At 35.0% G+C, this 144179-nt stretch overlaps 1 protein-coding gene across 13 annotated transcripts; it reads left to right on the plus strand.

Annotated features, from left to right (window-relative positions):
- Positions 1 to 18493: 18493 nt before the first annotated feature.
- Positions 18494 to 102978, plus strand: TRIQK (triple QxxK/R motif containing). 13 transcript variants are annotated; one of them, XM_026013500.2, is made up of 8 exons: positions 18494 to 18623; positions 30485 to 30644; positions 60763 to 60841; positions 61376 to 61443; positions 63138 to 63219; positions 94477 to 94562; positions 95430 to 95510; positions 99809 to 102978. In XM_026013500.2, exons 5-8 carry the CDS (start codon positions 63159 to 63161, stop codon positions 99920 to 99922), a joined length of 342 nt encoding a protein of 113 aa, XP_025869285.1. In that variant the 5' UTR covers positions 18494 to 18623; positions 30485 to 30644; positions 60763 to 60841; positions 61376 to 61443; positions 63138 to 63158; the 3' UTR covers positions 99923 to 102978. The 13 variants fall into 13 exon arrangements, with proteins under 13 accessions (XP_025869285.1, XP_025869293.1, XP_025869336.1 ...); XM_026013508.2 differs by lacking the exon at positions 60763 to 60841 and having other exon boundaries at positions 99809 to 100202; XM_026013518.2 differs by lacking the exon at positions 18494 to 18623 and having other exon boundaries at positions 30508 to 30644; positions 63141 to 63219; positions 99809 to 100202.
- Positions 102979 to 144179: the final 41201 nt, after the last annotated feature.

Here is a 144179-nt window from a genome sequence, read left to right on the forward strand (position 1 = left end):
AAAATAATGCCTTTGAGATATGGTAATATATAATATGGTAATATGTAATATAATAGCCTAAAACACTATTAATATACCAGGATCAAAACGACACAGTAGGTAAATTCTGTATCCTATCCTTCTGTTTCAGTTTCTTAGAGTTCAGAGTAAAAATATTTTTTAAGTATCCAGGATTCCATTGGAAAACAAGAAGGATATCCCTTTTTGGTCTAGAAACTGTGAGAAATTTTAAAAGATCCAATCAGATTGCATTCAATAGAAGAAAGCTCACCTGCAGCCAAGGACACATTATATTAGGACGTAATGGAAGAAATAAAAAACAAATAAACCAGAAACTTGTTAAGAAAAAATTAAATAGCAATATTAACATTAAACCAAATAGAATTTAAGGTAATCAGCATTAAAATGAAATGATATGAAATATAATATAGGAATTTTAGCAGTATAGACCAATAAAGGTTCTTTATGTACCAATCAGCATAGTTGAAAAATACATAAAGTAAAACTGATAAACACAAAAACTTAAAGAATCTGCAATCACGGTCAGAAACTTTAATAAATACCTTTAAAAACTTTTTATTTGCTGAATTGAGGATATAAAAATCAGTAAGGATAAGCAATCTGAAAAACAGTATGGAGTTTCCTCAAAATGTTAAAAATAGAACTACATTACAATCCAGCAATTGTGCTACTAGGTATTTATCCAAAGGATTAAAAAATAGTGATTGGAAGGGGCACATGTACCCTAATGTTTATAGCCACATTATCAACAATAGCCAAGCTATGGAAAGAGTGCAGATGTCCATTGATTGACAAATGGATGAAGAAGATGTGAAAGAATGAAATCTTGCCATTTGCAATGATATTGATGGAGCTAGAGTGTATTAAGCTAAGTGAAATAAGTCAAAGACAAATACCATATGATTCCATTCATATATGGAATTTAATAAACAAAACAGATGAATGTAGGGGAAAAAAAGAGAGAGGGAGGCAAACCATAGAAGATTCTTAACTACAGAGAACAAACTGAGGGTTGCTGGAGGGGAGGCGGGTGGGGGATGAGCTAGATGGGTGATAGGTATAAAGGAAGGCCCTTGTTGTGATGCAACTGATGAACCACTAAATTTTGCTCCTGAAACCAATATTACACTAGGTGTTAACTAACTGGAATCTATTTAAATTTTTTTTAAGATTTATTTATTTGAGAGAGAGCAAGTGAGCAGGTGCCTGAGTGGGCATGCATGCAAGTGGGGGACAAAATCTTCAAGTAGACTCCCTGCTGAGTATGGAGCCCAATCTCACAACCCTGAGATCATGACCTGAGCTGAAACCAAGGCACTTAACTGACGAAGCCACCCAGATAGCCCTAACTCAAATTTAAATAAAAACTTGAAACATAAATAAAATCTAAAAAAAGCAAAACAAACAAAACAAAACAAAAACAATAAAGGGATGTCTGGGTAGCTCAGTGGCTCAGCCACTGGGTGGCTTTATATAAATAAAGTGTCTGCCTTTGGCTCAGATCATGATCCAGGGGTCATGGTCCCACATCAGGCTCCCTGCATGGAGCCTGCTTCTCCCTCTGCCTGTGTCTCTGCCTTTCTCTCTGTGTCTCTCATGAATAAATCAATAAAATCTAAAAAGAACAACAAAACAAAAACAAAAACAACCCAAACTTGAAACAACAACAACAACAACAAAAAAACAAAATTAAGAGTTTAAGCAAGGTATAATATATGTTAATTCTAGATTCACCACGAAGAAAATGAAGATTATAAAATATTTGTATAACATAATTAACAAACTCGATCTAGTAGATACAAATAGAATTTTATAGATGTTTGTATTCAATAGAGGGTTTAAACACAAATGGGACACCAAAAGAAAAAAAAAAAACAACTGACTATGTACTAAACCACAAAACAAATCTAAAAAAGTCACCAGAAACTGGTATCATAGAAGCCATATTCATTGAAGATATAAGAAAATAAGAAATTAACACAAAAAATTAACTCACTTCCAAGCCCCCCCCAAATCTACAAACCTATCAATTAAAGAAAATGCTTTTAAATAATTATTTACGAAAAATATAAATCTTTTTTTTAAATCTTAAACTATTTTTAAAGAATAAAACCACTACTTATCAAAATGTATACTTTGTGTAGATGACAGAACTCAGAGAAAGATTTATGAATCTTAATTCAATATTAAAAACAATAAAGACTAAAGATATGTAACAAATGTAGAACAAAAATAACATAAACTTAAAAAAAGAAGTCAGGAAAATTAAAACGTATAATAAAATAACAAATAGAAAAATACAAAACATTCTAAAGTTGATCAACAGAAATAGCAAGATTTTTAGAGAGAAAAATACAAAACTAACTGGAAAATATGGTCATGAAAAAAAGGGAGAAACCCATTAGGAACTCAAATGGACAAAGTTACTGAATAAAGTTTAAAATATTGTAAGAAAATGTACAAAATTATATGCCATAAATTTTAAAACTACAAAAAAATGTATATATGTTTCAAGGAAAATGTGAATTCCCAAGTGTATTCAAGAATTAGAACGATTGAATTAAACCTTTAACCTTACAAGAAATTGCAAGCCCAGAAAATTTTTGCCTAGATAGTGAGCTCTGGCAAGAATTCAAAACTAAACTATCTCTCTTCTTCTGCAAAGATTTCCAAAGCAAAGAAAATAAGGTATAAAGCTCCTAACTCAATTTATTAACCTAGTGTGCTCAGTAGCTACCAAAAGTGAGCAATGCTAGCAAACACCACACACACACAGATACACACACACACACACCATACACACATCTCACAACCTGCCATTATATTTATAAAATAGACACAAAACCATTTAAAATATTAACAAGTCAAATTAAGCAATATTTTTAAAAAGGCATGACTAGGTAGTGTTTCTTCAGGGTAAAGTATATTCCCATATTACAGTATCTATTAAATGTAATGATAGTAAAATGTTATTTTTTTATCTCAATGAGTAATGATAAACATTTAATATAAATATTCATTTATAATAAAAGCATTTAACAAAACAGATCTAGAATAGAATATCTTTAAAGTACCAGATATTTAAGGGAACACCATATTCCAATGGTGAAACATTAAAAATATTTCAAATTACAGTTAATAGCAAGATGAAGATTCTCTCTATTGTTCCTATTCTGCAACATTATGTTGGAGGTCCTAGTTATTGGAATAATGAATGTAAAGTGGTATCACTTAAAAAGGAAGAAATATCTCTGTCATTCATACACGATGCCAAATTCCAAGATAGTCCATTACTATTTGTACATGATCCCAAATTTCAAGATAATTAGCAAGCACAATTGGCAACAGCAAGTGGAATGGCTTGATACAAGATCAATAGGCAAAAATCAATAGCTTTCCCACAAACCAGAAGTAGGCAATTAGAAAATACAGCAGTGTGTAGTAAATACCATGCATAAAACTACAAAACTATAATATTCCAAAAAACAAACCTAAAGAAAAATGTGCATGACCTGAATAGAGAAGATTATGAAATTTTAGTTAATAAGCTATAAAAAAAGACTAGTAATACGTATGTTAATAAATGAGAACACAATATTAAAAAGGCATCTAAAAATCAGTAATATGAGTGAAATGCCCACCAAAATGTCAACAAGATTTTCATGGAATTTGAAAAACTGATTTTAATATACATGTAATAGTTGAGAGCTCCACCCACATCTAGTGATATGATTGAGCCTAAATACCCAGATTGACCTCTGGAATTCATTGCTTAATTCTTAATCCCTAAAACAACTAAAAACAATGAAAAATGCTTAAATATCTATATATCCAAAGAGTTAGTAAGATTAAAGCATTTTACAACCACAAATATAAGAGAAGTTATGGCAAATCTGATTTTCCAAAGATGAGTATAGTAATTCCTTCCACCCCACAAATCTGCAACGTGACCTCAACATGCTGTGAGAATCCCAAGCCATACCATACTGTGAGGCTTTGTATAGGTTCTCCTATCAACAGCTCCAGCTACGTGCAATGCAGCTTTCAAAACTTCTGACCCAGGTACCAGATATTTGTGTCAAAGGGCTTAGACCATTCCAACTACTAGCCATTCAGATCCTTCCTTAGCAGTTCAGACTCCCAGGAGAGACCTCAGATACTTTGGAACAGACACTTCCTGTGGAGTCCTGTCCAAATTCCTGACCCACAGAATTTTTGCTCCTAATAAAATTATCATTTTATACCACTGGATTCGTGGTTGTGTAACAGTAACAGTTAATTGGAACAGCTGTATTTTAGCAAGTAGCAGGAATACTGAAAGTGCTTTTGCCCAGAAACTATATGTCAAAGGTAGAAACTTTTGGTGGTTCTCACACCCTTTAGGAGTCAGGACCCATCCAAGGTGGGAAATATGATAGGAAACTCTCAAACACTGAATTGGGAACCTCAGTGTAAGAAGGAGGCAAAGTTAAATATACTCATGCCTCTATCTTTAAAGAACTGTTGTTGCCATTTCAAAGCAGAGAAAAGAAAAAAAAAATCCCTGAGAAGTTGTACCTACAAGCTAGATTTTACATGTATGTGCAGACGAAAGTTGACATTCTTATGCTTCAATTAAATTTTTTTAAAGACCTTATTTATTTGAAAGAGAGTGAGAGAGAGAGAACACAAGTAGGGGAGAGAGACTGACAGAGAGGGAGAAGCATACTTCCCACTGAATAGGGAGCCTGATGTGGGGCTCCATCCCAGGATCCTGAGATCATGACCCAAGCTGAAGGCAGATGCTTAACTGACTGAGCCACCCAGGCACCCCTCAATTAGGTTTTAAATGATTCTATAGTCTTAACTGCCCTAACGCGCTTACTGGGGTGATACAAATCCTCTCTGAAAGATTGCACCTTTCTCCTACAACCAAAAGGTTCTGATAATTTATTTTCAAGTACAATTGAGTACCTCAGAATTTCTGCTGTCTGTTATAAGTAAGCAATGGATATCAGAGCTAATTATCAGAGCTAATTTTCACATGAAACAAATAAATTCAACTGTATCTATCAAATACAAATACAATGGTGGACATTAGGCAGCACAGGACATTGATCCCCACTGAGATGAAAAATTTTGAGGCCAGGGCTCTGAATGCCCTAGTTTACTGCTTGGACAGTTTCTAGACTACAGTGTAGGGAGAGGAGACCCAGCCGGAGGCTGCTGGTACTCCTCAGTCAAAATGATGAGTTGGGTATCTGGTGAGGCCAAGGCAACTACAGTTCACAGGAAGGAATCTCAGACCACAGAAACCTGAAGAGAGTTCTGTATTGACATAGAAGTTCCCTCTTCAAATTTTAGCTGAGCACCTGTCAGTGAGTGTGTGACAAGAGACAACCTGAGTTTGAGAAAGAACTACTTGAAAGAGGCAGAGGGAACAATCTATGGGGCTAACACAGTCATTAACAGTTTATGTTCCACCAGGCAAAGTGGAAATGCATCATAATTCAAAGGGCATTGGTTGGAATAAACACAAATTTGGGGTTATTAGTGGAGAAAGATTAATAGACTAAAGTCTGCTCAGCTTCTGCAAAGCAAGCCTGAAAACGATTACACTATTCCTAAGTAACTACTGTATTCAAGAAAACAGCTCAAGAATATTTCAGAAATACAAACATTTCTAGCATTCAACAAGGTAAAGTTCAAAATACTTGGCATTCAAATTAAAAAGTTGCCAGGCATTCAAAGAAATAGGAATATATGATTCATATGATGAAAACAAAAAATCAGTCAATAGTAACAGACCCAGAGGTGACACAGATGATAAAATAAGCATATAAGAATAATGAAATAGTTATAATTATCTTCTAAATGCTAGAGAAAGCAGAGGAAAAGAGGTATTTGTTAGGGAAAGGAATGAATGATACAGAAAAAGTTAGCAAATTGAACTTCTAGGTATAGCAAGAAATTCCTTAAATGAAAAATACACTGGATGAGATCAACAACAAAAAATATGAATGACTTGAAAATAATGCAATGGAGCAATACAAACTATCAAAAGTATATACAGAGAAAAAAATATGAACAGGTCAAGTAGTCTAATGTGTATGTGTTTGGAGTCCTTGGAGGAGAAGGAGGAGTAGGAGGATAGAAAAAATATTTGAAGCAATGACTGAAATTTTTCCAAATTTAACAAAAATCAAAACCACGTAGGTCCAAGATACTCAACAAACCCCAAACATAAGAAGCATGAAGAAATCTATATTATAATCCAATTGCTTAAAGGGGCTGATAAAGAGAAAATTTTAAATGCATCTGGAGAGAAAAGAATCATTAGTTATAGAAGAATGAATATAAAATGATAGCAGATAGCAGACTTCTTGTCGGAAATAACTGCAAGGCAGAAGAAAGTGGAGTAATATCCTTGAAATGCTGAAATGAAAACCACCAACCTGGACTTCTATACCCAGCAACAATGTCTTAAAAACTTAAGACAAGATAAAGGCTTATTCAGTCATACAAAAGGATTCACCACTACAGGCATCATAAGAAATGTTCAAGGAAGTCCTTCAAGCAGAAAGAAAATAATACCCAGGGAAACATGTATCCACGCAAAGAAGTAAACAGCACTACGAATTATAAATATGTAGGTAAAGATAAAATACCTTTTTCATATTTTAAGAATATTTCTAAAGGAAAATTATTAAAAGAAAAATAATAACATAGTACTGAGTTCATAACATACATAGAAATAAAGTACATGACAATAACAAAAAGCCTGAGAAGTGTATGTATATTGTTTTAAGTTTCTTTTACTATATGTAAAATAATATAATTTCCTATCAGCAGAAATCAAGGAGGCCATAAGAGCAGACCACCTGGGGCAATACATGTTATACAACCAGGTCTCCTTGGTCAGTTGCTGATATGCAGAAGAACTGAAATTATACAATTCATATGTCACAGCTCATACGTGCATACGCGTTTTGTTCTTGCTAAAACAGTAGTCACACCACACAAAACTAACTCAACTATTCTTATTTCACTTCTTTATATGTGTACATTCTACCAATATTCAACTGATATTGCCAGTGACTTTCATAACACACTTACCTTGTATTTTGTGTCATGCTGAACTCTCACATGTCACCATCTGCCAGAATTCTGGGCTCACGGGGCATCCTGAACTCTACATGCAATGGGACGCCAAGGAATGGTTGCAAAATGCATACCATGTATATCTCCTCTGTTCATGCACATCCTCCATTATCCAATTAGACTCCCTTTACAAAAGAAAAGTTCAAAGATAAAATTACTAAGAATTTCTTGATGGCAACAGTAGAGCATTCAGCAAACACAGGGCCTTTCTGAGCATGGGGTCCTGTGGGCCCACATAGTTCTCATGCCATTACTCTGGCCTTGAGTGGTATATTCCGGAGCTCAGTAAAAATTAGGGGGAAGTGTTGGGTTTTAAAGGACTGCCTGGCCTAACACATAGTGGGACTGGCCTTATCCATCCTCTTCGTTCACTTCCTTCTCTCTTTGGCCCAAGTAGAGAAGATAGTGTTGTCACCCTCCTGGTTGTGGTCATATCATGTGACATGATGCCAAAGTATGAAGAAAGTTTCTGGTTCCCAATGTTTACCCAGGCCAATAGCCAGGGCTTCAACTGCACCTGGTCAGATAGTGTGAAAGGCCCTGGGGTTAACTTCAACATTGAAAATTATATAATTCATTACACCAATAGGAAAAGTGGAAAAACGTTATGATGATTTCAAAGGATGAAAACATATATTTGATAAAGCCAATATTCACTTGAAACCAAAAGAAAAATTCTTTGAAAGCTAGATGCAAAAGGGAACTCCCTGAACCTGGTAGAGAATACCAACAACAACAACAAAAATTCATAGCTAAGAGATACTTAATGATAAAACTAATGTGAAAATGTTAGGGTTCAGAGTGAATGGTCTAGAAAGAATTCAGTGCAAAGAGGTTTTTTTTTTTTTTTATTTAAGGTATGGGGGCATGATGAATGGGCAGAAGGAGCTGCTTTGGGGTTGGAAGGAGTGGCTGATTATATACTTCCAAGTTGGAAGGGTTTTAGGGATAGTGTAAGTCTCTATGGAATTTGGAAGCAAGGTTTCCAAGATCTTGAGGGGCTATCTGTTGTTAGGCAAAGCATTTACTACCGACTAATAAAATCTTAGCGATGAGACCCTTCAGTTGCATACCAGTGGGCCATATGTTTGAAGAATGATTGCTAACATATATTTTGGAGGGTACAAATAAAGAAAGCTTCCAAAGGAATTTTTCATGTTAAATGAGACTTATTGGGTCCTGAAGGTCAGGCTAATGGTAAGCTAAAGTATTAGCATTGAGGCAGTTGACTTCCTCAAGGAAGGTCACTCTGCCTGTCTCAAGGACTTGTTGTAAGGAAATTTAATTTTTTTCTTTTTCCTTTGTTCCCCACATCAAAAATGTGTAAAGCTTTCCCTTGGAGAATATGGGAAAGACAAGAAAGCCTGAGAAAGAACTGATAAATATTGAAAAGAAAAAATGGTCATTATTTACAAAATGATCGTGTAAAAAATAAAATGATGTAGACAATTCAAAAAAAAGTTTAGCAGAGTTTTAAGACAAAATAAAAATTCAAATATCAATGTGAACTTCTGCTTCATGCCATGATAGAATAGTTAGTGCCAGACTAGCCCTTCGACCTTAACAACTGGACAAAATATGTGAAACAATATTTTCCAGGCTTTGGGCAAGACTTAGCACATGACTGTGATTCCTTAAAGAAATGAACACTTGACATGAGCCCAGGTTCACTGCAGCTCTCTGTCTGAAGCCAATTTCCTGATCATAGCATAAGGAGCTAAAGCACAAGCAAAGCACATCAGTTTCACTGATTTGCAGAGGCAGATTTCAGCATTTGAGGCTGTCAAAACAGCTGGAATCTGCAGGATATTGGAGAGAAGACACATTAGGAAGGATCCCAAAATCTGTTTGGGGGTTTCCTACAGGTCCTTGGCCAAGGAATAGGCCGGACACATGCAATGAAAGACCTAGCAAGGCTTACCAAAGACCAGTGGCTATGAGATTAGGAGAATAAAGATATTAATGATTGATCAGAGCTGAGAGCCGAAATTCCAGCCCAAGTAGAATGAAGACACCTCAGAAATACTCCAGGAATAAAATGGAGACAGCAGAACAACCCCAACTTAAGTGCAAGGGCCATGTTCTAAAGTAAGAACTGCTCTGGACCTATACCATCAGAGCTTAAAACCAAGCTTGGACAAAACAGAGGGGAAACAGAGTTCAGAATTTGAGAATAGCCAATGCAAAGGGTTTTGGGAATCATTTTGGAATTTCCACGAATCCACCTTCAAAGAGTATAAAACCAGGCCTGGACAAATGCAAGGTGATTGGATATAACTGAACTTGCTGCTAGTAAAAAAACAAACAAACAAACAAACAAACAAACAAACAAAATAAGAACAACAACAACAACAAAAAAAAACCACTTCTCAGAGGAATTTAACATACTGTAAGGCTCCTACAATGTATCATCTACAATGTTTAGTATACAATAAAAAGTTACCAGATATGCAAAGAAACAGGAAAATATGACCAACAGCAAAGAAAACAGCAGTCAATAAAAACTGATCTTGAGAAAGCCTAGGTGTTTTAATTACTAGATAAAGTGTTTGAAACAAATATTATAAACATGTTCAAGGACTTAAAGGGAAAGAGCCTTAATGAGTGAAGAGTTAATGAATCTCAGTAGCAAGAAATATAACAAATAGAAATAGAAATGTAACAAACATTTAAATGGGAATTCTATTCTACAGTAGCTGAATTAAAAAGAAATTACTGAATAAGCTTAAGGGAAGATTAAAGACAGCAAAAGTGGGCATCCGATTTGAAGAACAAAGAGTAAAGGTGTAAACATTACCAGAGCTCTAGTGATCTGGGTGATATGTTATCATTCATGTAACTGGTATTAAAGAATGAAAGAAGAGATGTTAATTACACTTATCTGGTGAGAATTGCATAATGTATATAATTGTCAAACCACTATGTTATACACCTGAGGCCAATATAATATTGTGTATCAACTATATACTTCAATAAAAGATAAAAACAAGAATGAAAGAAGAATGACATTGGGCCAGAAAAGTTAATTGGGAAATTATAGATGAAAAATTTCCAAGTAGTGCAAAGCCTTGGCTTATAAATCCCAGTTAAGTGAAATCAAAGTAAGATAAATGCAAAGAGAAGCACATGTATACACCTAGACATGTGAAAGTCACAAGACAGAAAAACCAGGAGAGCATCCTGAAAGCAGTCAGAGGTACGGAAAAAACAAAAAGGTGGATTGCAAACAGGTACAGTAAGATAAATAATGGCTAACTTCACAAAAGAAACATGTTGGCAAGAGGACAATGGAATGACATATTTAAAGTGCTCAAAGAAAAATTACTTTTGCCTTAAATTTTTAAGCAACTTTCAAAAAGGAAGGAGAAAACAGATTTTTTTTTTTTCAGATAAACAAAAACAGAGAAAATATCACCAACACACTTGGACTATTAAAGAATACTAATTCTTAACACTGTTTATTGAAGAGACTTCTCTCCCCATTGCATATTCTTAGATGCTTTGTTATAAATTAATTGACCATATATACATGGGGTTATGTCTGGGATCTCTATGCTGTTCCTTTAATCTATGTGTCTGTTTTATGTCAATTGTTTTCATTACTATAGGTTTGGAATATAGTTTGAATTCAGGGAGTATGATGCCTCCAGCTTTGGCTAAACGTAAACTGGTTGTAGCCACTGTGGAAAGCGGTATGGAATGTGCCTCAAAAACTTAAAAAATAGAACTACCATATGAGCAAGCAATTCCACTTTTGAGTATTTATCTGAAGAAAATGAGAACACTAACTCAAAAAGATACAAGCACCACTATTCATTGCAGCATTATTTATGATAGTCAAGATGTGGAAACAACCTAAGTGTCCATCAATAGGTGGATAAAGAAATTGTGCTATGCATATATTATGTGTATATATATATGTGCATACATATATATGTATAACGTATATAACGTATATACGTGTATACATGTATAATGCATTATATACATGTTATATATGTGTATACATGTATAATGTACATGTATATACGTGTATATATGTATACGTGTATAATTTATACAATGGAATATTACTCAACCATAAAAAAGAATGAAATCTTGCCATTTGCGAAGGTGGATGGCTTTTTATTTTAATTTTTATTTATTTATGATAGAGAGAGAGAGAGAGAGAGAGGGAGGGGCAGAGACACAGGCAGAGAGAGAAGCAGGCTCCATGCACTGGGAGCCCAATGTGGGATTCGATCCTGGGTCTCCAGGATCATGCCCTGGGCCAGAGGCAGGCGCCAAACCGCTGCGCCACCCAGGGATCCCGCGAAGGTGGATGGACGTCAAAGGCATTATGCTAAGTAAAATAAGTCATAGAAAGGCAGATGCCATATTATCTGCCTTATATGTGAAATCTAAAAAGAAAAAGAAAACAAACAACCCCCATCCCCCCAAAAAACAAACAAACAAGAAAAACAAGCTCATAGATATAGAGAACAGATTGGTGGTTGCCAGAGGCAGGGGCAGGGGGTGGGAAAAAAATGTACTCTAATTGCATTTTCAATCCAGCATCTATCTATATCTATATCTATCTATATCTATACCTATATCTCTTAATCCTATATCTATGTCTATACCTATATCTATATCTATATCAAAATCTTGGATTCACTCTTCTATGTATTCATTATCATTTTTGAAGATCTACCTAGGAGGTTCCTAACAGTGAGCTAAGCACTATACTATTGAAGAGTATTGGGCTAGGGAAGATGGATGCTAATTAAAAAGTAAAAGTACACAATAAGCTTTAATGACTTTTAAAAGTAATTGTTAAAAATTTAATCTCCCTGACCCTCAATTTCCTTATTTCTGAAGATGATGCACGGTAGGAAATGTAACTTCAGATAAATGTTGCAAGAAATAATTGAAATGTATCGACATACTTTGTTGAGTCCAAAGAAAATGTTCAAAAGTAAAAATGTATGTATGTGTTTATTTGTACTTATTTTTATTTGACATATATATGCACACAATAACAGAATCATTTATAATCTTGTATTTTGTGTGAAATGAAACTTGAAAGTTGGAGAAGATAGAAAAATATACTAATTCTACAATATAAAGGGAATTGATGTTATTCAAGATGTAGAAAAGAACAAAAAGCTCCAGAAATGGCAAATATTTGAGAAAACATAAAAGACAATTCTCTGTTTTCTTCAAAACAGCTAACCACCTAGGTCAAAAGCAGATACATTTTAAAGTGAGGCTTTATAATGCATTTAAAGGAAACATATACAACAGTAATACAAAAGATGGAGTTGGGCCAGATGAATGGAATTACACTGTTGTAAGGTTCTGACATTTGTGAAGTGTGATGTATGAATGGGAAGTGTAAAGTAATATGTGTGAAATGTGCAACTGTGAACTCCAGATCTGGGCCGCTGGGAGTGGAGGAGAAAACTAAGGGTGTGAAGGAGGGGCACAGAGGATCACTCAAATACATAATGTATAGACATAATATGAATCTTAGCAATAATTTTAGGATATATATCATCAATTCTAGAATTATAGAACACTATCCAACAAATGCTGAGTACACATTCTTCTCAAGTACCTTGGGAACAGTCATTGAGATAAATCATATGCTGGGCTATAAAATAAATTTCAATAATTTTCAGAAGTTCGAAATCTTACAGAGTACATTCTCTAACAACAATGGAATTAAATCAAATGTCAATAGTAATAAAAGACATTTAGAAAACCTCCAAATACTTGAACTCAAAACAATACAATTCTAAATATCCAATGATAAAACTCACAGAAAGAGAAATTTAAAAATATTTTAAAATGAATGCTAATTAAAACACAACATATCAAAATTTATGAGATATCACTAAAGCAGTGCTTAGAGGTAATTTTCTAGCTTTCAATGCCTATGATTTTAAAGTTTAACAATTTAAATCAATTATCTTACTCTCCACCTAAGATTATGGAAAAATAAGAAAATTAAGTAAGTAGAAAAAAAAGAAATAATAAAAAGAAATCAATGAAATAGAAAACAAATGTGGGAAAGTTAACAAAGCCAAAATTTGGGTTTCTGAAAGGTCAATATGTTTGAATCTCATAAATACTTCAGTTAGGAGGACAAAATACAACACCTTGGGGGAAAAATGTAGTATTACATTTTTATTTAGAATGTGGACATGCTCTACAAATCTCTGATTCTACTCCCAATTATAAACCAAAGAGAAACTCTTATAAATCTATACCAGGAAATTTACATAAGAGTGTTTCTAACCACCCTGTTTATTACAGAACAAACCCTGACATAGCCCCGAAGCCCTACAATAGAAGAACAGATAGATGAATTTTAGCATATTTGTGCACTAGAGTATGATAAGGAACTAAGTCAATTATAGCTATGCAGATCGATTAATTTAATCAAAAATTTATTGAATGTCCATTAGGTGCTTGACACTGATCTCAGCACTTGGGGTACACCGGTTAAGGACTGACAGGATCTCTACCCTCAAGCAACGTACACTCTTGAGGTAGAGAAAGATAATAAGTAATTCACATGATAAACAGGTAAATTATGTATAAAGTACACTAAAAAGTGATGGACGACTAAACAAAAGAGCAAGTGAAGCCTTGGTAAGTGGGCTCTGCAGTACTTGAGCTGGAGAAAGTGGGCGGTAAGATACGTGGGGAGCGCACGAAGGTTGCTGTTATCACTGTGATACTCAAAGAATATGATTTTGAGGTGCCTTAGAGATAGTGAGTGACAAAAGCACATACAGATGCTGTGCCTCAAGTCCATGCTGTAGCAGTGAAAACTATAAAATCCTGCAGTTGCTCTTTTCTCCTCATGTGAGGAATTCAGAGGCTTTGTTTTGAGAGGGAAGGGGTATGAGATCAAAGCAGTTTTGATTAATGAGTCACCACCTGGATATAAGGCAGCTATCAACTGGAAAGGCCATTATTATTATTATTATTATTATTATTATTATTATTATTACGTGTCCCCTTAAGAAGAGAAAAAAATCCTGTCGGGGAATTATTTATAAACTGCATCCTGATTTCGGTTTAGAGTCATTATCATACTGGGTTAAATTTTCAATAAACGGAGAAAAAAAGTAAATGTAAACAGTTTCAACTGGCTACAAGATATACCTTTTACCAACATGTCATTTGTCAGTTAAAGAAATAGCTGGCATCTATTCATTGAAATTATATCCTCAAAATATTTTGTAATATGTGTTTATAACTTATTTTTTATGGTTTATTAATTTTATGAGGTTTGTGAAGGAAGTTTTTCTTTAGGAAAAGCATACCCATTTTCAAGGTTTTATTATAGCATTATGGGCTAAAACCACAATTTTCAAGCTCTATTACACAATGTTACTTGATTAATTATTTTTATAAACAAGTTAATTTATTCTTGGTCTTCTTATTTGGCTATAATTTTAAGATCTTGGTGTTTAAAGACATTTACTAAAAAAAATAAATAAAATTAAGACATTTACTTTGCTATATGGCAAGGTTTCCATGTATATATATATATATATATTTTTTTAAGCAGAACCTTAAATTTATATCTGAGAGTGTGTATTGCATAGTAGCCTATTTTATCAATAAAGATCAGCAGTTAAAATAGAAAAAAATGAAGACTTCGGGGATCACAGGGATTTCTTAAATGAATTCACATGAAAAGTCATTTCTTTAAATGTCTTAAACAAAATGCACTTTAAATGCCTCCCTGTTGGGCACCTGAGTGGCTCAGTTGGTTAAATGTCTGCTTTCACTCAGGTTATGATCTCAAGGTTCTGGGATTGAGCCCCACGTCAGGCTCCCTGCTGGGATTGGGGGGAGCCTGCTTCTCCCTCTTTCTCTGCCCCTCCCCTCCTATTCATCCTCACTCTCTCATATAAATAAATCTTAAAAAAAAAAAAGACCTCCCTATATTCTAGGATGACTGAACAGAAATAGTAATATGCATAGCCGACCTACTAAGCAGCCATTTTCTGGCTACTGAGAGGGCTAATTTCGATATTTAAACTTTAATATTTAAGGCAAAGCACTGCTGAAAAATATCAAATAATTTGATATTCTATTTATTTTAATATGCCTAATGAATATCATATATTTTGACAGAACCATAATTTCTGCAAATGATCCATATTGGTTCCCCCAAATTTCAAGCTATATGCATATTCATCTAAAGTGTTAGCACATGTAATTATTAGATTCCAATTTATATTTCAACCTACTACAAATTTAAATAAAGCATGTCTGTCATTACATGGCAAAGGAATAAGCATATTCATAACATACATCTGGATGTTTTAATTTTACATTAAGCCATTTACTTCTTATTCAATGTCCCTAAGATACATTTTATTTCATATTAGGTTAGTTTGTACTTCATTATTTCTTCTAATGTATATTTCTGCCTACGGGGAAATTTCAAATTATATATGTTCCATGTATTGGAGCAGAAGCATAAGTTAAAAAATGAATAACTGAGGCATGGATAACGTGAGACTCTCCTACTCCAAAGTGGAGAACTAGAAATATTATTTTTTAGAGTTTAACTATTTGGATAGAAGTACTATAAAACTACATTGCAATGGTCATATTTGTATAGGGTGAAGTGGCTAGTGTTCATTTTACAGAACAGCAAAGTGTTTGCAGCACAACTTGCCAGGACAAGCTATCTCATGAGAAAATGTTCAAGATAAGAAACTTAGTGACAGAGACTCATTATTCATTGTTCTGGCCTGATTTCCCCATTGCGGGTAGAGTTTTGACGTGTATTCCTATGGATTTGTAGCGCAGTATTTTCTACTGGATGTTTAAATAGATACCAAGGTGTAGAGTTCCAGAAATTTGAATGTATGCTTCAAACATCTGGAGCTATACATATGGGAAATATACAGCTGTGTTTATTTCAATGATTACACATTTACATGCATACAATACATTTATTTAAATGTATAATCTCTTATATATGTGAGAATATTCAAACAAATGCATTTGCTGTACTTATTTGAATATGCAATTGAAAAAGGATTCAAATAAATAATTCACCACTTTTATTTTAAATCTTAGAGTATTTATTTATGTAACGTGCTTATTAATATACAATCATAGCTCTTTCTTTTTAGTCTAAAACCAAATATTTTTAAAAGATTAAAGAAACATAATGGTGATCATGAGTCATAGAAATCAAGAAATTCTGGGGAGAGGTATTCATCGTTAGTGAGCTTTCAGAAGAATCTGAAAATTCAGCAGGACAAGAGAATAAAATCAGTTGCGATTGGAATGTTTCTCACCACCCCCAACAATTTTATTATAGTATAGTGGATATTTTAAACATTTAAAAAATATTATATTTATTTATTCCTGAGAGAAAGAGAGAGAGAGGCAGAGACACAGAAGGAGAAGCAGGCTCCGTGCAGGGAGCCCGATGTGAGACTCGATCCTGGGACCCCGGGGTCACACCCTGGACCAAAGGCAGCACTAACCCACTGAGGCACCCAAGGCTGCCCTGGATATTTTATTTTTTATTTTTTTATTTTACTTTATTTTTTTGCCCTGGATATTTTAATTGAATCTCAATGCACTTCTCGTCCAGAAGTATTAATATTTTATTTATTTATTCATGACAGAGGGGGAGAGAGAGAGAGAGAGTGGCAGAGACACAGGCAGAGGGAGAAGCAGGCTCCATGCAGGGAGCCCGACGTGGGACTCGATCCTGGATCTCCAGGATCACGCCCTGGGCTGCAGGCGGGGCTAAACCGCTGGGCCACCCGGGCTGCCCTCGTCCAGAAGTATTGATTTGTTTTGTTTTCCTTTATGATTACAACCGTATCCGATAAGTTAATACACTACTGGGCATTGGTTTAAGATAGAAGGAAAAAGCGTGTGGGATCCCCGGGTGGTTCAGTGGTTTGGCGCCTTCTGCCCAGGTCGTTACCCTGGAGACCAGGGATCGAGTCCCACGTCGGGCTCCCTGCATGGAGCCTGCTTCTCCCTCTGCCTGGGTCTCTGCCTCTCTCTCTGGGTCTCTCATGAATAAACAAATAAAATCTTAAAAAAAAAAAAGAAGGAAAAGGGTTGCACTATTTTAAAAAACCTCGTGTATACAAATCTGGTTAAGCGTGTTAAGATACCCTCCTTGAACTCCACCTCTATTTCTGGGACAGAGACTGGAGACCAGCAAATGATGGAGGAGAAAATAAAATAAAATCCCATTTTGGATTCAATTCCTGGCCCTGATACCTTGAGAGATTTCAGAGACCTTCTAGCTGGGTCTCTATTTACCCATGTCTCAATCCTTCTGCATTCTGCCTGCTAGTTCCTTTCTCAGGGCCGGTTTTTTCCTTTTTTTGGGGGGGGGGTGTTGTTTTTTTTTTTTTTTTTTGTCCAAAGCGCTGGCCCTACATACAGGAAAATGACTTGACACTGGAGCAAGAGAAACACTGAGAATTAAATTAGAACATTTTATATATATATATATATATTTTTTTTTTTGGAAAGAGGGGCCGCCCAGGGTGGCTGAGCGATTCAGCGCCTCCCTTCCACCCAGGCCGTGACCCCGGGGTCCCGGAATCGAGTCCCATGTCGGGCTCCCTGCATGGAACCTGCTTCTCCCTCTGCCTGTGTCTCTCATTAAAAAAAAAAAAAAAAAAAAAAAAAAAAAAAAATTTGGAAAGAATTTTAAATTTGATGGACCACAGTCTTAAAAATAAAAATAATAACGATGATGAGCGCAGACACTTTTGCAGTGGCTGGAGGATGAATCCATGCAGCCTCCCCGCGCCCCGCCCCATCGTCCAGAGGTCCCGGGCACCTGGAGCTCTCCTTGGGGGTCGGGAGGGGCACCTGGGCGAAGGTGTGACTCATTCCCTTGCCCAAAACTCTCTGGCTCGGCAGCTCATCCCCATCCAAGTTGTGGGTCCCGTTGCGCTAATTGCCGGACCTCGGGTGAGAGACTTCAGCGCCCCCCCCGCGGTTTTCAGGGGTGTCCGATGCCTCCTCCCAGGGATGCTCCCCCGGGGAGCGCGGATGCCGAGTGCGTGCACGCGCGTGTCGGGTGGCCAGGCTTCAACAGCGAAATTACGCATTTCTGCGTGTGTTTTCTGCCTATAAAACAAGTCACAGCCCTTCGTTCTTCCTTCCAATTCCTTGGGGTCGCCTCGTGGGTCCGGGGTCGGGGCTCCAAGAGCCCGCGCTTGTGGGCGGTCGGGACCCGCGGCGGCGGCGGCGGGAGACACGCTGGCCAATCAGCGCGCGCGGCCGCCGCCAGGCCCCGCCCCTTCCGCCGGGCCCCGCCCCCCTCCCGCACCGCCCCTTGGGAGTAGGGCCGCGCGGCCCGCTGGTCCCGCCCCTCCTCTGAGTGACAGCACCGTGGACAGCAACCTCCGCCGCCGGACGCCAACTTTGTCCGCCCCGGGCGCCTCGGCTGAGCTGAGGTGTGTGTGTCCGGCGACGGCGAGGGGGGCCGGAGGGGGAGGCCCTGCCAGGGAAGCCCGGGGCGGGATGGCGGGGTGCGGGGCGGGAGCGTCCAGGCCTGGAAGCGGCCGCACGTCCTCAGCGAGCCCCCCCCCGCTCGCGGGTCCCCCACAGGCCTTGAGGAAGGCTCGTCCCGCCCCGTGAGAGCGGCCCTCGGGCGGGCCGCGTGCGCGGAGGTTCTGGAACGGGGCTGCGTGGGGGGGAACCCGAGGCCCGGGAAACGCAGGAGGTACGGTGCTAACTTAGGGACCCCTTCCTGCGTTCGGGACGCTCGCGGGAGGGGGGGTGCAGAGGAGAGGCGGTGGGGGGCGTGGCCGCCGCTGTTGCTTAGCAACGCACGGTTCCCGCCCTGCCAGCGTGTCCGGCGGCAGCGCGGGGCCCTGGACATTTTAGCCCCGCCTACTCCCCCACGGGGCCTGGGATTGGCTCCCTCGTGCTGTCACTTACCTCGCTGTCGTTTCTCGCGCTGCCCAGCGCTGTGGGTGTGTATGTAGTGCTTGCGCCCTCCTCCGTGTTCCCCCCGTCTCCTTACTTTTTTTTTTTTCTCCCTCCGCTTTTCCTTCCTAATAAGTATCTGCAAACCAACACATTTGCAGGGAAAAGCCTCAGGCAGCGTGATGGGTGGCTTTAGGTGAAAGGAAGCGGTGGGGTGGGATGGGGTGGGCATCTTTGCCTGCTGCTTGGTGCATCCCTGAACCCACAGTGTCGGTGTCCCTGTGCATGGCCCGGAACAGGAGGTGCGGACATCTGCTTTCTTGGACCTAGAATTTTTTTTTTTTTTTCTGCTGCTGCCCGTTTGAGCTCAGGGGGCAAGCTCAACAAGTTGAAGCAACTCAGGTTTGGACAGGTCCCCGCAGTCCATGACCTCCCTTTCTTGACCCTTCTGTGGAAAAGTGGGTGATACTCAGCGCCTACAGCCCCTTTGCTTCATTGACCCACATTTAATGATTAACTGTGAGCTGGTGACTACAGATGATAACCCCTTGAGATCTCCTGGCTCCTATCAGTTGGGCCCAAATGATTCAGCAGAACAAACATTGCAGAGAGAAAACACAAAAGGAGCTAAAAATCTGCTTTGACTTCCTTCTGCTAGGCTTACTGTGTAAATCCCCAAGAAGGAAGGAAGCTTGTGCTGCTTGATAAGGCAGGGGAGGACTTCGGGCCTAGAAGTTAGAAACCTGGCAGGGTTAGGAAATATTTGTCCTTGGGCAATAACCTTCCTAACTGTATTCTCATCTATAAGGTGGGGCTACTGTGCCCTTTGTTCCTAAAAAAGTAAGGAGGAATAATTGATCATGAACATATTAGTAATGATCTACACAGATGTGAAGTATTATTGGTTACACTTTATCTTTTGGTCTGTATGATCTGAATTTGTAGACAACAAAGAAGTATGATGATTCAGATTAAAGTATTTTCGCACTTCCCTTGTGACTTATCGTTGGGCTATTTAGAATTGGGGAAGAAACTCCTTTATTTGTTATTGATTCTCTGATAGTTCTGGTTACGTAGCACCGTAAATGTCTTGCACGACACTTTTTCCCCCCCATTGACATCGCTAGGTTTTTCAAAGTATGTACCTAGCCTGCAAGGATTGGGAAAGATGACCTTCAGATCCAAAAATGAATGACCTTTTTGGTGTCATGTACTACCTTGAGAAGACAAGGAAAGCTGATGACTCCCCCCTGAGAAAAAGACACAGTTTGAAGCATTAAGTGGTCCTGGATTAAGATCCTGTTTTGGATCAACTTCCTGAGGGATAAAGAAATCACTCTCCCCATTGCCTCGACCCAGAGAGAGACTGAGTACATAGCTGGGAACAGAATGGGTCTTTTTCCTTTCTTCCACAATGCATTTTACCATAAATTTAATTCAAGATTTTAAGTCAATCCCACCACCCCCTCCTTTTTTTTTTTTTTAACTATTTAATAAGCAAGAACTAGTAGTGCTCGATAAATTTTTGCTGTCTTTTCAAAACCATGTAAACTATAATTTTTTTCAAATGCACTTTGGTCATTCTCTTAAAGGATATTCTTACATTTAAGCGTGTGGAAAGAGAAATTATTGTCAAATATTTTGAGAAAATGTGAAACTGTAATTTTGAGATAAACATTCGATACATTATCTTTTCTATAAAAGTCCATTTTTAAAAAAGATTTTATTCATTTATTCATGAAAAGCACAGAAAGAGAGAGAAGGGGCAGAGACACAGGCAGAGGGAGAAGTAGGCTCCATGCAGGGAGCCCGATGCGGGTCTCGATCCCTGGTCTCCAGGATCACACCCTGGGCTGAAAGCGGTGCTGAACCACTGAGCCAGCCGGGCTGCCCTAAAAGTCCATTTTGGACAAAGAAAAGCTGATTATTTTTAGGATATTCCAGTTGAATAGTATGACCTGACTCCTAAGTCTCTTTTCTTCAAATTAAGTGAGTTATCTTTTATACTATTTTAATTTTCCTGTGGCTAAGGTATATTGTGGTTGCACTGTGGTTCCTTTCCTGATTTCTATATTTAAATAAAAGGCTATAAATAGTTACTTTGTTTGCTGAAGTTTCCTTCACCTAGGTTTCCTTACCTAGATTTACCAATAAAAGTGGGTATCTAGTAGATATTATCATTAGATAGGGAGACATTGAAAAGAGAAAACATTTATAGCTTTTGTAATAAACATAAGAGTATATAGGAGTGCTTGTTTTCTTTATTAGCATTTATAATTTTATTTGAACTCTTTAATATTTAACTATTCCTTTCTTAACTCCATTTCTGGATAAGAAGCACATATGAAGACAAATTGATTAGGGAAATCATTCTAATGAAGTTAAAGTTTTTAGGGGCTCAATAGATAATAGCTTTTTTTCTCGAGTTTGTAGACAGGTGGAATTTACAATATCAGCTTCATGACTAAATGTCTGACTAGGCATAATGCCTAGTAATAATAGGAGTAATAATAGGAGTAATAATAGGAGTAATAATAGGAGACCAAAAATGAGTACTTCCCACCTATTTCTACATCCCCTTCTTTTTCTCAGAACCTAGACTTCAGTGAGAGAAAATTTCAGTTTGCTGAAAAGTTACATTTACGCAGAATTACTGATATGCATGGTCCAGGGCAGAAAGTGAAGTAAAAGAAGGAACACCTCTGGTATTTTCAGGGTTATAATAACTAATATCTACCCGTTGGAGTAATATGGACCAATGGATTTCAGCCGCCAGTCAGATAACTCTCCTATTGGGAAGCTGCAAATATGGAGTGGGATCTGAGGCCGGGACTGTTAACCTAGTGCTCTGATTTTCCAACCTGGATCATCCCTTCAGGTCATTTGAAAGAAGTGGAGGTGTTTTCAGATTATTACTATATGTTTAAAAGCTACTGGCAATGGGGGCCCTGCGTAATGTAGAGGTCCAGCTCAATGAAGAATTTTCTTCCCCCACTCCCAATGCCAAAAACATCTCCTTTGAGAATCACTGTTCCAGTGGAAGTCCTCCACATGGAAACGTGTGGCTAGGCCAGGTTTCCCACTCATCTTTATTCCTCTGTATTCGTATTTTTGATATCAATAGATTTAGCTTTAGGTGTGTAGGTTTTAATAAAAATATTGCCAAGAAAAATTATAATTTTTTGGCATTCTTCCAGAATGTCTAAAACAATATGGAAAATAGTGATACATATTTTATAATATTTGATATCCTCAAGACATTTCTATTGAACAGATAAGGATCAGAATCCTAGAGCTAAATCTTTTCACACCTGTTTCATACGCACCTGTTAAGTATCTTTGCAATGAAGGAGTGAAATAGGTATGGATTTTCATGAAAAAGAAAAGATGATTTCCTAGCTTCTTAATGTGGAAATGTTAAATAATGATAGAAAGACAAATATTCTACTCAGAGGCTTAATAAATTCTGTTTTGTTGAATCAGAAAGTGGAGGCAGTTCCATAAGTGAGAGGATCTTATCAATTTCATGGTTTTCAAACCACTGAACATGGAGAATGACAACAAGAATAAAAAGAAGCTTAGTTCTTCCATAGTAGTATTATGTGGTGGTGTAGGTGCAGTCTAATTCATTGAACAACTTAAAATTTTGACAAAGACAAAAGGAAGGTGGTTTAACCCAAAAAACATTTTAACATACTTTAGATATTAAAAATATCCAAATATTGCAGGATGTAGAATAACAAATTGTGTGGATACCTGTGACAAAATCCTACTTGTGGATGACAGTTTATAACCTACACTAGGTAGAAGGTGCACAGGTCTGAAAGTCTTAGACTTGTCACCAGCAGTAGATACGTTATTTTGAGGGAGGGTAGTTACAATGTTCCAGGCATCAAGTTCCTTTTATGTGGATATACATATTTGAAAATTTGTGATATTCTTCCATTTTTATGAAGAATGTGCTTGAGCATTATAACACATTCTCATTATTCACAGTGGTTCAATATAGCACTGAATGTCTCTGGGCAGGGGCATATCTGTTTTTTTTCAGGATGGAAAGGTATAATTTTAAAAAGACCCAGTTTCTGATTCCATTTTGTCATTTCCTAGGTGTCCATTCTCTGCCTCTTCTCTCCACAACATCCACCCCTCATACATACATACTTACATTTGGAAAACACTGGGCTACGTAGAAATGATCTGTATAGTCTCTCTCAATGCCCAAATATTCTGGATAATAAAGTGGAACCCCAAAATCCTACAGCTCCAAAGAAAATGTAATCAGAAGATTCAGTGGCATACCTGTGAAAATCAAGAGTTTTAAGCTAAATAAGAACATTTGAGGGAATTGTTTGACATCTAACACATGCAAGAATTCATGGCCTCTATGGACAGGAGAACTCCATATAAAAAGAAGAGACCATGATTAAGCGACAATAAGAAGATAAGATAAAACAAAAAGACGAAAAAACTAAAAATGAACTGTATTAGTTTTATATTCCTGCTTTACCAAACTGCCACAAATTTAGCGACTTTAAAAACCACAGATTCATCATCTTACAGATCTGTAGTTTGGAAGTCTGACATAGGTCTCACTGGGTGGAAATCAGGGTGTTAGGAGGGGTGCATTCCTTTCTGGAGGCTCCGGAAGGGGATGTTTCCTCCCCCCTTCCTGCTGCTGGGGGATGCTCGCATTCCTTGGTTTATGGCCCCCTTCCTTCACCTTCAAAGCCTGTAACGTTCCATCTCTGTATTTTTTTGTAGTCAAATCCTATTCGGACCATAGCAGGAAAAGATCCACTTTTAAAGACCAACAGGGATAATTCATGATAATCTCTCCATTTTGAGGTTCTTTATTTTAATCACATGTATAAAGTCCCTTTTGCCATGTGATCCTCACAGGTAATCACATATTCACAGGTTAGGGAATCAGGACCTGGACAGGACATCTTTGAGGGGCATATTTTTCTGCCTCCCACAATGACATATTAAAAATTCCATATTTGGAGCAGTAAAAAACAGAATTGGTATTATTGCAGAAAGTTTAATCAGTGTGGAAAATAGACTCGAAAGTTCTCTGTAAATATTGAATTCATGAACAGAAATGTGATATAAAGAGGAAGAAGAATGAAACCTATTATGTGAATATTTGGAGTTTCTGAAGAAGAGAGACTGGTATATAGGTAACTGTTCCTAAAGAAGAGTACACAGATTTTGGAAAAAAAAAAAAAAAAAAAGCAAGGAGGTAACAGGAAACAAAACTTTTCTGAGTTAAAAAAGGCATATAGATGCAGAAAGAACATATAAAATGTGACAACTCAAAGAGACACAATATCAAAAAAATTTCAAATTAGTATAATGATAAAAACATTTTTCATATATCTAGAAAGAAAATAAGATAGCATATACTGTCGGGAAACAAAAATTAGGCTGGTCCCAGACTCCTATTCTGTAGCAGTAAATATCAGAAGACAATAGAGCGGCATCTTTAGTTTTTTGTTTATGTTGTTTTTTGTTGTTGTTGTTAAATCTATGTAATTTGTATTTCTTGTGTGATGACAGCAGAAAACCATTCCTAAGTTTATAAGAGACCCTGAACTACACCTTGTTTGCTTTTCTGGATTCGGGATGGGGATGGGGGGAGAACTTAAGACCTACAACAATTTATTAGAAAATGAAATAATATAAATGTAAAAGTCATGGCATATTAAAAAAAACAGCTAATGGTATATCCTAGGGTTCTAGAATATAGATGTAGCTCTAAATAATTTTGTTAAGTCGAGTTAAAAAATGATTGCAAATGCAAAAAACTGCTTGTATGAGAAGATGTATAATGCAAAAGTTAATTCAGCAACAACAATCTAGATTTGAATAACATTTTGTGATTTTCCAATTTATTTATGCTGGCAGTGAAACCTGGTAATTTAAGAATATGAACAGATTTTAAAATATACCTAAATCATTCATCGCAAACTATGATCCACGGGCTCCCCAAATCTGGCTCACTGCTTGTTTTTGTATGGTCCATGACCTATGGAGAGTTTTTATGTTTTTAAATGGTTGGAAAAAACAAACAATGTTCTGTGATGTAAACATATGAAATTCAAATTTTGTTTATAAATAAAGTTTTATTGGAACACACCTACCCATTTATTGACATAGCATATGTGGTGCTAAAACAGCAGAATTGAATGATTGCAGCAGATATGCAGATGTGTTGCTGTATTGCTTTGCATGGCTCAGAGCACTACAGATTGTTGTGACACAGTTATAATTTGATTTTTCCTCTTGACCTTCAAAGCGTAAATATTTATGATCTGGCCTTTTACAGGAAAAGTTTGCAACTCCTGCCCTATAAACTTTAAACCATAAACTTTGGATTTATATAGATTGGAATTTTCTTATTATTTCAAGGTAGCCAAATTTACTAAGTAATTGCCCTTTGGTGTTCTATCTATCCCAGCATTTCTTTGGTCTTCTATGGACCGGCGTTAAAAACAAGTCCGTTATTCTTCATATTTAATCATCCAGAATTTCACTTTTTCATCTCTGTGCCTTAAATGAAACATATTCATGTAAAGATTTTAGAATTTCATTTCCAAACACATTCAGTTAGCTATTACAGTCTTATTAGAAATAGCAATGTTTTACTCTTGTATGCCAAAAATTTATGTGCTTATAGAGATAAGCATGTACTGTATCAATAGGTAAGTTAGGTTATCAATCAGTTAATTAGCAAAGATTTGTTTGGCAGGTACAGTTATAGGTGAATTATATAGAGACAGTGGCTTTGAACTGAGGTTTTGAAGGATGCCTGTGAATTTAAGGTAGATGAGGCTGGGGCTAAGGTAACATCAAGGCAAAGAGAATGAGATCTGTAAAGCTGCTAAGCTGCCAATAGGGTCACATAGTTGGGAAATGAAAGAAATTCAGTGGCTAGAACACAATTTGAAGAAAAGTGACTGGAGTTGAGGCAATAAAGACCTGCTGGCCCAGGCTGAGAAGGCTGTTATATGCCACACAAAGTGATTTTCATCTATAGGCAGTAAGGATCCATTTTAGATTTTCATGCTATGAAGCCAATGTAATTGGATCAGTATCTTAAAATAATGGCTCTTAAACTTTTCAAATCCACCACTTTCTAAATTTTTTTTAATGTTAGGAATATACCATCACAGAACAAAAGTAGCATTGGGCTATACCCCCTATGTCCCATTTGTAATAAAAGTTTCCTTGAGGGAGGATATATACACAATCCCCTAATTATCTTAATAATTTATATGGTATGTAAATTTTGTGAGCAGGCTTTTAAATAAAATCAAATAATTTTGTGAGCAGGCTTTTAAATAAAATCAAATAATTTTAAGTTTTCAAAATATTAAGAAGTTGCCTGTAAAGCAAATAATAATAATAATAATCTGGCCTCTCCTGGGTACACAGAACTACCTTAAAATCAAACAATGTATGTTTGCACACTGTTCCAGTTTTATATGTGGCTTATAAAACCTTTTTAAAACTAGAAATGGGGTGCCTGGATGGCTCAGTGGTTGAGATTCTGCCTTTGACTCAGGTTGTGACCCTGGGGTCCTGGGATCCAGTCCTGCATCAGGCTCCCCGCAGGAAGCCTGCTTCTCCCTCTGCCTGTGTCTCTGCCTCTCTCTCTCTGTGTCTCTCATGAATAAATAAATAAAATATTTAAAGAACAAAACAAAAAAACTAGAGATAGATGTTTAATTATGGACTACTTGAACATTTGGATTTTCTTTTCTTAGATATTTAAAAAAAATATTTAATGCTTAGCATTTCTTCTGATAAAATAAGCATATTTATTTTGAACACCTGTAAAGAATCTGACTAAAACTATATCTCACTATAAACATTGATTTAGATATAGTAATAAAAGTAGTTTTCCAGGTAATATTGTCTCACACTTACATGGACCTTTATATTTGCTACATTGTTTTCATAATAATGATCTTATTTCATCCTTACAATAATCTGTGATATATATAAAAGTGTTCTTTACTCCATTTTATAGATTTGAAGTCTACATCTCAGAGGGATTATCTGAACATACTCTGCACTGTAGAAGAAAGCCAGTGTGCTCTGTGATCAGATAGATTTGCATTCAAATTTCTGCCCTTTTCTTTGTTAACTGTGTGTGCCTGGAAAAGTCACTTAATCATTAGGAAACTCATCTTTCCCAGTTGGAGTGAATTGTACTTATCCCATAGGCATGTTATGAGAATTTCTTTCTGATCATATGTATGACATACAAAGCACAGTAAATGGGGACTGCTGATAAGATTATTGTTGCTAATATTAATCGTCATCATTAATAAGGGCCCAACACCCATTAGTCATATTTTCAAAATCCTAATGTTCTGAAAAAATAAAAAAAAGTTCTGCAAAATAAGTTTTTCTCCAAGTTTTACATAAACTCAGTTGTGGCATAACCATATTTAAAATGACGTGGGGCTATTTATGTAGTGTTGTTTACTTGCCTAGTCAGTGTCAATAGTGATAAGATTTTGTTATGAACTACTAATATACTGATCCTGCTTTGCTCCAGGAGAGTTACATAATTATAGTAAATGGGACATATTCCCTCTTTGGAATCTAAAAACCTTCAAGACACAACTGGACCAAACATTTTAGATTAAGGACTATAAATATATTTATTATTTGTGACTCTCATAATAACAGCTTTATTGAAATGTATTTCACAACCATTACGTTTATTACTTTAGAGTGTGCAATTCAGTAGTTTTGTAGCATATTTACATAGTTGTACAACTATCCCCACTATGTAATTCTAGAATGTTTTGATAAGCTCAAAAAAGAAATCCTGTACCCATTATCAGTCATGTCCCATCTCTTCCACTCTCACTCTCAGCCTTACATAACTGTTAATCTATTTTCTATCTCTGTAGATTTTCTCATTCTGGACATTTCATATAAAGAGAAGAAGAGGAATGATGTATTAATTGGAGTTTTGTGCCTGGCTTCTTTCACTTAGCATAATGTTTTCAAGGTTCACCCATGGTGTAACACGTATCAAGATTTCATTTCTTTTTATGGTGGAATAATATTCCATTGTATGGTTATATAACTTTTCCTTATCTATTCATCATGGATTGTTTCCACTTTTGGGCTGTAAGAATAATGCTGGTATGAACATCCATCTACAAGTTTTTATGTGGACATATGTTTTCATTTCTCCTGGGTAAATATTGGAGTTGCTGGGTCATATGATTTACTTTATGTTTTTTGGGGGGAACTGCCAAATGGTTTTAAAGGTGGCTGTGCATCATTATACTTTTCCACCAGCAGTGTGTGAAGGTTCTAGTTTCCCTTAATCCTCACTGACACTTTATATTGTCTGTCTAGTGAAGTAGTTTTGATTTGAATTTCGCTAGTGACTAATGAAATTTAGCATCTTTGCATGTGCTTGTTGGCAATTTGTTTTTATTCTTTGAAGAAATCTCTATTTAATCCTTGGCCCTTCTAAAAATTGGATTATTTGCATTTTTACTGTTGAGTTGTAAGAGTTCTTCATTATTCTGGGTGTAAGTCCCATATTGGATATATGATTTGCAAATATTTTCTCCTTTCCTGTGGGTTGTCGTTTCACTTTGTTGGTCATGTACTTTGGAGCACAGAAGTTTTTCTTTCTTCTAATGAAGTGCAATATACCTATTTTTTGCATAGTGGCTTGTATGTTTTGCGTTGTTTCTAAGAAACTGTTGCCTGACCCAAGGTCACGAAGTTTTACTCCTCTGTTTTCTTCTAAGAATTTTTAAATTTCAGTATTTACTTCTAAGTCTATAATTCATTTGAGTTGAGTTAATTTTTGTGTATTGTATGAAACAATACTTTGATGTAGGAAAGATGTTAAGATTTGGACCCGACAGACAAGAAAGAATTCTTGAGACATCTTTGGTCCAAAAAGGTGATTTTATTAAAGCACAAGGTTAGGACCTTTGGGCAGAAATAGCTGCACTGGGGTCATGAGCAGTGGCCAACTATATCCCAATTTTCAAGATGAGAGTTGGTTAGGGACGGCATAAGTCTCTAAGGAACTTTGGAAGCAACATTTCCAGGACCTTGAGGGGGCTAGCTCTTGTTTGGGAAAAGGTCATTTATTACTATCTAATAAAATCTTAGTCATGAGACCCTTCCAGTGTATATCATTGGGTCATATACTTGGGGGATGATTGCTAACATGTATCCTGCGAGGACGTAGAGATGAAGGAAGTTTCCAAAGAAATTTTTATATATTAAAATGGACTTACAGGATCCTGGGGGTCAGGCTAAGATTGCCTTTTGCCCTTAGCAAAGTGTTCGCATCAAGGCAGCTGAGCTCCTAAAGGAAAGTCACTCTGCCTGTTTCAAGGACTGGCAGTGGACTGTAGAGAGTAAGGAAATTTAATTTGTCTTTTTGCCTTTTTTTTTTCCACATAAGACTTCCATTTTATTCTTCTGCAGCATCATTTTTTAAAAAGACTATGCTTTCATATTATCATGCTTGAGCTGGATTATTATCACTACTTAAAAACAGCCTAAAGATTGCAAGCTATTTTTAACAATATGATTAAAATTAGTGAAACTTGTGTTCTTAAATGCTTGGGGTTAGATTTTGAGTTGGTGTTATTATTATGAGAAAGTGGTTAAGAACCATTTAAACTTGATACTCTTATCTATAAAAGAGCAATTGCAACATAAAGCTAGAGGTAGGTTCAGTGCCTGGCACATAATAGGTATTCAGTAAATAGTTGCTGAACAAAAAATGAATAAATCATATATTATTTGATTATTTTTGTGTTGCTTTTTAATGGGCATTTAGTTTAGAAAGTAGCATATTTAAACATTTAAGGTTAAATAAATACAATAATTTTATAGGTCAATACTGTATAAATTACAATAACAGAGAACAAATTCAAATTGGTCCCTTTATATCATATTCAACTCTAAAATTATGTGAACACATCTCTAACTACTTTTCAGATAATCACTATGCAATGAACTATTCTTGAAGTGTGATCTGCAGAAATAATGTTACTATTTATTACAGTGGAAAGGGGGTCTTTAATTAAATACATTTCAGAGACATTGGGTTAAGTAAATTAAATAGACTTAGTACAGAATTTCTCAGAATCTTTTTTTTTTTTTTTGAAGATGTGCGCTGTGAAAAAGGGACACAGTATACAACATTTTCTGAGTATATTTGACCAAAGAAACTTAATTCAATTGAATATAGAACAGACTTAGCAAACCCAGAAACACCTCTTGGAAAATGCTACCGCAGTGATTTTATTTTGTGGGTATTAGGGCACTGGAGGTCATCCATTTTTAATGTTTCCATATACTCTATTTCGAATTCCAGTAAGAAAAAGCAACCAAGAGCATTGTTATTGGTATCTGGAATTGAATTTGCCAGGAATGCAAGCGCAGCTTCCTCAGTAAAGATCTCGCCTTTGGAAACATCTTACCCCTTGGCAGCTCTCCAGAGTTCAGACTTGGCAGCATCAAGGACACAGCACAAGGTGTGTTTATTTGATTTAACATTTGGCAAAAGGTGTTTTGACTTGTGGTTTGTTTTCTCTCACTTGTTTTTCTTGTTTTGGTTTGTTTGCTTCTGGCAGTGAACTTGAGTTTGGAATGTGGTTCTTTCTTAAGGAAGATGGGGGTATATTTTTACTTACATTTGTTTTGTGGCATTTGGGCAAATCCAAGTAAGGAAAGCAAGGTCTGAAGAGCTATAAATCTATATCTGACTTATTGTTTAAATTGTTTAGTATTATTAGTTGTCTATTAGGATTTGGTCCTCCATAAAATACTTCATCTCTCTTATGTTTGATACACTATGATACTTTGGTACATCACTATATTTTAGTAATTATACATAGATTATAATCAATGTCCCTATACAGTAAGTAATGAACAGATTAGGATCATCATAAAATGTCATTCAATGTCACTTTTAATCTTTCTTGATTAATGGGTATATTTGCATTTCACCTGTTTTGTGGGAAGAGAAAATATGTTATCCAATCAAAGCATATGAGCCCCCATTACATCTCTGACCTTATCTTCTGCTCTCCTCTTCCACCTCTTCCTCTGCTCAGAACTCTTTCACTCAATGGCTCTCTCTTTCACTCAAGATAAAAGCTAAAGCTCTTAAACTGGCCTATAGGTCTCTGCAAGAGATGGTTCCTTGTTACTGCTCTAATCTCATCTCTAATCACTCACTTGCTCAGCCATACTGGCTCCTGTGTTGTTCTTTGAACATACCAGACGTGTTCCCATCTCAGGGTTTTTATACTATTCCCTCTATTGAATTACTCTTCCCTAGGTATCTGCATAGCCAATTTATTTACTTTCTTTTGGGTCTTTATTATGAAGATCACTGTCTAAATGAGGTCTTACCTGGTCACCACCCAAATATCCCTGCTCTCTATTTTCTACTCTGCATTTAATACGATATAATAAACTGGATATTTAATACTTAGTTGTGTTGCTTATGACATTGTTCTTCACAAGAGTATTGGTTCCTATGAGGGCAGGTGTATTTGTTTGTTCTCTTTTACTCCATCTCTAGCAACTGGAGTCATCCTTGGTCCCTGATGAGCGAATGAATGAACCACTAGTTAATATAGCAAACATTTTTTAAGCATTTAACCATGAGGCTGATTGGTGACCACACATGTGGTGTCTAAATGGAGTGTGTCTCCATCTGATGGAGGTGATGATGTCATGGCACAGGAGGTGAAAGAATCACCTGGGGCAGAACAAAGGAGCCAGACGTTTATTGAATACACTGAAAGGGAGTGGTGAGCAGAACAGCAGAGGTGAGGTTGCCTGCAAAGAGGCTGTTTTTAAAGGGGGAAGGGGAGGAGGTATGCCATCGGATGGACTTCTCTTTTCTGGTCTCTGTGCCTAATTGTAAGTATCCCATCGGTCAGTTAGGGCCTCTGGGCATTTTGAGGTGGGTCTCCCGATGGGCCCTTCCACATTCCATTGCTGAAGCCTGTTTGCCTGAGAGCTGCCTTGACGATGTAGGGATGAAATACACAGGTCCTGTCCTCAGAAATATCTTTTGAAGGGCGGTGGGGGGGTCACAGCAGCCATCTCACTACTCTGTAGTGTTGTGATAAGAGTATGAATACCTTGCTGTCATCACTCGGAGAGGAAATAGCATTTGAGTCAGAGTGTGTTGGGCTTATGGAAGGCTTCTTTAAAAAGGTAACTTTTTATTTTTATTTTTATTGATCAGTTGGAATAGCCTAGGTTATGCTGTAGGAACAAACATCCCAATTCAATGTCTTTACACAACAAATGTTTGTTTCTCATACAGATTACATGTCCAAAATGTGTTGATAGGAAGGCTCATGTACTTCCATGATCCAGGTGCAGCAATGGGAAGAGAGTGGTTAATTATGTACTGGCATGTAGAGTTTTATTGGTCAAAACAAATTTCAAAACGAGGACTGTGAAATGCAATATCATCTCTACCCAGAGGGAAAGAAAAATTGGAAGATATGTGAGTAGAATTAATGACTGCTATACCTTTCTACTGTTTTAAAGGAGTAGAAGATATCCAGGTAAGAAGTACTTGAAAGTATTTCAGAGAGGGGAGGAGCATGAGCAAAGGCAGTAAGCTGTTATGTTGTGTGATAATTTCAGGGAACTGTATGTAATTCAAAGTAGAGCACAGTGTTGGTGTGGGGTTAAGACAGGTAGAGACTGGAGGGAGAACAGGGTTTAGATCACATCAAACTATGAAATTGGAACTCCATCCTAAAGGACATAGGGAAACACCGAATGATATAATATACTTCAGGGAAGTTTCCTGATTAAACTTAATTTATGGAAGATTATGCTAGAAGCAGTGTGGGGGATGGTTTGAGGGGAGCAAGACCTGAGACAGCAAAACCAATTATGATACTAATGCAGTAATGCTGGTGAGACTCCAGACGAAGGCAATGACAGAGAAATGATAAAGGAGCAGAACAAAGGGTAAAAAGGCAGGAAAAGTGTATACATGGAAGTGGTGGACTCCAGGGCACCGAGGGGGCCTTGGTAGAAAAAAGGACACTTAGTCCACTGAGATGATAGTAGAGGTAATGGCATGAACAGTATTCATACCTTAGCATGTGTGTGTGGATTTACGAGTGTTTGCTATGTATATAAATGTGTATGTTGGTGTGTGAGAGAGTGAGTTAGAGTAGGCTTGTAAGTGTGCGGTTCTTACCTAGTGATCCGTATATTCTTTGCGGCTTGGGGAACCAGCTCATGTGCCTAGAATAAAATGAAGGTGGGTGGAAGACTTTAGGAGAGCCCTGCAAGTTGTAATGGGTCAAATGGGACATACCGCCAAGTTGGAGCAGAGAAGTTGCTGGGAAGTGTTATTATGTACTTGAAAAAAAATCAGATTATACATTTTACTGCAAAAATTGCTTTGGGAAGCTCAGTTGCTTTTTCTTTAAATTGTTTAGAGTTCAGTAATAATTCAAAATGTACACTTGAAAAGACTTTTGGGTATACTACTTCCATTAGAGGGACTCATGAGATATAATCTAGCTCCAGCCCCAGAATTTTGGTTAATGTGATAATAAGGACCCAATCATTTCATAACAGAGGGAATACAAATTTCTAAAATTAGTGAGGTAGTTATCCAGTGCTTTTGTAAAATCCTTCTTTTATGATACACTTTCAAATAAAGTAGTGTAATGTGACAGTGAAGTTTAATTTTTGAAGAGAAGATAGAGAAATGATTGGAATACTTGTGATATTTTTCTTAAAGGTTTAGAAGACATGGTTTGGAATGTTCTATAATTTAAAGGATATTTCAAACTCATGTTTCTTGTTTGCCGTGGTGTATTAGACCCATGGTTAAGATATTTGGGAGCTACATTTATTATTGCAAATTAAAGTTTTGAGGCCTGGATGACAGAACCAGTTTTATCTAATAGCAGGGTACTTCCCTAGGGACCCATACTGGCCTGCTCAATGCATGTAGTGGGAATATAGATACATACAGATATCGATATAGGTATATTAACTTTATATATATATATATATATATATATATATACACACACACACATATATAAACTTAGTACAACTTAGAGATACAGTTATCAGTTTTAAAACTGGAGAGAAGTGTTTAAGCCTGTTTGTTTAGAAGCCAACCATTTTACAAAGTATTTTTGAGTACTGATTATGTGCATATACTGTAAGCATGAAAGTGGTACTCTCTCAATCCAGGATTTCCAAGATTTGCCGAGAATAAAACAGCCTATGTAATTTGGCATCTTAAAAGTTAATCCACGGATACTTTTGTTGAAGCCATTTAGCTGATAATAGAAGATAGGAGATCAAATAGTAGCAGACAAGTGTATAATTTATATGTAATTAGGTTAGTATAAGTATAGTATATCCTGAGACCATTCTCATACTCTAAGAACCTTGAACTATAAAGGAACTCATTGACTTTTTAAATGAATGTGAGGTCATCAAGTTCAGGTTGTGTTTTTTGTTTATAAAAGCCATTTGGACTGTGTGGTAACCTCAACAGTGAGTAACCAATTAAACCGGCATGACAGCATGACGTAATGATACTAATAACATTTAATGAACACTTACTGTGTGAGAAGCGCCATGTTAAGTACTTTGTATCTTTAGCTATTTAACTGAGTGCTCACAACAGCTGTATGGGAGAGGTATTCTTACTGTGCCTATTTTAAAAATGGTAAATGAGCTTAGTTTGGTAAATAAGTAAAAAATGATAGAACCAGAAAGGAAATAAGTTAAAATAGAGAAAAGTTACTCCATCTTTTATCAGGCTCATATTCCTATAAGAGATAGAGAATTAATAGTTATATTTTAAACCTCAAGGTGTTTTTAACTTTTTACAATAACTAACCATAAAATATGGGTGATTTAAGTTAAAATAGAGAAAAGTTACTCCATCTTTTATCAGGCTCATATTCCTATAAGAGATAGAGAATTAATAGTTATATTTTAAACCTCAAGGTGTTTTTAACTTTTTACAATAACCATAAAATATGGGTGATTTAAGTTAACACAACTGTCTTCTGAAAAATATTTACTCAATAACGTGTATTGAGTGTCTACTATGTGCCACAGTTTTCTAATTGTTTTGGATTTCAGTATATAAAAACAAAGATCCCTGCTCTTGTGGTACTATGTTCTAATGGAGGGAATTCAGAAAATAAACAGAGTAAATTTGATACTAAAAAGCCTTTTTAATATTTTCAAATAGTTGATAGAACTAAGGAAAAACAACTTTTCTGTTGCAACATTGATAGTCTAATTATTCCTATTGTTTTATAGTGCTTACATCAAATCATGAAAAGGATGAAATATTGATTGTCATTTATTTTAAATAATTAATTTGAGATTAAATATTATTGACCATTATCTTGAAGACATCTCTCCCTTTCCTCCCTCCTTACACACTGAAGATGCAGCATTCCAAGAAAGCAATTAAATGTCATTTGCCATTTGTAAAAGAACTTTGTTTTGTATAATTACAGACCTGGGTGGTCTGTGGCTAAAATGGAAGGAAAGTGAATTGGAAAAAAAGAAAAAAAAGTCTTCGGACATATTTTTCCTATGAAGGACACATTAAAGTGTGGTCTTAGCACCTTAAAATAACTGCAAATGCTCATGGTTGAAGATTCAATTTTGCTCTCTTTGTTCAGCTCTATTGGTGTGTCTTTATGTGTGCATGAGAAAAAAGAGGAAGGGCAAGAATAAATATGAGATTGAATTATGCCGGGGCTCCCTAGGTGCTTTTGTTACAGGAGCTTTTCAGAATCCTACCACTGTAATTCCAGGAATTGACTAAACATTTACATATATTGTTAGAATACAGGACGCCATTTCTCTGTGTCTTGGGGTTCTTCTACTCTCTCTTAAGCGATCTTAGTATTGCTATACAGGATCTTCCTTTATGTATGCATCTCCAGTAGACCACTCTGAACCGCTCTATTTGGTAGGCCATCTTTCATTAATTCTCTCTTGTGAATGCTTTAAGGAGTTAAATAATGGATATGGTTTATGGACTTCATTATTGAAGTAGTAATGATGTGGTACAGTGAAAAATTAAAATGTTCAATCACAAGGTCATTAACAAAGAATGAAAAATAATTAAGGGCAAAAGAAGAAAGACGGTTTTAAGATAAAATTCAAACTTGCATATAAAAAGACCACTGTGTTGAGAGAGGCATTGGAAAGATTTCTGCAAAGGATAGAATCTGTATTAAAAGAAAAGTCCAGTTCTGTTAGTAACTAGATTTTTGTATAGAAAAGATAACATGAAAGTCTTTGGAACAGGCTGTAGAAAGGTTTTGGAAAAAGTAGAGGTAACTAAAGTGACAAATGTAGTTAAAAAATGAACAGTAAGGAGTATGATGCATTATGGAGAAATGTGGTCCCATCAGAAATCATGATCATGGCTAATAAATGTGAACAAGTTTGAGAAGATTTTTTTCTTTATTAATTGCTTTAGGGACTTTATTCATAGACTAAGAGTTGCTTACTTTCATGAAATCCTGTTTTCTGATCTGAGCTAAACAGGGTAAGTTTAAAGGCAGGGGCTCAGAGCAGTTCATAGCCTTTTTACTACATTCATTTTTAAATGCCTTATTTGAAAGAGGATGTCCTAGTTTATGATTTTCATGTTTTTTTTTCCCTTTTAGAAAGAGGCAGATGGTATGAAAACTGGACTCCCTTATTTAAAGGGAATGTTGATATTTATAACCAAGCTTATCTCCAGCAAGATTTGTTTTTTGCAGCTGTTCCAGGTTGGAAAAAAAATATTATATTAAAGCCCTGGCTTGTTTTTCTTTCCATATTTGGGGGGTGGGGGGAATCTTCAGAATGTGAAAAAGTGATGTTTGATTTTAAACATGAATGCAATGTAAACTGTGATTTTTTCCTTCTATATGTGAATTTTCTGTTTGTATGCTGTGATGATATTACTCTTTTTGTTTCGCTGATCTATTTCCTAGATACATCACACTTGAAAAATAATTTACTCATCATTTTCATATCATCAAAGTATTCTAGGAAGTATAGTAGATTTTTATTAAGAGCTGGCCTGTTTTATTAAACAAACCATTTTCTAATTTTCTATTTTGATATTTTAGTCATTTTCTTTCTGCCCAGAGCATCTTTTTCACTGGGAAATTAAGGGTTTTTTTTTTAATGTTTTTTTTTAACATCTAATATTTATTTTTCTTTTTTATTTTCTATTCTTTGCTTCGGTTTTTAATAGAAGCTGCTGGACCATTTCTGTGGCATAGTTTAGACATTTTAAAAAATAATTTAATTAAAAATTAATTTTATTTTATGATCTAAACTTAATACATGGAACTATCTCTTTGGGCACATGGTAACACTAAAATGAATATGCTGTACACCCAAAATCTTTGTGCATATTTGTCCTGTATATGCACCCACATATACACAGTTTTTCTTTCTTTTTTTTTTTTTTATGATAGTCACAGAGAGAGAGAGAGGCAGAGACACAGGCAGAGGGAGAAGCAGGCTCCATGCACCGGGAGCCCGACGTGGGACTCGATCCCGGGTCTCCAGGATCGCGCCCTGGGCCAAAGGCAGGCGCCAAACCGCTGCGCCACCCAGGGATCCCTACACAGTTTTTCATAAAGAAGGGTGTCTTTGTAGTAAATATATTGATTCATTGTGAATAAATGTTATTACTGATTTATTAGAGATAATTTATGCAGCTTGCTTGTCAAATTAAAACAAGCTCCACTATCTTCTTGAATATGAAGTTTTATGCAAATTATGATTGTCAGACTTATATATTTTTTCTTTTTAACAATTGAAACCAAAACTTTTATTTGAAAGTTTTTATTGCCTGAGATGCATGAGTGGCTCAGTTGGTTAGGCATCTGACTCTTGTTTTAAGCACAGGTCATGATTCAGGGTGATGGGCAAGAGCCCTGTGCCAGGCTCCACACTCAGCACAGAGCCTGCTTGTCCTTTTCCCTCTGCTCCTCCTCGCCTGCTCGTGCTGTCTCTCTCTCAAATAAATAAGTAAATAAAATATTTTTAAAAAGTTTGTATTGCCTGTCTTTCAGCACTTATAGTTAAACTATTTATTTTAGCATCATGAAGACTAGCATATTTGCTAAATCTTTGAAATAAACTGTTACCAGTGCAGATAGTTTTTTTCCAGAGAGTTTCTGTTTTCTGAGTAAATCCTGTAAACTTCAATCTTTAATTCACAAAATTATCACTTTTATCTCTTATTATGTAGAATACGAACATCTTTAGTTGATTTTTATCAGTTCCATTTGTTATAAATCTTTTATTATTCTCTTATTCACTATAATGATACTCATAGTTAAAAGTGTTAAGTGAAGGATATGGGAATTCTTTGTTGGTTATCACTTATTTGTCTTTTCATAAGGAATGCTTTTCATGCTAGTATAACAGTTCATTGCACAAATGCCGTTCTTTCCTTGCAGGAATGTTTGCCTAAGGTAGGTTTGGTAGAAATTTAAATGCAATTTTCAAATTAAGAAACAAATCGACATGAAACAGTGAAAGATGTTAGTTAGCATTTTGTTGCTTTGTCTTCTCACCATGTAACAAAGCAAGTGATTCTACAGAGGGTATGAAATTGTGCAAATAAAAATCATGCATGTCACTATTCCGGGTTTTCTTGTTATTACTACATGTTCCCAATGGATACCTATATGAGTGAGCATTTAAGGACCATGTGACTGGGGTTGTCTATATTCATTTTCTAGTTTTTTAGCCAAGAGATTCAAAGTATGTTTTTCAAATTATTTGAAAATAATAAAGGTGAAAAGATGTTTTTTCAACCAGTACCTTATATTTCTGAATGACATATAAGTTCAGATACAAATGGCAGGGGCAGAAATAAAATGAACTCTTATATGACATAACTGAAGGAGATGCTATGTTTAATCATATAAATATAGAAGTAACAGTGTACGAGAGAAAATGAAATAAAGTATATTTATAAAGAGAAAATGAAATAAAGTATATTTATAAACTATATTAAAATAATTGACTTTTTAAATTCAGAAAACATTTATGTATTTCCTGTGCTTGTGGCCTTTAAACATGTGATCATTATTCTGTTTGCTCATGAGGGCAAATAGCAAACAGCTGACAATAATCATTCTCTTTTGGAAATAACTTCTAGAGGACCTGGTTCAGAGGCAAAATGTTAATTAATTAACTAATTAATTAATTAATTTTTAAAGATTTTATTTGTTCATGAGAGACACAAAGAGAGACAGGCAGAGATACAGGCAGAGGGAGAAGCAGGCTCCCTGCGGGGAACCCTATGCGGGACTCCATCCTGGGACTCCAGGATCAAGACCTGAGCCAGAAGGCAGACACTTAACTGCTGAGCCACCCAGGCGTCCTGCAAAATGTTAATTTATCTGGAGGAGGATTTTTATCAACACTGTTGAAAATTGGCCAGTGGGAAAGAGAGAAAACTTGCAGAGTACTAATGCTGCCTTACAGTAGAATAAAAATTGATCCTAAAATAAAAACCATTAAAACATGTTTGTTTGTGTTTTAAAATTTTATTTATTTATTCATGAGAGACACACAGAGAAAGAAGCAGAGACACAGGTAGAGGGAGAAGCAGGCTCCATGCAGGTAGCCTGATGCAGGACTTGATCCCAGGACCCTGGAATCCCGATCTGAGCCGAAGGCAGATGGTCAACTGCTGAGCCATGTAGGCACCCCTAAAAACATATGTTAATGTAGTGACATTTTAACTTATTAATAAAAATATAGTTTAGGAAAGGGTTTTTTAAAATTACACATTATTTTGTGTTTAAAAATAGTTACTAGTAATAACTTGTATAGCTATGTTTAACTGAATCAATAATTACCTATCAGGTGACCCATTCCAGGTATATATTAATTAGTTTTCTTTAGCTGCATAACAAATTACCATAAACTTAATGGCTTAAAGCAACAACCATTTATTAGCCCCAGTTTTGTGGGTCAGAAGTCCAGCGTGGCCTGATTGAGAGTTCTCTCTTCCTGATCTTATAAACCTTAAATCAAATGCCAACCATGATGCTTAGGGCTCTGTGGCATCATCTACTTCTAAACTCATGTAAACTGTTTGCCAAATGTAGTTTCTTGTGGATGTAGGACTGAAGTCCTCATTTCCTCTTAGCTAAGTGACCTCTTTCAGGCCACTCATATGTCTTGCCACATGGCCTCATCCAGCAGTGGAGAGTTTCTCATGTATCAAATCCCTTTCAGATTGAATCTCTCTAACTTCTCTGACTATGACCTCTAAATCACGATTTAAAGTGCTCTTATTATTAAGTGAATCCCACTTCGATAATATCCCTATTTTAAAGTCAGCTGATACAGCCATTAATTAAATCCGTGAAACTTCTTTTGCCATTTAATGTACCATAATCATAGAAGTTATATTTCATCATAATCATAGATTCCCACACTCAAATTTTGATTTATTATGTGCTCCAAGATCACCTCATTATTTCTGTAGCTAATACCAAGTCTTTCTTGCTTTACTCAACATTTTTGTATTTACATTTGACACACCACTTCCTACATCTCTGCCATATTACCATACTTTTTTCTTACCTGGGTTTAAAACAGAATAGACACATAGAATCCACACACTGAGATTTCTATTTTTAAAAAGCAGCTTATGAATTTCTAGGCAAAGTTACTCTGGGTCTCTACTGGACATTCAAAACTCTTTTGAGAAACCACAGAGTATCCCAGTTAATTGCAAAAAGCTGTAATATATTTAGGAAATGATGTGAGAGAAGTATAGTAATGTAATATCTTATAAGGTCATTGGACAACATATTTTGAGGTACAGGTTAAGCTGAGTGCAATACAAGGGGGGCATGAGAGAATAATGGAAAAAAGAAAACCAGTGTGAATACAAGGTGGTTATTAAGCTGGCCATGGCTTCAAATAGAAAACATAGACTTTTGTTTAGTTAAGTGGGAAATCTCTGGACATGCTGTACAGAACCAATTATAGTTGACCCTTGAATAACATGAGTTTGAACTATGTGTTTAAAATATACAGATTTTTTCAATAAATACAGCATTTTCTCTAGCTTACTTTATTATAAGAATACAATATATAATTCATACAATATACAAAATATGTGTTAATTGACTATATTATTGGCAAGTCTTCCATATAATAATGAACTGTTAGTAGTTAGGTTTTGGAAGAATTAAAAGTTATGCATGGATTTTTCACTGTGTGGTGGATTGGTACCCCTGACCCCAACGTTGTTCAGAGGTCAACTGTAGCTGAACTGAGGAAGAGAAAGAAATGTATTGCCCACATCTTCCTATCTTTTGTTTCTCATTTGTTAAAACTCATCTCATGGTATGTTACTGTCCATGTGCTTTTCAGATTGTTGTTGGAGAAGTCAGATCTCACACTGTATACTGTGGGATCATTAGGATCTTGGAGGTGATGGGAGGAGCCATGCTTCCTATGGGTGCAAGAGTAGGTATTTCTATGACTGGAGATGGTAGGGAAGTTGTGCTTTTTTACCTTCACACCCAGAGGATGTCAAGGCAGAGAGTGGTATTAGAAGATGAGTTGAAGGTAATGGCTGGTGTCGTCCACTGGGCAAGTGACTGAGGCCATAGTAGGCAGTGAATCTGGGGAAGTGCATAAATTAGGTCTAATTTATGATTTATAGCGATTGCATCTGGCCAACCTCTTTAAAGATTCTTTATCATATGTAAATATGATAGCATCTAGGACACAGTTAAAAGTCATTAAATGCTTGTAAAGTTTAATTTTTAGGTAATGTAATCTCCTTGGTTCTTAGAGTCTCTTCAGAATTTGGATATTTTTTGGGGGGGCAGGGAAATATTTCAATCATAATTAATATGGGAAACAATAGATATCATTCCTTTGGATACCTTTGTTAATTGAGTCCTAGCATGATACTGAAAAACATTGATATTGTCGATGTGTGGCATTTCAAATGTGAGAATTCTACTAGGTCAGTATTCTTTACTGGTATAGACAGAAGCCATTTGTCTAAATTTCAAACAATTGCAGTAGAATTCATATTAGAATTATATTAGAAATATTAGAAAAATATTGTCTTATTGTCATTTATTTTGCTCTCATCATTAGCAAGATCAGGGTAGGGTGGAACCCCGGTTCTCTGATAAAGCTAGTTGAATGGTCCCAAGAACCCCTACTTGGATAAAACATAAACAGACACCAAGGCACATCAAAATTAAATTGCTAAAAACAGTGAGTAAAGAAATCTAAAATAGTCAAAGCAGGGGATTCATATGAAGTAAAGAAAAAAATATAAATTTGAAGAGTGATCTTTAATATGATGCCAACAAGAAGATAAAGGAGTGATGTCTTTCAAGTACTGAAAGAAAATAGAGTTCTATACCCAGCAAAAATATTCTTCAAACATGACAGACAAAACAAATATTTTTATTTTTAAGATTTTATATCTTTATTCATGAGACACACACACACACACACACACATACACACACACAGAGAGAGAGAGAGAGAGAGAGAGAGAGAGAGAGGCAGAGACATAGGCAGAGGGGGAAGCAGGCTCCATGCAGGGAGCCAAAACGAATACTTTTATATCTAAAAAAACAGCTGAGAGAATTTGTTGCCAAAAACTTAAACTACAAGAAATATTAAAGGAAGTTATTCAGGAAAAAGGAAATTGAGGCATCAATCTATACATTGGATAAAGAGCTGGAAATGTAAATATGTTGGTAAATATGAAAAGTATTTTTCTCATTTTTAAAAACTTAAAAAATATACTTGATTGTTTAAAGCAAATATATTGCCTATGACTTATTTAATTTACATGTAGATGTAACATGTATGATAATAATGGCCCAAAGGATTGAGGAAAGGGAATGGAAGTTTACTGTTGTAAAGCCTTATATAATATGTAGTAAAAGAGTATTTGAAGATAGACTGTGATAACAATATATATACATTATAGAGTGACCACTAACAATGCAAAACAAGAATACAAGTTAAAAGGGAAGATAGAATACTAAAATATGTTCAGTTAATCCCAAAGCAGCACATAATGAAGAATAAGAAAAAGAATAGATGGAACAAATAGGAAATAAATTACATGATAGCAGATATAAACACAAACACAATTCTATTAAATTAAGCGATTGTCACACTTCATTTATTATTTTTTTAAAGATTTATTTATTTATTTGAGGGGGTAAGGGGCAGAGGGAGAGAGAGTCTTAAGCAGACTCTATTGGGTTGAGCCCCTCAGTGTGGGGCTCAATCTCATGACCCTAAGTTCATGACCTGAGCTGAAACCAAGAATCAGATGCTTCACCAACTCTGCTACCCAGGAGCCCCTTAATGCTCCATTTAAACCAAATATTTTCAGATTGGGTAAAAAAGCACGACCCAACTGAATGCTGTTTTTGGATCCAATTAAATATCTTTGTGCAAGCAATCTCAATTTTATCTGTCTTTTTTATTTCCACCAGATAACCAAAGAAATTGATTTTTTGATGTTTATTATTAAGAAGCATGAAAATTTATATATGTACTATATATTTTCCCTAAATAGTATCAGCTATTGATTTGAATTTATTTATTTATTTATTTATTTATTTATTTATTTATGATAGAGATAGAGCATGAGGGGGGAAGGACAGAGGGAGAGGGAGAGGCTGACTCCCTACTGAGCAGGGAGCCCTACATGTGGCTGTGTGGCTCCATCCCAGGACCCTGAAATCATGACCTGAACTGAAGCAGACATTTAACCAACTGAGCCAGCCAGGTGCCCCTTGAATGTTTTAAAATGTTATATAAATGTATTAACTTCTGTATCATTGTCCACAGATGTAAAAAATATATATATATTTATTCATTTATTTTAGAGAGAAAGAGTGAATGATAGGGAGGAACAGATGAGAAGGGAGAGGGAGGAAGAAAAGAATCCCAAGCAGATCCTGCCCTGAATACAGAGCCTTGGGCAATCCCATGACCTGAGCTGAAACCAAGAGTGGGGTGCTCACCTGACTGAGACACCCAGGTGCCCTTCACGGCATACACATTTTAGCTGCATTATATTTCATTGATGAGTCAATTGTGGTGTACTAACAGGGCTTTGGATTTTTTTTTCAAATTTTAAATTTTTGCTATTATTAAAAATGTTGCATTAAATGGTCTTATTAGTGTTCTGTTCACATAGAGGATTATTTTTCTAATTCATATAACTAGCAGTGGAATTGATGATTCTGATATATACATATCTTAGACCTAACTAGATATTGCTGTTGCACTCCCCCAAATGCTCATTAATACTGCACTTATTTTATTATAACCTATTCTCTTAAAAAAGTTCCATAAGAGTTTTTGCATATATTTTACAGGTATTCATAGTATTTATAGATATTTAAAATTTTGTATTGCTATAGTAATTATGATTTTTGCATATAGATTTTATAAATTGTAACTTTGCTGATTTTTATGAAGAATCTTGTGCAGATTCAAATAATTTGCCTGTAGTTTTTCTCTGCCCCTTCCCAGTCATATTATTTATGAATAATAACTTTTTTTTCCTTTCTAATCCCTATATCTTGTCTCCCCTTGTCTCACTATATTACCTAGATTTCTGATAACAGTGATTATCTTTGTCTTGTTCATGATTTTCACTATTAGAGTAATCTTTTCTTTATCTGTTTGCTGTCAACAAAGTAAGAGAGTTCTTTTCTATTGCTATTTACTTCCTTCCTCTCTCTTTTCTTTCCTCTCCCGCTCCTCCCTTCTTTTCTTTTTTCATTCTGTAAGAATCAGTAAATACTGAATATAACTTTTTTTTCCCCTGTATCTGTTGAGGACTTCCAATTTTTTTCACCTTAAATCAGTTAATACTAAGAGTATTATTAGTGTGTTATCTAATGTTGAATGATCCTTCCATTTTTGTTATTTGCCCAGGTTTATCCTGATAAATTTTGTTATTATGATAATGAATACTCTATTTATTTTCAATATTATATTTAGGATTTTTATCTCTCTCTTTATAATTGAGTCTGTCCTATGATTTCCCATTTTCATAATGTCCTTGCCTTGGGGTCATTGAAAGGATTTGTTAGCCTTATGAAATGAGTTGAGAAGTGTTGTACCTATTTGTATTTTTCAAAACAGCCTATCATTTTATGGATCTGATATAGCCTGTTTACATGGATTATCTGTCTTTTGAATGGTTAATAGGACTTACCTGTAAAACTATCCAGTCTTTTTGCTTTCGTTTTATGTGGATATCTTTTACTTTTTAAGGGTAGATTTTTAAACACTGATTGGTTTCTTTAAATGACTTTCGTTCTATTCAATTTTATGCCACCTTTACCTTCTTGAACTATTTAGAAAACAGTAAATCTGTTTTCTAAGAAATGATATTTTATCTTAATTTTTAAATTTATTGACAAGAAATTTTTTATAGTATCCTCTTGTTAAATAATAGTAATAGTTGCTGAATGTTTAGCCATATTCCCTTATATATTTCTAATAGTTTTGTACCTTTTTTCTTGTTCTGTCACAACATTTGTTCCATGTTCTTCTTTTTTAAAAGTTCAACTTTTGCTATGTTGATCATCTCATCTCTTTTGCATCGTTATTTCATTGTTTATTGTTCTTAGTTTATTTTATCACTTCTTATAATGTGGGGGGCGTTACTCCTTTTTTTCCTAGTGTTTTTAGTTCCTTTTTTTCAGCCTCTTGTCTATTTTTATTTTTTCTTCTAAGTATTCTGTTAGTTGAATCTTACATTTTTTGTAACTTTTCATTGATGTATAATATGTAAATTATAAATACATAATAATACATAGAACAACATAACACAAGAGCATTAGATGTTCACCTTTCACAAAATGAACACTCATGTAAACAAAACCCTGATAATGTCTTGGTAATTTGCAGTTGAAGTGTTTTAATGTCAGTAATCCATAACATTGATGGAATGTGAAGTCTTTTATTTCTTTTTAACTATTTCAAATCAACATTTTCTATATTTTCCATATTTTCACTTGATTGCTTTCCTTTATTTCTTTTTTTCTGAAACTGAATGCTCCTAGGTCAGCTATCAAGCAGTATTTTGATAACTTCTTTAATGAAATGCCTTATAAAAGGCATTACTGGGATGCCTGGGTAGCTCAGTCAGTTGAGCCTTGAACTCTTGGTTTTGGCTCAGGCTGTGATCTCATAGGTCATGGGACAGAGCTCTTTGGTGAGGCTCCACACAGCAGGGAGTCTGCCTGGGGATTCTTTCCCTCTGCCCCTCCCCCACTCTCTCTCTCACACACACACACACACACACACTCTCTCTCTCTCTCTCTCTTCTCTCTCTCTGGAATAAATAAATAAACATTTTTTTTAAAAAGACATGGGGTACCTGGGTGACTCTGTGGTGGACCATCCACCTTTGGCTCAGGTCATGATCCTGGGATCCTGGGACTGAGTCCTGCATCAAGCTCCCCTGCAGGGAACATGCTTCTCCCTCTGCCTATGTCTCTTCCTCTCTCAGTGTGTCTCATGAATAAATAAATAAAATCTTTAAAAAAAGATATTACATATTTGATAGAATAGGAATTAAGGAATAGGCAAGGGTAAATAGAACTTGGTACAAAATAGAATTTATGGTTTTCTCATTTGTGTTTTGGCTCATACCTGGGATATTTTTTCTCTATTTATCCATTGTTATAGAAACCTATAAATGTACTTTTGGGATGTGCCTGGGTGGCACAGCTCGTTAAGTATCTGACTCTTGGTTTTGTCTCAGGTCATGATCTCAGGGTCCTGAGATCGAGCCCCACATTGGGCTATGTGCTCAGCATGGAGTCTGCTTAAGACTGTCTCTCCCTCAAATAAATGAATAAATCTTTAAAAAAGAATAAACGTATTTTTGTATTTTTGTACTTTTTTCTCTATTTTTCTTTATTTTCTTATTTCTACATAGTAGAATTATATTAGTTAATAACCCAGTTCTTCTCCCCATTAACCTTTCTCCACATTATTTTCTCAATTTTTAAACTTAATAGTTTTTATTGTATTTCTCTGGTAGTTTAGTTTGGTGGTTTTAAAAATGAGTAATGTGCATCATTGTTTATAAATATAAAGTTTAATAACGCAATCTGTTTGAAAACTACCAGTCTGAGAAATCCTAATATTAGTTAAATGGTAATGATATAATCACATGAGACTTCAATATAATGAATGCATTTAAATGCAACTTCTATGAAATTATATGTGTACTAGTTATTTTTATACTTTGATACTTATTTACTAATAAAGCTATTTTTAGTAAGTCATACAATATTATGAAACTATTGGAAACAAAATTATCATAAAGAACATTCTGATGATTGCTTTGAGATGTTTATTTCCCCTTATGTACTCAGATTAAGTTTATCTCAGTGAACATATCTTTCATTGGTTTTAAAAGATATGTTTAAGATGTAGGTAGTATTATTATTGGGCCTCTCCAATTTGTTTGTTTCTAGGATTTGTTTCTAGGCATGAAAATAATTATCCTTAACCTGATACAAATGTTCATGTATGCTAGCTTTTTAAATTTGAGAGAATTTAGGAATCATATAAGAAAGGAAAGGATTGGGGATCCCTGGGTGGCGCAGTGGTTTGGCGCTTGCCTTTGGCCCAGGGCGCGATCCTGGAGACCCGGGATCGAATCCCACATCGGGCTCCCGGTGCATGGAGCCTGCTTCTCCCTCTGCCTGTGTCTCTGCCTCTCTCTCTCTCTCTCTCTCTGTAACTATCATAAATAAATAAAAATTAAAAAAAAAAAAAAAAAGAAAGGAAAGGATTTTGTCAAGGTCATCCAATCCTTTTTTTGAAAAAAAAAACAAAAAACCTTGGCTCAGCTAAAGTTTTATATGCTCTGGTCTGGTATATTAACATTGCATGTTTTTCAGAAACTATCCATACAGAGTGTAATCCTAAGTAAAATAAGTCAGGGAAAGAAATGCCATATGATTTCACTCATGCATGGAATTTAAGAAACAAAACAAGTGAGCAAAGGAAAAAAAAGAGAGGAAAACCATAAATCAGGCTCTTAATTATAAAGAACAAACTGATAGTTACAAGAGGGGAGGTGGTTGGGGGCATGGGTGAAACAAATGATGAGGATTAAAGAGTACACTTATGATGATGAGCACTGAGCACTGTACAGAATTGTTGAATCACTATATTGTATACCTAAACTAATATAATATTGTATATTAACTATACTGTAATGAAAATAAAAAGCTTAATAAAAAAAGAAAATTTGAAAACCATCATTTTCAAATCTTAGATTAAGTGATGAAACCAGTATACTTACATGTAATTACACCATATAGTTCTTGAATGTTATCAATTCAATCTATGCAATCTATTTCTTTTTTATGTATGAATATTTACGTATACATTGAAATGACACTTTTAGTTATCTGTTTAGAATTCCATTAACCCTTACCTTCAAAGAGCCTTGATTTTATTCCACTAGCTGCCCCTCCTGTATGCAAATATATGCTTATGAGAAATAGACCCCATGGCCAACTTTAGGAATAGGCCTAAGTTGTTTTAGGAGCAGTCTCATTTTTTCTTGCCATGGAGTGGAGCACATGCCTGTAAGCCATAAAATAATGTGATTGGCATCTGTGGGGTATTTAAGATTTGATATCACTATTATCCTCAAGTTTGTCTACATTAGCACAGGTTAGTTACTTGTTAGATTTAGTTCAAATAAGCTCTTGCCCATCGTTTCATAGGTGATCTACGAGTTAAAAAAATCTTTGATATTAACTTTTTATTACTGAATATTATACAAAAAATTAAACATGACAAATTTCATTGATAATAATGTTGATAGGTTTGTCACTGTTAGAGAAGAAAGTTACAAATAGAAATGTGGAAAGCACAAAACTACTACAAATTGTGTGGCATTGGATTGGAAATTGGAAGCACTGACTTCATACCAGTACATATGTTCTCTAGCTCTGTGCACTGACAAGCTTGCAAACAGTGTCACTCATTAGCAGTGAACATAACCTGTCCCCAGATCTTGATGTATAAATGCTATTCCTCATTGAAAGGTAACTGGGCTCATGGGAGAAATGGCAGTTCCAGGGCAGGATCAAGGAAAGTGTAAGATGAACCTTGAATATTTTATTTTGCCAAAAAGAACGGGTGTTTAAAAAATGACAGCAGCCTATGTCAAAAATTATAGATTACTTGAAGGACCTTCCATTGGCTAACTTCAGGACAATTTGAGCATTGAAATAAACAAATGATATAAGTGAATTTTAACCCATTGAATAAAACAGCAATTTATGAGTATATACTGATATAAACACAAAAATGAATAAATGGGGGAGAAGAAAACACTTTCATACCATAGAATATGAGCTAATAAATGCAGAAGGAATGGTGCAATTAGAAAATCATCATTTGACAATTGTATGAGTATAATTAATTCATCACAAAACATCAATAAATGCTAAACTAGTAGTTGCAAATTTGAGGAAGAATAGGATATTTATATAATTTCAAAGTACCCCCAACCAAATACTTAGTAGTTACAAAGAGGAAAAGACTAAATTCTCAGTGGAGAAATCAGGCACATTATCGAATTATCACTTTGATCAAGTGATCAAAGTTAGCACTACCAGTTGAGGAAAATCTGCAATGAGAAGAAAACAGCATTGCTTCTCTGACATTCCTGTGAGTTTAGTTAGAAAATAAATGAGATAGAATGTAGGAAAAACAAGTCGATCATTGGGAGAAATGGGAAATTCATGTTGTCATTCCTCAGAATGGTGCTGGATGTATGATCCAAGAAGCTAGGGCTAGAGATATAGGTCCTTGATACATATATTCCAGGGAATCAGGTACCCAAGGAGAGCATATGTGGAATGAATGAACTATGGGGAGCAACAGTGTTTAACAGGCAGACTGAGGAAGAGTGAATATGAAGATGATCAAAAAGAAATCAAGGGGATCCCTGGGTGGCGCAGCGGTTTGGCGCCTGCCTTTGGCCCAGGGCGCAATCCTGGAGACCCGGGATTGAATCCCACATCAGGCTCCTGGGGCATGGAGCCTGCTTCTCCCTCCGCCTGTGTCTCTGCCTCTCTCTCTCTCTCTCTGTGACTATCATAAATAAATAAAAAATTTAAAAAAAAAATTTAAAAAAAAAATAAAAATAAAAAATAAAAAAAAAAGAAATCAAGCTGGAATAAGGGAGAATTGGGACAGTGCTAACTGGGAAACTCAACAGCTTAGTTTCAAGACCAAATGCTCAGTAGGGTGATGCGTCACAGAGAAATTCATAAATGAGGACAGTTTGTGCCATAGTACAATCTGATACCATGGTCTTGTATATGCAGCAAGTATTGTCTAAAATAATCATTTATTTCCTGAAATGGAAGTATTCCAGGATATTTTCCATTCCTTTCTTCTATTGCAACACCTTATGAGTGACAGAACTAGTTGAGGGACAGTGTGCTGTTGTGAATTGTACTTGTATATTTTATAGTTAGGGCAAGAGTGCGCTGGGGCAGGAGTTGGCCCAGGGCAGTCCTGGTTTATACTTGCTGTCCTGGTGTCACAGAGTTCCCTTTCACTCTCAAAATGTTCTGGCTTGGGTGGTAAATTTTATGGTCACTCTATGCTAGATCTCTGTCAGCAGAATATTCCTATCCTCTGTGAACCTGGGGAGCTGATAAGCGTCTCTTAGCCAGTTCTGGACATCTTTTATTCATTAACCAGATGCTTATTCACTTCCGTTACAATCCATCTAAACCAGCTTTCCAATAATCCGTCTATTTCACCAAACTTTACATCAAACGGAGGCTTCATGAGACGATAATATGCAAAATTTGAAAAGTTGGTCAAGTCACGTTGGAAACATGACCTATTCAAGTCTTCTTTAAGAGATCGACAAGGCATATAAAGATTCAGAAAAACCGTTCAGTAGACTTCTCAAAGTTCTTAATATATTGTCTTAACATGACCATATTTGGGGAATTTGGTTCATATTTGCTTCAATGTAAAATTTATGCAAACTAAGAAAAATGAAAACTTTAACTTTAAATAAGTCAAACTTGGTTATTGTGATTTTGTTAGATATAGAGTGTATAAAAACATTTAAAAAAGATTTAGAGTGTATTAGAACAGTTCATGTATACTAAACGCAGATATATTATTTGGACATTCCCAGTGAAATGCGTTTAAACTTTTGGGCAAAAAAAAAAAGTCCTTTTTGTCAGTAAACCTTTGTCTCTGATAATTTGCCAAAACCTCTGAATCATAAAAATTCACTAATGTTACTTGAGAACTAAGAAAAAGGAGTTCATATTAAGAGATTATGATAAAATAGGGCAGCCCGGGTGGCTCAGCAGTTCAGCGCCACCTTCGGCCCAGGGCCTGATCCTGGAGACCCAGGATCGAGTCCCACGTTGGGCTCCCTGCATGGAGCCTGCTTCTCCCTCTGCCTGTATCTCTGATCTGACTCTCTCTCTCTCTGTGTCTCTCATGAATAAATAAATAAAATCTTTTAAAAAAGGAAATTATGATAAAATAGATATACATCTGCTTATTTAGGAATTACAGAGATAAGAATAGATGCCATCTGAGATGTTCGCATCTAGAGCTTATTGTTTTCCTTCATCCTTTAACTACCAGTTTTTGGTGCCATCTGGACAGAATCAAACTTTTTATTATCTGTATGATAATTGAAACAATCTTGGGTTTCATATAATTCTCTTAAAATATAAAAAATCCTCTCTCAATATAATTCTCTTAAAATAACCAGTTTCAGGGATTATAAGTATTGAAATATCAAGGCTTGTGACCTTTAGATCTGTAATCCTATTTTCAGTCATTCTTTGTCTCATCAAAAACAAAAACCAAAAAACAAACCAATCTAAAGGTATATTAGTTAGTTAGTGGTCAAAGTAGACATGGAACTGCCTCTTCTCTGCCTCAGGATCTTCTCTGCTTTATGCCTTATGTCTCTTCACCTATCAGTACTTTGTAATAGTAAAAACAGGGTCTGCAGTTTTATTTATTTGGTGCCATATTGTTGTAACCTTAGAAATGTTTGAAAAAACATAAAAAAATGACAAAAAAATCCTTTGTTTGAAAGATAATATAATTTAGGTCATTAATGACTTCATTGACAATTAGAAGTTATGTCGTAGGCCAATCCTAGTTTAGCTAACCTATCCTATCTCCTTTTGCAAATGTAGTACAAGAGATTAACTGAAGTACATGTCCCATTTTGCTGAATTAAACCCTCTAAATAGGAAAGATTATTTTTCCACTTAGGAACGTGGCCACTTACTTGGCTGAAATTCTCTCCTTCTCAGATTTGAAGTGTTTATTCCTTTGATATTTATGCAAAGTTCAGAATTAAAAAAATAATAATAATTCCATGGGACCCAGCTACTGCAGCACCCCCTTCCCCCAGTGATGAGCATTGTTGATGGTATATGCAAGGCAGCTTTTTGTCTATTCTGGGCAGTATAAATTTAATGTGTTGTTTTCGAGTATGTCATGTGTCCAGATGCCACAACAATCTGTGCATTAAAAAGGCATTAAAATAAAAGTAAGTAAAATATTTGTGGGGATTTTTTGATGGAGGCCAGGGAATTAGTGATACTATTATGTTTAGATAAACTAATTCTTCGAGGTTTTAGGAAAAACAAGAGCTTGTTTCGTTACAGCAATTACAAATATTTTATAATGTGTATTTTTAATACTCTCCTACCCTCACCACCTACCCTTTATCTTTTTTTCCCTATTACCTCCTTTTATTACCTATTTTTGTTAATGACATACTGTCTCTATAACCAGATATTTTGCCAAGTGTGGTCCATGTACCACCTGGGATTGAAAACCTTGGCAGGGAGTTGGTGCTTGTTAAAAATTCAGCTTCCTTGGTCTCTCCCCAACCTTCCTGACTGGGTATCTCTGAACAGTGAAGCCTGGGACTTTGTATCTTAATCATCACTCAAATGTGAAAGCATAGTTATCTTCAGCTCTTCTTCTGCCCTGTGCCCACTTCCTGCTATTCCCAAATTCTGAAAAGTCAAACACTAAATGTCTCTTCCTTTTTACTTACTATGTTGCTCTCTTAGTAGATTGCCTTTGGAAAGTACCTAGATTTGTTTTAAGCTTGTTAATTATCTTCAACCTTCTAGCCTTTCTAATCACATTAAAAAGTAACCGCTTTGATTACCTCATTGCCCAATACCCTCTTAATGTTCCCTGTTGAATTTAGAAAAAGTCTGAAGTTTCAGCCAATTTTTAAAAGCTTCTAAAGTTTTGTCAGACTGCCTCATTCAGCCTCCACCAGAGAGGCTGAAGGATCTCCCGGTCCCTGCTGAGGCCTTCCATCTACTTCCAGCAGCGTTTCTCAAATGCTAGTGCACAGAATTACCTATAAGCTGGTTAAAAAGAATAGTGATTCTTAAACATTAATGGAAAAATCAAGAACAAAACGCACAAGCTAAAAACCCCCCTCCCAAAACCCTGGAGACTCATGGACCTGAGCCCTTGAGATTTTGATTCAGTAGGACCATGATGGGGGAGTCTGCATTTTAATAAACATCCCACACAACTCTTGACATTGGTGATGGATGGACAGCATTTTTGACAAATGCTGACCTAGAGCCTCTAGTTGTTCTGTTGAGTTGATATGCCTAACTAGACTCTAGAGACTGGAGTCTTTCTTCTGAGGTGTTCAGTTCCAGCCAGCTGACCCTTCGCAAAGGGACTGGGATTCCTCATTTTACCTAGGCCACAGCTAACTCAAGAGAGGCCTGAGTACTCGGTACAGTTTGGAGATAACCTAATAACACATTCCTGTTATCTTTCTTTGCTGTCCAAGATGACACATTTGACCATTTGTCCTCCCCTGAACACTTAAGCCCATTATTCTGTGGCTCATTTTCATTGTTTTACTGAACCAATCTCTTGCTATTTTCTTCCTTCTGGTTCTCTTTATATCCCTCTTGAACCCTATCCACCCTCAAGCACTCCATTGATTATCACTTTACCCTCTTGACATTAATTGAAACCTGATTTTTCTCTAGACACCATTTCCCTAAAGCCTTCTTAAGTGGAGACTCTTCTTTCTTTAACTCTCCCCATACTTGTGGACCAGAAGTCTGGTTGTTATCTTTTTATTTTCTTATTGCCACTTCTAGTTCATTTACTTTTCCATGCAAATAAAAACAAACAAGACAAATGAAGCAAGAAACCCATCTCCTTTGTAGCTGATTGCTTCTGACTGTAGTACCCTCGACCTCTCTTTATTGCTGTTAACTGTGGCTATCCAGGTCACTCCTCTGTCTTCCTAACTTAGAGTCTTTCTACCTTAGCCCAAATCCTTCCACCATCACGGGTGCCTTCGCTAACCACATGTGTGAGGTTTGTATTGTTCTGGCTTCTCATTTCCTTAACTTATCTGCCCTGCTGGATCATAACCTGCTCCGTCACAGCAATAACATCAGTCACTCCACAACTCTCTGTTAATAATCTTTGTTCTCTAGTCAAAGAAACTCTAGTTCTTTTCTTCCCAAAACTTTGGTTATTTGACCTCATCCAAATCTTTAGGTCCAAAAATTAGTCTACTTTCTGCTTAACTCTACACCCTTTACGGTTTTCACTTCCTTCTCTGGCTTTAGACACCACGGCACATCACTTTATCCACTTTATATAGTATCCTAAGCTTTATGGCCCTGTTGCCCTGCTGTCATGCCTCTCTGGGAAAAACCTAAACTTTGTTTAATACAGCTGTCTGTCCCTTCCCAAAGCCAGCAGTGAGCAGCTGAGCATGCAGAAAAAAATAAATGCTATTTTCAATCATGTAGTTTAATGCTACCATGGATTCTTGGTTACCAAATTAATTCAGTCTCATAGTGTTTCTCATTAATCCTGTTTTCCCCGGATAGCCCTCTCTATTTGTACCCAGCATAATTTGTCCCCAGCATAAATTCCAGCCTCTGCACTCTCAAATTTGCAGTTTCTACCTTCCGTTTCACTCTTAGAAGATAATCATGCCTCTTACTTCAGATGAATGTGGAGCTGCCAGGTTGGAACTCCTACTTTGGGCTACCAGAACTCAAAACTTAACACGTATTCTTACTATCTTTTTTTTTTTTTCCTCTTTCCTGTTAAAGTGAAAGAGGTAGCTTGCTATGATTATTATGTCAAGTGTGTGCTGAATTCTGTCCCTTTCTACATACTTGAAAAGCCCAGTAATTTTTAATTTTTTTTTCTGTCTTTTTACCCTCTCACTTTCTGCTACTGGCTCCTTGTACTTATTATTTAGACGGACTCCAGTTTTCATCTGCATTCAAAAACAAGCCCTCAAGAGTAAAACAAAACAAAGTATAACCAAAAAAGCTTCCTTAACCTCTCCCTTCCTCTCTGCATAATATCCTCTCTCTCCCCTTCCCTTTACTTACTTTGTAATAGATATGTCTATGCCTTCCATCTCTGCTGTCTCACCTCTCATATATTCCTTCACCCATGGGAAGTAAGTGTTTTAATGAGTATTTCAGGAAAGAAGCAGGGACCACCATTGTTAAATGATGTCACAAGGGCATAAAACTGATGAATACTCATTTGGTTTAGGTCTAAAGGAGCCATTGCTTCTTTCACTCAGCATACTATTTTTGAGATTTATCTTCATTGTATATTATCAGTATATATATATTTTTTGCTGAGTAATATTACACTGTATGAATGTATGAATAAACCACAGTTCATCAGTTCTTCCATTGATCAACATGGGGGCTATTTCCAAATTTTAGCTATTGTGAATAGAGATACTGTGAACATCCTTATACAAAGCTTTTTTTTGTGGGTGTATGTATTTATCTCTCTTAGATAAATACCTAAGAGTGGAATTGCTGGCAGTTAGCATGGTAAGAAATTGCCAGTTTTCCAAAGTGATTGTGATTTTATACTCTCATCGGCAACGTATCAGGATTTCAGTTGTTTCACATCCAATATTTTGTATAGTAAAGCTTTATTTGAACCATTCTAGTGGGTATAGTGAAATTTTAATTCTTATTTTATTTGCATTTTGCTGACTACTAGTGGTGTTGAGCTTCTTCATGTACTTGTCATCTGTTTATTTTCTTTGATGAAGTTTCTGTTCAAGGCTTTCACCTGTTTTTTTTTTTTTATTGAGTTGTATGTTGTATATTACCTGAGTAGTTCTTTATATATCCTGAGTGTGAGTTCTTTTTTCAGATACAGATATTACGAGTATTTACAAACTGTTTATAAATTACACATTTATTTTCTTTTTTCTTCCCGGTGTCTTTTGCTGAGCAAAAACTAGTTTTGATGAAGCTCAATACATTTTTATTTTTTGCCTTTATGGTCTATCTTGTTTGTGTTCTGAGAAATATTTGCTTACTCCAAGGTCATAAAGATAATCTCTTTTTTTTTTCCTAGTAGCTTTATTGTTTTAGCTCTTTTGTTTAGGTCTATGACCTATCCTCAATTGATTTTTACATGTGGTGTGAGATAGGGGTCCAATTTTGGTTTGTTTTCCCATAATGATATACATTCATTATAGTATTCATTTTAGTTCCATCATATGGCTGAAAGATGAGTCCCAACAGCTAAGATTCCTTTCCTAGAATATGACTTTTTGGGGTCACACAGCTAATTATCTTGCAGTTACTTTCCTTAGGAATTTTTATGTCAATGTGGTCAAGTGATCAGGATTTTAGAAATCACTTTTCCACGTATTCAAGCCTTTTTTTTTTTAAGATTTATTTATTTGAGAGAGAGAGTACGAGCAGGGGCAAGAAGCAGAGGGAGAAGGAGAAGCAGACTCCCCACTGAGCAGGGAGCCAGATGTGGGACTCAGTCCCAGGACCCTGAGGTCATGACCTGAGCTGAAGGCAGATGCTTAACTGACCGAGCTACCCAGATACCTGCCCCTGACCCAGGTGCCTCTCAAGTTTTGACATATTCCTTCTGTGGCTCTAAAAGAAATTAATTTGACAAAGTGAAGATGAGGTGGACACTTTGATCCCTGAAAACACTTAGAAGACCACTGTTTAACTCTCCAGTTTTACATAATAGGACTTTGTCCTGCTTGTAATAATTTATCTCAATATATATATATATTTATGTCAAAGTATTCATTGTCTACTGTGTCACACTTTGATAGTGTCCCAAATGACTTATTTTTTTCATTTCCTTAAGTTTGGAGGATTATCTCTGGAAATCTGAACCATGTGCCCTTGCTTGAAATATTAAAATATAGATTTCACAAATGGGGGAATATGAAAATGACATTTAAAGTACATTGCAGAGCATGAGTAAATTCATAAAAATGTGAATGAGCTTGTCAAAATCATGGAACTAAAAGCTGAATTTGATAGTACACCAGAATATGAGTAAGGAGAACAGACACTTGTGTTATTAATGGTCCTGTATATTAAGAGTTTTTGCTTTATCTAGGAAATGGGCCATTATTTGGATGACTTAAATATGCTGCTTACACAATCAGCTTTGAATTTTTAAAACATCAGTCTGGAATAATGAATGCATCAGATCAGGGACAAGTGCCTTCTTTATTTACCCACTACTCTGTTCATCCCAACATCTGGCATAAGATTTTATTTTCATGATTGGTTCTCAATTCTGATCCAGCCATAACCAAACATCTTTTCTGCCTATTTATAACTTCATACTAAAGTAAGAATTTTTTTGAAGGAAGGGTCTTTTAGCCTTAAAAACTGAGATCATTATTTTTTCTGTGGTCATGGATTGAATTTTTAATAACCTGTGTTTTGATCTGTATTTAAATGTCACAGTCTGGATTGAATGCTTTTTCTGGAAGCAGAGACATATGTGAAGGCTTCAGGTTTCTTATTTCTTTACTTGTTCTTTCTGGATTTCATAAAAAAGGTATAAATGAGCAATAAAATACCTTGGTCAGAATGTGATAGGATATTGTACTACCTTTGTTTGTTTTTAAAGGTCTCATATTGTTTTCAAAAATACATGTGGCAAATTGCTGTGTAAAATTAGGTTAAGAAAGGATATTAAAAACAAAAACATTCTCTTTAATCTGAAAAGTCCTGGAGAGTGTTAAGTTTTAATTAAATAAAAATTAATTATGAAGTATTTTAATATGCAATTTAGGCATTAAATAAAATTAGCATTTTTTTCTTCCTTAAGTATGTGTTATCAAGTTTCAGGAATGTTAAAAACTTCTCTGATGATTTAATCTGAAATCATTCCTACAGCGAAATTCATAAATAATAAATATTATATTATTAATCCATATTTTAGTTTAGCTGGGTCTCAGAGCAAGTTAGTTCCTCAGGGAATGCGGTGTTCTTTATAAAAGAAGGTGATGAGATGTAATCTCCAAGGAATTAAATTGTGAAAACAATCTTGGTATTGTACATGCTAATATAAATCTGTTATTCCCTTTCCGCATCTATCACAACACATTTTAAATTGTGGCTGATCTTGTATGCAAATAGCTGTCTTATTAGAAATTGCGGCTCTATGTGCTAATGTCTCCCTGGATTTCTTGGGAGTTTGCTATCTTACCATCAAAGCAATAGAAATGAATGATGATTACTGCAAGGCTTTGAAGAACAAAGAAAAGTCAGAACATTTTAGAGGTTCTAGATGTCCGAGGCACTGACAGTTTGCACCATACTCATGAATGGGAATCTCTTTCGATCATTTAAAATAGCCTCAATCTGTTTATTAGAAAAGTAAGATATTTTCTGCCTTCTTATGTTTGTTACAGCTAATAAAATATAAGTCATTTTTGCATGGGTGTGTTCTCTAGGCGTGTTTTGGTTTCAACATTTGGTAAAATTTTATTTTGCTTAAAGAATAGAATAGTGTAAATAAAGAATAGAACAGAATAATTTCAGGGAATAAAGTTTTAAAATTTGAAATTTTGGTTAAGGATTATCAGTCACTAAAATCATTAGGAACAAAAATTTAAAGCTAGTTCTTTAATGCATCTCTTAGGTTGATATTCTTTTAAAGATTTTATATTCACAGGTTATATGCATATAAAATGTATCCATAGAATACCGGCCTTTATAAAAATCCAGGTTTTTTTTTTTTTTTAGCTTTTTTTGGTATCACTTTATTTAAAGTACATTTTAAAATAAGTAAAATCTAATTCACTTTGTTGAAAAGATACTCTCTATGAATCTCTTCCTTTTTTATTTACTATCGGTAAGGAATGAATAAAATACTGACCTCTAAAATGTTATCTCTGTTAGGATGTTGATTCAAATAACCAAGAAGGAATTGAGGGACGCAGTGAGTGACCATTTTGGTACTTAGCCTTCGTAATTTGCTTTTTAAAAATTTAAGCTATTCCATAAAGGCAGCACACAAAACTAAGTTGAAAAGGAAATAATGTCTGTGTATTTATTTATTTAAGCCAACTTCTCTCCTAAAATGGAGTAATATTTTTTTAGCCCCTTAATAATCAAGATTAAAATAACTTGCCTTGACTCCTCTTTACAATTAGTAAATGCAAAACGCTATGCAAATGGATTGCTATATGAATAAATTATAACATATCTATTGATATTTTTTATGATGCTTGTATTAATGTTCTGAATAATAACAAGTGAGAACATAGGATTAGGTGAGACTTAGTTTCATTTTTGAAATTTTAAGTTTGTATTATCTTAGATATGATAACTACATGTTTTATTAGAGGCGAAGATTTAATTTATTTGACTTTTTGTCTTACTTTGCACATTCTTCAATATTACCATAATGTTAAATCTGAAGATTATTACAAATAGAGACATAGATTTCTTTTTAGCAGAATTTATAGTTTCTTACACATAAGTAGTAATTTTTAATTTGGGGGTGCCATTTACTGTATTAGGTGGTATCATTGTTGGGATTGCCCTGTGTGACCATATGTGTAAATAAGCAATACAGTTTGATCTAAACCAATTTCAAAGACATCTGGCATTTGAGAACCTTAATAATGTTCTTTAGGATAATTATAGTCCAGCAGCTTATACAGGACATCTATATATACTTGTTTTCCTTAGGGTGATTCTGTCAGCTGTAACAAATAAATCTAAAATGTATAGAGGCTCAAATGCTACAAGTTACTTCTTGTCCTCACAGCAGCCTGAAAGAGAAAAAACAAGTAGGTTGAGTAGCTTTCCTTTGTGTAGTCATTCAGGGCCCAGGATGTCATAGGCTCTTGCCATCTTCATTAGATTATTTTCAGCACCACTCTGGGGGCATCTCATTTTAGCCAGATGAATGAGCACATATGGAAAGTCTTTATAGGTTGGTTCTAGAAGTAGCAAACACTAATTTTTCATATTCTGTTGGCTGAAACTTAACCACATGCCCATAGCTAGCCTTAGAAGAAGGTGGAAACTCTGTCAAGGGAGCTCAGGAAAAAAGAAAAAGCAAAAACAAAGGAGAACATGTATTTTAGTAAGCAGCTAGCAATTTTTCCCATAGTTCACCTTTCTGGTCATGAGACAGCGATGCACAACATTTTTCTTATCTCTTTTGTAGGAAGATCTTAAAGTTCCCTACTTACTGCATCCAGAACAAAGTCAAAGATCTCAAGCCAGTGCACAGTGCTCCTTCTCAGGTTTGAATGTGGATCCTTGAAGTTTACAGACAAACTTTCCTAATGGTGAAGCAGAGAATAATAACTGCTTCATATCCCCTATAATCATTCCCATTTAGAAAGGGAAGAATGGGAAAAATGGGAACCACACAAGAAGCACTGATCCAACATGAGGCCACTGAGAAGGCCCATTCATTGTACTGACAGAAGTTTCTTCCTTGGACCATAATTATGATTTTTTTAGAAGTGAAATTCCTTTGTCCGTTGTTCTTTATGGCTCTGTCTTCTGGAGGATTCTGCGTCCTAGTCACTTGTGAAGTGGCTGTTACAAATCTATAGCATTTGCCTTCCTTGAGAGCTGCAATGGGCTAATTTAAGTTTACAGAGGTCCAAGGATTTATTTTCATTCTCATACTTTTTTTAAGACAAATTTGGTTTCCTTGTAAATATAATTCCCTCAGATTTTAGTAGCCGTCTTAATATTTCTGGCTAGTTTCATATGACCATGCAATTTCTTTCCATAGTTCTCACACCTATTTATTTTCTATTCCTCAGAACTCTTCTACTTGTCTCTTTCTACCTGATAGTGGCTGCTTCCAGGTGATCTGAAGCAATAGGTTCAGGTGAGAGAAGAGCATCCCAATCTACTTTTTATCTCTCTCTCTCTATCTCTTTGAGAAGTCTTAATGGACCTTTCTTCTTCAAAGCCTTTTTCTCTTTTATTTCTTGCTATTTGGCTTTTAGAAGCTGGCTTTTCCAACCTTGTTAGTCCCCAAATTACGTAGCTCTCTATCACTTTGTATTTTTGATTATGAATTGGCCAGTTCTTGCCTCACCACATCTTTATTCCGTAGTTCCTTACTAGAAGCAGTGAGGACCAATTTCTAGGCGCCACTCTGGGAACAATTAAGTCTGTAATAAATAGACCTCACCACCCAACATATATAAGTACTCTAGAATTTCATTCCTTTTTCAGTCATTCTACTTTTTGGTAAAGTACTAAGATGATAAACAAGCTAGAGTTTATCCTCTTCCACCCCAGGCTGACCAAAGGTACTGCATTCATACAGGTACCCTTAAGGTTTGTCAGGGGATAATTTCGGTTCTAGCCAATTGGAAGGTGAAAGAGAACACAGCCTTCAATAAAGATTTTAATGTTCAGGTCTAGAAGTGACATACATGACTTCCATTCATATTCTTTTGACAAGCACTAACTTACATGTTTGAAATGAGGCTAGGAAACATAGTCTAACTCTGTGCCAGGAAGAAAAGGAGAATTTGAATTTTAGTGAGTAGGTTATAATCTCTGCCACATATTTTTTCAAGTTTCTTTTTTTTTTAAGTTTCTTTTTTAAATTCAATTTGCCAAGCATATAGCATAACATCCAGTGCTCATCTCGTCAATTTTTTTAGTTTTTATTTAAATTCCAGCTAGTTAGCAGTGTAATATTAGTTTCAGTTGTACAGTATAGTGATTGAGCACTTCCGTACAACACCCAGTGCTCCTTGCAAGTGCCCTCCATAATACCCATCGCCTATTTCACTGTGGCCCAACCCCTCTTCCCTCTGGTAACCATCAGTTTGTTTTCTGTAGTTAGGAATCTGTTTCTTGATTTCCCTCTCTCTCCTGTCCTTTTTTTTTTTTTTTTTTTTCTCCTTTGCTTGTTTGTTTCTTAAATTCCACATGTCTGCCACATATTTAAATTCAATAAAAATAATAAGATTTGAAAGATGTGTTGTGGACTAAATCAAACAGTGCATATAATGTAGTAAGCATGAGAATATTAGGAAATGGTAGCAATTTATACTATTTATAGGAGAGACAGACTAGAACTCAAATTTATGCACTTTGTTACCTATGTCATGCCTTTTTTAAAATGTCATGTCTATTAAAACAAGATTCAAAGTAACTGAGATTCAAACTTTAGCCTTTTTGTGTAACAATAGGTAATTGGAAAGAAACATACTGCCAAGAGCATGCCTATAACCCCAACCCGTCTGAATAAATAGTACATGATTTTCACATTTACAGATAATACTCTCTAACACATTGGTTTAATTGGGTATTGATAATACTTGATAAAATGAATGTTACCAAGAACAAATAATTGGGAAATTTAATTACCAGCAATTGTATCCTGGATAATTTATTTGAAAGAATTTTGTGTTCTTTACTGATATCTAATGGGAATAAGTCAAAGACATTTTTACCCATTGCTTTAAAAATGAATTTTATGGAATAAATTATTCCTGAAGTTTGTAGATAGTCCTTTTGATTTTTTTAGGACTTCATCATAATTATTTTCTTTCTTTGCAGCAGGCATTTTGGAGATCAAAGATGGGTAGAAAAGATGCCTCCACTATAAAACTTCCTGTTGATCAGTACAGAAAGCAAATTGGTAAGCAATGAATTCCCTTTGATACATTCCTGTGAATTAAGATAAAGAAAAAAGCAATTATGTGTGATATTAAGAAAATAACTTTTCCCTAATACATATGATACACAGAATATGAATACAAAGGATTATATAGTTTTTAAAGAGCAAAAAATAAGTATAGCCCTGCTTACTAATGCAGAAATACACTTTGTGTACTTGTGATTTTCAAAGCTCTTATAATTTTTATTAACTTAATAAAAACAAAAATACATTTTATTATTTTTAAAGCTAGAAGCTTTTATATAGTAAATATTTTAGTATCATCATTTATTAAATCATTTCTTTTTATTCATGTAAAAATTTTGTTGATTCAATGACAATAGTTTAATAAGCCTGAAATTCCTTAAAATTTTATTTTAACAAAATGGTGGACCAAAGGCCACTCACCAACATGAAAAAACAACAACAACAACAAAAAAACCAGGAAGCTTATCTATTTTAGACTATATGCTAAGTACAAGATTTTCTACCCATTCTTTTCAAAGGTACATGGAGTGTTTATAAAAAATTTACCCACATACAAAGTCATAAACCAAATCCCCCCAATTTTAATGAATCTGTATCCTACAACTTTGAGCAAAGTGTAGGAAAATTAGAAATTAGAAATCAGAAGCAAAAAAGGTAACTTATCCTTTCCCATTTTGCATCTTGTCTTTTTACATGGTCCTACTCATTCCCACCCATTCCCACTTCTTTGGAAATAGAAAAATAATAATTAATAAAAATACTTCTAAAAAACTGAATGATAAACAGAGAAGTTATAACAGAAGTCAGAAAATAATTATTAATACCAAAAGAGAATACACTTATTTTCTAAATGTGATATATAAGGAATACTCCATAAAGATATTTTTGTAAAACAAAGGAGATACAAAATGAAAAGAATATCTAGACTATATATAACCAATTGAAAATTTATATGTAGAGAAATAAAGTCTTACTATAAATAACTAAAGTAATCTGGAAACCCAGTGGTAAAATGGGTACAAAAAATGAAGAGGCAATTCATGAAAGAGGAAATCTAAATAGGCAAAAAGAATAAAAACAACTGCTACTACAATTAAAAAAATGATATCAAAAGAGCCTTACAAAATGATCTGACTTATCTAACTGATAAAAGCATATTACAAAAGTATTTCTAACTAGATTGATTTCTTTTTTTTAGAAGTTTTATTTATTTATTCATGAAAGATAGAGAGGCCGAGACACAGGCAGAGGGAGAAGACACAGGCAGAGGGAGAAGCAGGCTCCAAGCAGGGAGCCTGATGTGGGACTCAATCCCGGGTCTCCAGGATCATGCCCTGCGCCAAAAGCAGATGCTCACCTGCTGAGCTACCCAGTCATCCCATAACTAGATTAATTTCTTGAAGGATGGTTTATGATGTTTGATTTTTTTTTTTGTATATCTTTTCTTCCTTCACTTGTAGGATGCCTGATGAATGAATAGTGTGGGTTGTTATGTTATTTACGTTTAAATAGGACTGACTTGATCATATTAAAGTCTCTGATCCAATGGCATCTGCTGACCACATAGAGAATAATCATATTGTGGATCAATTCATAGTCCAAATATTAAATAGAAATTCTTAGAATTTTGACAAGCATATATACCCAGGTAACCAGAAATACCAATCAAAATAGAAACATTTCCATTTTCTCAGGTAAATCTTCGTATTTGCTTCCAGTCAGTCTTTACCTATCTCCATATGCATATGCAACCACTGTTCTGATTTCTATCACCATAGATGATTTTTTTGCTAAAAAATATCTTGCAAAGGCTTTTATTGAAATTGAATTTTATGTAACAATCAATTTTGGAGAATAGACACTAAAAATCTAAAGTCTTCTGTTTTATAAACATGACATATTTTTCCTTTTATTTACTTTTATTCATATTTATTAGAGCCCAGGGAGGGTAAGACAAAGTGATATAATTATGAAGGCCTCAGCCCTGTTCTTATACTAAATTGTTCAGAGGGTGCTGTGATAGGCATTATATTCCCATACAAAGTTCTCTTTCCTGTTTTACTTCTCCTTGAAAATATTAACTTCACAGATGCACCTGTCTCACAAGATTCTTTGGAGATCCATAAGAAGGGTTAGACCAGTTTTTAAACTATAGTGTTGCATGGATACGAGTTATCCTGTGTGTGTGTACTTTGCAAATATAATAATCGTAATCAAACACAATATACTAAAAGTAAGAGCGGTGTATACTTTTCTTCACTACTTTTAAGGATAATGCATTGCAGTCTTAAGATATGCATATATTTATATACATAAGTATATATGCATATACTATAGAATATTATAATATCTAAGTTTTTGTAAAGATAGAGAGATGAAATAGAAAAGATTACTGACCAGTTAGTTAATACAAACTAATTAATTACGACATTAACTAATTCAAGGATTTTTCTTAAGGAGGGATTTTTTGATATTCTGTATCAGGGTTAGAAAATACCACAAGCCTAAAATCATACTAAGGATGATAGATCTATCACTGGCACTGTCTCCCCTAAATGGAGTCCTATGCAGATGTTTCCCAGATCTGATCAAAAATGTGAGGAGAGAATAAAGCAGCTAAAATTATCTTGAAGAGATATTTCAGTATTGGTGGTTAAAAAAAGAGAAATATAATTAGCAAATGAAATGAGTATCATAGTGGGCTTTTTTTTTTACTATTAAAGTTATTGGTAAGCTACTTTAATTGCTAGTTAATAAACATTCACAAAGAATAGTGGCATTACATATGTGCATTGTCCTCTTCTTACTAAATCTCACTTATTTATATAACTTCTGTTTGGTCAATCAGGAACTGTATTTGGTAATACCATGCTGTTTTTTGAATGATGATTTTAATATCACTGTTTAATGTTTATCTTCTGCCAAAAGTTTTGCCTTTTCAATTAGTTACTAAATGACAGTGATTAATGGCTTTCATAAAAGCTTTCTTTATATTATTCTTTGCTCAAGTAAGAATAAAGTGGGCCGATGCTGAGTGGAAACACCTTGTAGATACTGATCTTCACACTAAACGGACACTGTTTTAATTACTATAACATGATCTTGAAATGTGTAGAGAACTAAGATGAAATACCTTCTTGCTTTCCAGGCAATGCACCTAAGAAAAACAATATTCTGAAATATTACCGGCTAAAGCAAATTGGTTTTGGTCCTATCATTTCTTCAGATATAATATTGAAAAAATGGATAGTAAGATTGCATAATATTACATGTATTGTTCTAGAGATAAATCATTTCAAAATTGGAAGAAAATTTTATAAACTGCTTTAACATAATTATTTTCTAAATATATGTTTTTAAGTATATCAGGCCAAATAATATTTATATGTGCTAGGTAAATCATTATAAAAAGACAACTAATTTACTTGTCAATCTCCTTTTCTTATATATTAAAGTTTGCTAACAATTATTAAGCATCTTGTGCCACAGACACCTCTTATTTTATCTTCACAGTAGTCCTATAAGAGAGCAACTACTATTATCTCCATTATTAAGATTAGGAAGATTTGGCACAGATGGGTTAAAGAATTTCCCAAGGTTCTACAATTGGTAGGAGGTAGAGCCAGAACTCAATTCCAAAGAATTGACCACAGAATCCCTTCACTATACTACTTCCTTGGGGTTGAAGACTATAGTAGGTACTGGCAGATGAAAGATAATTAAGTCATAAGATTTGAGTTCATGGAATTGACAGTATAATAGCATTTGGCTGTCAGGAGATTCTGAGGTAACTCCGCTCCTAATTTAGAAAGACAAAAATACGATGCTTCCATTTCTTCTCTATTTTTAAAATTTCATCTTACTTTTTATGATATTGACATACCATTTCTTAAAAGTTTTTATTAAAATTCCAGCTACTTAGTATACACTGTAATATTAGTTTTAGGTGAACAATTTACTGATTTATCCCTTCCATACAACACCCAGTGCTCATCACTACAAGTGTATGTATTAACCGCCATCACCTATTTAACTCATCCCCCTACTCTTGCTGGTAACTATTTTTGTTCTTTATAGTTGAGTCTATTTCTTGGTTCTCCTCTCTCCTCTCTCTATGTTTCTTAAGTTCCACACATGAGTAAAATCATATGGTATTTGTCTTTCTCTGACTGTTTCACTCAGCATAATACTCTTTAGCTCCATCCACATCTTTGGAAATGGCAAGATTTCATTCTTTTTGATGGCTGAGCAATATTCCATTGTGTGTGTATTGTGTGTATGTATCCACAATGTAATATATTACTTTGATATTACTTTTATATCATACTAATTATATATTAGTATATATACTACACACTACATCTTATTTATCCATTCACCAACGATGGACATTTGGGCTTTTTCCATAATTTGACTTTTTTTCTTAAAGATTTTATGTATGTATTTATGAGAGATACACAGAGAGAGGCAGAGACACAGGGAGAGGGAGAAGCAGGTTCCCTGCAGGGAGCCCAATGTGGGACTCAATCCCGGGACCCCGGGTCACACCCTGAGCTGAAGGCAGATGCTCAACCACTGAGCCACCCAGGTGTCCCCATAATTTGGCTATTGTTGATAATGATGCTAAAACATCAGGGTGCATGTGTCCCTTTGAATCAGTATTTTTATATCCTTTGAGTAAATACATAATAGTGGAACTGCTGGGTTGTAGGGCAGTTCTATTTTTAACATTTTGAGAAACCTTCACACTGTTTTCCAGAGTGGTTGCACCAGCTTGCACTCCCACCAACAGTGTAAGAGGGTTCCCTTTTCTTCCCCATCCTTGCCAACATCTGTTATTTCCTGAGTTATTAATTTTAGCCATTCTGACTGGTGTGAGGTGATATCTCATTGTAGTTTAGGTTTGTATTTCCCTGATGATGAGTGATGTTGAGCATCTTTTCATGTGTCTATTAGCCATCTGTATGTCTTTTTTGAAAAATGTGTATTCATGTCTTCTGCTTATTTCTTAACTGGATTATTTATTTTTTAGGTTTTGAGTTTGAGGAGTTCTTTCTAGATTCTGGATACTAGCCCTTTATATAAAATGTCATTTGCAAATATCTTCTCCCATTCTGTAGGTTGCCTTTTTGTTGTTGTTGTTAACTGTTTCCTTTGCTGTGCAGAAGCTTTTTATCTTGATGAAGTCCCAATAGTTCATTTTAGCTTTTCTTTCCCTTGCCTCCAGAGACATGTCTATTAAGAGGTTGCTACAGCCAATGTCAAAGAGGTTGCTGCCTGTCTTCTCCTCTAGGATTTTGATGGTTTCCTTTCTGACATTTAGGTCTTTCATCCATTTTGAATTTATTTTTGTGCGTGGTGTAAGAATGTGGTCCAGTTTCATTCTTCTGCACTTTACTGTATAGTTTCCCCAATACCATGTATTGAAGAGAGTGTCTTTTTCCCACTGGATATTCTTTCCTGCTTTGTCGAAGATGGGTTGGCCATATAGTTATGGGTCCATTTCTGGATTCTCTAATCTGTTGCACTGATCTATGTGTCTGTTTTTGTGCCAGTACCATACGGTCTGGATGACTGGAGTCTTGTAATATAGCTTGAAGTCTGGAATTGTCATGCTTCGAGATTGCTTTGGCTATTTGTGTCTCTTGTGGTTCCATACAAATTTTAGGATTTTTGTTCTAGCTATGCAAAAAATGCTGGTGGTATTTTGATAGGGATTGCATTAGATGTTTAGATTGATTTGAGTAGTATAAACATTTTATTATTCTTCCAATCCACGAGCATGGAATGTTTTTCCATTTCTTTGTATCCTCTTCAATTTCTTTCATAAATGTTCTCTAGTTTTCAGAATACAGATCTTTTACCTCTTTTGTTAGGTTTATTGCTAGGTATCTTCTGGTTTTCGGTGCAATTGTGAAGGGTATTGCTTGTTTTTTCTTTCTGCTGCTTCATTACTGGTGTATAGAAATGCAACAGATGATTTTGTATGCTATGACCTTTTTGAATTCATGTATCATTTCTAGCAATTTTTTGATGGACTGTTTCAGGTTTTCTACATAGAGAATCATGTCGTCTACAAATAGTGAAAGCTTGACCTCTCCCTTGCTGATTTGGATGCCTTTATTTGTGTTATCTGATTGCTGAGGCTAGGACTTCCAGTACTGTGTTTAATAATGGTGAGAGTGGACATCCCTGTTTTTCCTAACTGTAGAGGAAAAGTTCTCAGTTTTTCCCCATTGAGGATGATATTAGCTGTGGATCTTTTGTATGTAGCCTTTATGTTGCTGAGGCATGTTCCCTTTATCCCTACACTATGGAGGGTTTTTATCAAAATGGATGTTGTATTTTGTCAAATTCTTTTTTCTGCATCTATTGATAAGATCATATGGTTCTTATACTTTCTCTTATTAATGTAGTATATCACATTGATTGATTTGTGGTTACTGGCCACCCGCACAGCCCAGGAATAAGTCCTACTTGATAGTGATGAATGATTCCTTTAATGTACTGTTGGATTCAATATCCTAGTATCTTGTTGAGTCTTTTTACATCCATTTTCATCATAGATGTTGGCTGTAATTTTCCTTCATTACCTACAAGGTAATGCTGGCCTTGTAGAAATAGTTTGGAAGCTCTCCTTCCACTTCTATGTTATGAAACGGTTTGAGAATAGGTATTAATTCTTTAAATGTTTGGTGGAATTCCTCGGGAAAGCCATCTGGCCCTGGACTTTTGTTTTTTGGGAGTTTTTTTTTTTTTTTAATTACTGAGTTAGTTTCTTGGCTGGTTATGAGGAGTACCGTTATTGTTGAAATAAGTTTTCTCTGGTTATAGAATTCTCATTTGGCAGGTTTTTTTTTTTTTCCCCTGTGTGATCTTTCAACATAAAATATTACCACACTGTATTTTGGCTATTATTTTTGGTCACTGGGAAATCAATCTAAATGTTATGTCTTTAAAAATAATCAACCTTTCCTTTTGTACCTCCTTTTAAAATTTTCTGTGTCTTTGGATTTCCGCAATTTCACTATGATGAGTTTAAGTATAGATTTGACTTCATTTATCCTACTTGAGGTATTGTTATTGTAATGGCATATGTTATTGTAGGTCCATTTCTTTAATACGTTTTAGAAAATTCTTAACCATTGTTTCCTCAAAATATTACTTCAGTTTTCTTCTTCTTCTCTCCTTTTGGGAAAATACCAGATATTCTATTGCTGTGTAATAGGATATGTGTATTTTTAGCTGCTAAGTTGTTCTCCAAATTGGTTGTACTGTTTTATAGTCCTGTGAACAAAGCATTGTCTATTTCTCCATATCTTTTTGTTATCATCAGACTTAAATTTTTGCCAATCTCATGCACATGCAATTGTATTTATTCTTATTTTAGCTTTCACTGTGTTGCTTACTGAAGTTAAACTTATCTCATATATTTACCGATTTTTGGATTCTTTTTCTTTTGTGAATATATTGCTGCTCATATTTCTTTTCTTTCCTTTTTTTTGGTGAGTGGGCTTTTAACTGCTCTTTCTTTTTCTTTTTTTCATCTGTTCATATATCTATAGTTTCTTGAATGCATTTGGATAACACATTTTGTGATAAAGTTGAATGAAATATATTAAGTTGTTTTTCTCTCATTGTATTGAATTCTTTATGTACACTGATAATAATCCTCTGTTTCTTTATTTTGTTATTAAACTTGCTTATTGCCTTGGAAATATTATTATATCATAATAATACTTGTTTAATTACTACAGCTTTGGGTTTTTTCTAATTTTTATTTTTTTAAAGATTTTGGGCAGCCTGGGTGGCTCAGTGGTTTAGTGCTGCCTTCACCCCAGGGCGTGACCCTGGAGACCCAGGATCAAGTCCCACATTGGGCTCCCTGTGAGGAGCCTGCTTCTCCCTCTGCCTGTGTCTCTGCCTCTCTCTATCTCTCTGTCTCTCATGAATAAATAAATAAAATCTTTAAAAAAAAATTATTTATTTGAGAGAGACAGAGATAGTGATAGAGATCGTGAGAGAGAACATGAATGGGGAGGATACGGAGAAGCAGACTTCCGGCTGAGCAGGGAGCCCAACATGGGGCTGGATGCCAGGGCCCTGGATCATGATGTGAGTCAAAGGCAGACACTTAACTGACTGAGCCAGAAGCCCTTTACTACAGCTTTATAATACATCTTGACAAATGGTAAAACAAATCCTCTCTTCTCTTTGTTGTTTTTAAAACCTGTGTCAATTATTTTTGGTCTTTTATCCTCTTGTGTGAATTTTAAAATTAACTTTGTACAGTCATGAAAAAGGACATTGGTAGTCATTTTGGGATTATAGTAGATTTATAGATTACTTTGGGAAAAATTTATATTTATGTATGAAATTTGCATCAATTTTATCATTTTAAATAACATATAGTTGGTGCATTTGATAAATTTTCATTATTTTCTTTATAAAGTTGTTGAATTTTCTGAGTTAAACAGAAGTGATACATATCTCAATTTTTTGCTATTATTGTGGCTAGATCTTATAAAATTATATTTTGCAATTGGTTGTTACTATATAAACATGCTACTGAATTCTAATTGTTAATCTTATATTAAGCAACTTGAGTACATTTTATTACTTGTAAAAATTTTTAATTTCTTTTTGATTTTCTGTGTAGTTTTCTAATAGGTACACTTGAAAAAAATCTTTCAGTTCATCTTTTATATCTTGTTATGTTGTTTTTCACTTGGAAATAGAGATATTCTATTCCTAACTTTAAAGAAAATGTTTCAATCATTTTGCCATTATGTGTCATGTCAGTTCTAGGTTTTTGGTACATACTTGTTGAGCTAAGGAAATTCCCCTTTGTTCTTACTTAGAGATTTTTCCCCCTTTTTTAAAGTAATGAATTATGTTGCATTTTATTGAAGATTTTTTCTATCAGAATTTTTTGCCAAGTTATAGTAATAGATTTTCTTTTTTCCTTCCTTTTTTTAAAGATTAAATCTTTATTTACTCATGAGAGACACAGAGAGAGAGGCAGAGACATAGGCAGAGGGAGAAGCAGGCTCCCTGTGCGGAGCCCAAAGTGGGACTAGATCCCAGGACCCCGGGATCATGACCTGAACCACCTAATGCCTATACATTATTTTTTTTAAATGGAATTGTCATATGTCTTTTCATTCTCTTATCATCTTTGTTCAGTTTTAGTTTGAACGTCATACAAGATTTCTATAATGAATTGGAGATATACTCTTCTTTTATATCCTATAGGACAGTTATACAAATTTGGAAATGTCACTTTCTAGAATGTTTCTAAAAGTCTCTAGCAAAACCTCTGTCTGAAGCTTTTTATTTGAATGGATCTTTAACAATTTTCTCTCTTTTTTTAATGGTTAAATGACTTATATTTTTGAATCATGCTAGCTAACATATTAGTGACAAAATTGAATGAAAAACTTTCAAATGTATTCATAAAGTTGTGAGTAAACTTTTTTAGTATTTTTAAAATATCTACTATAGTTTCTATTTTTAGTTGATGCTATCTTTATCAATATTAGCTGAGATGTCTAATATTTTACACGTTTTAAAGAATTAGCTTTTGGTACTATGTATTCTGTTGTTTCTTTTTCCATAATTTTACTCTTTAGGATTTCCTTCATTGCGATTCCTTAATTTTTCTTTCTTTTGTAATTATTTGAGTTGAATGCTTTGCTATTTGTTTTTAAACTTCTTAAAAATAATGTATTCATTTAATAGATCAGTTTTTTCATATCATATTAGCAACATAACATTATAGCATTCTTGAGCTTTTATATATATGTATTTATATATGTATTTCATATATATTTATATATCTATGTAATTTTAATTGATTCTTAAACTTATTGTTTTTGTTCAGAAACTTTCAGGATGATGTCAGTTTGCAATATTAAGCTTTTCTCTATTGCTTATTATGTGGTCAATTTCGTGTATATTCTATCCATGCTTGAAAGGAATAGGTATTCTCTAATATTAGAAACCTACACTGTGTATGTTAATTGTGGTGTTCAAAACTATTTTATACTTTTTATGAATGTTTGAGCTGTCATTCTGTGAGAAATAAAGTTAAAATATCCTCATTAAAACTATGGAGATATTAATTTTTGTAATTCTATTGGTTTTGCCTGTTATATTTTGAGGGTACGTTTTTGTTGCTTAGTATTTCTAAATTTGTATATATTTCTGGTAATTTCTCTTTTTCTATTTATCAAATAATGGTCTTTTTATTTTGAAAAATGCATTTAAGTTTTTCATTAGGGCTTTTTTGTCTTATATTAATATTGGTAAATAACTTTATTTTGTTTAGTATTCTGATAATTTTTTTCATACTGCTTTATTCTTGTTTCAACTTTTGCATTATGTTTTATGTTTTTTATATAGCCTAAGAATCTTTGTTTTCGATCAAGCAAATTTAAATCTATATCATTTACTGTGAATGAAAAATCAAGATATGTTTCCATAATACTATTTTGTTATATTATACTTGTGGCAGGTTTTCTTTGCTAATCTCTATCCAAACCTTTTTTCCTGAGAAATCTGGAGTTCTTCTTGTTCAAATTTTGAAAGGTTTGCATTTCATTTAATGTCATTTTTATTCCTTTTTTCCTTCCTTCCATCCTTCCTTCCTGCCTTCCTGCCTTCCCTGTTCATCCTCCTACTCTTCTTCCTCCCTCTTGTTTCCTCTACTTCTTCTTTGTCTTCATTTTCTTCCTCTTCTTCAATTCCTCAAATTTTATTTTGTGAACTCTTTGTCTTAGTGAAATCTAAAGTCTATTAATATCTTTATTTATCCAAAGCAATATAAAGATTTTTAACTCTATATTATTACTCCTTCCTGTTGCTCATGTTATTGTGTTTATTACTTTATTTCTCTCATTTTCAATAGCACAAACTCAATTTTTATAGCTATCATTTTGTAGTTTTAGTCACCAGTAATTACTTATATCTAACTTCATACTTGCTTTTTTTCCTTTTTGTATTTCACATCTGCCTTCTGGTGAAGTTTCCTTATTTTTGCCTTCATGCAAATATCATGCAAATATCTCGGTGTGTGTTTATAAAGCTGTAGTACTACATTATACTTATACTTGAATTATAGTTTAGCTGGGTACATAATTTTAGGTTGATATTTGTATCTCCTCAGAACTTTGAAAATACTGTTTTATTCATTTCCTGTTTCTGGTGTCTCTGATGAGATATCTTCTAATAATGTAATTGTCACTTCTTTTAATTAGAGTTTTCATTCCTGTTTTCAGATTTTTCTTTTTAACCTTTTTAGCTTTAATCTAATGCAAATGCTTATTTTTATTTAGTAAAAAGAAAAAAAAGACTTGAAATTTGGTGTGCTCCTTCATCCTAAAGATTCTTGCCTTTCTTAAGTTCTGGAAGGATTTAAATATCTTTTTTTTTTAATTTATTTTTTTTAATTTTTTTAATTTATGATAGGCACACAGTGAGAGAGAGAGAAGCAGAGACATAGGCAGAGGGAGAAGCAGGCTCCATGCACCGGGAGCCCGACATGGGATTCGATCCTGGGTCTCCAGGATCGCGCCCCGGGCCAAAGGCAGGCGCCAAACCGCTGCGCCACCCAGGGATCCCAGGATTTAAATATCTTATTATTATTATTTTGTCTTGTGAATAATGGCTTTCTCCCTTCTCTCTAATTTCTCCTTTTAGAATTACTATTTTATACAAATTGAGTCTTCATATTACAACATTCATATCTCTTAAAATCATAGTTATATATTTTCTCTCTTTAAATTTCTGTCATATTTTGGGGTTGTTATTTCTCAGACTTATCTTCCCTTTGATTAGAATTTAAAAATTTTTATTCTTTCTCATTTATTTATTACTATGTCTAACTTGTATCCATGGATATGTGATTTCACTGACCTTTTCTGCCATGTGTAAAAGGACCATTTAATTACTTTAAAAATCATTCTCTTTTGTTCTATTTCTTTGGGTTTTTTTCCTCTTTAATTATTTTAAACACCAATTGTACATATCATACTTTCATGGCTTATTGTACCTCATGCTATTTTATTTTTCTTTCTTTTTTTCAATCCTTTTATGGTTTCTGTTTCTCTTCCCTTCCTCTGTATGTGTGTGTGTGTACATGTGTGTGTATTCATCTTCAATAGAGTATTTGTTTTTCTTTCTATTTTCTCCTGCTGTGAGAGTTCCTGCAGTCTGAATTGTTTAATAATCTTACAGAGCAGTGTTTAATTTACTTACTCACAGTAGGGATTTTATACATTTTGGATCATTATTCTGACTTATTTATTGGCCTAAGATTCTTGCAGTTTGGACCTCACAACTTCTTTTTTAGTCTGACAGGCTTAAGAATTGTATTTCTCACAGGTGACACATCTTGTCTCCACACCTAGAACTTAGAGGAAGTAGAAATATTTCTTGCTATTTCTTGCTATTTCTCCAAATAAGTACAGGTTATTTTTCTGTCTTTTTTGTATGATTCAGTCAGTCCTTTGAAGATCTCAACTTTACCCATATATTTCAGTTTCAGTTTCTTTTTCACAGCTATGCTGCACATGCCTGGGCCTTAAAAGCAAATGTGCAAGCCTCTTGATATCTACAGCCAGGCACAGGTTTTAGATTGCCCATCCTCCACCTCCCCACTCAAGACTATTAGGATATCCCCTAAAACTAGCTGTTTTGCTTTGAGTTTTATCTTTGTTTCTACCATTTGAACATTTCCATTTTTCCTTTTATTATCATGTATGTATGTATGTAAGTATATACACCTTCAATATTTATAGCTTCATAGGATGGGCTTTTTACTACTGTTTCTAGGTGTTTATATCAAAAAAGGATCCACCTCAGCTCTGCCTAACAAATTTTCAGAACTGGAAGTCTTTTGAGCATTTTACTTGGCTGATAGCACATACTACTTTTTTCTTTTGTATTTTTTTTTCTTTCTTTTGTGTGTGTGTGTATATATATATACCTGCTGAGATTTAAACATTCTTAAAGACAGAAGCTCTAATTTTATTTTGCATCACTGATGATGACTTCTAATGATAGAAAGTGCCTAAAAATATTCAATAAAAAAAATCTCCCTAATTCTAAGGTAATAAAGTTCTATATACTCTTTGTATAATCTACTCTGTTCATATTATTCTTAAGTGTTCTATTATATCTCTTGAAATAATGAGTATCTTTAACTCGAAAACTTACTAAAATATGCTGTTATTTAACTTTTCTGAAAGTTCCTGTTTTATCTTCCCTGTGATACTTTTTTAAAGTTTTCCATTGATTTTTATCTCTGTATTTGCAAGGATATACTACACATAGCAGTTACTTTGAAAACTACTTATTTGCTTGTTTTGGCTAGGTGCAAACTAAAGACTGATATGCTTTATAATATCTTCTACTCAACGACATATGCTTGGTCAGCATTCTTAATATGATTTTTTGAGAAATTAATTAATATCTCATGAGCAACTTGCTGGTTTATCTTTCTAGCAACCCAAAGCATAGTGCTTGTTTCCTAGTCCTTATGTGATGTTATATCATGGTGGATCCTCTGCAATATATGATTAATATAAAGGTGTTCTCAGTATTTAAAAAAAAATTGGTTTGAGTTGCCTTTATAACACAATTTTTAAAGTTTGCATGGATTTTTATTTTTAAGGATGAATTTACTTATTTCCTCTCCTTAGTCCAAATATCCATAAATAATTTTGAAAAAAATAATTTTTGCAAATTGTACATCATATTGTATAACTGGCTAAATTGTAAAGGTATACTATACCAGTGATAATCCACTGGATCTGTATTTTTTATTTTTTATCTATTTTATTATGTTTCTCGTTTTGTAAAAAGTTTTACATCAGCTTGATTAACATTCAAATTATTATTTTTTGCCTGTGACTATGGAAATTTCTGATTTTATTCATTTTGTAGCTATCAAAATGCTGATCATTTGTTTATTGACATAGTTACCAGAGTTTGCTATAGGATTCCATAGGAAAGACTATAGATCCTTGCTTTTGTAATGAGTTTTCTAGTTATTTGTAGTTTATAATATAGTAACCTAAATTTGTGTTCATATGGCAGGGAAATTACTTTATATGCCAAATTACATTGCTCTTTTATATGTAATGCAAGTAATATGGTATGGTAATACCATATGGTAATCATATGGTAAGATGAGAAAAGTAAGATTTCAAATAGTGTTTTGCTTTTTGAAGAAGAGGGGAGGGATTTGAAGCAGTTGATGGGAAATTATTCTAAAAATGTTGAAGGAAATATAAGTCTTTACTTTGATTAACAAATATTATTTGTCAGTATTTTTGGCATGCTGTAAATAACTCATCTTCCAATAATTCGTTTGAGTAATTAAATTTAGATTGCAAATTTTTCTTTTCAAATATTTTGACTCTTATCTCTTTGCTTTTCTATTGTATCTTAATTGGTGTGGTCTCTATAAATGGACAATGAATTATATATCTTTGTTATAGAGATCAGACAGTGAATAGAACTTGGTATTCATCCCAGACAGAATTATGATTGAATGTATTTGCAAGATTAAAGCACTGAATTTACTTTTTTCTAATTAAAGGCAATTAAAGATTTCCAGACACAAATAAAAGACAATGAATTGAGGAATAAGTGTAGGAGCAAGTCCATTTGCAGGTGAAAAGATGTGCCTTTGAAGCAGAACCAGCTGTATTTTCATTGAAAGAATAACAGTTTAGGAAGCTTTTCTGCATGTGCTTGCTTGATAGCATAATGTACTCATAAGCAGCTTATGCAGTATTCAGAAAATAACAGTGCATTAATTTTTAAAGCAGCAAAGGCAGAGGAAGACCAGTACTGCCACATGATGATAATGAGTGTGGCTAGTGTAATGTCGACTGTTGAGAAAGAGACAAACAGTGAGCTTCTGAAAAATGAACATTTATAAAACAATAAGCAGATATTCACATGATAATGAGCTTAGACAGCAATATCAACAAAGGGTAAAGATGCAGTCTTGTTTCTGGACAAAGTAAAGGAATTGAAAAGCAAAAAGCCAAGAGCAGTTAAGTAATCTATTATTTTGTTCAACTAAGAAAACTCTCAGTGAATCTATGGCATAGTTAAAGCATGTCTTTAAATATGAAATAATTTATTACATAAAGTAGGTTTTTATGTTGAATTAAGTAGAGCATATAAATTATTCTGTTATTTTCTAAATTAGTGTAATATGAGGAATAGTATATGACAATATTAAAGTACTAAATATTTATGACTTTTATTAAATATTTTTGTGATTCTTGTGATTCTTTATAGAAATGGTGCCAATGTTAGAGTTAAATATATTTTCACATACTGAATAAGAAAGGAAACTTTAACACAGATAATATCTACTGATTAGAAATTATAACTGAAAATTACTTTTTAAATTATTCTGTTTTAAAAGCAGATACTACAAAGTCTGCAAAGTACATATAAATAAAAATTATGAATATGTGTGGAATCATCTTTGCTATCAAAAAATCCAGGTGTAATTCAGAAATTATTTTGCATCAGTGTTTTACTTTTTAGTTATGATTTTGCTTTTACTTGATACTCATAATCCCTGTTTAGATGTGGAACAGGAACTTCTGTTGATTATGTGCCATGAGTTTTCAAGTATATATTTTTAATCTATATTTAACAGAAGAAATTAGAGACAGGCTAGTTTGATTTGTTAATGTTGTTGGAATTGGGAACTAGGCGCATTTTATTAGGTGCATCTTACTCTTCTGTAATTGGAAGAAACTTGATAATTTTTTGAGTTTAAGAATGATTAAAGTGATCCCAAGGAAGAAGTATCCATTCCAATTTGCTCTTCATTTTATAAGAATATGAACCAGAGCAGGAAATAGCCATGATTCTAGAGTGAAACAAGAAATACAAACTGGTAGTGGAAAGAGAAGGTCCTTCAGAGTCAAAACTGAATTTCAAGTCAATCCCAGCTGAATTCATTCTTCTCTTATCTCCTGGAATAAATAAAAAATGAATTAATCAGTCTCTCTTTGCCTCTCTCTTTCATTCTCTTCTTCTCTCCCTCTCCCTCCACCCTTTCTTATTTTGACATTATTGCAGGTTGGATTTCTGCCCTTTATCATTAAAATAATCTTGAAAGGATCTTCAGTTACCTATATATTTTCTAACCAAGCCTGGGACTACTGTACTCTAAGTCTGGGATCTTCAATGGTTGAGATATATATATATATATATATATATATATATATATATATATATATATATATATATATACAATTATATATACACATATATAATTGATATATTAATAATATATCAATATATCATAATAATAATAATTGATATATATTGATATATAAAGAAACGAAAGTTGAGGTTACTATTCTCAGGTCTCTAGCTGTTTGTAGTAGTTGTAATTTATGACCTCCCTCCTCCAAAATTCATTCTGAATCTTGTTCCTAGCAAGTGTCTTAGTCTGATGAGTTCTTTGTCTTTAGTGGGTAACCCACGTCTTCATTCCTAAAAGTTCTATGTGATTCTTTTATTTATAAAGTTATAAAGCAAATGGACTTGCTCCTACACTTGTTCCTCAATTCTTCATAACTTTATAATGACAATAATAAATGACTTTATTATTGGTCATAATAGTACCTGAGGTTACCCCAGAAGTTCCCTAACATCTTTCCAAATTCTTTTGGCCTTCAATATGTATTAACTAATCATTTTATCCGTGATAACCAGCATCGATTACCCTAGCCAATACTGCGATTCTCCGTGTTGCCTGTTTACCTGTAGGCATAAATAATCCAAACTGACCAGGTGGCAGACTCAGTATCCAGTTCAGGAAAACTAATATTGTGCCTTTCTTAAGTTACGTCTTTTCCTACGTAAAACAACAAAATGTACTGCTCAAACTTCAGCCACTGGGAGGATTTCCTTTATAGGTTTTGTTCTAGGGCCATCTCCAAGGATAGCAGTCTGCTTCCAGCTGGTGTCAGCATGTTACAAAGAGCCATTCACAAACATTTTTTTTTTAACTGCTAAAATGGTACACCCAATTTTATGGTTTGTTGAATTAGATAACCTCCAATTCATAACTGGTAGCTCTGGCCAGATGGTCTCTGAGTCTCATGACCAGGTAGTCAGTCTCCATCAGAGCTTGGTAGCAATCCAGGAGTTGTTTCTTAGCAGCTGTTACCTGCTGAAGGATGTATGGCACTGTTCCAAAGCCCTAGAGACTGCCACTTCTTTTTTGGGGGGACCTGTTAAAGGCTTATTTCTATGTCACAGCTAAAAGCACTTCAAGCTTCATTTATTCTGCAATGCCATAAACTCTAAGAGGTAGAGTGGCTTGCATAGCAATCTACTGGAGAACCTTTTATTGTCCCATGCCCCACTCGACACCAGCAGCTTTTCAGGTTCTCTCTGCATCTGAGATATGTATGTAGATTTTAAAAACACAATTATAGCATGGGCAACTACGTAACCATCATCCAGCTTAAAAACTGGTTGTACCCCAGTACCTGAGAACCCTCTTTATGCCCCTTCCCAACTGCAATAGTCTCTAAGCCTCAGAGGTAAACCATAATTTTGATTTTGTAATAATTCTGTTTATGTGTCAAACAATATATTGTTTTGTTTTTGGATTTTATATCAGTGAAATCATACCGTATATATTATGTAATTTTCTCTGATTGAACATCATGTTTTAGAGTTTTATTCTTTTTTAAAAAGATTTTATTTATTTATTTGAGAGAGAAAGAAAGAGCCACAGAGATAGTGAAAGAGTGCATATGTGGGGAGTAGAGTGCATAAGTGGGAAGAAGAGGGAGAAGCCGAGTCCCTACTGAGCAGGGAGCTTGATGCCAGGTTCTATCCCAGGACCCTGGGATCATGGCCTGAGCCAAAGTTAGACACTTAACTGACTGAACCACCCAGGCGCCCCTAGAGTTTTATTCTTATTGATAAAATTTGGTAATAGTTTATTCATGTTTTATGCTTTATAGCATTTCATTGTTTCTGTATACCAGAATTTTTCTGTTTTCCTGGTTTTGACATTGGATCATTCTCTGTTTCTTTTTTTTCTATGAATGTTATTATAAGCACTCATTGCATATTTTTGGACATGTCTGTTCTTTGATGATATGTACAAGAGTTTCTCTATAATATATACCTAGTAGAAGAATGTTGTGTCATAGATCATAGAAGAATGTTATCAAATCATGCCAAGTACTTAAGTTAGACCTATGTCCCTATCTTAATGGTAGATATAGCATAAAGCACAGAAAGGTGGACTTTTTTTCTTGGAAACAATCCTAACATGCTCCAAATCAGTGGACCTCCATGAATCAGAATTTAGGTGGCAAGTTTCTGTATTTAACAGAATGTTCCCTCTTTTCCCTCTTATGCACATACCTGAATGAGGCATCTCAGGCAGTTGTAATGTCTTCTCCAACCTTACGTCATATCATTGTCATTGTAATATATTGTGTAGTAATGGGGCAGTTAAATTCTCTTGGAATGAGACCATAGCCTTGAGATAGACAGTTGTTCTAGTTCTTGAGCAGAACAATAAGTATACTGCTGTTCCTACCTAGTAAAGGCAGATAGTCTCCTGTACTTGTGATTGGAACCTAGAAAAAAAACATTGGCTAGAATAGTTAGCTATTTGTTATCATGTGTGAAGGATTTTTTATAGTCTCCTACTGTAAGAACAATAAGATAATTCTACCATAAGTTTGAATGTAATAGCTCATTTGGTCCCTGAAGACCAACTAGTCACAGTAAGAAAATAAATAGATCTGTGGAAATAATCCATGTGACTGAATATTTAGTTTTGATGATAATAGTGAATCTCTGAAACTTCTCCAGGAAAGAAGATTTTAGTAAGGAAAGGGAGTAATATTTCTGCTTTGCCTTTACTTTCAAAATAGTTCTCACAGTACATATCAGGGAACCAAGCTTCAGATCCTGCCTATCATTTCAGCGCATACACCCAGAAACTGTCAATGTTCATAGAACCTGAAATGAACCACTGAGCCTAGCATCAGGAATTGAACTTTTTAATTTGAAATTTACTTTATTTTGTTTTTTTTTTTAATTGAATAAATTTGACATGTAACATTGTGTAAGTTTAAGGTATACAACGTAGGATTTTGATACATTTATGTATTTTGCTGCTGATGTAGCAAAATTTATCATGTTGCATAATTAAAGTATGACATTTTTATCTATATTCATTTTACTGTGCATTCAATCTCTATGGCTTTTTACTTGTTACAAGTTTGTATACTTACACCATCACTTCTCTCCCTCTCTTCCATCCATCCATCCCCTGGTAACTTACCATTTTACTGTTTGTTTTTTTCTTAACAGGCTTAGCTTTTTTAGATTCCACATATAAATGATACCATATAGCATGATATCATCAGCACCTATTGTCTCTTGTCTTTCTGATAATAGCCATTCTAACAGGCATGAGGTACTATTTCATAGTTGTTTTGATTTGCATTTCCCTGATTAGTGATATTGAGCATCTTTTCATGTGTCTGTTGGCCATTTTGATGTTCTCTTTGGAAAGATTTTTATTAAGTTATTTTTAATTGGATGGTTTGGGGTTTTTTGTTATTAAGTTGATTTGCAAAAGTTTTCTCCCATTCTACAGTTTGTCATTTCATTTTGTTTCTTTTGATGTACAGAAGCCTTTTTTCTCAGGACTGCTTTAGCTATTTAGAGTCTTTTGTAGTTTCACACAAATTTTAGGACTTTTTCTTCTATTTCTGTGAGGAATGCCTTTGGTATTTTGATGAGGATTGCATTAAATCTGTAGACGACTTTAGGTGGTATGGCCATTTTAACAATATTAATCCTTCTAATCCATGCATGGGATTTCTTTCCATTTTTAGTTTCTTCTTCAGTTTTTTTCAGCCAACTCTCGTAATTTTCACTGCATAGATCTTTTACTTCCTTGCTTAAATGTATTCCTATTTTATTGTTTTAATGCTGTTGTGAATGGGATAGTTCTATTTTGTGAGATGCTTCATAATTAGTGTAAAGAAATGCAATTGATTTCTGTACGTTGATTTTGTATCCTGCCATTTACCAAAATTTAAAATTGTTGATTCTACATACAAGACTGAATCATCAGCAAATAGTTTACTTTTTCCTTTTCTGATTTGGATGTCTTTTAGTTCTTTGTTATGTCTAATTGCACTAGCTAGGGCTTTCAATACTATATTGAATGGGAGTGGTGAGAATAGGCATCCTTGTCTTATTCCTAATCTTAGAGAGATTCCTTTCAATTTTTCTCCATTAAGTATAATGTTAACTGTAGGTTTGTCACATATTCCTTTATTATGTTGAGGTATGTTCTTCTATACCTGATCTGTTAAGGATTTTTATTATCAAAGGGTGTTATATTTTGTCAAATTCTTTTTCTGCATCCATCAAGATGATCATATGATTTTTATCTTTTGTTTTCTGGATGTGATATTACATTTATTGATTTGCATATATTGAACCATCCTTGCATCCCAGGGATAAGTCCCTCTTGGCCATGGTGTATAATCCTTTAATGAATTCTTGAAATCAGTTACCAAATTATAGTGGCTATATATTTAATGTTATTTTCCTTTGACCTTTACAGTATAATTAAAAGTTTAGTATATAGTGTAAAAATGATTCTTAAAAAAAAAAAGATTTATTTATATATTTGAGAGAGAGAACAGGAGCAGGGGGGAGGGGTGGAGAAGAGGTGAGAATCTTCAAGTGGACTCTCTGCTGAGCATGGAGCCCAAAGCTGACCCCAGAACCCTGAGATCATGACCTGAGCCTAAATTAAGAGTTGGACATTTCAACAAAATGAGCCACCCAGGCAACCCTATTCTAAAAAGATTCTAACTTCTTGTCACCTTCATCAGAATTTTGTGTACTTTTGACTTTTTTTTTTTCGGGTCGATATCCTTATTTCAGCATTTCTTGTGCAGCAGGTCTAGTGTCAGTGAACTTCCTCAGGTTTTATTTACCTGATAAAGCCTTTATTTCTCCTTATATATGAAGGATAACCTTGCCAGAGAGGATATTCTTGGGTGACAGTTTTTAATATTTCAGTATTTTAAATCTATCATTCCATTCTCTCCTGACCTGTAGAGTTTTTGCTGAGAAATTTACTTGTTGTGAAATAGGTATTCCTTTGTAGGTTACTGCCATTTTTTCCCCTGGCTGCCTTTAAAATTCTTTATCATTGACTTTTAACATTTTTAATAAAATGTATCTTGGAGATGATCTTTTTGCATTAAGTGATAAGGTGTCCTATAAGCTTCATATAATTATATCCAATCCCCTGTATTTGGGAAGTTCTCAGCTATCACTTATTTAATTAAACTCTCTGCCCTCTTTTCCCTCTCTTCTCCTTCTGGAATACCCATTATTTTTATATTGGCTTTTCTAATGGAGTCTAATAGCTCTTGTAGGATTACATCACTTTTTTAAAAAATCTAAGTTCTTTCTCAACTCTTTTACCTGAGTGATTTCTAGATATCTGTTTTCTAGCTTGTAAATTCTCTCTTCTATCTGATCTGATCTACTTCCAATACATTCTAATGCATTAGAATTATTACAGAATTTCTGTTTTGTTCTTATTTAGAATTCCAATATTTTTGATAAACTTCTCTTTTTTGTTTGCTGTTTTTATTCCTGAGATATTTTTAGTGCCTTTCTGAGTTTTCTTGGAGCTCATTGAATGTCTTCAAACAGGTATTTGAAATTCCTTTATCCATTAGATCATAATATTCCATATCTTTGTGTTCAGTTGCTAGGAAAGTGTCATTTTCTTTTTGTGACATTGTATTATCATGATTTCTTATGTTTGATGAAAAGTGCTTCTGCCACCACATTGAAAGTAGTGTACACCTTTCGTATTTAGGTAAAGTTTTGTTTAATGTGATTCTAATGGTTCAACAGGTTGGTAATTAGGAGTCTTCCTTTTGCCTTCCAGAAGGTGGTGGTGTAGTGTAATTTTTTGGTTTCCCTTCTCAGCTGATTCACAAGGTTGGGAGTCCAGACATTAAAAAAAAAAAAAAAAAAAAAAAACTGGTGGCAAGTGGGTGAAGGTGTGCACTTCACTTTTGGAGCTCTGGGTGTGCCCACAGCTGTCTCTATAGAGGGTTCCATGATTGTGAAGGAAGGAGTTCCATATGACTTAAGGTGATCCTATTGCCGGGACCCTGAGGCAGAGAGCAGGAAACACTTCTCTTTGTCTTCCTACTTCCCTCCTAAGAGAAAGCAATAGATTCCCCAGCTGCAGAGCACACAACTGGGTAGACCCCACTCACAACCTTCACCTTCCACCTTCTCTGCCAGAAAGATTGTGCTGGCACATAGCCATGCCTGAAGCAGCCTTCTGTGCAGCTGCTACCTCTGGGGTGACTTCCCTGGCTCCCCTGCCTCCTCTGCCATCCAATCAACCTGTTTTTGGGTGCATGAATAGATAGGTCTCTTGAGTGTCCTGGTATGTGGTGTAGAGGCACTTTTCTTTAGTGAGGGATATCTGATTGGTTGTAAATGAAAGGGGAGGGAAAAAAGGAATAATGCATGCTGCCATGATGCTGACCTAGCTCTTAGACTTTCATTTTGTTACCTATAAAGCACTTTTTTTTTCTGACTTGAGAGACTTCAGTGACATTTTAGCCCTCCAGGGATTCATGTTTCCTGAGTATTGGCACTTTGATGTTCCCAGTATTTGGAATTACTTCTACCAGATAGCTACATGACTTTCTCCCTAAATTCATTTAAGTATCTAGCCAAGTGACATTAAGTAATAACGTCTAGTTATATTACCGAGGAGGCCTTCTCTGACCACTGTTTCTGAAACAGTTCATCTCTCCCTTTTATTTTCTACCCCTTACCAACTTCATTTTTCTTTTTGGTGCATTTTATCACCTAGGAAACTGAACATTTTTTGTTTATTTTTTATTTTTTAACAAGAGTAATAGACAATTGATCTGTTTTGCTCATACTACTGTGTGTTCAGTACACTTAACATTGTTTAACATCTTTTATTACATGGTAAGTGCTCAATAAATAATTTTTTAAAAAAGATTTTAAGTAATCTCCACACCCAATGTCATACTCAAACTTACAACTCTGAGATCAAGAGTCAGGTGCTCTACTGACTGAACCAGCCAGGCATCCTCCAGTAAATATTTTTTAAGGAATGAATGAATCAATAAATGAGTTGTTTAGGAAATGGGATAAAAATTCTGATGACCATAAGGGTACATTTTCAATTATGCTTAATTGGGTACAAATGATAGTCAGTGATATGATCTAATGTCACACTATTCTCAGAGGTTCTGATAATTCTATCTACTAACCTTAAGAAGTCATGACTCATGCAATTAAAATTTTGGACGCAGGTGAAAATAAACTATCATATACATTTTCTTATATTTTTCTTGTTTCCTGATGGACAATAATTAATATTTTGTTATTTGCTAGCCAAAATATCCCTACTTCAGAGATTTCATCTTCTACTCAATAACTATGTGCATAAAGTAAAATCTGGTAATCAGTGCTGATATTAGTTCAAAGAGCAATTTTATGACATATTTTCCTAAATGAAAATGCAAGTTTTAATGTTTCTTAATTTTGAAATGTCCATTTTTCAGCATTAAATCCAGATTGATTTAAAAAAAAAAAGCTAAAATTGACTATGGAATAAATACTAAAGCTCACACATCTTAAATGTATTTTTGTCATATGTAAGTTCTTATAAATCCAAGCATTCACATAAAAATAAATTTACTTTATTGTTCTAACTGCATTAACTATATCATTATCATATTTGGGGAAGGCTTTTTCACTTTCTCCCCAAAAATGCTCTCGAATTTTACATGCAAAAAGGTTTTGTGATGAGTAATTCACATTTATACACTCTCTATTTGTTAAGAATCTCAGATTGATTTGAAAGAATTTTAACTCTCAATGTCACGATTTTTAGAGAAATTTTTTGTTTGGATTGGTAATCTTAATAATGCAATTATCTAAATGTATTTTCCTTAATAAGAATTGTACACAAGGATAATAGAATCTGTATTCTTACAAGGCCATAAAAACAGTTTTCCATATTATAAAATTTTCTACTAGAAAATTAATTTTGTAACTTTATTTTAAACATACAAAGATAGCATTTTATTCATATAAATATATCTCATAAGTTTAAATTATAATATGTAGTCATTTTAGAGAGAATTAAAGAGAAGGTTATGGCTATTTTGATGGTGATCATTGAGATTGGGGATTAAGAATGGCATTTATCAGGATGTCTGGGTGGCTCAGTGGTTTAGCTCCTGCCTTCAGCCCAGGGCGTGATCCTGGAATCTTGGGATCGAGTCCCACATTGGGGTCCCTGCATGCAGCCTGCTTCTCCTTCTGCCCGGGTCTCTGCCTCTCTCTGTCTGTCTATCTCTCTCTCTGGGTCTCTCATGAATGAATAAATAAATAAAATCTTAAAAAAAAAAAAAAAAGAATGGAATGTATCATCATGTGTCAGCCTGAACATTACATATTATTTCTGTACATTGTTTTGGACTCACAATATGAAAAAAAATCTATTAACATAAATTGTCAAAAATAATAATGTAACTTTTTAATAGTACAGATCTAGCAACTTCAGGATACTCTTCAATTAAACCAGTCACAAAACTGGAGAGAAGAGTAGTAGGAAATTTTATTTCACAACTAAATCACATATTATCTAAGGATAAGTTATAGTTTTTATCATGAATATAAAGTTTCAGTAACAAGAATATAATAATCCTTCTAACTTTGCATATGTGTTTCACTTTTTATTTCAAAACTATTAAGCTATAATAAGAACACACATCCAATGGCTTTATGTTATACAAGATTATTATATAAGAACATATAGCCTATTTATGTTTTCCTTAAAAATGCTTGCCTGGCATTTTTAAGGAAAACACACCTGTGCTACAGCAGTCTATTCACTTTTATAATTCTTTGCTTGCAGACATTTAAAGGCCTAAATTAATAGATGTCCACTGTATACATCAACTTTCCATGACACATGTCCAAGAAGTTCAAATATAAGCACAGCAAAATCAAGTAAAACTAGCTCTACAAACCATTATATTGCTTATTTCCATTGTATTAGAATATGAAATTTATCAGTGTGCATATTAAAATTTTGAAAATAATGTAGGTTCTTTTTAAAAATAGCAAACTGAATAAAATATTGATTTAGAATCTAAAGAATTAAGTATACATTTTATAATCTCTAGGGCAATTTTTAAAACATATTAAGAAATATATCAAAATCATAATAGTTTAAATTGAATACTAAAATTTTTAAATAATTTTAAAAAAGGCAGGAAAAGTAAAGCAGGAACAAACCAAAGGGAAGAAAAAGAAAGCAATAATAAAACAGATCTAAATAAAAACATTAATAGTTTCATTAAATGTTAATGGTCTAAACATACCAATTAAAAGACAGTAGATTTTCAGGTTGAAATTTTATAAAATCACCTAAATCTAGGCTATATGAAAGAAATAACCTCAAATACAACAACATTAAAAGTAAAGAGAGGAGAAGTACTTCTTGAATAAAATGTAAGGATCCGTTTCTCTATAAAAGCAATAAAAACAATGGCAAAAAGAAGTCAGAATCAACTTTTTCAGAAATCTGTAAATTAATGAAACTCTTACAGCAGTCCAAGGAATATTTGTTTGAGAAAAACAACTGAATCTCAATAAGAAAATTTGGCTTTGTTCAGTTTTAACTGGTATTAATTCCATCTTTGTCTTCTTATCCTTACAATTGTAATAGTTGTGAAAAACAGCATCCTGTAGTTAGTGGAGAAGGCAGAATGAGTTTGGAGCTATGCCACATTCCATCCTCACAGAATTGTCCTTATCTGACCTGTCTGGTAATCACTGAAAAGCCTCATTCTCAAAACTTGTCCTTATTTAACTAGACTTAGAACTCACTCTGTGTGAAGAGCCCTTCCCAGCATTTGACAAATACAGTCAGAGGCAAGTTAGTATCACAACTACTTGAAGCAGCATTACTAGTTGGGACTAGCTGGAGCCTGTCCTAAAAATATTGAAAAACTGGGCAATGAGATGTCTGTAGGGTCTTTAAAAATCTCTAACATAGATTTCTGGGAATCTAGAAAGCCACAGACTGTGCAGGGCTATGCCATGTCTAATAAATACCCAAAAAGACTATAAAATTTCTCACCTCTTGATGACCTTTATGAAGCTAGCAGGAAGAGAAGGCTAAGGCAGAACTATAAACCCTTGTCAAAGGATGGAAAATGTATAACAACACACATGCATACACACCCGCACACCCACATATACCATACACAACTCCCCAGCAAAGCTGGAAGACATTGGTTCAAGGCATTTAAGAAAGTATTTGTCCAGTCTTTAGATGAACATTAAGCTGAGTGGCTGCAAATACAAGAGAACACAGACTTTACAGAATTAGACCATAAAAGTCATTAAAAAACAAACAAACAAACAATAGGGATGCCTGGGTGGCTCAGCAGTTTGGTGCCTGCCTAAAAAATTGAAATATGAGAATGATGCCTCATTAAATAAAACACCTTATTATAGAATTGTAAAGTATGTATATTTTTAAAAAGCAAATAGAAATTCTAGAGTTGAAAAATACAGTAATTTAAAAAATTTCACCAGAGGGACTTCACAGCAGTTGTGAACTGACAGAAGAATCAGGGAACATCAAGACAAGTTAATTGAGATTATATTTTATGAGGAACATGAAGAAAAATAATAAATGAATGACAAAAAATGAACAGAAATCTGTAGGACACCATCCTACAGATCCTATCACCATCCTATCAGTCTATGCACAATAGTATGACCAATCTATGTACAATAGTTCCAGAATGAGAGGAGGAAGAGAGAGGATCAGAAAGGTATTTGAAAAAATAATATCCAAAAACTTCCCTAATTTGATGAAGCACTTTAATTTTTTTTATCCAAGAACCTCAACAGATTTCAAGTAGGATAAACACAAAGAGATCCACTCTGGGCCACATTATAGTCAACTGTTGAAAGTCAAACATACAGAATGAATCCTGAAAGCAGCAAGAGAAAAGTAACATATTACATATGATGTGTTGAAAGCAATAGACAGTCAGCCAAGAATTCTATATCCAGCACAACTGTCCTTCAAAAAAGGGAGAAATTAGATATTTTTGGATAAACAAAACCAGATAATTTGTTAATAGCACACCTGCCCTGCAAGAAACACTAAAAGAAGTCCTTGAGGCTAGGATGATAGTACACAAGACAGTAACTCAGATCCATATACAGAAAAAAACAAACAACAACAACAAAAAATAGGTAACTGCATAGGTAAATAAAGTCCACATAGATTTTTTGTGTGTAACTCTTTTCCTCTCTTTACTAATTTATGAGATGCTGCTAAAACAGTACCTAGATGGCAATTTACACCTGCTAAACAGTATGTTTATGAAGAGGAAAGATTTCAAATCAATAACCTAGCTTTCTGCCTACAAGGTTAGAATATGAAAAAAGCAATCTAAGCCCAAAAGGAAATCATAAGGATTAGAGTGGAAAAAACATAGAGAACAACAGTAAAAAAAAAAAAAAAAAATCACTTAGAAAGATCAATACAGTTAAAAAATCTCTAGTTATACTATTTAAAAAAAAAGGAATGCTTAGATTACTAATATCATTAATGAAACAGGGTACATTGCATATTGACCTTTATGGATATAAAATGGATTATAAAGGAATATTACAAACAGTTGTATGCTAAAAAATTAGATAATCTAGAGGAAAAAATACTAATACTACTTCTGATGTGACACTACCAGAACTCTGATCCATTGCTGGTGGGTATATGAAATGATACACCCACCCTGGAAAATGGTTTGGCAGTTTCTTACAAAGTTAAATATATACTTATACCATATTGACTCAATAGTCCTACTCTAGATAAATTGAAAACTTGTGTTCATATTAAAACTCATACACCTGTGCTTATAGCAAGCTCTTGTAATAAGCTTGCCAAATACTAGACATAACCCAAATGCACTTAAGTGAGTGAATGAATAAACAAACTCTGGTACCTTTGTATAATGGAATATTAATCAGCAATAGTGAAGAATGAATAGGTGATTCATGCAACTTGGGTGATACTTAAAGGCCTTATGCTGAGTCAAAGAAGCCATTGTCACATTATTGCCATCTTACTGAAAAGACAGCTATAGAAATGGACTGTAGAGCAGTGGTTGCCAGGAATTATGGGTGGGAGGAGGCATGGATCTAAAAGGATACCACATGGAGTTTTTTGAGATAGAACTATTCTGTACCCTGATTATGGTAATAGTTACATGAATCTATACAAGAGCATTAAAATTCATAGAACTTTATACCGAAAGGGGAAAAAATCAATTTCATTGTGATAATTTAAGAATAAAATATAATAAAGTAGTATTATGGGATTATATTGGAGAGAGGAAGCATAAATCAATCATTTAGGAAGCTCAGCGATGGAGGAAAACAAGCTCTTATTAAACTATGCTATAGGAAATGAAAATACAGAAATGTGCTGAAAAGTGTCATTGAACAGAGAAACTAGATAATTGAGGCCCCAGATCAGCTTCATAGGCTTAAATTCTCCAGGTTTCCTCTCATATAAAATGTAGTGAGCAGTTGCCAAACAGCTATGTTGGTTATTGCATTATTGATATAACCAAAATCAAACCCAAATGTGTCTAAGAAGCCATCTACATATAAAATCTAGATGTTTATATATGGATTATATATGTGTGTATTTTTTCTAAATTAAGTACTTAGAAGGCAGGGACTTCTGTGTTTTACTTTTTTTTTTTCTTTTACAATTGTGTAGGCATAGGTATCCTTCTTGAAGCCATAAAAAATTTAAATGTTGAAAACTTATTTGGGTATAATAGAAATATCTAGTTTTAGTTCTAAAGAACTTAACAGATACCCCAGTAAACGTTTTCACCTAGTAGACTGAAAACTCATATTTCACTATATACTTTTGGATATCATACTTAGCAAGCAGAATTCTAAAGTAATGACAGATGCACTATTTGGAGAAGTACCAGGTGCAAATAATTTTTAAAACCTTCTATTTATTATAAAAACAGTTTCAAATGTTCGTATCAACTTTAATATGCATCTGGAGGTATTATTCTCTAAGAATCAGGAGTTAAATTGAAATGGAACACATTATTTAACCAGTGAGTTCCATGGCAAGTGAGTAGAGTGATAAATTCTCACTTTAACATTGACTCTTTAAGATATATTTGAGTCTGTTTTATGGCAGGCACATCTTCCAGAATAATGCACACATGTATGAAAAACATTTGGTTAAGACGATCCTTTTTCCATTTATTTTTCCCCATTGCACCCAGAGATTATTATAGGGCATGAGTAAGATAAAACAAGAAATGGCTTTTTGGCCTCAGATCTGTAATCTTCAAATTTCTCTTTAGATTCTCTTTAAAAATTTGCTTTGTAACCCTGAGTGGAGGCATTTGATGTGTCACCATTTTCATTGGTCTGAGCTGTTTATATCTCAGCAGGAATAATGACATGAATAGTTTGACTGTTGAGATGTGAAATCAGAGTGAACCTTGTCAAGGCTTTTTCAGCAAAATTAAATGTTGCTAATTTAAAAAGGGTCAGAGTAATATTTTTCTGTAGTTTGTTCATTTCATAATTTAAATTTAGATCATTTGATGTACATTTTTACAATTGGTTCATTTCTGGATCATTAAACCTTATCATCAAATAATATTTATTAAGCTTCTGCATGTTCATAGATCCAGAATGACTGCTACATGATAGCAGTTAAGGAAATAGAATACACTGGCTCTTTTAAAAAAAACACACACACACATAGCTCTTCAGCCAAATAAACACTTTTATGTGTCTAATGAACACAAATAGAGCATTTCTTCATTACTCCCATCCATTTGACTCACTTCTCTCTGCCATTTCTGATTCTAAAAATCTATATGGAATTCTAAAGGCACTTTTGAATCATTAGCAAACACATTATTTTATTGCACTTTAACTTTTTATGATATACTATAATGTAGATCCACTGCTTTCAGATTTATTTCAGTGTAAGGAAGATGTGGAAATTAAAGTTAAAAGTTGCATTATTTACATAAAGGAGATACGGGGTAAGATTTGGAAAGGAATTGATCATGAAGGAAGGGGAGTAAGAGAAATAAGGCAAACTAAGGAGACTATAAAATTTTGAGAGAATATATGGTCTTAAGCTAACTCCCACACAGAGTGACATACTGTATTCGAGACCCATTGACCCAGTTCTTAGCTAAATGTTCTTTTGGTTAACAAAAGAGTATATTATTCTGTCAATGTTTTTGTTGCTGTTGTTTTTGATTTGTTTTGTTTTTTTGTTATTATTCAATCTATTTTCTTCACAGGTTATGTAACTCATCAGTTACATGCAGGTCATATACAAACCCAGGCTTGTTACTCATTCAAACACAAATGGTACATAAAAAGGGAAATTTGGTGATGCTTAGTTTTGTTCATCTTTGGCTGTGAAATGTGGTAAAGAGCATTGAAATTAATATCTAAATGTAGCTTTCCTACATCTATTATCTAGCCATATTTATTCTGTCCTCTTGTGAGAGCAAACAAAAGTTAAATATGTGTTTTCCTAATGAATTCAGTGACAAAAAGTTAAGTATTACAGAAAACTTGAGGATATCCCCTCAAGTTGATTATTTGGATATTTTACATATTCTTAATAAAATAAGTGTATAATGAACTCTTATTCTTCATGTAGGGTGATAAAGTTAATTTACCTATTAATGGGATCTTGTAAATACTCATTTACCCATTTGTTTTTAAATGCTTCCAAAAGGTTCACTGTCTTTACTTTAAACATCTTACTCTCTAAAATAAGCTTTTATCTTTCTAGCTCTTCACTACACACCGAATCAAAGATGTCTGTCATATCTTCTTCCTGGAAAAAAATTAAGAGAGAAATTGACCTTAGTGTGACACATTTATGACTTCCATAACTGGGAGCTACTTTGCAGCTCTGTGTCTCCGTCTTACTGTATTTAAACATTCTTTGACATTTCAGATGGCTGTTAAACTTGAATTATATATATGCGTAGTTTATTGCCTGAAATTATTTCTTTCTAGGTAAACAAGATTATAAAAAAACCAAACCTATTTTACGAGCAACCAAATTAAAAGCAGAAGCAAAGAAAACAGCAATAGGCATAAAGGTACCTGTATTTGGTAACTTTAAAATTTGATATATGCATGCCATTTCATTTTCTAAAACCGGATTGCATAAATGTTGAATGCTAAATGTTTTATGACATTTCAAAATCAAAGTCAATGCCAGAATTGAAGGTTTTTATAAAGAGTTTACTTAATGGGAAACATCATTCTAATCCTGAGATTTTTACCGGGTCTTAAAATAAAACACAATGTCACATAAGAGAGCCAGTTCTATTTAAAGTTGCAATTTATTTTTTCTCTAGCTACTGTAAATATTGTTCAAAATTTTCAGTGATTTATGTGGCCTGAATCAAAAACTTCTTTTATTTTCAATACATTTGATCTTATGGTTATTAAAGTTTTATTTATAATTATACATACTTAGGTCATTAATATGTATGATTTTACTCTGTGTATTATTATTGTTGTCAGTACTCTCTATGATGAAATTCTAATGATGTCTCCAAACTTGTTCTTTTAGAAAACCAGTGTTTTAACTGCTTAGGGAGGGATAAATGGATCTGAGAATGATGTAAGCAGATATTAATCCAATGTGCTAGCACAATGAAGTTCAACAGAATTACATTTACATTATTACTCATGTCAATTTTTTTGCCAAGTATTTCGAGGTGAATCAAAGTATAAATACAAAAATTAACTTGACAGTTGTACTGTCAAATGTATAAAATTAAAGCGATTAGTATATATACTTTATTGAAATATTAAAATGTTAAAAGAAGATTTTGGTTTTTATCTGGCAGATGAAAAATCAATTTTTCTAAGTTATAGCTTATAACAAATGCCAAGGTATTACTACCAGGCTGTAACAGCTGTTGAACTGCCAGATGATATATTTGGTTGTCTTCCAGAATTTGCTATTACGATCACGAAACACTGCCTTCTTTTTACTCCTGATTGCTGATTTTGATCAAGCATTGCCGTGTGATACGGTATGTTTTCACAACACACTCCCCTCAGTTAGTGCTATGTGTCAGTTTTTAATGAAAAAAAAAGTAAATTGCCTTTTTGTTTAAAAGAGAGATGATTCATCTTTTGAAGTTTTCATTTCACAAGAAATTTTATTCATCTTTAAAATTATTTCCATGACATGATATTTCTAAAAGCCATACTTAGGGGTTTTCTTCTTTGTTTTACAGTTAATTACCTGATGATTGTCTCTTGTAGTAGGAGTGCTATTTGTAATTTTCCACCAAGGCACTATGTCACTTTTATCTCTCACAATATGGTGTTTTGCTCTTGGAATTTTTTAAAGAAAGATATTGGGGTAGCAAAATCCACTTGTAGCACAATATAATGAGCAGCTATAAATTAGAATTTGAGAAATGGTGCAGCCATTCATTTATTAATATATACATATTTTCTTTTTCATTTGCTCATATAATTTTTGTTATTCTAATTTGAGGAAATGACTGTCTTAGAATGAGATAAATCTACCATATAGTGCAATTTTCTAATATATTTTTATAAATATTACAGAATTTGCTTTTCTTTTTTATGAGAAAAAAGTTCTTAGATTTCATTTATGATTTAAAGTATGTACAAAAGAGTTTCTGACTGACATCCAGACAAAGCTCTTTTTTAATAAGCTGACATATCATTTTGATATGTAAACCTATGGAAAATAAAAATCTTAACTTTAAACATTGTTTACTTTGCTTAAAAAATTACATGAAGAGCCCATTAAAATGATATGGAACTTTTTAGAATCAGAACCATAGAGGTAGTTTACATTTCAAATCTGGCATACTAATTAGTTTGCCGTGTCAAACTTTGATTGCCTTGTCATTTTAGCATAGGATTTTAAATAACGAAGTTTCTTTCAGCAATTGCCATTTAATGCTGTTTAATTTCCCCAGTGAGTGATTTTATCCATATTGATAATGTCAGAGAAACAACTAAGGACTAATGAACATCAAACATGTTTGACTCTTATCTAGTTGATACTGGATGACCATAATATCATAGTATTTTTATCACTTTACTACTTATATTTAGAATGAATCATAGTTATCTCTTAAAATAATTTAAATCTATAGAAATATAACAGCTGCACGGAATAGAAAAATAACAGCAATGACAACACTGATCATAGAAGAAAGAGGCCTAGGATCACATTCCTCTTGCCTCTAACTATTGCCATCATCTAGCTAAGTATACACTGACATATTTGCAAGATGACAGTTATGCCATTACCTCACAGGGTGGTCAGGAACGTTAAATAACACCATGAAAACTCTTAACGTTGAACCCAGGACATAGAATTCATTTATGAATTGTTAGCTGAGAAAATATTTCTTTGAATTAGCCATTACTGGCTTGTACAAATAAGACTTCACTTGGATGTCTGTCAGCGGCCTCAAGATCCCCCGCTTCAACTAAGTCTGCATTGTATTAGATATTATATATCATAAAATGTTCTCAGCTTTTCTGTGGAGATAGTGATATGGCTGTTGTAAAGTTTTCAGAGAATTACATTATTTTAATATCCTTTACATATAGATTATATAAATCTTAATCCTTCATTATTTGTTTAGAAATGCTGTATTATGATGTTGTAGAACCTGTAGAAAGAGAGATGACTAAGACATGATCATCTTGGAAGAATTTATACAAGAAATAACTTCCAGATTTCATTACCATGTAAAATCAACAGTATTGACTGAGAAATCTAGGACTAGAGATGTAAAGAATACACAATACAGTCTCTATGCTCAAAGACTTTTAGTGCCTTTTTGTAAACATATGTTTAGTAATAGAAAATGTTTTGAGAGAACAATAATGATTCAGAATAAGATGTGAATATTACTGGATCAAAATCTGGAATTAATTTCTGTTCAGAATCTATTTTATTTCCTATGTCTTACCAATGTAAACAGAATGTTATAATTTATGACCCAATAATTAGTGCCACCTAAGAAATATTTGCACAACTAATATTTTCTATTGCATTGCTATTTAAAAAATAATTAGGTGATTTTTCAAGAATTGTAATATCATTAAAAATTTTTTAGAATGTAAATATCCGTGTTTTCTAACATTTAGAAAGAAAAAGATAATTCATATTTGTTAATTAATTAGTTTATTTGAAAGGTTTGTTTGAAAGGTGTAATCTAATAAGAGAATAAGTATCAAAAATTTAATTTATCTGTTACATAAATAAAATACTCAAGTGTCAACCAGATCCTGCTAAGAACCTCTTGGGATGAGCCATCTGGAAACATTATTTTTCTTCTTTTTTGTGATTTCAGATGTAAAACTGAAAATGGCCAGGGGGGTGTGGGGGGTCATAAATGCCTACAGGTCTCTAACTTATGGTTAGTGTCACCAGCATCCTGAAAGCAGTATTTTCAAATTTTATCATTAATTTAACCCTTTATATATCCAGTCCCCACAGTGTTCATCTTCTCAACTTTTTAAAAAAGAAAATGATGCTATTCCTCCCCCATTCAATAGTCTTTAGCCCTACCCCCTCTACCATATATTCACAGTAGACTTAATTGAATTAATGGATCCTCTAAAGCTGTATTCTATGAATGTTCTCTACTTCCTACCCTTAAAACCTGTTTTCATGCCCTTGGGTATCCTGAAAATGTAGAGTGAAGATTACAGAGTTTTTTGAAGGGCAAGGAGCAGTTGAAAGCAGCAGTTAGAGGTGATTATCAAATGAGATGTGGATGATGGCCTCCAATCAAGACAAAAACTTTATTCTTGCTTTAAGCTTGTCTGAATGGGGACTGCTGTTGAACAGTTTTGTTGTCCACTATACAGAACAGATGGAGTTTGCAGTTGTGTGTCACTTGTTTATTACATCCTCTTAAAATTAGTAGCTGTGTAACCAGATGGGTCTGGGAGCACAGCTGTGGATATAAGAATATAAATGAAACCTGTCTGATGCTGCCGTGCCCTTTTGAGATGCCAAAGTGTTCCAACTGCAACAAAGAAAAATTCACTTTCATTTGACATTAAATTGATGTATTAGATTTAAAAAACGAAACCTTACAAAAATAGTTGACACTGAGTCTGTCAAACCCATGATTTTTATCAATATTTTTTTTCATAGTCTGGAAATCTAAATAAATGTAAAATGTCTGCATAAGGTACCCATGTGTGATTTCAGCACCCAGGTAAAAATTTCATGTTGATTATAAACCAAATTTATTTTAATGTTTTTAAAGTTTATTAGGTGGCATCTGTTGAATTAATAATTTTACGTTCTGATGAAATGTAAAATATATTCATGTAAATGCAAATAAAGTGCTTCTCCATAAAACAATGCCAGGAATGGGTATGATACACAATTGAAAATTAGAAAGGCATATTAGGCTCTTTAGGATATGGAACTGGCACTAGTTGCTCTTTTTTTGCTCTTTTTAGCCAAATGATATGTTAATATTGAGAACATTCCTTAATGTGTATGTGTGTGTGTATACTACATACTGTATACTTCATATATATATATATATATTATGTTTATGGAGTTTTTAAAAGATAATAGGATTTTTGCCATAATGCATGTAGTAAAATATTTGTCCACTATTTTAACATAATTAATATAATCCACATCAAATCACCAAATGAAATATTCAGAATCAGCCTTCACAGTTCTGGTAAATTATACTGTATCTTGCTTCATGAGTGAAGAGTACTCAGTTTTGTTCCCCTACATTATGAACTATAGAATTTAGAGTTTAAAAATTAGAGTTTCAACAAAATAATACTTAATAAAGATTTACAGAGACATAATTTAGAAACTGGTTGTAATAGTTTCTTCCCATTAGAAAAAGAAAGATAAACCTGTGTCCAAAAGCTACAACTAATAACAAATTTATTGAAGCAACAAATAAAGTTAAACATACTCAAATAAAGAACAGGGAAACTATGTAGGCACAAACTACACTGCATGCACTGAACACCTTGATATCCCAACTATGAAAATATGTTAAAATTATGAAGTTTGATTTTACTATTAGAAAAGCACAAATTGCATAGAAATAATAGTAGAAATCAGTCGCCCACTGATGTACTTGTTTTTGCAGTCGGTATTAAGTATAAAATAAGTTACTTTACTTAATGACAAGAAGTGTTAAACAAATAGAATGTGATTAATTAGGTTCAAATTATTATTCTGGATGATAGAACTGGGTTGCTATTTTCTCTGATGAAACTTATAACATGAGCCAATCTCTTTTCATCAATTTCAAACCTTCTTTTTTTCCCCCCTCCTCAGGAAGTTGGCCTCGTACTTGCAGCTATATTGGCCCTTCTACTGGCTTTCTATGCTTTCTTTTATCTCAGACTGTCCACAGATGTTGACCCTGATCTGGAACGAGATGAAGATTAGCTGAACAGCAATCAGTGCATTAAAGGGAAATAATTTTATAAAAGTATCCCTTGGGACCAATACTTTCTAAAGTACTGAAACTGGAACATCTTGGATTCTTTCTGCTGGTATTTTCAGTTTTCAGAAACATCTTTTTAAATAGTTGCATAGGATATCAAGAAAAGAACCTTACCTAGCAGCGTAGTATAATGTATGCTACTGGATACTTTTATAAATCTTTCTACTTTGACAGGCAACCTATTCATGGTGCGTTTAGATTAAATGGAAAACAGATCCTAAATTCTTCGGATGTCTCAGCCAATTTATGTGTATAACTCCATCACTTACAGATTACTAAATCTATTTTTGTCCCATATACATCATAAGTAAAAGTATATATCCTCATTTACAGAAACATTTTCAAATCACATTCAGAGCCTAAGAAGGAATGAAAAGTCATGGGAAATTTTTCATTTTACAAAGAAGCCCTGCTTTCTTTCCAGACATATTTTATATCATTAGAGAGACTATCTGCCATACATCTACAGTAATCTTTTTCCTTCTTTGCCAACTGTTCAGTGCACATGTGCTCCATCAGAAATGGCACCTGGATGACAGAAGCTCAAAGAGTCACATATGTCTGTAAAATAGAGTTCCTTTCCTCTTGGGCTGTCTGAACTGGTATAAATAGAAAGTTCAGTTGATCTTGATTTTAATTAACTTATTATTGTATTAGTATACACTTGGAATTCTATTTTAATTACGTTGTTCTGGCTGATTGCAGTATCAGTTTGCCCCTCTTGTTAGGGAGATATGTAACAATCTGTCATTAAGTTGTGCAGTTGTGTTTTGATTTTTTTTCTCCTTCCCACACAACAGTAACAGAAGTCCTACCTATTCAGAATCATTTTCTTGGATTGTCTCTTAAATCCAAACAATACAAAGTTGGTTTACAAAATTACGCTTTGTCTCTTGAGAGTTAATCAATTAGAACTGTTTCGTGAAAAATAAATAATACAAGAAGATAATATGTCTTATATTACATATGTGATTTCTTGTTTACATGAGTTTTCAAGGTACTTTGCATTTGTTGAAGTATAACAATCAATAGAGTCAATATTTTTATGGGTAATGGATTTTTTAAAAGGTATTTTTAGAACACACAAATACGTAAAGCTTTGAAAATGGGAAAATCTGTGTCCACAGCAGACTTGTTAGCTACTGCCTTATATAAAGATGTATAAAAGATTAATAGTTTAAAACATGTGCAACAAAGTGTTTTATATCATAGATACTGTACTTATGAAGAGCAAATAAAATGTTAAGATTATTTCCATATTTGCCAAGAGAAGAAAGCTTTGATGAATACCCTCGATATTCTTTGAGACTTTTGCAAATAGTTGAATAGGACTGTGTAGCATTATGTTCTGCAGAATTTTTTCAAATAGCATAATTTATTTCATCAATGTGAAAACAGCCCAAAGTTTCAGTATCCTCACAGATCATTTATGCCAAACATCTGAGGGCAAAATTTAGCCAGTGTTATTTACTGGATCCTACCCCTTGAAATCACAAACACATGAGACAGACCAAGAGTTCTTATACACTCACCACAGCAGACCAATCCAAGTGGCATTTTTAGGAAAGGTTGCAGCATTTAATGCCATGTGGTATGTCTGTTCGAGAAGTGGGTGGAAAGGGAATATCCAAGCTGGCATTTTGGATATGATGGGCCTTTTCCTTTCCTGAGTGACATGCCACATGTCAAGAAATACTGCTTTTCCCCCACTCCTATCACATTTACGTGAACAATTTTCATTTAGTTACTTTACCTCCCATATGGTGTTAAAAACAGTCAGATTCAATAGAGATTATTTCTAATTTCAGTAGTAATTTAAATGAGAAGATATGTAATAATTGTTTATTAGATACCTATCCAAGTGAAATATAACCAAATTTACAGTATTTAAAATAGGTGAATATGCTCTTAGCGATATCTGAAAATTCATTACCCTGAAAAAAAAAGTTACTCTTCCCTTCTGTTCTTGAGGTATTCTCTTGAGGGAAAAAGGTTGTTTCTGATAGTAATAAATATTAATCTACACATAGTATAATTATAGGCTAGTTTGATTACCTCATTTTACTGACACCCTGAATCTCTGGCTAGTTCATTTGTGCAGTTGACTTATGATGGCTCCCGAGAACCGTTAAGTCCGTTAAGTCCCACTCTGATTTTAACATATAGCAGGTAAACTGAGACAATATATGTTTATACAACACTGTTTTCGTGAAATGCAAATTTTTCAAACTCACATTAACTGGGAAGCAACCTGTAGAGAAATCCCAGCTTGAAATCTGGTTTGAATCTTTGAAGATGGAGAGGTAATGTCTGGCCTGCATTTTCAGGGGACCACACTTCTGAATAGTGACTAGTGTCTGACAAAAATCTAAGACTGGCATCAGACACACATTTTAGGTGTGGGTTTTTCTCCTCCAGTAATTCACTGCTCAGAGTGATTCAGAAGACAAAAAACAGAAAAATTATAAGGACTTTTCAGAATGTTAGAATCTATTTGTTAACATGCTCTGCAGGATCAATTTCAGCTAATGCAGCAGAGTTTACATACAGCCTGTGGGGTACTGTGAATGGAGCTAGAAGAGTTACTGGCTCTTACTCTGCGTGCAAAATAAACATCTATAGATTCACCTGAGAGGAGATACTGTAAAAAATAGAACCTCATCCAGGATTTCTTTTCAAGCAAATGAACAAAAAACCTATCATTGTACCCATGGAGAGTTTGTTTTCAAGTGGCACATACTTGAAGATTTTCTGTTTTTTCAATTTTTCTGAAATACTTCTACCCCAACCAATGATTGCAAGATCCTGAAACTATGTTCTTATTCATTTCTGTAATTCCAGTAGCATAGTGATCTGCACATATTGAATAAATGCATGTCAAAATTTAAGTTAATTTCTTTTAGTCCTCTCAGAATCTGGTACAGTTGCTACATGTAACAGATGATCAAAAATTATTTGCATTTAATAAATAAAACTTAGAAATCACTATATTAATCAACTCAGTGTTTAGCATTTATGATCATCGAATGTTCTGGGACAAATATATGTTTCATCCTGTTCCTTTTTAAGATCAAGACACCTAGTGTTAAGTTTACTGCAGAACAGAGACGTTGCTCTTTTCTAGGAAATCAAATATGTTATTTTTATCTTAGTATTGTTAAAAACCACACTGTTTTTAATTTGACCTAGTATATATCCTCATACCCAATGAAAATAAAACTAAATTGTCATTATGCTTATATTTACGTGAATGCTCAAGCAGTATATTTTCCAGATTCTAAAACAATATAGTCAATGATAATCCAGTAAACTATGCTTTATTTAGATGGGCTTCAGAAATAAAACTTGTAGAAATTAAACTTAGAGAATTTTCATGTATTTCATCCATAATGTAAGGTTGTTGAGTCAGAGACTATCTAAGATAAGTGCACTTACCTTGGGCTTCTCTAGGGAGATTCCTACCATTTCTCCCTTAGCAGCACTGCCTTCTTTTATTAGAATTGCTCCAATGCAGCCTGGATAGAATGATGTTTGCTAGATTTTGTTTCACTGACATCATATCTAGAATCAGTGCAACCCACAGTAAGAAGGAAAAAAACTAGCAGATGAATTCAGTGCCAACAGAAACATCCTTACGATTTTATTTTGTATGTTAGTGATGCAGGTAAGTATGAAGGAAACTGGGAGAGTCACTCAAAGAATTATACCAGTGTGGAAATATCCACAATGGGCCAGTAAATTCATTTAAAACAATTGAACTGCTGCCCTATTCAACATAGTGCCTCATTCTTAATTTTTTTTTATCCTTAGCAACAGACATGAGATCCTTATTTCAAGAAAAATAAGATACTTTACATGCCAGAAGATTTTTTGATGACAGTACCCCCTCCTATTCTTCATTTTTTAAAACAACAACCAAATTGGTGGGGAGGCAGCCAAAATTTGAGGTACCAATGCCTCTCGAACAGATGTCGCACCATTATTTTTTAGCTCGTTTAGATGAATAAACATGTTAAACTGTGAAGTATTACATTTTAGATTTTTTCATTAAAAAAAGAGACAATCTGTTTACTGTCCTAATTGAGACAACAATCCTTGTGGTTGCCAGTTTTGGCAGTCATAACAATGAACTATAAATATTTGAACCAACCAAGTAAATGGTGACTATAAAGGCTATAGCATGTGTAAAGTTCTGTTTTCATGGGCACCCATCTTAGTATGCCTTTTTTTTTTTTCTGACTTCTTCAAATACAATTGTGTAAATCTGAAGTTTCATGGTAAGCCTAAAAGAAATTGATTTCAATATCTAATTTCGTTCTAGTTTATTATCCTTTTTAGCATTCAGCTATCCATCTGCTTGTAACAAATTGCTACTGCAGTTGCTCTACTGAATGTGACAAGGTAGGTCTTTCATTGGATTGCCTTCTCTGTACATCCTAGGGTAACACACACAAAAAGAAAATTAGAGGGTTTTTCTTCTGTTTTCATATTTGTAAAGTGAGGTTAAAGACACGGTACATCTCTTACATTGCAGCAGCTATTAGTTTTTTAAGAGATGGTTTTATAAATAAACCATGCTGAGATAGAACTCTGGCTGTAATGTCCATGAGAAGGAGGTCACAGTCTTAGCAGCAATAGGATGCTTTGCACGAAGCACTGGCGTGTGAGAAGTTGGTAGATCACAGAGAAATAATCCAGGCATAAACAATCATTTATTACACGAGTTCGCAAACATTGGTGATCCAGATAGCCAACGCCCTTGTAGGCATCTTATTTGAGGACCCTTGCTCCCTTTTCTACCTTTCAACTTCTCCTCTCCCGACCCCAGCTCCACACTCTAGGCAATCTTTAACATTTCCTTTCTCAGTTTGTGTGAACCTCACTGTACATCAAGTCATTCTTAACTATGTACTCACCGTATTAACTACCTCTGCTCTTTTGCTTAGAATCAAGATTGATCCTCATCTATTTTTCCCACCACCTCTCACTCCTTAGCCCTTTCTTTTTTATTACCAACCACCTGCATTACACAAACTAGAGAGAAGAGTATAATGAACCTCAGTGTACCCATCACCTGGAGTCAACAATTACCAATATTTTGCCACTCATTTCCCCCATTTCTCTTTTTTGTAACCTGAGGTATTTTAAAGTGAACCTCAAAGAAGGTGACATTTTACCTATAAATATCTCAGTATACATCTCTGAGAAGAACCTTTACTTTTTGTTTATTTGTTGTCTTTTTTCTCATAATAAATTCTCAGGAAGCTATTATTACAGCTAATAGGATTAGTTATTTCTTCATATCATTTACTACTAGTCCATCTTAGAACATCCCTAATTGTTTTCAAGGTATCTATTTATATGGATAGATAATAGATTTTTGAGTCAAGATCTGTACTGCATTTGATGGTAAACCTCTTAAATTTCTTTTATTCTGTAGCAAATCTCTTTGTCTTTAACGCTATTGATTTGTTGAAGAAACCACATTATTTGTCTTCCTAAATGTCCAATATTCTAGATTTGGCTATTTTCATTTTGTTATTTATTTTATACCTCCTTTTTTCTTTTATTTTAAAGGTTTTATTTATTTATTCATAAGAGACAGAGAGAGGCAGAGACACAGGCAGAGGGAGAAGCAGGCTCCATGCAGGGAGCCTGATGTGGGACTCGATCCCAGGACTCCAGGATCACACCCTGGGCTGAAGGCAGGCACTAAACTGTTGAGCCACCCAGGCTCCCCTATACCTCATTTTTTTTTCATATTTTCTGTAAACTAGTAGTTAGATCTTAGGCTAGATTAGATCCAGATAGTTTTGTTATTGTTATTTGTTTGTTTTTAAGGCAATAGAAAGTCATAGTACTTAATGAGACCCATAATCTCTAGTCTCATTGTAGCGATGCTGAAATTTACCAGTGGGTCATGTGCTAGTAACCCAATTCCCTCCAAAATACGGTTTATATCAAACATTTTGCCTGAAGCTTTTAGCATCTGTTTATGGTTATTCCCTAGGTCTAGTATATCATGAGGCATTACAAAATGATAATTTTTTTTTAAATTTTACTTATTTTTTTTAATTGGGAGGGTGAGAGCAAGTGCACAAGTGAGAACTTCACTTGCGGGGAGGGGCAGGAGGAGAGGAAAAGAAAGAATCCTAAGCAGATTCCATGCCCAGCACAGAGCTTGCCCTAAGGCTTGGTCTCAGGACGCTGAGATCCTGACCTGAGTAGAGATCAAGAATCAGACGCTTAAATGACTGAGCCACCCAGGCACCCCAGAATGATAATTTTCTATCATTTCTTCAGCATTTAAGTGAAATAATTAAAAAAAAAAACTTAACTTTTTGGTTACCTTAAAACATGGCTCCTAACAGTGAAGGAAAGATAAATACTTGAATCTTTCCCTTTATCAAATTTCAGAGCAATAGATTAGTACTCTTTACTAGTGATCAATGGAGATTTCCCATTGCTGTTCCTGTTGTTGCTTTTATTATCATTGTAAAGCCATAGATTTTACACCTGTGATGTGTTTCAACCCGTTGCAAACATCATTCTTTTCAGTACTGGAACACAAATTCCATTATCATGCTTTATATTAGAGATATTATTATTAAAATCATGAAAGTCTTATGCTTTTATATGATTTTACATTTTTCCAAAAGTGACAGCCAATGTAGTCAGATTTTTAAAACAATAAGTGGTAAATGTGGGAAAAGACTAATATCTACAGATTATATGATTAGCTGGAAAACTAATAAGATATTGAGTTAAATTTATATAACATGATCCAATGGAAAATATATAAGAATTAGTAGCTCTATCTACCTAATAATTATAATAGCTAAATATCATAATATAAAAGATATATCTTACAGTCACAATCAAAATTATGAATTGTCTAGAAAAACAATCAGCAAGAAATATGAAGAGTCTTCATTGGAAAAAAGACCTTACAGGGTAAGATAATCAAACTTTAATAAAAAAGAGACCAACTGTGTCCCTGGATGAGATGATTCAATATTGTACAAATTTAAACTTTCTTCTAAATTGGAAACAGAAAGAGAACCTTTATCCACCAGATATTAAAGTGTATTATAAAGTTAAAATAATTAAAATAATCTCATAGTCAAGGAAAGTAGACAAAACAATAAAATGTACAGTCTGGAAATGGATCCAAATATAAAGATTCACTTAATGTATCCTGTAAGTCATGAAGATGAAAAGATAGATTATATATTAAATATATTAAAAATTTGAGTATCCATCTGGAAATTAAAAGATGCCTATAACATGGCTTAAAACAAGATTAGTTTCTAATGGAATTTATTATTTCTAAATGGAAAAAAATCATAAAATATTAGAAGAAACTACAGTGTTTTTAGAATCTTCCAGTACAGAAATTATTTCTAGGCATTGATTCATGAGTCAGAAATCATAAAGGAAATACTGTTGGATTATAACACATTAAATTAAAATCTAACACACAGCCCAGCACTCAGTGTTAATTAAAGATGTGAGGAAACAGTCTCTTTCATATACTGCTTGGGGGAATGGTAATCTCACACACTTTCTGGAAGGCACTTTTGCAGTGTACTTTAAAAGTCTAAAATTTCATATTTACTTTAGTTGCTTCCATATATCTTTAGAAATTCTTTCAAGATAATAACGCCTGTAGTGTGCAAAAATGCACCCAAGTACATTAACCACAGCTTTGTTCATAACTTCAAAAAACCTGAAAGCAATGTAAATGTCCAACACAAGTCTTTTTAAACAAACTGTGTTACATCTATTAAATAAAATGTGATGAATTCATTAAAATAGTATATTTTAATATCTATTGATATGGAGAGAGGTAAAGAAGCACTTAAAAGTAGGATACGTGTGATAGGATTCTATTTTGCTTGAATGTGTATGTACATACATGTGTACCTATATGAGTGCTTACTTCTTTAAAAGAAGTAAGCATTTCTGGATATTAGATTATAAGTGATTTTTACCTCTTTATATTGAGTGACTCCATCTCCATTCTGCAGAGAGGACTAAAAAGACTTTTACTGAGCTATATCGTGAGTGCAGACACCTGATAAATCTGTCTTTTTTTTTTCCCACTACGTTCTTCTATTTTTCATTCATTTAATAACCATTAAGCACCTATCAAGTACTAAAAAGTCATCTTTCAAATTCCCCATCTCTACCCAGTGTAAGTAGCCTGGGAAAAGGCAGCTCTGCTTTTTTCATAGGGAGAAATTTAGAATGTTTCAGAAAGAAACTGATATTTAAATTTATTCATTTTCATCCAAAAAAGTATTGATTGAGCATTCGCCATAGGGTAGAACTGTACTTTGTGCTTGCAACAAATCCACGAACATTAAGAACGAGAAAGCAAACTTGATACTCTTGCTCTCATGACATGTGACCTGCAGACATAGTGACGGTCTCATTGTTAACCTTCTTCCCTTCCTCGGCCTAAAGCCATTTTTTTTCATTTTCTCTTATTAATCTGGAAAAATGCCTGCATATCTATCCTCCCAAGATTTATGTGTTCCCAGATAAATCGCTGGACTTTCCCCCTAGAAGCCCCCAGCCCTGCCCACCCAAGGCTGTTAGGTGATTGTCCTCTTCTATAGAATTTCTTCCATGATTATCCATTTATGCACCTCCTAACCAGGCCCTGAGATCTTTAAGGAAGGAACTCTGGGTTTTATTGCTTTATTTCGAACTCCAAGCACTGCACTAGACCCATGGCTTATTCCTCAGTCCATATGTTGGATTAGGTGCTACACCTCATTCCGTAGAACAGGATTTCTCAACCTGGGCATTACTGATTGACATTTTGGGCCAGGTAATTCCATGCTGTGGCGATCCCTCCTGTGAACTGTAGGAGGTTTTGCAGCCTACCTAGGTGCTAGCATGCAACTTCATGCCAGCAGCACCTGCTCCTGCCCTCCTTATAGTTGGGGGACGTCATCAAGAGGATATGACCACTGGTGGACCCCTGAGCAGCCTGCAGCCCGCAGCCCGGGGAGCAGTGGGCAAGCAGAGGCCCCTCAGGCCCACCCCAGCCTTTGGAACGTGGTTCCACCCGCTGCAGGTTTGCACAGCCCTAAGGGTCACTTTTCAAGGCTGCAACTTGACAGAGTGGTGTGGACCGCACACTGACGGAACCCAGGTAAGGCCTCTCTATAAACGTAAGATTTCATAGCCCCGCCACCCAGACACGACCTGTGCTTGTTTCCTCGTTTATGAAACTGCCACCTACATGTTGTGGGGCTCTGGTTCCTTCAGTGTCGCCTTGCCAGCTGGGTCTGGGGCCTGCCTCAGATTTCACCCGGGAAGCTCCCAAGGATTCAAACCAATGGGTGTTACAGCCAAAAATGTCTCCAGCCATAGCCAAATGTCCCCTGGCGTCAGAATGTCCCCAGCTGCAGCACTGAGCACCACCACTGTCCTAGAGCTGTGACCACCATCATGGCATCGAGAACAAGGTAGACGTGGGGAGGTATGGACAGGACTTTCTTGGCAGGTACTTCAAGTCCTTTCTCAGAGGTATTTAGTTTTTGTTAACTCCCAGCACTCCTAGTCTATACTCACTGTGACTCAAATCCAGTACTCCGCCTGGAGCTTGGTGGTGGTGGTGGTGGTGGGGGAGGTCACAGGAAAACACAGACATGCCTGAGCTGGACCCACCTGCTGCTCAAATCCCTAGTGTTACTGCAAACTTGCTGGGTTTCTTTTTTCAAAGGAAAGGGAGAAGGACTTTAAGATGTTGATGTTATCAAACAATCTAGAATTTTTTTCAACACACTGTGAGACTAAACTCCTAAAGCAGGAAAGGATGGCCCTTCTACCTTCTTTCCTTTTCTTTTTTCTTTTCCTTTCTTTTCTTCTTTCTTTCTCTTTTCTTTCTTTCCTTCCTTCCTCCTTTCCTTTCCTTTCTTTTCCTTTCCTTTCCTTTCCTTTCCTTTCCTTTCCTTTCCTTTCCTTTCCTTTCCTTTCCTTTCCTTTCCTTTCCTTTCCTTTCCCTCTTCTCTCCTCTCCTCTCCTCTCTTCTCCTCTCTCTCCTCTTTTCTTCATTCAACAAAACCCATTCTTCATTCAACAAAACCCATTCAGTGCAGCCAGAGAAATTTCATATGTAGGTAGCTAAATAACGAGCCTGAGAAACAGATACATAATTCTTAGAGTTATTAGAAACTTAAATGTATAAATTATTTTTCATGGAAGCAGTGTCTGAGCCCCCATTTTCTCATTTTAGAATGTAAAACAACATTTTTTAAAAGCCTGTGTGTGTACATGTGTATTGTTGAGAGATATAAATAAAAGAAATACTCATGCAGCTAGTGCCCAGCTTACTGACATTTGCTATTGTCTGTCTGTTTTACCTTTTTGCCTTTTTAAAAGGGTATATAAAGATGTTTCACTTTAAAATTTTCAGTTTCCTGGGATCCCTGGGAGGTGCAGCAGTTTGGCGCCTGCCTTTGGCCCACGGCGCGATCCTGGAGACCCGGGATCGAATCCCACATCGGGCTCCCGGTGCATGGAGCCTGCTTCTCCCTCTGCCTGTGTCTCTGCCTCTCTCTCTCTCTGTGTGGCTATCATAAATAAATAAAAATTTTTAAAAAATTTCAGTTTCCTGATCATCTTGATTGTTTTGCATTAGTTTTACCATTGATTCTCTAAAAATTTCCAAGGAAACTCTGCTGTCATCTGTAAATAGATACTTGATGTTGTTCTTATCCCATCCTTATTGTTTGCATTTTCCCTTTAATCCAAGAATTATTTAGTAGAAATTTAACATATATATGTAATATATATAATATATATTAATTAATTAATTAATTAACATATATATGTAATATATATATTATATATTTCTGTTCTACAGGTAGAACAGCCTGGTATTTAAGTTTTAGTTTTTGAGTTCAAGTTTTACTGCACGGTAATCAGTTGTTTGCATTATTTCTATTTTGTGGAACTTGCTGATGTTTTCTATTTTACCTAATCTAGAATTCCTTTTTGTGAAAGATTCATGTGCACTTTAAAAAGTGGTGTATTTTATTATAGTATTATGTTCAATATATAAGTACACAAAATCTGCCTTATGCTGTACAGATCTTCGACATTTTTACTTATTTTTCATCCATTGATTTACCCTATATTGAGATTAGTACATTAAGGTTTTTTATTATTAGGTATTTATTTGTTCATGCATCCTCTATAGTATTTGCTTTTTGAACGTAGTTGCTCTGTTATTTGATATATTGATATTCATAGCTATTATATCTTTATTGTGAGTTTTGGCTTCTAACATTCTAGAGAATTTTTTGTACTTTTTGGCTTGAATTCTACTTTTTTAAAATGTCAATATCACAATTCCTGCTTTCTCATAGTTTTGTTTTCCTGATAAATTTTTTCCCACACCTTTAATTTCAACCTTTGACACACTGTATGCAAGGTGAGCCTCTTGCGTGGAACTATAGAGTTGATATTTACTCTATGAGCCAACTAGGAATTTTTTTCTTGTAATGGATGAGTCAAGCCCATTCACATTTTTTGATGTGGTTAATATATTGGTATCAATTGTGTGTATAATTTTATGTACTAATTACCATATTGATTTTGTTATATGTGTTGTGTTTCTCTGATATATCTCTACTTTTTTAAAAAAAGATTATTTTGGTACTTTTAAACATTGCCATTTTATTGAGAGGTTTCATATTTATATATTTTTTTGCATATGAAAACATTTTTACAAAAAATGTTTTACTCTGTAGACTGTCAGTCTTAGATGATATCCTTGATTCTTATCCATTGCCTATAAAATAGTCAGTAATATTATTTTCTTCTTTGTCTTTTCTTTCTATTTCAAGGTGTTTTCTTTCTAATTTGGCAGAGTATATCATATGTAACCATAATATGTTCACAATATTCTTCCTTCCACCCATGCTACTACCCTCCTTTTATGTATTTAATTATTACATTTAATTCTAAAATTAAATATATGAAATGCTTATCATCATTTCTTTTGCCAGAGTTCTTCAAGTTATGTCCTAGTTAAGTGAAGCTCATCCAAACAAGGAAAGGCCCGTGTGTAAAGTATTCTGTAGATTCATAAACCTTTAAAAGTGTTTTTCTATTGCTTTGCCACTTGAGGGGAAATTGGTTGTTTCTAAAATACTTGGCTTGCGAGTTCTTTCCTTGAATATCTTCAAGGAAGACTCTTTTCCATTGTTGCTTTGTTTTGTATGTTGCCCTTGAGAAGTTTGTTGCCAGCCTATTTTTTTAAATAGTGATTGTAAGTAAATCAATTTTATTGTCTGTATACCCTGAATGTTTTTCTGTCTTTAAATTCATACTGTTTCTCCAGGATATGTGCTCGAAGTTTGTTTCTGAGTTTTCAAAGACTCACAGTGGGCCCTTTGAATCTGTAAAATGGTTACTTTTCTTAGTTCTGAAAAATTGTCTTTGATTATAGTTTTATATATCAGTTATAGCACATTTTGTTTTCCTTCTTCAAAGACTTCAATTATATGTATGTTGAACTCTCTTTGCGTATCTTCTATTTCAACCGTTTTCTCTTTGACCATTTTACTTGTTACCTTATCTCATGTTTATCCTTTTGGTTTGTTTTTTTGTTTGTTTGTTTGTTTGTTTGCTTTTCTTCTCTTATTCAGTTTCACTCGAATCTATTATATCTTGGATACCTTTTAATTTATTCTTTATTTCTGAGATGGATATTGTTTTTTTTTTTTCTTTAATTTGTTTACTGAGATCAATTAACTCTTAATTATTTACTTTCTTTTTTCTCACTTATGGGCTTAGTTTTAAAATTTCTGATTCTTATTTATATCAATATCTACATCTATGCATATATCTGTATATCAATATCTAACTCCAACTTCTTATTTGAGGTTTTTCAATTCAGTGAAAAATTGTCTACTGTTTTGTGGATTTTTCTTTTATTTTCTTGCTTTTCTGTTCTTCTTTGGTAGGGAGCATTTCATCGGCTGAAGTATTTTTATTTGAATTTTCTGTTTCCATCTTCCATTAGCTTTGTATGTAGTTAGCTTGAAGTTTTTTTTTTCCTATCCATCGGTACTTTGAGGGTAGAGTCAGTAGCTCAGGAGTGCCCCTTCAGTCAGTATAGTAAGGCCTATTTCTTATATGAATGCCCTAGCGGTAGGGGAGACAGAGAATGGACATGTCTTGGTCTCTTTTATTCCTGAAAGATTTTCAATAGTCCCCTCTTAGTTTCTTCTTTCTCACTTACACTACATCCTCAAGGGCATAATATTTTCTCTACTTTTAGGACTGTCTCCAGGAAGCAATGCTTTTTGAAGCTGCTGACTTTTTCAATACAACTCATTTTCCAGCCTCTTTCCTGTAGCTGATATTATGAACTTCCAAATATTAGATGCCAGATTTTGCCACTTAGCATTGTACTTTCTTTTTCTGAGGTCTTTGGTTTGTCTGTGTCTTCCTTTCCTTTCCTTTTTAATGGTATCTCTTAAGCTTCCTTTTCCCTATGTTTGGCATCTACAGGCCCAGGCAATCATTTGGAATGTGGTGTTTATATCTCTATGGTAATTTGATCATGATATTTTCTACTTCCTAGTAAAGCTAAAGACATCAGTCATTGGGGTTTTATTTGTACTGTATTTTGATATTATCATTTTGGGGGAAGACTTAAGGAGAGATTTGGTTTCAGGAGGACACCATTATTTCCAGTCCCAGAATTTCCTTGGAAATAGAGTTTGAAATTGGCTATTTTCTAGGCTAAAAGTATAAGGTCACTTTGGATTTGTTTTCAACAGGTTTTATTATATTTTTAATTTAAATTTTTTGTGTGTAAGTTGCATGTCCCTAACTGGACTCCATAATTCGAGGGGAGTGGTCTTGTAGTTTCAATTTTACCACAGTACCTAGCATATTAATATACACATAATAGTTTCTTAATAAATATTAAGTATTTAGTTATTATTACTATCATTTATTGATGGAAGAAGAATGTTATTATATATATTTAAAGCAAAACATTTGGGTTATTTATAGATCTTTTTAAAAAAGATCTTTACATTGGAATAAATGTTCAGAAATATCTTCTGAAACAATTAAAATATAGTTCAATTTCTTAAAAGAAGCCATGTTTTAAGGGAAATACCTCTCTGAGAACACATTCTTATGAAATAATAGAAACTGAGTAATTTCTCCAATTCATATTTTTCTCAGTACCTTCTCTGTAAAAACACAAAAGAAAACTTACCCATTATGTTCTTTATTTTAGTACATGTAAAAATTAAAGCAGCAAACAATAAGGAAATATAACACATTCTTGTAATCTCTATTTATTAATTCTTTTAATTTATATGCAAATTATATGTTTTAATAATCATAAATTACTTGGCATCAGGTTGTTCCTAGTAATGAGCAGTTCGAGAGATGGCACTTTTTTGAAATTCTAATAAAGCATTCCACGGAGCCTTCTTCCTTTGTGAACATTGCTGCCCCTTGAAACATCCTGAAATACAGAGCTGAAATGATTTGAAACCTCAGAAGAAGGTTTTTAAGGTTGGAATAGGAAGCCACTCTTGGCTTCATGGCTAGATCTGAACATTGAAGTTAAGAAGCAATTTCAAATCAATCTGTAGAAAGATTTTACCTCTGATCATGAGCAAACAGAGGCCCTCTCTCCAGTAGGTGTCAGGAGTCATGTGATGGACACTAATGATGTCTGCTGCCTTTTATCATCTGTCAGGGACAAGTCACATTTATTTCCACACAGACAGTGAGAACATTTAATGAAACAAAACAGCATTATCGAGCTCCAGGTTTCCCAATCCTCTTTGGTCCTAGAAATGAGGCTTCAGGTTCATTAAATTGTGGCTTGTGGAGGGATACCACAATTACAGTCTACTGAACCAAAAATTATAATAAAATCCCAAAGCAAAGCTTTAATATACACTAACCACCTCTATTTCAAAAGTTCAAATCAATACAGCAAATATCACAGGTTTAGGGTATATATATTTATTTTTTTATCATTCTTTAATATATATGTTTATTAAATATAAAAAATACAAAACCAATAAAAACTCAATCCAATTCATATTATCTAGAAATATTCCCTAATAATATTTATATATTTGTACTTTTCCTTTTAGCCTTCTAGGGTTTATGGTACATTCATATTCTAATAAAAATATGTAATTTTATTAGTTTCTAGCCCTCAATAGCCTGTGACTACAGCAATACCCCAATTTTTCAGTTTGGAAGCAGAGACAACTCTACCATATTGCCATTTTCTTTCTGATTTATTCATTCACTCAACAAATACTTAACTGCATTTCTACTATATGCAAGATACTTTTAGCAACTGGGAATATAGTAGTGAACTAAAATGTGTAACATCCCTGTCCATGCAGAGCTCACATTCTGGAAGAGTAGGTAAGCAAAAATATAAAATAGATAAATGAAAAAATACATAAACACAATAGGCCAGGAGATGAACAGTGTTTTGGAGAAACAGAAGGTAGAGGGATGGAGAATGAGTATTTCTATCCTCCCACTTGCTCTGGCACAGCCACAGCTCACACTGGTCTTGATTTCACCAGACATGCTTCGACCTAAGGGCCTTTGCACTCACTGTTCTTTCTTTGTGACTCATTCTTCCTCCTCTCTCTCATCTTCATTCAAATGTCACCTTCTCATTGAGGCCTACCCTAACTACCCTATTTAAAATGGCAACCTGGGGGCGCCTGGGTGGCTCATTCAGTTAATTGTCCGCTTTAGGCTCAGGTTATGATCTCAGGGTCCTAGGATGGAGCCCTGAATTGGGCTTTCTGCCCAGCTCCCAGCCTGCTTCTCCCTATCCTCCCTGCCTATGCTCTCTTACTATCTATGTTTCTCTCTCTCAGATAAATAAATTAAATTAAATTGCAACCTGATGCCACCTCTCCTGGCCCCAGCATCCTCCACCCACTTAGCACAATCCTTTTTCTTCAGAACACTTAACATTTTTTAACATTCTGCATATTTTACTTGGTTATTCTGCATATCATCTATTTCTCAGCTTCCTTCCACTGGAATGTAAGGTCTATAATGGCAGAGACTTTTTTGTCTGGTCAATTGTGTATTCCAAGTGCTGAAACTAGTGCCTAGCACACAGTACGTGTTCAGAAATATATGTGAGATGGTTAAAGAGGAGATGTTGAATAAGTGGTTGAATATCCAAAACTCAAGTTTTGAAGAAGCCCAGGGTAGAAATACAAACACGGAAGTCATGTAGACTGACATTTTAAGTCATAAAATTGGAAGATGGGATGCCAGGGGGCTCAGTGGCTGAGCATCTGCCTTTGGCTCAGGGCATGATCCCCGGTCCCAGGATCGAATCCCACATCAGGCTCCCTGCAAGGAGCCTGCTTCTCCCTTTGCCTGTGTTTCTGCCTCTGTCTCTCATGAATAAATAAATAAAATCTTTTTTAAAAATTAAATTGGAAGAGATCTCCTTTGGAATGAGTTAAAATGGACAAGAAGAGAGGTTATAGGAAATTCGTTAGCAATGTCAATATTGAGAAATCGGCAAGATGAGGAAGCTTCAGGGAGAAAGGCTGAGAAAAGTGGAGACTAAAGTAGGAACACCAATTGAGCATGGCCTCCTGTGATCTGAGCAAAGAACATGTTTCAATAAAGAAAAGCCCAGCAAGTTTTGAGTATCTATCTTTTTGCAAAAGATAAATATGCAACGTCTCAAGTTTCATTGCCTTATAAGTACTATACTACAAGAGAAGCTCTGTATTTCTAAGTAATAAAAATAATTGTTATTGTCACTCCAAATCTCAAAGTGTTACAAAGATGCTAATTTTTATAAAGTTTAAGCACATGTAATGCATGCGTAAACTGCAGCATGGCCTTGAAAATGAATAGCAAATATCTGTAATGTCTCAAGATGCCCTGATTCTACTTTAGAGATTGTGGACCTACAAAATAAGGCTTGAAGGGACCTCAGATTGAGATCATCCCAACAAGAATTCATCTCCTGCTTCCTCAGTTCTCTTGCTCCTCTGTTTTCCACATGGCACATTTTTTTTTTTTCCGTAGAAGGCTAGCTGCCCTGCCTGATTCTTCTTCCCTTTTCCAGCCAAGGGGCTAGCTCTGCTGGCTTCTCGTCCTGCCAGCTTCACCCCATGCTCATTCCCATCTCCTGTCCTCTTTTTCCCTACAGTGGGCATCTTCTTCCAGGCCCTTTATACTGTGCTTTCAGTTTTCTCTTCGTCACCAGGTGTCCTAAAAGCAATCTCTTCTAGGCTCACCTGCATTCACTAACTCTCCCTTTCATTCCCCACCTGCTGCACTTTGACATACGTATGTCCTCATATCTCCACATCTGTTCTAGCTGAGATTACCGACAATGGCCTACCTCTCCAGTTCAGTGGACGCTCTTCGGTTCTTGCTTTGCCTGTCTGGGGATTTGGCATTGTTGGAAGCTATCTTTAGCTTGCCACTTTTTCTTCTTCTGGCTGTCACACCACATTATCCTTCTTTCCCACTTTTCCTCCTGATTCTTTGTAGTCCCCTCTGTGGCTTCCCTGTCTTCTCCCTGGCCTTAACTTTGAGTATCCTGTGGGGTACGATGTATGGTCCTTAGCATTCCTCAGACTTTAATCCACATGAACCCCTTGTTCCAATCTAATTAAATTGAAATAAATTTATTCATTCCCCAATGGTCACCTGTGTTTTCCTTCTCTGCTTTTTGCTGGTGCTCTATCTACTTTCCAGATTCTTTCCCTGCTGTCACCACCTGCTCACTCACAGGTCTTTATAGTACTGGTGCTTCAGGATTCAACTGGAATGGCATTTTCTCTTCCTCCCTAGAGCACTTCAGCTGTCCCTTTCATAAGGCACTTACCACAGCTCATCAAGCATTAGAATTATTTATGTAGCCCGTTATTCCCCTAAAGTCTGGCCCTGCGTTGAATGCCTCCTTTCCTACCTTGGCCTTGGATGGCTGAAACTCAGTAAATAGACTGGAAACAGAATAGATAAATAGGAATATCTAATATTAGAGTCATAGCAAAAGTTCATTTGGTTAGCCATTTCCAGAATTGCCTACCACACTCCCAAATTATTGGATCCCTGTCCTGTTGAAAATACCATGGTTGCAAAGCATCTCAGTGAGGGATGGTTATGGTAACAATTTATTGAGAAGTAGGTATCTTTTTAACAGTTCTGAATAACTGGACACTAAAATATAGAAATGCATTTACAAATATGCAAATTATAGTGATTATCTTCAGTTACTTTCAAGGAACCATTTATATGTACATCAATACTGTTATTTCACAAGTTTTTATAATGTTTTAGATATTTATTATGTATGACTTCACAGTTCTGATTACCTTGGCAGAGTTCACTCTAAAATACAATTAACATTAATGATTATTAATAACTTTAATGGAGCATTATATTAACATGTGAGGTGATTAGGGCTTATTACACTTATTACTAATATCCCCCGTATAATAATTTCTTTAAGAGTTCTAAAATTTATTGTGCCATTATTTTGGTCCCTTTTCCTTGAACATTGCTTGGGCTTACAACTACCAAAACTACTATGTTTAATTAGCTAGGAATAAAAATAGCAACAGAAGTTATCATTTATTGAGCATTATGCCAGCCGAGGGCCACTGATAAGCACTTCTCATGTATCATTTCCTTTGATCCTCACAAGATAACACTTGTTATCCAAGGAGCTCAATAACACTGTTATCCCCATTTTACAACGCAACTGAAGCTTTGAAAAGTGAAGTAAATTTTTTAAGGTCACAGTCTAGAAATAACAGTTTTAGGTTTCAAAAAAAAAAAAAATTTCTAGAACATTTCTAGGTTTCCTGATTCCAGGGCCAGTCTTTTAACCATGCTTATTTGGCTTCCAGATTTCTTTGCTTTCAGTAAGACAGAGACTTGAGTAGGTGTTATCACTTCCATCTGGTTTGCTGGTTTCCATATTTGACCTTGGTAAGGTCCTGTTGTACTTGGCTCTATGAAAAAAAATGTTCCCAAATAGGGAATTTATTAAAAATACTATGAAATGGGACGTCTGGGTGGTTCAGTGGTTGAGCGTCTGCCTTTGGTTTAGGAGGTGATTCTGGAGTCCTGAGATCGGGTCCCACATTGGGCTTCCTGCAGGGAGCCTGCTTCTCTTCCTTCTGCCTATGTCTCTGCCTCTCTCTGTGTGTCTCTCATGAATAAATAAAATCTTAAACGCTGTGGAATGGAGTATGTTTACTGCATTTGCATCTCCATAATCTTTGATTTGAGAAGCACTAGCTTAAAAGAAAATGAGCCTAGCTTAATTTTAAGTGCTCAAAAAATACATTTTAAACAATCCATTCTCTACCCTTGACTGCATCAAGTTGTCTGGCCCATTTTGGAACATCAGAGTGAAGTTTGCCCACCTCCAGTATTTGAAATTTTTTAATTTTAGTGGTTCCATAAGGATATCTAAGTTAGATGGATGAACTCACAGGAACTTTCCTTGAAGTTCTAAATCAGGAATATTTGAAGGCTATCAGACCAGTGCAATTGAGACAGAATTTCTTAAAGCCTTCATATGGATTTCAGACTTCGATTTCCTTTTACCAGCATTTACCCTACTTTCCCTATCTGAAGATCACAATCCTTGACAACCAAGGCAGAAAAATCATCAGACCTTATCAGATCTGTTCTCTACTTGTCATCCGTCAGCATTGTACAATCGGACCTGAATCACAGGCAAAGCTGGACCTTCCCTGTTCTTATTTGGAATATAGGTAAGTGAGACTTTCAATATATCATATTAGCAATTTTCACTCATTTCAGTTCATTTAGGGGCTAAGATTTCTAAGGGTATTCCCTAATAGTGTCTGGGACTATGTGCTCTTCTTTAATATACCCTTGTACAGTGATATCTATTAGAAACCTGTCTTGGGGGATATATGTAACTTCTGAGGTGATGATTGTAAACCATTTTGAATGAACCAACTTTAAGGAATCCGATGAAAGCTCTGCATACCCCTGCCTCAAATAGTGCACCTAGACATTCAAGTTTCATATAATTTCAGGAAACGTACAAACCAAAGAGGTTCATCTATGAACCCTTGTGGAGAAAATCCTGATTAAAATCACCATTACTAAAATAAATAAATAAATAAATAAATAAATAAATAAATAAATAAATAAAATCACCATTACTGAAGACTTTCTCATTTTCATTTTCATTATCACAATTATATCAAGGCAACTAAACTGGTAATATAAATAATTTAATTCTAACATATTTATTGTAGAGTCTCATGTCACAAGTTTATACCTGTCTACTCCGAATATTTTGAAGACCGTCTTCATAAGACTTGGTTACCACCTGCCTTTTCTAACACAGCTGTTTTGTATTACTGGTTCACTTAAGGCAGTGTGTGTAATAGAAAAAGTCAAGGCTTTGAAAAATAATGTTAATCAAGGTATTTAATATCTCTAAGTGATAGTATTCCCATCTGCTGAGTGTGATTAGGATCTACTTCATTGCTTGTTTGTTTGTTTGTTTGTTTTTTAATGGGTGAGAATTAAGTGGGAACGTCAGCTCCCCAACCCCAGAAGTATCATTGGTTTTGTTAATTGCTGTTCCTTAGTTCTAGTCCAGAACAGTGCCTGGCACATAGTAGGTGCGTTGTGAAGATTTATTGACTGCATCAATAAAGCACACGAAATTCCTAGCAGATCATATGTCCTTAGTAATGACTTTTTAACCACAATGATTACAATAATGTTTCGGAAATGAAATAATCAACAGACAAGACATCTTTGGAACATGCCTTTTAACTGTATGCCACTTGCAGCCGGTTCAGCTTGTTGTAAGTTCCTGTTGCTACTTTACATTTGTTGTCGCTTCCTCACAGATACCTTCCCAGCAAGCCTGCTTACAATTCCCTACTCTTATCCTAAACCAGGAATTCTCTACTATTTTTCAGTCTCAGATTCTTCACAATCTATTACTTTATGCATTTAACTTGCTCATCATCTCTTTCTCCTGTTAGAGTCCGTATTATGAGTAAGGACTTTTTAATCTCATCCACTTGTCATGACCGTAAGTCATCCGAAGTGCCAGACACATAGTTAGCACTTAACAAACATCTGTTAAAAGAACAGGGGAATGATACTTAACTCTTATTCGTCCTACAACTAGTTAAGGTTTTCCTCACACTTGCTAGTATGTATAGGTCCTACTTTCACAGAACATGGAACTCTACTTCCTCTCCAGAGGGCCCAGCTTTGGTCATCTTACTCTTCTGGAAACAATCCTGAGAGCTATTATCCAAATCTTGTTCTCCTGTCTCTGTCTGCCATGCTTTCCATATCGTTTGTGATCCTCATCACAGACACAATTGCTTGCTGACCCAGCAGCTGTTTTTCCCTTTTATCCTCCCTTCAGAACCCAAGTTCTGTTCAGTTAGCCATACTTCCGTACACAGCCATTGTTCTGGGGGAGGTCAGGCCAGCCCCAGTCCGAGGGCATGGACCCTGATTAATCTAATCCAATCATATGTTCTTGTTCCTTTTTCTGGCGATTGACTTAAGTGTGGATTTGTGATTCAGTGCTGGCCAGTGAGATGTGAGGGGCTTTTCTTAAAATTTCCCTGAACTGGTAAGAGAGTAGAATTAACACCATACTATAAGTTTTGGAGAGCTCTAGAGAGCACTAGAATGGAAGAGTATAAGAAAGCAAGAGTGATAGACACAAACCACAGAACCAAGTGACTAAGAAAATAAAAAATGAATACAAGAACGAGAGACAGAAGCTACCAGCAAGGCCCTGAGGGAGAGAAAATGAGTCTAAGAATAAGAGAGAAAGACTGTCCGTAAAGACCAGTTAAGTGAAAAGACCTAACTCTATACTATTTTCTAAAAGGCTGAGCAAATAAAAAATGACTCTTCTGTTGACCTGGCAGCAAGAAGCTTCCTTCCTGTAGAAGCTGAAAAGTCAAACTGGATATTTCTACCTGCTGTTTACCATTGAATGACTATGTAATAAGTTTTTATTGTATTTCTTAGATTCTGTTGGAGACCTTACATATGTCTTTTAGTTACTTACAGATAGAATTTAACAAGTTACATCCTAAATATCCAGAATCCTAGAGTTTCTCAGAAATGTTATTATATTTTTCCACAATTCTTAGCCTCTATTTGCACGACTTCATTATACACTCCCTATGAAGAATGCCAAGGAACAGCCACAGGTGTCTGGCACACTCTGACTATGGCCAGGAGACCCATATCATTAGGATAATGGCCCCGAGTCATCCTGCTTGGCTATGTGTTTGAAATCAAAACAAGAGGCAAAACCAACATAAGTGCAGTTAATTTAAGGCACTTTCTCTCTATTTATTAAAGCTAATTGCAAGTCTAGCTTACAATTAACAATAGCCCAAAGGATTAAAATGCCATGTCACTTGACATAACTGAAGGTCCATGGCACTGCCCCCTGGATTTTAATATTTCCAAGAATGGATCTCATTGCCTATGGTGTTATGGCTGGAAAGAGTCCTGCTGCTGTAAAATAAGTATCGACAATATCTTGGCAATGCCAAAACAATTTATGATTTTTATGACAGTCTATACTGGTGCCTGGTATTAAAGCAATACAGCTGGAGGCTAATTAATGGATGCAGGTAGGATGTTCCATCCTGTAAGAAGGAGGTTGCCTGTTCCCTCACCGGCTGCTGGCTGCAGCTCTCATACTGATATCATGTTGTTGCCAGTGTTGCCACCTCATTAGAAAATTAGCTTTTAATTAACTTTGGAAGCTGTTGCATGGGTTTCGATAGGAGGCATACATTTGTACACATCTTGTTGCAGAATTAAACCACCCCTTCGTGTTTCTAATGGGCCTCTCCTGCCTTGCAGAAAAGCAGCAGTCTAGCCGCTTGCAGGCAGCAGCTCCGTGGGTAGCAGTGGCCACACAGCTCCAGCCTGCTCCCAATTACAAAGAGATGTCCTTTAGTGCCCTCGTGGGCAGCCCCTAACTCCAAGGCCACTTGAGACATTAAGCGGCAACAGAGAAGACCACAATCCCAGATGCTCCCCTTTCATGCTTCTGACCCCCAACCTGGCTTTAATGGCACATAGTCTGGCAAGAATGTGCCTTACCTCATTTTTATATTTAAACATCTCTGCCTGAGCACAGTGGTGATAAACCTACAGACAAGATAAATAGCTAGATTATCACTCTTCTCTCCAGGGGAAAGTCATGCTGTCAATTAGGCTAATGGGGGTTCCGGGTTCAGCTTTGGCATGCCCTAACACTAGGGAAGGCTTTTTGCCCTGCATAGCTGCAAAGCGCAAAGATGGATTTGAAAAGTGGCTACAACCCTAGGGTGGCCAATCAGCAAAGAGGGAAGTCAAGAACCTGATGATTAATCATCTGCCACAACAATGGGAGGGCAAGGAAGATGAGGCCCATGAGACCAGATCTTTTGAGCTTTATTATAATTATACATTGCCTCTTTCAATTCTATCTGGTGGCTTAAAAGGAGATATGGGTGCTTTCTGTTTAAGAAGTGAGGCTCCATCCTTTACTAAAAATAAGTGTTCTTTTGTCATACTTTTTCAAAGCACTTACACTGACATCTCATTTGATCTTATTACCAGTCTCTCAGGGACTTAGGGCAGGTGGCATTTTTCTCGTTTTGCAGCGGATGGAACTGCAACACAGCAGAGTTTAGTAATTTCCCTGTGATCACACAGCCAGCTGGTGATTTCACCAGAATGAGCATCCAAATACTCTAACCATCCTGAATACTTATTGATGGTTCTCCACGGCATCATCCCTCACCCTCCAGCCACAGAAATTAAGTTATGACCTACTTACAAACTATTCTGTAATTTTACCGGTTACATTATTTGTTATGCATAGGAGACAATCCTAAAAGGTACCTCCTCCTAGTAAATACAGTCTGCTAAACAATGAAGTAATTTATTTAATGCGAAATTGGAAAGCATAGTGTGAACCCTGATTCGTCCTGCAATTTGGATCACACGTTTTAGATACTAGCAGAAAATGACAAACCGTGCAATATAGGGATTTTCCATCCCAGAGACAAGCTCTCTGCAGTGTGAAGGTTGGATTGTAAGCGGGGTGACCACACAGTACCCTGATTCACCTGGGCAGATACCAGTGTCGGGGGGTTGTGTAGGTAGTCCTTTGATTTTATCATTTGTCCTGAACAAAAATGGATTAGTTGTACAGTAAATTTTCTGGCATCTCAATTTTAAGTCAAAGATTTATCTTCTAGTTGCATGGTTTTGCTGAGGGACCCACCCTGCCGCTGCCTCACTATTAGATGTTTTCAAGAGATGCTTTATTAGTTGTACATGTCCAGTGCTTCCTGGAAGGAGATGACATTGGTAATGAAGATGCCAACCATTTACTAGGCACTCACTTCCTGCCAGGTGCCATTCATTACACTCTACCTGCATTATTACCCTTTTAAAACACCCCAAGCCCTCGGAGATGGTTACTGATCTCACCCATATTTCACGTAGGAGGAAACTGAGGCTTGCAGTGATTGAGTAACCTGCTCAAGATCCAACAGCAATTGGGACGCCTGGGGTGGCTCAGTGGTTGAGTGCCTGCCTTCGGCTCAAGGCATGATCCCCGGGTTCTGGAATCAAGTCCCGCATCGGGCTCCCTATGAACCAAGCTCCTCCCTCTGTCTGGGTCTCTCATGAGTAAATAAATAAAATCTTAAAAAAAAAAAAAAAGAACCAACAACAAGTACAGGTCAAAGCTAAGATGTGAATTCAAGTCTCTCTGGCTTCAAAGGCCAGACATTACACAGCTAAGATATTTCACAATAGGCAGAGTCTCAGTGTGTGACAGTTCCCCGGGGTCCTTAACTCCCACAAATGAGGAAAGTCGGCTGGGTGTCAGGCCTCCCAGGCTGCATTTATTAGCTTCACCTAAGTGACTGCTTCTCAAGCTTTAGCAGGAACAAGAGTGATAAGACATGCTTTATTGAAATGCATATTCTAGAGTCCTTTCTGAAAGACTGATTTAGTAGAGTGTAGGAACTTTTCCTTTTTAATTAACCCCCTATGTGACTCCGATGTTCATGATTTCTCAACCACATTTTGACAAACACGAATCTCTATATTTCTAAGTATTAGAAAATGTGGGTCTGAGTATAGGTTACCAAGTAGCCTGGACGAGGCATGGATAGATCTTCTATTTCACTGAAAATCCCTGAAACAAAGAACAGTAATGGTTTCACAACACTCTACCTGCTTTGCACCACACACGTTCATATATTTTACTACATTTAATCTTTGCAACAATCCTGTTGGGGTATGTGTGTGTGTGTGTGTGTGTGTATGTGTGTGTGTATCTGTGTATGTCTGTGTGTACACATTTTACTAATAAAAAAATTGAGGCAAATAGAGGTAAAATGTCTCTTGATAAGTTATACATCTTGGTAGTGATATGGGGATATACCACTTGGATAGTGAACACGATTCAAAAACTTTATTTATATGGATTGAAATACATCAAAATTTTAATAATAATGACATCTACTACAATTATGTTCTAACAGTTTTTGTTTCCACTTCCATTCACATATATAAAACAATTTGATCATCAATAAATTCATTCTCCAGATTTCACAGATTCACACAGAAAGGGCTTCTATTTCTTTTTCCACGTGATTTCAAAAAGTTTTCCAGATTCCAATTTTTTCGACCTCACAATCCAATTGGAAATTAAACTGTCTAGGGAGGAGTTGGAAGATTAATATGATGGGCAACTTCCACTAAGGCCGAGGATTCCATTTGGGTGAGGAGCAGCCCCCCAGAAGAAGAGAGATTCTGTAAGAAGGAAAACTAAGTTTCCAAATTAGAGGGATGTTATTCTATTAAGAAGAAGAGAAAGAAGAAGCAAATATAGCTGATCCTGAGTTCATTTAACTGGGGCAGATGGAATAGTTGTTATTCCCAGGTCATGGGAACTTGGGCATCATCACCAGGACACTGGGATCCCTGTGGATGGTGATGAAGGAAACTTAGATGATCAGAGAGCTGTGTGATTGCTACACCATGGCATGCCTAGGAGCCCACTTGATGCCAAGTCCTATAGGTAGCAACTGGCACAATCTTAGAAAGTCTATTTGATGTCTACCTGGATGGGTCTGAACCCAGACCATCCAGAAAGAGTGAAAAAGGAAAATTTAGTCTTTGGTGCTCAACCATCATTCATCCATTCCTTCAGTAAATACCTATGAAGTGGTTTATATGTGTTAAGCTGTGTTTAGGGCAGTGAGCACAGTGCAGTGAATGGGACAGATGCTTTTACTACCCACAGATGCTTAGAAGACAGTTCCTAACATGTACGTCTCCAATTTCTGCTCTTGGGATGAACAAGTAGGACATTGCTATAGCACCCCGCCTTTCCTACACAAATACTCATTTCAGCCATAGACGGACTTCTAACAACGTCAGATCTGTTAGATCTTTATGGAAGCGTGCCCAACAACTGGATTTCAGTCTATGTTATATGGGTGAGGGACAAGGTTTCAAATGAATCCCAGATAAGACACATATAATTAGATAAATGAGAATGGCTTTTAGTCTTACAAATTACATTATTGAACTAATCAAAATAGTTTCTGTGGCTATGCCTGTGTTTAACAGGTTCCCTTCTTTTAATTTATATCCTTTTAAAGGTCATCAGCATCATTTTCCTGATTAAGAAAGAAAAAATTCTCTCTTTATTGGTCCCGTATAATGAAAGGAATCCCGGAAGTTTGTTCTTTCCTTCTAGTACGTGTCTGCAACTAGATGGCTTTTAAATGTTTTGGTTGCATAGCTCACGAGGTTAGGATTCTGTTATAAAATGTAACCAGGAAAAACCTTTTATGAAACACATGATTAAGTCATTTTTTCCTTTAAGATTGATTTTACTTAAAATAGCAACATCAATCATCAAACTATTTGCTATAAGATATATCTGAGAAAATGTTAGCTATTTTACTGTAATTTTAAAAACAAACATAGACTTTGATGTTCAATTTAAACATGGTATATGTGATCATGTTGAGTTTCTGAACTGAAAATAGACTATTTTTTCATGTGGCTTTCTTTATGATTCTAATCTTTCAGGGAAGGCTTTGTGAAGAAAAAAACTCTGGCTAAAATAAGTTTATTTCATTAAGCTGTGTTTAAAATATGCATAAAATAAAATAAAAAGGCCCTGCTGTAGTAACAAATCAAATACTGCCTGAAATTAAAGTTGAGGTTTACAGAATCCGAGGAGTCAATTTTCTAGGATTCAGAAAAAAACACTTTTTGAACTAATCTTTTAAAAATATGTTTGTGTCTCAATTTACTACTTTACAAATAAAGGCTTAGACTATCTCTCCTACTCCCATAAAATTTCAAAAAAGTTAAGTGATAGAAGCAACATGAAAATATTTCGAAAATGCTGCTATTGTGCTATGTGAGACTGTCCTGTATTCATAAGCACACACATACTCATATATATATATACACTTCCATGAAAAGATGTATTTTATGTCTATTATTTTATGAGGCAATAACATCTATAAATATCTTGAGCTCAGGGATGCTGCCTCACTCATCTTGTAACAACCACAACTCCTACTTAAGCAGAGGAGACTTTAACACATATTGTGACATCAATAAATATACCATTGCAAAGAGAAATATTAAGGGGTATTAAAAGATACTAGCTCTAAAAAAGTCAAAGATAGTTATACACAGTATGCACAATGCACATGGAAACATGAAATAAAAATGCACAAAAGATAAATATTAGTTTCCTCAAAACTTGAGATAATAGGGCAACCTAATAGAGACTATGAGAAAAGATGACTTTAAAACAAATACACACACACACACACACACACACACAAATAAAAAAATAAAACAAATACACACAGAAAGAAGGAATATAAATAATGAGAAAAATTTCATTCAAATGTGGCAAAGGAACATGCATTTCTCTAAAAATAGCTTCAACAACAACAACAAGAAAAGGTTGTTTAAGATATTAAGGTCAATAATTAAAATAATAGAGTCATATCATCCAAATCAGTGGAGTATAAAGCCAAAAATAAAGAAAACCCAATCAATATAGGAAAAGGCAGAGAAAGAGAAAAAACTAGGGTAGGAAAAACTATGGTAAATATTAAAAGAAAATAGTCACAATGAATAAACGGACTTTGCCTTTTGAGAGGCAGATCCTTATGTTGGGTAAGGAGCTAAATCTCATTTAAATGCTAGTTATGAAAGACATACTTGATGCATAAGGATATTGAAAGCTTAGAAGAAAATGGGAGAAAAATACATAGTAGGTATTTTCTAAACAACATGGTATTGCCAGATGAAATAAAAGATGACCAGTTAAATTTTAATGTCAGATAGATAAGGAATATCTTTTATTATAATACGTATGTCCCAAATATTGATGAGCAAACATACTGAAAAGAGTTCATTGTTTATCAGAAAGTCAAATTTAACTATATGCCCTGTAATTATTTACGAAATCTAGCAAACCTCAGTGAGAACAATGTTAGATGGCTGTATTAAAATCAGATAAAGCAGACCTTGGTTCAGAAAGAATTTCTTTAATAAGGCACAAACTGCATAAGCCATAAAGTAAGTGATTAAAATTTTAAAACTTCTGATCAAATAAGACACTATAAACAAAGTGAAAATACAATACACAGATTAGGAGAAGATGTTTGTGATTCCTATAACTGGTAAAAGAGTAAAATTGAGAATTTTTAAATTACATCTACAAATTAGTAAAGAAGGAAGCAAGGAAAGAAAAGAGAGATAGAAAGCAAAGAAAGAAAAGAACTCACTAGAAAAGTGATTAAAGCACATGAATAGACCATTTGAAATAAAAAACCCAAATGTTTAATAAGATGACAAACTTCACTAAGAATCGGGAAAATGAGGGAAAACTGATCAAGAGCTGACATTATTGCTCATATGACCACCCAAAACTTAGAATTCTGACAAATGTTGAAGAAGCTAAACTATGAAAACCAAATAATTTTTACACATATAAATTAATAAATTTGGAAATCAATTTGAGAATATCTAAAAAAGGTTCCACAAAGGAGTGTTATCTTTGAACCAGATGTTCTCTTTTGACATATCTAGAGCTGTACTGTCAAAAACAGTAGTCACTAACCACATGGAGTTAAATTTAACCAAATTTAAATCTGGCTAATTTAAATTAAATAACCCCGAAAATTCTGTGCTTTGCTCATACTAGCCACATTTCAAATGCTTAATAGCCAGCCTCACATGTGGCTGGCGGCTATCATATTTGACAGAGCAGATAATAGAACATTTCGTCATTACAGAAACTTCTGTTGGGCGATGACCCTAAGACTACTTAACAATAGTTTCTACAAGGAAATATTTCTTTTTCATTCTGGATTCCTGTTCCCCTCTCCCCCGCCGCCACCCTGCTACAACCTACCAGAGGTTATCTCCAACTTAACTAGCAGCCACTGCTTTAAGATAATTCATCTCAAAGGCATTTCCTATCTAATTTAGCTTAAGCACATTAAAAACATTAGAGAAATAACTTACTTCTGCCTAAGTATATAAATAAATGAACATAAATATTGAATTGTAGAAAAGAAGCTGAAAGGGGCCCATCTGCCTAAAATAAGTTTATCAAACTAGAGACACGTGAGCCTGCAGGTATATTTTGTTTGCCCAGTAGTTTTGTTTTGTTTTTAATTGAGCTAGTGTCCACCATTTAAAAATAAAAATATTTCCTTAGAAAAACAAAAAGAAGTCGTCTGGCTTCTCTTAAAAAATAGAAAAATCTAGAAACTGAGCTACATCTTCTGCCAGAAAACCTTGGCTAGTGGGGAAATCTTGAGTAGAGGGAACTTCCTTTTGGTAGGGCCCAGGCCTCCCAGTAGACTCCAGTTCTTCACCACTCCCCTCATTTCTGTCATCTGCCTGGACCCTGTGGGCTTTTGAGTTTGTGATTCCTGCTCCCAATATACAAAAATGATTTCATTTCTTTCTAGCATCCCTGACACTCAGGGGCTCCGAGCTGTGCTGTAGCTGCATATGGTTGACCACATCAACTTGCGTCAGAATAAATCTGACTACGGCTTGAACTTGAAAAGTATCAGGCATCAGTTGATTGAGTTGTGTTAAGATATTTTGTCATGAGCACATGATTCTCTGCATATGTTCATTTCTAAGATTTTATTTATGCAGACGTGTTTGCATTTATGCATCTGACAACTGTTATTTTGAGGAAATAAAGTAAAGGTGAAGGTCCAGCCGTCCTCAGCTGTTAGAAGCTAATATTACGTTCACAGATGCACCAGAAAAGGCTAACACTTTATTATTTTGTTGACACCTGAATTGAGGAAGGAGAGGGGGAAACACAGTGTAAATAAACATAATGTTTTCAAGGAACATGAATGTTAAAATCAAGTGGCTAATTGCTTTTAGGGAAGAATACCTGACTATTCATCACCTCTGACCTGAATTCCTTCTCTTAATTAATTAGGCAACAAAAGCATTAACATAACTATTCAGGCAGAGGTTAAATGGCCATTCTTTAGGGATGTTGTAAAAAGAATTGCTACTTTGTTGAGTTTGGACAGGATTTAGTTTAATAATGTGGTCTCTTGATATCTTGGGGGTAAAACAAAGTCAACAAGTTTAAATGGTTTGGGTGGTGTTTGGTGGGAAGTCTCCAGCTAGCAGGAAACGCTGAAGACTTCCTCTAGAAAAATGATAAAAGAATAAAAAAAGCAGGAGTTGGGGGAGAGAAACATCTCATTCTGGTTAAACTTTGTGGCCAACCAAAGATGATGGAGAAATTAGAACTCCAGTGTGTTTCAAACTTCATTTCATAATCCATTTGTTGGTTTTGAAATAACATCAAGAGATAATTTTTAAACAATGTTTAATCCTTCTGTGTGATCTGCTTCTGGTACTTCTTGTTCTTTTTTCCCCCTGTTTTCTTACTTTTATTCTATTAAAAGAAAAGATTGTCTATGGCCCTTCCATTCTCTTGGTCTTCTCTTTTCACTACACACATGATAAAGAGATGGGGTAAAGTAAGAAGAGCGAGTGCTAGAGGCAATCCATTAGCTGCCATCCTATCCTGGCTGGTGGCATCTCACACATTTACTATTATTTTTTTCTTTAGCCCTGTCTTTTTCCAGAGTTTAAGGAAACGTCGAACCTTCTGACACTCCATTGAACAAACAATAGGGGCACACGTTTTCCTGAACTGTGACACCTAAAATCTAAAACACTAAGGAATACTATGGTGTAAACGATGTGGGCTGATTCACAAATTTCATTCATCTATTGTACTCACATGAGTATCAAGAAGAATTCAATAAAAGAGAATCAATCCACTTCAGTATCTTTAGGCAGGGAGGAACTTTCTATAGGGAATGAGATGGGTTATAAAATCATCCTGAGAGCCGGAGAAATGGGTCTTAAGAATGCCTCTCAAAAGCCACAATACAGAACTGAGTCATCAAAGAAATTGCTACCATGAACAAGTTAAGTGCAAGAAACTTACTTTTTCTTGGTATCCCTAGACCTAGTCCAGAGCCTGGAGTGGTTAGGGTTAGGAGCATCTCTAGGACTTGGGCCGTGGGTCTATCTCATTCCTTCTGCATCTGAGTTACTAGACTACTGCCATTTTGTATTATTTGGCAACTGGCTTCTTCTCTGTGAGCTTTTAATTCCTCATCTATAAAATGGCCCTAAACTTTCATAAAGTTAGCTTGGGATCAAGAAAGCAAATTCTTGTACAAGACCTGGCACAATTAATGTTAATTCCATTCCTTTTTAGAAAGGCTTATATCAACATGCAACAGCTCATGTAGCAATGCTTTATTCTGAAGCAAACAGTCAACTTGATGGATTGGGAAAATGGAACACCAGTTGCCTTTTTGAATCACAGAGGTATTTGTAGTCATAAACCCATGCATGCCATGGAGTCAGCATGATTGAATTGAAATTAGTGTGGTTCATCCCTACAAAAATAGTGCTGGTAAATGACAGTGGACTGGATTCTAAATAGCTTAAATTTTATGTATAAATGAAATACAAATGATCAGTTTGATGAAGACAGCTTTTTTTCTTACATGATGATAGTTTAGTGGAAAAAGTGTAGGTTGTGAATTGGCTTGAGTCCCTGTGGCATGATCTAAGAGCTACATGATCTTAACCCATATTCTTAACCTCTCTGAGCTTCAGTTCCTTCATGTGTAATAGCGTTTGGATGGATCGATAAAGCATGTGGCACAGAACAGGTACTCAGTGAATAGTGGGTATTATTATTGATGTTGTTGGTTGCATCTTTATCTTATTTTACTTTCTACTTTTTCTAAGTAGCATAGTCCCCAGGTAGGCAAATGCTAGCACAGTCTGGTGGAAAGACTCTAATGCAGGTTCTTCCTTTCTGAAAGCCTTGAACCGTCTTGCTTCTTGGCTCAGCCTCCGACTTTTTTGGGTCAGTAGATCTTTGCTACAGTGTCCTCCATGCAGTAGTCTGTCTTTATCATCCCTGATTCCCAACTGATAGACATCAGTAGCTCTTCCAACCAAAAGCAAGATAAAATTCTCATCTTTTGCTATGACTGAAAGAAAATTGGTATATGACATAGCTCTGGGAAATAATATTGCTGAGTTGATCTTTACTATTGTTATTTCAAGACAAGAACTATCAGAATTCCTTAAGGAAAAGAATATTTAAATAGTTCATAGATAAGGCATTCATTGAATTGATGAAATCAGAATCCATTTGTTCTAAATAGGTGTAGGGGAACTGGATTATTTTCTCTCAGTTGCTTTGATAGTAAATTTAATAAGTGACTAAGAAAACAGAAAAAAAAAAGAAAGAAAGAAACACGACTCTTTAAATTGGCCATCAGTTGGAAATGAAACAGATCCTGGCAAGCAATTTTACTGTGTAAAATAGATTATGTTATGTCATATTCACTGATGATAGATCTTTTAGGTACTTCACACATACTAAATAATAACATCTTACAGTATATAACAATTACAAAATTAGACTTGGCTTGCTTTTGAATGGTGAAAATTCTTTTTCAGAATATAAGTATTGTGACAAAATCTGTGGGTGTAGAAAGCCCTTGGGTATCAGCGAGTCTGAACTATCAAGCGAATAAAAGACTCACAGCCTATATTTTCTCATGGAGTGAATAGTGCCAAACATAAATATTGCAGCACTGAACATAAAACACCCTATGCAAAAATATAGACCTTGTTTGTTTGATTCCCCTAATGCTTTAAAAAAGCTTACATCAACGGTACTATAAGTACTATATTTAAGAATCTAATTCAATTTAAGGGGGTTCTACACTGCCTATAAATTTTTCTATTGAATTACTGCCTATTTTCAATTTGAGGCCATGCATTGTTCTATGCCAACAAACCTTGTTAGATACTTAATAATAGCAATAATATATAAGGAGTGACTAAAGAGCTTGTTGAAAATTAGTCATTATTAGTAATTACTGGCAACTTCTTTCCACTAGAGTTCAGAAAATATAGTTCAAGACTATTCTTATTTTTTAAACTAATTTCATGGAATACCTACTATGTGTATGGTCATATTTAGTTCGTTTTCCATGTGTACTTCACTTAATCATTTTACCAGTCCTGCAAAAAGGTCTTTTAAGGGAAGAATCTTTATCCATTATCTTGATCTATCTTTCACAGAGAGGGCTTTTCAAATTTTCTCCCAGTTTGGGGAATTTTGAAGGGAGGGTTTCTGGCTTTATTCTCTCTACCTCATGCTTGCTCCTGCCAAGGAGTGGGAGGGCGCAGGGAAGAACAGGTAATAACACTATTGGGGCAACCAGTGGGTCACATCCCATGCACCCCACCCACAATCACCCCTCAGTAGTGAGAGAGAGACTCTTTCTTGGCTCTCTTGAGCTGCTTTTTTAAATAAGTGAGAGGGGTGGGGCTCTTCCTCAGCTTCCTCTGCCCTCAACGTAACAGACCCAGGGAAGATCCCAGGACTCACTGTGCTTGCTCTCTTGGGCTCCTTGGTGCCTTCTGCCTGGAGCAGCAGTTGGTGAGCATCACTGCTCATCATTGTGAAGCAGATGGATTCTCCGAGCAGCAGACGTGGAACATGCACTCTGAAGCTCTTCAGGGTCTTCAGACCCTGCTCTTCCCCATGGCTGGTTGCTAAGGTCTAGACTCAGGTGGGGAGGGTAGGAGGCAGCCATACAGACCTATTAGTAGTCACATCCCTAGCCATCTTTCCATGAAAAATCATACTCTGGTAGTAGCAGACATCCCAGGCTGAGACTTTGATTTCCAGTTATTTCCCTTTTCTCCTTACTATTAGGCTTTGAAAACGATGAGGAATATGTTGTTGGGACCCCAAAGCTACAATAGGAGTGACTATATTTTGACAGAGACAATGGAGATGCAGAGAGGTGAAGAAGTTGCCCCAAGTGACCTATACACAGGTTATGATTTACAGCAGTGGTGCAAGATGATGTCTTGGGTGTGCAGATAAAATATTACAAGTTATATTACAAATTATAAGATACTTATTTTTATTTTTGTACTAACATGGCAAAGGAGTTAGAGAGGTGTAATTTGGGGTCTGCCTGCCTTCTGTGGCATCAGAAAGAGAATAGATGTATGAAAGGGGAGACAAATGGAGAACAACTTTCATACTGACATTTTTATCCAACTTATCACACCAGATTTACTTTGTTTATATGCCCATCTTCCCTCTCCTTGAGCAAAAAAAAGGAAGTGTCTTTTTACCTCTATATCCTTACCATGTAGTTGTGCAGCAGTATAAGTTGGAGGGAAGGATGAAAGGAAAGAAGGAAACAAAGAAGGAGGGAAAGGAGTGTTATGTATTATGTGATAAGCATATTTAATATAACTGGCAGTGTAATCACAATGAGACATTCTATGAAGTAGTATGAATTTAGAGCTTAGAGCTGAAGCAAGAGGCTCCAAGTAGTCTAGGAATCCAACTATATCTTCCACAGAATGCTCCCAAATTAGCAACTTTTGGCTTTGTACTGCCTTGGGTTTTATTTTTGTGTGTTAGCTTTAAATTTCATTTCATAATAATCCTTCACACAGGTCATTATTTTGAAGGTGCCACAACTTCATTACCATATTGCAATAAATAAGAGGTATTTTTGAAATAAATTTCTCTGAATTCAGGCTGCCTGATGCTTTATGGACTGACCTTATTATCTCAGTATCCTGCCTTGGACATTTTGAGTATTATAAAGCATTCACTGTCTGTTTCAAATTCTCTCATTCTCCTGGTGATCAGAGACTATTTTAAAACATTTCAGATTTTTTACCAGAGAGGATGAGATGTCTATATCATGGTGGTAAAATATTAGGTGTTTCTAAAAGAATCGCAGTATTCAGTGCAAATACTGAAAATTTACATAGGTGGTTCTAAAAATAGCTTTACAATGCTTAGAAAATATCCTTAAGATATAAGAGGGAAAGAGGAGAACAGGGAGGAAGGGGGAGGATCAAAAGTGGTGTTTGTTTATTTTGTGCTTTGCTTCAAATATTTTTGAAATATTGAAATTGTGAGAAACTTTTAGGATGATTAAGTTTATACATTTTTTGAAAGGAAAAACTTGTAGCATTGTTTTATACAATTTATTTGGTCTTCCTTTTTCAATACTATTCAATAACTCAGTGATTTTATCTCCTGATTTAAATACAGATGTCTTACTAACTTTTCCAACCTTCCTAATCTGAACCCATCCTATTAACCCAGCTTTACTTCTCACTACTCTCTATTCATGGCTCCTATGACAGTATTTTCTTATTTTCTTATCCTCATTCATAAAAGTCTTATTTATATTATTTGGTTTCCCAAATATTTATCACCTCTTTATAGTAAAGATGAGTGAGAAGTTCCAATGTGAACCTGACTAATAGGGCCCTATCATGTAAGAGAACATAGTCTTATTGGTGGGAAGATACTTCATAATAAATGATCACCATATAACCCTGTGTGTGCTAGTGATGCTATTTATGAAATGCTATGAAAGCAATAGAAGGTGGGATTAACATATGTCTGGAAGAGGTGTAAGAAAAAAAAATCATTTAAGTGGAGTCTTGAAGAATTGAGTGAGTACTTTCCAAAAGGGCTATGAGAAGTAGGAACAAAGGTGTAAAAGCCATTAATACAATCAATAATTGTAAAAAGATGTTTCCACAATGCTTTATTAAGTCCCAAGTTGCCACATATATTGAGGCCAATTATACACTTATTTCTTAGAGGAATTTCCTATGACATAAAAGCATAGGGAGAAACCAGTTATTTTCAATATAAGCCACCCAGTGACTTAGACAACTTCTGAAATATTTACATCTTAGCCTCAAAAACTTATAAACAGAACCCACAAGCTTTTCCCCCAAGTAATTTGTAGCTTTCTAGAAGGAATTACTGTTGTTTCATATAGAACCAGCCATCACTTCAATTTTTCAGAAAGCTAGGAAATGCATTTTCCTCCCAGGAAGAAAAACTAAGTATCTTGAGGCATAAATAAAATAATAGACACTTAAAATAAATGTTTTTAGATAATTTAATTCCTTCCTTGGAGAAGAGCAAGTTCTAATTAAATAGTAATTATTATTATTATTTACACAACTGATGTATTTAGATAACTTTAAGAAAGATTTATTCTTCTGACGATTATGGGATAACAGAGACCAAACTTACCATACTGATTCATAACAACCAAAAAAACAGACAAAATATAGGAAGCAATGGTTTTAAGACATTGGATATCAGGCAATGAAGGACAGTATTCCCTAATGAGAAACAAGTCAAGTGAACCCTATAATTATCCCAGCTTATTGCCTTGAGAAAGCTTCCAGGCCATTTCACAGGGAAAGGAAAGCCAGGCAGAACCTTGCATGCTCCCTGAGTTGAGGAGACAAATTGAGGTTCTGGAGAGACTGAAGCTGCTAGATTTTCAGAACAGAGTGCCCAAGAGGTGAGAACTACACAGAGAGAGAACCCCAGAGTTCAGAGATTTCCCCTTACATATCTAGCTGAGTGCTGACCAATGCATACATGTGAGGAAACTACCCATAGCTGGGAGAAAAAAACACTCAGAAGTATTAAAAGGAACAGAATAGGGAGCTCACACAGGTCAGGTAATAGTACTTGTTTCTAGCAATCAGACTAGAAAAACTCACAGTCTACAGATCATTGAGGAGAGGACTGAAAGTCTGTATCAACCCTGGGGAATAATTAGCCAAATCATTAACTGAAAACTGTTTTGGTCCCATCTAACAAATCTTGCAAGCAACACCTGGAATCATCATACTGTTTCTAAGTAACTTCATTTGTCCCAGAATAAAGCTCAAGAATATTTATAGCAATACTAAATTATCCATTGCAAGGCATCCAATACAAATTGCAGGCATTCAAAGAAGTAAGAAAAGAAAACCCATAATGAGGAGAAAAATCAATCAAAAATTGACCCAGAACTGACACAGATGTTAGAATTCCCAAATACATTAAAACTTATAAGGATATTTCATATTTTCAAACAACTAGAAGTAAAATGGAACATGTCGAGACATGGAAGATATTAAAAATAAAAGCCCCAAATCCTTGTTCTACAGATTAAAATTATAATTTATGAGATAAAGAATACACTGGATAGAAATAATAGCAGATTAGATGTTGATAAGGGAACAATTAGTGAACTTGACGACAGCAATAGAAGGCACTTAAAATAAAACACACAGAAAAAGGGCAGCCCTAGTGGCACAGTGGTTTAGTGCCACCTGAAGTATGATCCTGGAGAACCGGGATCGAGTCCCATGCTCGGCTCCCTCCATGGAGCCTGCTTCTCTCTCTCTCTCTCTCTCTCTCTCTCTCTCTCTCTGTGTGTCTATGAATAAATAGATAAAATCTTTAAAAAAAAGTAAAATAAATACATAAATAAAAATCTAAAAAAAACCACAGAAAAAGATAAAATAAATGAATATAGTATCAGAGAGCATTGAGAAAACTTCAAATGGCCTAACAATAAACATATCATTGTTTTTTATGCAATGACTATGGAGCGGGGCAGAATAAAGTGTTCAAGAAATAATGGCCCCAAATGTCCAAATTTGGTGAAAATTATAAACCCACATATCTAAGAAGTTCTATAAATTCTGCATATCAGAAATGAAGAAACCTGTACTAGCTTATGATAATCAAATTGCTTAAAACCAACAGTGAAGAGAAAAATCTTAAGAGGAATCAAGGGGGGAAAAAAAGATAAGGAAGACAGCAGATTCCTCACCAGAAACAGCATAAATGAGAAGATAGTGTAGCACCCTTTTTAAGATACTAAAGGAGAAAAAGGAAAAAAAAAAAACTATCAACCTAGAATTCTCTACCCAAGGAAGATATCTTTCAAAATGAAGGCAAAATGAAGACTCTCAGACATACAAATGCCAAAAGAATTCATCACAAGCACACCCATATTATGAAAATGTTGAAGGAAGTCATTCAGGCAGAAGGAAAATGGTATCAGGAGTAAATAGGGATCCACACAAAGGAATGAAGAGCACAGGAAGCAGTGGGTGCATTGGGTTAAAGTACAGGGTTTTTTTCTTATTTTTAAATCTTTTTCAAAGAATATTGACTAGCACCTGGATGGCTCAAGTTTTTATTTTTATAGAACTTTATATATTTTTTATATTTTATTTTTATATTTATTTTTATATATTATATATTATTTATTATTTGCATATTTTTATTTGTATATTTATTTTTATTTATTATATTATTTATATATTTATTTTTTATATTTCATTTTTATAGAACTTTATTGTCAAGTTCTAGCTATTGGTGAAGTATTACAGTATTACACGAAGGTGGAGTGATAAGATAAGGATATATACTATAAATCTTAAAACAACCACCAAAATGCAAAATAGTTATAGCTAATGAACCAACAAAGGAAATGGATGGAGTCAGAAAACAACACTCAATCTAAAACTACTGTGTATTATAAGACAAATGGCAATTCCATTAACCCATATGAAAATAAAAGAATTTACGTACCCCATACAAATATTTTCACCAAGGGAACTAATGTCATTCATATTGTTTTCTTCTGATGTCCTACTCTGATAAAGGTATACAGCTCAGAGAAGAAATGGTTAAAAAAACATTTTTTAACAAATGGTTAAAAATACCTTTTTAGACCAATAAGCCTTTATTGGGTCTACTTTTTGCCACAAGGCACATGAAGGATGCCTTCAATAAGTGTGCCACACTTTTAGTGCAGCAGAAATGCCCATGTAGGTACAATGCTAAAATGCCTTGCCGTTCTCTGCCATACAAGAAAGAATTTAACATTAGGTGTGAGACTGACAATATTGACCTTAACTCATCTTTAATTTATATTAAAAGGAATACATTTACATTACCCGCTTAGTTCTTACTAGTCATGAATTACCAATGATGTATCTCACATTTACCTAGAATTTCTGCCTGGCGGGGGTTAAAAACAGGTGACAGGAACCTATTTCCCAACCACAAACCCAATTCTAGCAAGAAAACTCTTGTCACTCAATGGCCGTATCTCCTCTCAACCTCATCCTTGGTGACTTGGTGGTTTCCTGCATTCCCTAAATTGTTTTGCCTGTTATAAAAAAAATCTTGAATCTGCCAGTTTATAGCATAATTTAAGTCAGGAAACTTAACTAATTAAGTTAATTAATTAATTATTAAGACTATTAATAAGAAGAAACACTATAAATTAAAAATAATCAATTATGCTATGTGTGATTTTACTGGGTATAATATTTGGGTTATTACAAATTTAAATAGAACATTTTTTTCTAAATTTGATTTATATCAGGCAACGGGCAGAACTTGCCTTGGACGCTGTTTTTCAAATAATGATTTTTCTTAACTGTCTTTTTGATGGGAGCTGGATGGCAGCCAACACAAGATGGAGTTTACTAATGAGACTATGTCCAGGCACTCAGTGTTCTTGATTGAGAAGAGTTCTGCATTTCAGGTTCTTAATCCACTACCAAAGGAAGGCTGACTTTCAATGAAAGAGTGTAAATATCCAGTCATTCCACAGACATACAGAATGCCTACTTGTGCCAGGCCCTGAACTCAACAGTGGTGAAATTATGGTGAACTAGACACACAGCAGACCCCGGCTGAGGGGAAACCCCAGTGGGGGAAAGACAGCAATTAGTGAAAGTATGAATGTTAGAAAGCTATGTCATGGGGAGCTTGGAAATAACTGAGGAAAGAGGAAACTTAAGTGTTCCCCTTTATACTAATTTCTTAAATTTTAGGACCCTGAAGTACTGTTATAACAAAAGTTGTCTATTTTTCAGTTGATGCAATTGGGGCACCTGGGGAGCTCAGTCAGTTAAGTGTCTGCCTTTGGCTTAGGTCATAATCCCAGGGTCCTGGGATTGAGCCCCACATGGGGTTCCCTGCTCAGGGGGAGTCTGCTTCTCCCTCTTATCCCCACTCATGCTCCCTCTCACATTTCTGGGGCTAATCTCTGTCTCTCTCTCTCTTACTATTGTTCTTCCTTTGCTTGTTTTTGTCACTCCAATATTTTGTGATTGTTATTTTATTTCTAATCTTAAGAAGTTTATATATATATATATAGGGTGGGGATGTGGGCATCTGGGTGGCTCAGTTGGTTAAGTTCCTGCCTTCTGCTCAGGTCCTGATCCCAGGGTCCTGGGATTGAGCCCTGCATTAGGCTTCCTGCTCAGCGGGGAGTCTGCTTCTCCCTCTGCCCCACCCTCTGTGCTCTCTGCCTCAAATAAACAAATAAAATCTTTAAAATAAAAAGAGGAAAATGCATGTGTATGTGAGTCTACTAGCAGAGAAGATGGAATTGTCATATTTCTTGCAGTCTGTAGTCCCAGTAACATTAAGATGGTGCTTATGCTTATGGGGTAATGATGGGGGCAGGTTCTGGTTCTTTCACATTATTCACTATGTTTTAAAGATGCTCTCTTTCAGTTGGCTGCTCAGGGCAGACCACTGATATTATGCAGCTCAGTATTTCATGTTTAGAACCAGGTCTCTAAACTCAGAAACACTGGCTGGGAGCCCAGCTGACAGGTGGAACCCACCATGTTGCCACGGCAGCCATACCCTGAGCCTGGCCTGTCACCTGACAGGTGGAATACACTGATGAATTTGGGCTCTTTTCAGCAACAAATTCCATTTTTTAAAGCCAGGCAGTCAGCTTTGCAACCTTCAGGTGTGACTCTGAAGTGCCATGGAAGAAGCCATTTCTAATGGTACCCATCAAAAGCGAACCAGTTCTAAGAAACACCACACACAGTCATTAACACACAGCCATCACTTCATTTGTACTTTGTAACTCCAGACTGTTATTCTCCTGCACGAGATATCACCTTTCCTGGAGTGGAGCAGTGCAAAAAGAATGACTGTGACAGCTGACAGGTGAGGTGGGTCCTTTTGCAAGGCAAGCAAGCTTTCTGATCTTGGGCCAGTGGGTCTCACCTGTCAGCAATTGCTGACAGCGCAGGGCTCACTGCCAAAAGCAGGAGCCCTGTGACTTTGACATGGCAGATGGGAGTCAAGTATAATAGCTGACAAGTGAGATGGGCAACCCGGGGAATGTTCCCTTGCATTTTCCGGGGTCAGAGTTTATGTAAAAGGTCTGTGGCTCTACCCAACTAGCCCAGTGGCTAGACCATCATCTGTAGTCCTAACAAAAAGGCAAAGACTGGACATCTCAGGTAATAATTGGGATTGAGTGCCTATTATATAGCAGATATTTATAAATATTTTCTCTATCTTCAGAACAATCCTGCAAGGTGATGGTCACTCTTTTGCAGATGAGAACCTGAGGGTGGGTTGGATGAGCATCTCAGGGCTACGTAGCTGGGAATCAGAAGAGCTAGGGTCAGACACGGCTCCACCCAACTCCTGAGCTGGGTTGTTTCTAAAATTCTGTTACTGGTTTTCCAGTAATTTCCAGCCAATCATTTCTATTGCACTTTTGTAGTAAAAGTGTGGGACTATTAATAAGAAGAAATACTATAAATTAAAAATAATCAATTATCCTATGTGTGATTTTACTGTGTATAATATTTGGGTTATTACAAATTTAAATAGAACATTTTTTTCTAAACTTGATTTATAGCAGGCAACGGGCAGAAATTTTTCAAGTACCAGTCCTCAACACAAATAGGAATAAGTTTAGGAATATTCTCAGAAGTGCGATATGCTCTCTCTCTCTCTCAAATAAATAAAAATCTTAAAAAAAGTGTGATATGTAAATCATTTTTAGTATGAATACAATTAGATAAAAGGAAAATGGAAGATGTCACTTAGACAAAGTGTTTTTCACATTCTATGGACTAGCAGAATTTATTATAGGAAAAAAACCCAATCTTTTGTTCGGGAAAATGTTTCACTAAAATTTTTGAATATCCTGCGATAAGATCAAGGAAGTTAAGAAAAAGCAGAATGAAATTGTGTGATTAAAAAAAAAAAAAAAGAAGGTAGCCTCCTTGGGGATGAGTAAGGCAGAGGTACCGGGCCTGAGACTGGAAGAAGAGAGGACTAGGGTTTGGGAAAAGTCAGCAGAGAACGATGTCTGTTACCTGAGCTCAGGAGGGAGGAAGTTTCCAGGAGACTCAGTTGAGTTCATGTACATTGGAAGCAATGATAGTAGACACTGATTTTTAAGTCTGTCTTCTTTGTAACAAAATTTCCTAACACACTTAACACAGTACTGTGTTACTGGTGCTGCTGGCTCTGAGAATAAAGGAAGAAATTCTGTTTATGCTCAGGAAAGGCCAGTGAAGGGAGGACTATAACTCACACTCAGACTAGCATGGTGCCAGCAGGTGGACTCCTTCATGAGTTCCAGGGAGTAACTGGTGGTCAGTTTCACCGCACTCCACCATCGAGGTGAGAGCAAGTTACCATAGGGGAGTGAGATATCTTGCCACTACAGCTCTTCCTGATGTAAAATTACTTGCTTGGTGATAAGATCCTGCCTCATGGCTTTAAATACTATCTGTGTGCTGGTGACGCTTAAGGTTAATGTCCAGCTCCAATTTCTTCCTCACCTGCCTAGCATTTCCACTTGACCTCTAATAGATACCTCAGACTTCCTGATTCTCTCATCAATCCTCCCACAACATTTCCCCCTCTTCATGTTCCCCATCTCAGTGATGACATCGTTCTTCTTCAGACCAACCCAGAAACCATGGTACCACCATCCTTGATGCCTTTCCAACATGGATCTCAAATCTGATGACTTCATGGTAATCTTCACTAATAATGCTCTCGTTGAAGCCACTGTCTTGGCTCTGGATTGTCACAGGAGCCCCAGACAGCATTCCCTGTCTTCACCCCTGCATCCTCTCCTGGTCTACCTGCCCTGTGCCTCCCAGTCTATTCTCCAAGTGGCAATTAAAAGTGAGACTTTTACAACCTAAGTCAGAGCAATCCTTCTTTGCTCATTACTCTTCCGTAACTCCCTAGAGGAGGTGTGGTTGGCTGTCTCTCAAGTTTCCCGCACCCCAGCAGCTAGCACGGTGCCTAGCACAGAGTAGTGTTGAACAATGCCTGTTTGTTCATTGACTAGGGAAATATAATAGTTTTCTACCCAAATGGAAAGGCGGTAGGAATTGGAGAGGTGTGTACTACTCAAGAAGGTGCTATGTACTCTTCAGCAGCTTTCTTTTCAAGGCTAATTTCACAGCAAACATGGGATTATGTTTTAACAGTTTCTGAGAAATGATAGCAAATGGCAAGAAATCTGTACATTAGCAACATAGACAACTTCATGGCTCAGGAAATGAGAAAATGCAAAATTGTGATAGCATAAATAGGGGGTTTTCTGTATATATAGCTTCCTCTTAGCCCAATCTTATGTTTATTGAATATTCATTGGGGTATGTTAGAACAGTGAACAATATTTTGTGAGCTTGGCAAAGGAATAAATTGCTGAATGGCTTACATTTTTGCTACCAAGAAAGCCCCACAAAATGGGCCCAAAGTAGGTATTCAGCATACAACAAAGATGATTGAAAAGTACATTTATTTTACTGTTCTTATCAGTT

This window comes from Vulpes vulpes, chromosome 13 (genome assembly GCF_048418805.1).
Source record: "Vulpes vulpes isolate BD-2025 chromosome 13, VulVul3, whole genome shotgun sequence".
Classification (NCBI taxonomy): Eukaryota; Metazoa; Chordata; class Mammalia; order Carnivora; family Canidae; genus Vulpes; species Vulpes vulpes.

Excerpts from the sequence above, each read along its gene's own strand:
- TRIQK (XM_026013500.2), top strand. The coding sequence starts at position 63,159 with ATGGGTAGAAAAGATGCCTCCACTATAAAACTTCCTGTTGATCAGTAC. Across the intron at positions 94,563-95,429 it reads AAACAGCAATAGGCATAAAG|AATTTGCTATTACGATCACG; the intron begins GTACCTGTATTT and ends GTTGTCTTCCAG. Across the intron at positions 95,511-99,808 it reads AAGCATTGCCGTGTGATACG|GAAGTTGGCCTCGTACTTGC; the intron begins GTATGTTTTCAC and ends CCCCCTCCTCAG.